The sequence below is a fragment of the Rhipicephalus sanguineus genome, chromosome 8 (assembly GCF_013339695.2).
Source record: "Rhipicephalus sanguineus isolate Rsan-2018 chromosome 8, BIME_Rsan_1.4, whole genome shotgun sequence".
Classification (NCBI taxonomy): Eukaryota; Metazoa; Arthropoda; class Arachnida; order Ixodida; family Ixodidae; genus Rhipicephalus; species Rhipicephalus sanguineus.
The window spans coordinates 12,745,473-12,882,614 of record NC_051183.1 but is presented as its reverse complement, the minus strand read 5'-3'; the positions used below and the strand labels follow the sequence as shown (position 1 = coordinate 12,882,614).

Below are 137,142 nucleotides of genomic sequence, written 5' to 3'. Positions count from 1 at the left end.
ATGCAAGACTTTCTTCACTGATGCAAATGTATGTGAAATGCATAAAAAGTTTATAAATCTAGCCCTTCTCCTTTTCCACCTATAAGGGTTTTACCTCCAACTCCTTGTCTCGTACACTTTGCTAGCAGACACCCAAGTGATAACAGCCACAACTAGGATTACTGCGGCAATACAACTGCTTATTACAACTTTGATTCTATGGCAAACGAAGAATAAAACGCAATAGTGAAAACGAGCAGATAATGAAGCCAAGAAGGTATAGCGGACGTTAAACGTAGTGTTTTAAGTGTATTGTAGTAATTGTGATATAGATGTAAAGTGGACGAAAAGACAACTTGCCGCCGGCTGGGACCAAACCTGCAACCTTCGGATTATGCCCCCGATGCTCTACCATTTGAGCTACGGCGGTCGTCATCCCCTCGTCCACTTTATGGGGTATTTATGTGCATTCAAACCTGGAAGTGTTAGTCAGCACCGCTCGTAGCCATGACGGCGATGACTAAAACCATGGTGACTAAATGATGAAGATAGCGATGCGGACAGCGCCGCCTCGATTCGGTTGTCAGCGATTGCCGTTTTCGCTCTGCGTCGCACATATGCGGCGCTTTGCGCTCGGGGCGCCCCGAGGATCGTCCGAATTAACCGGGCTGCGGCCAAATGTGACCGAATTAACGAGAGTTTGTTTACAGTAATCATCCCATATGCTGGCCGCGACCAGTGAACCCGTCCGGACTATCCAATTTTCCGAATCAACGAGGGATGCTTTAAGTGTAATACTATTCAAGTCAACGTGCTATTGCTAAACCTTCTAAGCAATTTAAGACAGAGGCATCTGTATATTGTGCTATTAAGTAAACTAAAGATATCTTGAAACTCAACAAAGATTCGAGAAGGAAACTCCATAATAATCTGAAACTGAATATAAATTTACCAAAAGACTAGACCTGTTACGTGGGTATTCTTTCAGCGTCTAGTGACATGATGGCCACTGTGCTTCTCAAGCTCTACTGAAATTGCAATAGGATATGGCAAATCCAATAGTTGTTAAGTCGTTGTATTACTTTCTCATCAGACAACAGTGGCTCTGCGAATGCCATTCCCCAGAGGTTATAAGTTTTCCCACAAACAGATACTAGACAGGAGTACAACTTCTAATGTATATGTTCAAGGGGTGTTTACGGGAGAACAAGTACAAAAACAATAGTCACGGCGCATAAATTTGTATAAACTATGTCCTTCTGGCTTAGATAAAGTTCAAACTGATCAAAATTTGCAAATTAGTCATTTCCCGAAAAAACATTCCGCTGTAAATGCAAGAATGTGTGACGACTATACACATATTGGCAGATACTAATTGCGTAGCTGCGTTTAGAAATGTATAAATCCTTCAAAAAAATAAACCATAACATCATAAAAATGTTTGAAGCCACAAGTATAAAGATTTAACAAATCTACCTACTAGCCATAAATCCTAGAGTGGCTGAGCTAACTGCTGCAGTCCTCTATAATGACTTTTGTGAAAGAAGGACAATCTATGCCAAAAGAAACAAGGAACGATAATGAACTTAAAGAGCTATAGAAAGCAAACCTGTTATACTCATTGATATGTTACCTTTAAACTTTTAGTCAATAAACCAGCAGCGATAAACCATTGCCACTTACTCACCGCATGTGTTGTCTCGCAATATCGCATCAAAGGGCTTGCCTATTCGCTGCAGCTGCAAACTCCGTTACGCTTCTTCCGCACCGCGGTGTAACTTCATCGTGCAACCTAGAGCAGACTTTAGTAGAGAAAGTCCGTTGTACTGCGTTTTTAGACGCCCTTGAAAAAAAAACGACACAGTGAGGCACGCACAAGCACGTCTAGAAATGCAGTATGTTATTCCAACTAGCCCAAGAAACAGCAGTCCAGAAGATCCATAATCCTGTGGGTTTTACGAAAGCCTCCTGATACTAGACTGAAAAGCCAGACACATCGAAGGGCAACTCCTGCATACAGCCGTGACCTCCGCGATCCGATAACGCGCCGCTGCTGCTCTTTGCCGGCGATAATCGCGGAAACCACGATACCAGCTCTCAAGAAACAACCGAACACATGCTGGCATTCAGTCCACGTTGTGACGTTGAGTAACTAACTTCTGGTTACTACGCTAAACCGACTACTGCGCTAAACTGACGAGTATATTTTCACCGATGCCTCTAAAAGCGTCACGAAATTAAAAAAGTGCACCGTTTTGATTTCTCACTCAAGGGACTCAATGATCGGTTGTAGACGCGATGGATAGCTCCTCATTGTCTAACCACAAGTGATACTCTTCTCGTTTTTTTTGTTTCTTTTGATTTTTAACATATCATCTCTGTGTCAAACAGCAGACTAAACGTGTGTCTTGATGACCTTCAAAGCCTTCGCTTCGCATTTTATTATAATTCTCCCAGTCTTTTCAGTCTTGAACTTGTCTTGTTCCTGGATAAGTAGTATTTGTTGTACGATCATCTTTACTTTGGACAAAACGTTTTCTTTTTCAACTGACATCAATCTATTTTCTAAGCCTATGCGTGCAATATTTCTCCCCTATGGTAACATTTGTCAGCTTTGACTTCAAATGATATGAATGGCAGTGACCGATCTCTGAAGATTGACGCAAGGTAGAATGACAGTTTGAAAACTTTGTTCTGAATAACACGCTCAGAAAAAAGGACTACAAGGTGACGTCGTTGGACAGAACGACTGGAAAGACAGAGATCAAAAGGCAGTGGTAAAAGGTGAAGCAAGCTGCAATGACGAAACAAAGGCAGCCAATTTCCACACATCGTGTGCATTGAGCTTCATGTTGCTTGTAAAAATCGTGCGTCATTCAAATACAGATAGAAGTATTATGATGTATTTTCTAGTGAACAATTGTAGACTGCTCTATAGTATAATTAAAGTGGAGCTAAACTCATTAATCATCACAAACGGACTACCTACGAGTGGGAATGGGAAGATATAATGGCCACATTTCACGAAATTACACTACACTATAGACTGCAGAGGCTTACATTCCCGCCACCTTATCCAAAGTTCAGCAAAAAACAGACTGTCAAATGGCGGCAGTTACTAACCCAATCGTGCCCGAGTCCAGCTCTCCTCCACATAATACACCCATATTTATACACGAAAGACAAGTGCAAACATTAGACTCTAGAGCCACCCAAGAGCACATCCTAGGGGAATAGATGGATGGATAGAAAAGCTTTATTACTGTCTCTCGGAACACGCTCTAGCATATTGCGGGCCGCTCCCAAATCGGAACAGAAAGACCAAGTCTCTCTGCTGAGGATGTCCAGGTATAATACACAATAGCAGTGATGCAATCTTAAACAGCGACAACCTTCGCAGGCGCTGGGAGTCTGCATTGCTCAGCTCGGACCTGGAGCACCAACTCTGGGCCGTCCATTGAGCCAAGCAAGCCACCAATGGCCAGAAACTTTTGGGCGAAGCCTAGGCGGGGTCCAGGCCCATCCCACAAATTCGCAGGGCACTTTTAATAAAGTTATTTTATCTGACCTGAAGCAGAATCGCGAGTTCAGCTAGTTGGTGGATGTTCATCGTAGAATAACTAACAGCGCAACAAGGTTAGAATACGGACCGAAAGAAGAAGACAGCGCTGTGTCCTTCCCTTCTTTCTGTCCGTATTCTAACCTTGTTGCGCTGCTCGTTATTCCACTATCATTATCCGATCTGATCGAAGTAGAGAGCTTATTTGGGTATGTAGATCTCCAAAGAAAACGAGAAACCGCGCGAACAACAGGACAAAGACGGACAGCGTCTTTGTCCTGTTTGTCCGTCTCTGTCCTTTTATCCTGTTGTCTAAGCGCATGGGCCTAAATCTAAGCACATAGGCCTCTAACACTTTGCCTCTATCGAAATGCGGCCACCGCTGCCGGAATTCGATCCCGCGATCATTGGGTCAGCAGTCGAGCGCCATAACCACTAGACCACCCGCGGCAGGTGGGAAATAGGAAATCACACAGGGAAGTGTAAGCAAAAGTGGATCATCGTGGATACCGCTATGAACGAAATAATACCGAGAGGAAACCGTCAGCTCTGTGAAAATGCACCAAACGTCTAAATGTACTGGCTTGCATGGAGGTCCGAAATTAAGGAAACAGTCAGCGTTTGAAGCAATCAAGAAACAAATACAAAGACACAATGAAATATAAATTACGTGAAACTTGCTTCAGTAAGCGAGCAGGAGTAACAGATAACGACTGCAATCTTGTCGCCTGCACGTAGCAGCTGTCTGCGTCACGATGACGTGTAGTTAGTTGTCCTAGGCTAAGCATCACGACGGCCAGGATAGCTGTAGTTAGTCTTCTTCATTACAGCTTAGTTGCCCTAAGTTGTCAGCGTCACGATAGCGCCGTTCTTTTAGAGGCGAAGCTCCTTAAGGCGGCACCCGTTCGTCCCTCGTAGTCGTAGTCGTAGTAGTGCGTAACCAGTCTTACGCATTGACCTCCAAGGTGGTGCCGGTGGGAGATTTTTCCTGTGCGTTGTTGAACAATAAAAAATTCGCAGCGTGCGCGTTAACTAAAAGCCGAATTCTTCTGTCTCTCATTCCCCATTAGCAGCCATTGGCATGTTCCAGTAGGAAACGTTAGTAGAAGTAGAAGTGTAAGTGTTAGCTAAAAGCCGACTTCTTCTGTCTCTCATTCCCATTAGCAGCCATTGTTTACCTCCAAGGTAGTGCCTGGTGAGATTTCTCTTGTGCGTGATTAAACAATAAAAATTTTGTTCAAAACGCCGTTGATTGATGAAATAAACCGAAAGACGCCAGATGTTTTGTAAAAGCAAAACGAAAGAACGCCAGATGTTTCTAAAGCAAAACGAAAAGACGCCAGCTGCTTAACGAAAGACGCCAGATGTTTTCTAAAGCAATCGTTTTCTAAACAATGAAAATTCACAGCGTACATGTAAAATTAAAGTGAGCTGCAAGTCGTCATAACTCATCAAACCTTTAGTATAAACGCGCCCGATCTCACGTCGGTGATGATGTACTGGGCAGAATTCACGGAAGTTTCACGGTTTACCGGTGAACCTCCGCAGCTTCGCCCACTAATCATAATTCACTCCGTGGATATGCTGTGATTTTTTTGGCTGAGTCCATCATGGCAACTACATTATCGTTAGTCTTCAGTTCACTACGTCAGGATGAAAGCGACATATGGCGCTTGTCGAGGGTAGTAGGTTTACGAGGTCTGAATATTATGCACAAATTGTGTGTGTGTGTGTGTGTGTGTGTGTGTGTGTGTGTGTGTGTGTGTGTGTGTGTGTGTGTGTGTGTGTGTGTGTGTGCGCGTGCGTGCGTGCGTGCGTGCGCGTGTGTGTGTGTGTGTGTGTGTGTGTGTGTGTGTGGTGTGTGTGTGTGTGTGTGTGTGTGTGTGTGTGTGTGTGTGTGTGTGTGTGTGTGTGTGTGTGTGTGTGTGTGTGTGTGTGTGTGTGTGTGTGCGCGCGCGCGCGTGTGTGTGCGAACGATGCATGTACGAAATGTGGTTGAATTGCGAAACGTTATTAGAGAGTTTGAGATTTGGGGCCCCAAGGAGCTTGGGGACCCAAGAAGCTTGCGAGCCGCCAGGGCGCATGCGCAGAACCCAAGCCACTCTTGGGCTCTTGCGCTCGCGTTGACCCAAGACGCAAAAATTGAAAGCTAGCGTCGGTTCCCAAGACGTCTTGGGTCACCAGCGAGAAGACAGACGCAGCGCGGGCCACGGCGCAGTATGGCCCGCGTCGCTCATGATTTTAATTTCGTCACGTGTGGCGCTCCGTACGCTTGAGCCAACGCGCAGCCTGCGTTGGCCCAATTCTTAAGCTCTGCTGATCATCCGAACGCAAGCGCAGGCTGCCCAACGCAGCTCGGGGACCCAGCGTCTTGGGTCCCCAATTTTTTTTTTATTGGCGCCAGTATGCCCTACGGCATAAGTTAAATAAAAGGAAAGAGTTCAGATTCGCTGATAAAGGCCAGGAGCGGTCGATGCAACGGCCCGTGCGTCCAGCGCGTTAAGTCGGGTGGTCGACCGGGGCGGTAGTCAAGGCCTCGTAGGTGGCGGGTGCGAGCCTTGTGAAGGCCCGGACAGGTCCCAAGTAGGTGATCGATCGTTGCCTCTGTGGCTGGAGCAACGCAGAAGGGGCATGTCGTTGGGGGAGGCTGTGCACCGGATGTCCATGCAGCCCGGATGGCAGGAGTCAACGCGGCGCCCACACGAATCCTCCTGAGCGCAACCTCCTCTCGGCGAGTTAAGCCGCCGGGAAGGTCCGATCCACGCGGAGGAATGAGTGCACGCGTGGAGCGCCGGAGGGTTTCTTTGTGCAGGAGCAAGCTGTCCTTTGGGGACAAACGAAGTAGAGGCAGCGGGTGTTGAACTTCCGCTGGATGGCAAGCGGCATCTGCGGCCATTTGAGCCAGTGTAGACCGACGGGTCCACAATACGCGGACAGGGCAGGCGCACGAGTAAATTAGTCGGTGCACATCGGAAGCTATATCGAGGGAGCTGCTCACTTTTCGCAACTCTCGAACTGCCTGCGTGGAGTCCGTATAGACGAGCAGCCTATTGAGTGACAAGCAATCCACCTTGGGTATCATGAGTGTTAAGCCGTCCCGTATAGCTGCGAGCTCCGCCAACACTGATGGAAATGGTGCCTCTGTAACATAGGAGCATGTATGTTGCGTTTCAGGTAACGTGGGGCATACGAGGCTGGTGTGCAAAACGCAGCTATCGATAGCTGCATCTACGTATACCGCTAGTGAGTCGTCGATGGTAGTGACGACGGCTTCCTGTTCCACTTGTCGGTTGGATTGTCGCAGGCGAGTCAGTGGTCGGTTGTCGCTGGCCTGTGCCTTGAGCCATGGTGGAATTTCTGGAAAGGGTGCAGCAGGCTGTGGCAGCGTTGAATTATAGTAGTGAGCTAGAGCCGCCGCCGCAGGAACAGCTTGACTTTTTAGGTGGCGAGCCATTCGACGCTGGTGTACGATTTCGTCGATGGTATTGAGCTGCGCTTCCGACTGGAGGGTCGCGATAGGTGTTATCCGAGGAAGGCATGTGATCGCCCTCATGGCATCTCGGTTGGCGGTTTCGAGCAAGTCCCAATCTCTCAATGTGAGGCGTTGAAACTGAGCTTGATAAACAAGCCGAGGTTGCAGGATCGACCGCACTAAAACACGGGCCATTCGAGAGCAAGCACCTCCGGTTTTTTGAGAAATACGTCGAATGAGATGGAGGGTATTAGCACTCTTTCGACGAGCAGAGCGAACCCATGCACTCGCGGAGCCAGATGCGTCCAGTTCGACTCCGAGCACACGGATAGTGGATACAGTGCTGAGGGCTTGGCCATTTAGGCTCAAACAAATAGGCGTCTGCAGAAGGCGACGGCGACCTCGTCTGTTGGTGATAGACATGAATGCCGTCTTCGTGGCCGATAGTGTGAGTCCTATGCGCGCACACCAGTCCGAGGCCTTGTCCAGAGCACTCTGGAGTGCATGCTGCTGGCGTTGCAGGTCTGGATGTAGTGTCCACACAGTCAAATCGTCCGCATACAGGAGGAAGAAGGCATCTGGAATGCTTGCTAGTTGCCACGCGAGGGGCAATAGGGCAATATTAAAGAGTATCGGAGCCAGCACCGAGCCCTGCGGCACACCCCTTTTCGTGACAAAGTGGCCGGTTCTTTCCTTGCCGACTCGGATGCAGAAGGTACGGTGTGCCAGAAAAGACACCACGAAGTCGCACACACGAGGCGGAAGTTGAAGCCATTGCATTACGCGAATGATGGCAGAGTGGCTGACGTTGTCGTAGGCCTTATGAACGTCCATTGCGAGAAGGGTTCGAATGCTGCTTGTTCTCCCTCCCACGAGCACCATTGACGTCATATGATCCAGGCCATCTTCCGTGCCCAAATGCGGTCGAAAACCAATCTGGGCCGGATGGTACCAGGCGTGCTTTTCCAGCCACCAGGAGATACGCGACGCCAACATGCGTTCAAGAAGCTTGCACAACGTACACGTAAGAGCGATCGGCCGAAGATTAGAGAGGTTGCCCGGGTGCTTTCCTGGCTTTGGTATCGGCACCACTTCGGCATGCTTCCATGATTCAGGCAGCTCTCCACTCGTCCAAATTACGTTAAGCGTGTCCAGCAGCCACTGTAGGGCAGCGCCATCGGTGTTTTTGAACACTTCATAAGAGATCCCATCTGGTCCAGGCGCCTTGCGTACTTTTGCTTGGTCAATTGCTGCCTGCAGCTCCGCCATCGTGTACGGCGCTTGCATGCCTTCGATGTCTGACTGGCTTGGAGTCACACCAACCTCCGGAGGCAGGTTATACGGACAGTCGAATCGTGGTGGGGCCTGGTCGTACGCTGGGAAGAAAGCCTTAGCTACTTCTGGAGCGAACTGTCTTGGCGTGCATCCAGAAGATAGACACGCACTGGCCGCTGGGTCCGGCATGCGAGCGCCTAATTCCATGCTCCGGAACGTTCGCCAGATCGATGCGGATGAAGACGATGGGCCGAGGGACGCACACCAGTCCATCCACCGTTCCCGGGAGAGTCGCTTTTCGCAGCGACGCGCTGCTGCGGTGAGTCTGTTGAGGTTATCACGAAGCTCAGCGGCGGCCGGATCTTGGTTTAAGGCTAGTTCTGCCCGACGGCGTGCTGCCCACAGACGCAACAGACGTAAATTCGGAGGTGTTCTGTTCTCCTCCACCCAGTTGGACTGCGTGGCGGCTTGTACAGCTCTGCTTAACACCTGCAACGGGTCAGACGATGGAGCTGCAATCAAGGCATCGAGTTCCTTGCGGAATAAGTCCCAGTCGGTTATGTAGCATCGGCGGCGGAGGCGGCGTTGGCTATTCGCTGCCAAACCAATTATCAGCGGGTGGTGATCACTCCCCCAACAGTCTGGTTCTCGGTCCCAGGAAACGGCACACATGCCCAACCACCACGAGAGATCGGGCGCATACGGTGGAGCACTGGAATGATCCCACCGACGTGTAGAAGTGGCCGGGGCATTCAAAAGGACAAAGTGCGCGTCTGTAAATGTGTCTAGCACGATGCTGCCTCTCGCACTGGAAGTAGGGTAGCCCCATGACTGATGAGGTGCATTGAAGTCTCCCCCGACTAGCACTGGGCACCCAGGATGAGTTCGACGCAGATGAGCGAGCCACCCGATACGCAACCGAGGAGCGCTGCCACTATACGGACGCACGTAAACTGAAACCACAATCACGTCAGTGCGCGGGAGTCTAACGAGCACTGCCACCACTTCTTGCCACTCGTTACACCACGACAGCAGGGGAACTTGCGTCTGAGGATATGAAGTCGCGACATACACTGCAGCCTTGCCTGGAGGTCCCAACGCATTGGTGCAGCGTCGATCAGGGATGGTTGGAGAAGCATACCCAGTGAATCCGGGAACGCGTGGAAGCGAGTTCGTTTCCTGTAGGAGCAGGCACCAAGCGGGGAGCTTCCCCAGTGCAAGGCGATGGCGAATCTCTCCCACTTTATTGGCAAGTCCTCGGCAGTTCCACTGCAGAACACAGTGGTGTCGCTTTCCTTTCGAAGGAGCAGTCATTGTAGCGGTGGGAGGTTGGCCAGCAACACATTTGACAGCTCTTGTAGTTGCCGGGCCACAAAGTGGAGGAGCTCCGCTGGGGTCAGCTTGGCTTGTGGTGACGCGCTTGTGCAGGGTGATTCAGGTACAGACGCAGCACACGGCGCGTCTTTATCACGTGTCGTACTTGGGCCAGCGGGTCGAGCGAGAATGGCGCGGCGTTGGGTGAGGCGCTTGACTTCCATTTGGAGCTGCGCTATCTGCTGGTCAAGCTTCACCAGATCGCCCGCCGTCGTATCAGTCAATTCCGGCGTGCTCGTAGCCTGCTGAGCACGTTTTTTGCCTCGCTTGAGGACAGTGCTATACGCGGGGCCGCCGAAGTAAGTATTGTCAGGTTGTTCCAATGCTAGTGTGTCTTCTTCGGAAGGGGACAACAGTTCAAACCGATTGTTCGTCGGAATGTCAGCATCCCTTTCTTCTTGTGTCTCTGAACGCTCGCGGCGCCTGCGTTGGCGGCGAGCTTTGATAGCCTTCTGTTTAACTGGACAGTCTTTGGACGTTATATCATGATCATCCGTTTGACAGAGCCCGCATTTGTGCGTGGGCGTCTCGGCTGACTCCATGGAGGCGTCTGTGGATTGTGGACAAGAAGCTCGCATGTGACCGGTACGAAAACACCGGTAGCAGTGTACCACACCGGGCTTGTACACATGAAACTTCAGGATGCATCCATAGTACGTAATGCGGCTCGGCGGCATCCGAGGACCTTGGAGAGTGACCAGGCACGTGCGTCCGCGGCCCATATAACGAGCTGTGACAACCTTGTGTGTGGAGCAGGTCAAAGCATCGACAAGGCTCTCCCGTGACTCTCCTGGGTCAACACCAGAGACCACATACCGACGCAAGTCGGAGCCGGAACTCAAGTACGCTTGCACTTGCACGGTAGAATCAGCTGTGGCTGGCAGAGTTCGCAATTCTGTGAGGCGGTCGACATCCGCTAGCGAACGCACCCATACAGATATGCTGTTGGTTGGATGGTGAATGGAGAAACCTTGAAACGCAGTGGTTTTTAGGCAGGCGTCGAAAGCTGACTGAAGGAGGCGATTTGATAATTTTGATACGTCGAAGCACTCACGTGGTTTTACCACGACCTTGTACTTGGACTCGGAGCCGGGCGATGCAGAAGCTGCCGGAGAGGGACATTCCCGCTTGCTGGCCGGCGTTTCCGAAGCAGACAAACCATCTGCATCCATTTGTGAGTCAGCCATGCGTTTCGCACTGCGCTCCGGAGCGGAGGCTGGTTGTGATGGCTGCATCATAGGCTCCGCTGCAGGCGTCGATACTGATTCACATGAAGAACGCGGGTGCGTTGCTGCCGCCCGATGCAACCGGCGAGACGCCGGGGCTGCCTTGGCGAGCGTCCCGCGCACAACGTTGAAGCGAACGGCGCCAAGGGTGGTTAGTCCAGGTCGTCGATGGTTTCCGGGAGAAGAGAGCCAGGGGGCGACCCCACGGCCTCGTCCAGGGCGTCCGGCAGGTCTGTCCTTAACCGGTGGGGCCAGGCAGCTAGTCGTTGCAACGTTGAGCCAGGGCGCAGACAATGCGGGAACGCCGGTGTGGCGGTGGTCGCGCGAGCCGGTGCGATTAGCCGATATCCACGGAGCTGTCGAAACGCGTCCGTTCTCGTCGGCAGCGCAGGTGCGTCTCGGTCCCCAATTCTCAAACTCTTTATTAAAACCCCATTTCGTACGTGCGTCATTCTCTTCAATCATCTATCGTACTGGACCCATCGATCTTTATACCCGAAATACTATATATATAAATATATCGTTTCGTTAGTACAGCAGTTTCCGGAAATATCTTTTTTTTCATTCGACAAGGAGCTCAGCGTAGTAACAACTTCTCGTTCAAGTGGCAAGCCCCAAGTTCAGTTTTTGTAGTCCTTTCAAAACTACCGTTAATGGCTCGTTCTTATCCCATAGAGGATGGAGTCAATGCAGTCAGGTTGTGAGAAACTTATTACAATAAATGGCAAACATCCCTGGCAACCATAAAAAACGGCCGCTACGCGAAGCTCTCTATGCCAAAGTGCTACAGGAAACGATGGTGCGTGATTGTACGTAATACTACGCAATAGTACGCAACATCACGCAATAAATAGTTCTCAGTCGTGGAGATTCGTATGCTATACGAGTACATGTGCCATGCACCAATATTGACCACGTCACCGACTAGCAAATGAGTCGAAATACCTTTGTTGCTGTAGTAGAGACAGGACAATATCTGTTAAGTGTACTTCGCCAATGATTTCCAGTCGTATGAGATTGCGCAAGTCGACACGAGGGAACACGTTGTCATTAAAGAACTATGTGCAGCATAACAGTATGTGTTTGTCCCCTACTCTGACAAACACAACCAATACAATAAAATTGGCTAATTGTAAGATCGTGTACTACGATTCAATCGAAGCATCGTTGCTAGGAAACCATCAAATTACTTAATGCTTAAATTATTAAAATTAATTACTGTTAAGGCAATAAGAGCTGGCCTTGAACCACTCTGACGTAGAAAAAGCCTGAAATGCATGAGTCTGGCCTCCTCCTCGTTCACGCTGTGAAGCGGGGGGTATCGGTCTTAACAATTCCTCACATCATTGAGGTCAAGACTATAGGAAAATTACAAATACCTAACTTACGAAAAAGTAGTTGCATTACCATAAGAAGTCATAAAGGGACACCAATATTTATTTATTTATTTATTTATTTATTTATTTATTTATTTATTTATTTATTTATTTATTTATTTATTTATTTATTTATTTGAAAAGTCCTTACAGGATTCGTAAGAGGCATTGGGTACGCGGAGCACCACAACAGCGAATGTCCATACATAAGAGATGCCCATTATCGTAAAGGACGAAATGGCATAAGACATACACATCACTTCATAAACACATTAGAAGGTTACATAACAATAATTGTAGAGGTAACGTGATTATTTGGGTAAGAACAAAAGAGGTAGTTCAATGTATTATACAAAAAATGCAATTAGAGAAAAAAATCAAAAGATATATTACTTACACGAGTAGGCAGTGCAAAGTAAAATACATTAGAATACAACAACGAGTAAAAAGAAATGTCTCCTTGGTTTACCATATAAACGACAATTCCCTTAATAGGCAAGTATAATATACGTTTATAATTACTAATAAGTACATTATGAAATCAGCCTTAGTTTTCATTCATTAAGGGCACAGGGTAAGCCCTATACATGCTTTTTTGACCATGTTTTAGGAACCGTTTTCTCAGTAACTAAAAAGGTATCTACACAATGCATAAATCATTTTCTTTTAAATTTTGCGCTATTTTAACTGTACCAGTTTCATTAAAATCTGACTAATGTTATAATTTTGGTGAATTTTTAGGAGCTGGCTCGTCAGGTTCTTAAGCTGGGGCAATGTCCCGCGTCGTAAGCGTAACCTTAGTATGATAGGCGACCGCTAGAGGCGCAGCTCGCGCGAAAGAGTAACGAAGAAGAACAATGTACATGCTGCGGAGGAACTAAGGAAACGATGGAACATGTACTGATTGAATGTGGCGATATTCACCCAGGTATACGTGTGGGCACGAGTCTACATGAAGCCTTGGGTTTTAGGGACAACAATGGAAAGCTGAACACGTCCGCGATAGAAATAAGTAAGAGACGGTTAGAGTATTGGTGGCAGAAAAGTAGAGATAAAGAAGAAAAATAAATAATGGGGGGAAAAATAGGGTCATTCTGCCTTAAGAGGCAGAGAGATAGACCGTGAATTTATTTTTTTTGGTATAATAACATAGATTTATCAATGTAAATAAGGTATTAGGCCAACATAAAACAAGGAAGCTTTTTTTTTTTCTTCGAGCCTGGTGGCAGACATGTCACCGCCCCGTTACAAAGGGGACGCTCATAGCATCCATCCAGAAGTCTTCTTCCTCTTCTTCGAGCGCCTTGATGATGATATTAACGCAGGCAAAACCACATATAGCATAGCCAACTGTAGCATGCGCACGCTCGCGCGAAAGAAAAGTCTTCTTCCTCTTGTTCTTCGAGCGCCTTGATGATGACAGTAACGCAGGCAAAACCACATTTCCTCGATTTCCTCGACCACACGTTCGGCCACAGCTGCAAGGTTTGCAACCGTTTGTGGTTCGACAACAACCTGACCACAATCGCTACTATAAAAACGTGTGACGTCTTTATATGACAGTAGAGGAATTGTACAGAGCATTCACGGTTTACCCGATTATCCTCGAGCCAGCTCCTCAATCATTCACTTGGTGGATATGGCGTGATTTTTTACCACTAGGACGTAAATTTTGAGTTCATTTGCATCTTTCGAAGTTCATAACACACAAACTGTCAAGCATAATTTCAATTCTGGTACAGTGGTTGTATGCACATATGCATAGTACAAGGGAAAATAATCAACTGGTTATCTTATAATACAGAGCATATATAATAAAAAACAGGGTTTTGAGATAATCGAGTTTAAAGTAAGAACACAGCTGAAAAGCTAACTTCTTTTGCCGCAAACATCGTTCAATTATTTTATTTAGTAGCTGCGAGCTTGGTAATCATTGCCAACGTGATTTGTTTTTCATTTTCGAGCCTGTCATTTTCTTTGCCTTGCTTCTTTTGTGAGCTGTCGTGTAGCTCTATTAGCAACCTATCGTCGATTGTGGCGAACTGCTTTAAGCAAATTGACTGTATTTGGCCAGGCTTCAATCCTAATTATTTCGGAATTTTGGCTCGTGCGGTACTGCCATTATTAAACGAAAGAATAGCATCCAGTGTTGTAATCCTTAAGACTCTGAAGCCTAAACAAATACAGCAAGGACTCTGCGACCCAATTCCGATTAGTTCGACACTTCCGTTGCCCAGTTTGCACGCGCCGTTCTGTTTATGCATCACAAATAATATTCGTCCATTAGAGCATACCCGTTGTCACCCTGCACGCGATGCGCCTCGAAGGACGCTGAAAAGGCTGAGAAGTTCAACGACGAAGAGCTTGCTGGTTCAGCGTTTGGCACCTCAGTACAACACCGGCATTTATTCGAATTTACAAAATAACTGCATTATTGCCACGAAATTTACACTTGCTGAAAAACTTTTTTACCCGCAGCATCTCAACTTAATTATCGACATGCACGACGTACACAAGGTGTTGTGAAGCTAGGAGATGAAAGTGTTTGAAGAGACGCGCTCCTACGAACAAGTGCGAACAAAAAGGCACACAGCGTCTTCGGACTGCCTTAGAAGTTACCCGACAATTTCTTATATAAAGCTGACTCCAGACAAGCATTTTGGCTTTCGTACAGGAAGTTTTTTTTTTTTTAGAAAAATGGACCGTAAGCACGGAGCGCATACGAGGGGCTTGTCCTGGGATGCGTGTTCACTCCCAACTTGATTTCGGAAAAACTGGTTTTCTGACACAAAAAAGAATTTTTAAGAAAGGCACGAATATGAAAACTATACAACAAGGGATACACTTCCTGAATTGCAAAGAAAAAATTGATTTTTTTTGTTTTGCTTTACTCTATGCCCTTAAGATGATTTTACATCGTGCGTTCGATTTCCAAGGTCATTAATAGCCCAAACTTCGAAAGAAATAGATGATTTACAATGACCGGAAATCTGAAGTGAACTTCAGTAACCTGAATGACGTAGGGAGGGGGGGGGACCTGGTTCGCAGTAAACTAAACTGCTTCTCATTCAAAAAAGAAAAGCCATGAGTGCGTCAGACGAGTTTGAGTGTCTCACACAAGGGTATCTTTCAACTCAGGAACGGACGTGTAAAAGAAGTTAGCGGGCGATTAAATGTCACTGAATTGCCACTTAATGGGCGTATAAAACGAAGCAGCTGACAACGAAGCCGTCAAGCCGTTCTTCACAATGCTTCGCATAATAGTTGTTTCAGTACTGGTCATTTCGTCTAGAGGTAAGCAGCACTGTTTTTTTCAATATATTTGGCACTTCTAACATTTCTTGTTATGCCTTTCTACTTCTCAGAACGGCATTTTTCGTGGTGCCCCACGTGAACATTACCGACGTGAGGTTACCGTGTATATTCAGCTATGACAAAAGAGTAGCAATTATAAAGTATTTTGTCTGTCGTGCTGGAATAGCTCAGAGTGGTGCGTGTGATCACCGGCTATGGGAACAGTCCCGAACCTAAGCAGTTACACTTGCGATACAGCGATGGCGTAGAGGTAGAGCATCAGCTTCGCATGCAAAAGGTCCGTGGTTCGAATTCCGGTGCCGTGCAATTCCCCGTAAATTTTTTTTTAAATGTTCGAGTTTTGATGGAATTGCATAAAGCGGCCCGGGGTGCGGCATCATATGGTGACCGGCAATGCACTCCCTCACCAGACAAGGATTGGTCGCCCTGGTGCAGTGCTTGGCCACTACCTCGCACATGAATACAGCCAGGGCTTAAAGTCTACCTTCACTGGAGGGGGGGGGGGGGGCTCAGAGGGCGGCGACCTATATACATACGTACACACATACATACATCCTCTCCTTAAGAACAACATTAGCGCTACATTAACCGCAGAATTAGCGCGGGATTAGAGCAGAATTAGCGATACATTAAGCGCTGGATTTTAGGGTTATATTTAAATTGTGCGCAATAGCTGTTACGGACACCGGCGGCGGACACCGCCTGTTATGATCTCATAATAGCTTTCGCTGTAAAAGTATGTGAACACCGTCTGTTCAATTTGTATTTGACAGGAATGCAGCAACCAAGGCTGGTTTACCCCCGCCTACTCGAGGAACGTTCAGAAGATGGAAGAATGGTGATGCATTTGCATGATAAACTGACGCTGAACCTGAGAAAGGCGTCGGTGGCGGCTCGCAACTTTCGCGTCCTGGAACATGAAGACGGACACGAAGTAACACATTTTGTAAGTGGCCTCCTCTGCACTCAGAAAACGTCACTATTAAAAATACTGGTCAAACACTGGCTATTTAAAACGCTATTTAAAACAAACACATATGCCCCATAGACATTTTTGTAGGCATATTCATATATGATCGTATTCCTGTACTTGATTATAGCATAGGAAATAGTATATAAAGGCAACCCGCCGCGATGCATGGTCTAGTGGTTACGGTGTTCGACTGCTGATGACTGCTCCTCGACTGCTGAGGTTGCTGGATCGAATTCAGGCCTCGTCGGACGCATTTCGATTGAGACGAAATGCTCGAGAAACATGTAACTAGATTTAGGTGACACGTTAAAGTACCCCCAGGTGGTCGAAATTTCCGGAGCCCTCCACTGCGGCGTCTCTCATAATCATTTCATGTTTTGGGAGGTAAAACCCCAGAAATTATTAATCATTTAGTAAACAGCGTAGTTATACGAGCAAAGAACTTGGAGGACGCTTGAGCTTCGGCTTCGCGAATACAACGTGATAGCGTAATCGGGCCTCATACGCATCGCCCTCTCGATTGCTAGCTTCGCTTCGGTTCTCGGTACATTTCTCAACCGTGCCGTAAGGAAACGAACGACTGTGCGCGTAACATTGGCCGTTTCGAAGTATTCTAGAATGCCTACGGCAAGCACAGTTGTTAAGTGCCCACTATGCCATAATTCTTCCTTTTGCGAACGAGCAAAGGGCCCACTACGCGTCCGTAAGGCAACACGCGAACCTACGCAGCTGCTCACTTTGTTGATGATTTTGCAGTTGATGGTGATCAAATATGTCTGAGCGCTTTGTAATGGGTGAGCCTTTAAAACAACCTCTCGTTGCGCACTTCACATGTTTTGACGCCTGGCGCGATTCTACGGTTCTGCCACGCAATATTACATGCGTTGAGGAGACTCCTTCCTCTACATGATAGAAATGTAGTGTTTTTTTTTTTTCGAAGCACTTTTAAGCAATAGCGTGGCTCTGTGGTAGAACACTTGCTTGCCACACAGACGGCCTAGGTTCGATGTCAGAACATTGGCTTGCCACGCAGGCGGCCTGGGTTCGACCGCAGTTTCTTATCATTTATTTTATTTGCATCTTTCTCGATTTTTCTGTCGCGGACAAGATGATTATCTTTCTCTCACAACCAACAACGCTGACACCGACGCCGACGCAGACACCGGAAGTTCTGCGAAGCGAGCTCTTTAACGCTATCGCGTTAAAAATGCAACGACACATCGGCTCAATATTTCAGCAGCAGAAAACCCCACCGTAAAAAAAAACACTTCTTACATAGCTGTTACTGTTATAAAAACTAGAATAGTTTCGTAAAATCTTTACATTCACTGTTTACGTTCAAGAAACCAAGTCCAAAGCCCTGACAAAACGTTTATAGCAGTGAGGTAATAACGACGTTCACATTCACGTTAAAGAAAATTAACTATAATCATTGCCCTAAACAAAATAACAAGATTGACTGACCTTTTCTCTGTCTAAGGTACAGTTTGGGCATCCCCGCTAAATGTCATTTGAATGTATCGTTTTTATATCAATAAATATTACTTAATAGAAAGTTCAGTGCTCTAAACTTACTGACATTTCATACCTTACCGCTTATTAAATATATATGAAACCAGGATCAAGCCTCAACAATCAAGCACATATCAAGTTTATCAAAAACAATTCATGATGTCTGACATTAAATAAATAACGCATTGTAGCGAAAAGCTACCCACACTAGCGGTGTCACACACGCTCAGTTACGAATTTTTCATCGCAACGTTCATCTGACAGATTATTGAGACAACCAATTCAGCAAGCTATCTCCTTAACTGGAACAAGTTGTTTTTACCAATATCACTTGTCCCTCCGCTTTTTTTTTTTTTTTGCTCGATTTGTTATTAGAGTTGGCCTAGCAATTTCTCTCCTGTTTTAAAATCACGATCAGAAGCTCAAACTTTTCTCAGAGCTATTTCTCGGTGCTTCGAACACGTAGGTTGGTTAATATTGATCATAGTACGTTGAACTTCGTAGTAAAGAATGTCCATTCCTCATCCATCACTACTTTCACAGTTCGATGGCAGAGACCTGGAACAAAATCTGCACGAAGATGAAAAACAGCTCGCCACAGTGCACGTCACAAGAAGAGACGGCGGAATCGAAGTTGTAAGTGTCAACATTTTCTCATGCAAAATATATGCTCATATAACTATTCATATGATTCTATTGCGCATCATCGTTTCGTCAGTGCTGAAATATAATGAGCTACATTCAAAACCCACGCCGGTCGTGTCCTACGCTTTCGCAGTTGTTTACGGTGTGCGTGCGAAACAAATAAAGAGAAACGCTGGTATATTATGCCAACATGGTCTCTGTCCTGTCTTCTGACGATAAGAAAAAGAAGTGGTGGGGAACTGATGAGAAAGAACTAGTGTTCTTTTAGAGCTAGCGAGACGTTTCATTTTAGCTGCTTATTTGTAAGGGCACAAGGCCGCCCACCCTGAACTATTAATTTAAAGATATCCCTTGACCAGTGTGTTACAATATCAACTACCAACTTCTCAGGCAAACACTCTCTTTCTTGGTAAAACAGTGGGTCACTAATTCTGTTAAACGGCTTGGTATGTGACTGAAATTTTTTGATACATGGCCAGGGGAAATAGGCCAACTGCAACAGAACTTTACAATGGGTAAAGTGGTCATAAATGAGTGATCTACCTGGTGTATGTTCTCTCATGTGAGCGGTTTCTTTTCAAAGAAGTTTTACAAATGGCTCTGTTATTTCTCCGGAGAAGCAGCAATCAGCAGCAAGATTAAATTACGACGATTTCAATAATTATCTAATATACGCTAATTAACCATTTAACCGTTCACTTTATGCGCACTTTCCCATGGGCAAATTACAATAGACTAACAGAGACGTCGTATTCATAAAGGCGAAATACAAAGACTGCCGCCGCTTTCAAAACATGCGGCCTTGTTATGTGCTGCAGACTGCATTGGCGCTTTATTTACGAATTTTCTCTAAAAGGGGGAAGGTAGGAAGGAAGGAGGGAAACAGAAAGGCAGAAGGCACGCAGGCTAACCAAGAAAACATCTGCTTGGCTATCCTACGCTGGGGTAATGAAAAAGAGGAACATAAAAATGAGAGAGACGCGAGAGAGGAAGGGGAATCTTAACACTACTGCACAATCCTAAATGAATGCCAAGGTCTTTTTGAGCCAATAATGGGGGCGGATATCTCCAAAGCAGCGTCTTTTCTCTTTTTTCAAGTTTTGCGCATCGACAAAGAAAGACGCCTAGAAAGCCCACCAACTTCTTAGTAAAATGGCGCACTATATATGATTTTATACATTACACTGTAGCGTCATCATCATCGCCCTTCGTCATCATCATCAGTTTTCAACCACCGCGCCGCGCCTCTCCCTCAGCTCATGCCTAGTGCTCGAGGCACGAGCCAGGGTAGCACGCGCTCACGTTCCTGGCAGTCTGACACCTGCAGCCGCCGCCGCTCCTCTTAGTCTCGTAATAAAGTGGCGAGACAACGGCACGGCCACGTCGGACGCCTTCACGTCGTCTCTCTCTCATCCCTTGCTACAACATCAATATATTAGCAACGCGTTTATTGGACTACCTGTTCCATGTAACGTAACGCAATCTTATATCTCACGAGTTGTGTTGCTTCTTCCAGGAAGGTGTGGTGGGACCACACCACAGAATCGAGCCAGTGCTCACGATGGAGAGATCAGAAGAGGGCCTCATTCCGCACGTGATACACGAAATTGAGAAGAAAGAAATGGTCGACATTGAGAGAGCAATACCTGAAAAAGGCAAGCAAGCTATTTAATTATCATGCGAAGGTGTTTTGTAAGTAAATATTCGCATGTCACAGTGCACAAGGTCGCCGTGCAAGGCGAAAAAGAAAAAAGAAAAAGTGCGGCGATCCATTGCTTTCAGTGGCATTTCCAGGCATGGAAGGCGGCACGGTAGGTCTCCTCCGGAATGTCCTTCAAAGCCTTCGTGCAAGCCTCTTTGACTTTGTCAGCTGTCTCGAAATAATGTCCTTTCTTGGGAGGTTTCAAGCGCGGAAACAAAAGGAAGCCTGGAGGAGCCATGTCAGGATTGTAGGGCAGCTGGGGAACACTTGGCACCTTTGACTTGACAAGGAAGCGGATCAAAACGAAGGCGGTGTGGTCTGGCGCGTTGCCATCGGTGATGGTCGTTGACGGCCGTCCAGCGCGCGCCTATCGATGACTTCTTTACGACTTTCTGAAAAGGGCTTATGCCGCCAGTACATTTGACGTTATGACTAACAATTGTCACCGAAGGTCTTTATCATAGAAAGTCTTTATCACCGAAGGTCTTTACCACTTAGGACTTGAGTTTCAGACAAAACTTGATGCCAATCATTTGTTCCAACGAGCGCTGCATTGTGGCTTGCACGGGAAATGTAAGCGAGTTTCACGGAAAAGACTTTCCTTATTCTCGAGATGGTAGCCTACGACAGTGCGACAGCACGTGAGTAAGCAATCCCCCCCCCGCCCCTTCTACGGTTCACATGGTTCATCAAGAGGTTCTAGCCTGTTGTGAGGTCCGGACGCTTTAAAATTTAAAGCCTATATATATATATATATATATATATATATATATATATATATATATATATATATATATATATATATATATATATATATATATATATGTGTGTGTGTGTGTGTGTGTGTGTGTGTGTGTGTGTGTGTGTGTGTGTGTGTGTGTGTGTGTGTGTGTGTGTGTGTGTGTGTGTGTGTGTGTGTGTGTGTGTGTGTGTGTGTGTGTGTGTGTGTGTGTGTGTAGATATATATAGGTGTTTACTATACCTGGAGCATTACGGTTGGTTGAGCAGCGACGACAGAATACCAGACCAAATTTACCACCAAATTCGAGTTTCCGACCTAAAACCAGCGACACAAACGTGCGTACATATGGGAAAGTCTACTATTTGAAACTCTCGAGAAGCGCTTGAATGGAGCATTTATGCAAATTCGCTGTGGGAGGGAGAGCGATCGCTGTGGGCGGAGCTAACATTTTTTCTTGGGTTGTATCCGACTACAGTAACTTAGGACGGCACAATGTTTTGAATAAGTTGGTGCAGAATAATCGTGTAGGAAATTAAGGCGCGCTTGTTTGAGCATCCGTGTTTGCACGCCCTGTTTTTTTCTCCGATGTACTACACTGATAAATCTTGAGCATCAAAATTTGTCTGCAGCTGAATAGTGCGCCGCTGTGCCACGCTCGCAATACCTGCGCTGTAGTGAAAGCAACTTGTTCTCTGTTGGAGAAGTAGAGCATGCTAATGCTAAAACTGTTTCCCCTCCCATCGGATTCAAATCAAACATCATTTCATCTGAGCAAGGAGAAAGGGGGTGGCGGGAAAAAGTTGCAATTCCTGCAGCTTGATAAGCCCGGTCCATTGTGTTACAGTGCGACAGTATGCAGCATTGACTATAGCTACATGACATGTTAACATAAGTCAAGGCACTTTGCAAAAGTATAAAAATGAAGAAAAGTGTGTAGTACAGTAACGTAGACGTACATGTAGGAAGTTGATTTTTTTAAGTGTAACACAAGGCAACTCAACGGTTCAAACACATATACACAAAATAAATTCAGAAATGAAATGTGACAATGCAAAAACGCAAGCCAAGAAAGAAAAAAAAATGCAATGACCACATCAAACTCTATGTAAATCAGTGATCTACTCATATGTGCATTTATATATACATGTAGGCATAATCATCCCTGAAAGAATCACACACATAGATTCTATACATCGGTTCGATAAAAACTTCTTGGCAAGCAGTGAGTCTCTTCTACGCTACAAATATACCTAGTAATTAGGTGTACATAAATCATTGCGTTTTGTTTTGTTACAACATTCTTTGGAATATTTTACATTGTCGTATCCGCACCTTATTCCGCAGATGCTTGGACCGTGAATGAGAGGAGCTCTGGCACTGGAAACGTTCCCGAAGAAGTTACAGTAGAGATTTTCATAGTCAGCGATGTATTACATTTCAGCCACTTTAAGAGTAATGTTGAATTAATAACTTACCTCTGCATACACGTCAACTCAGTGAGTACCACTTAGTCTTTTATTTTTCGTACTAGTAATGGCCGCCATCGGAACCTTTGGCATATGGTGAATTATTTCTTTATTGGTGTAATTATCTTTTTCGCTTATGAAGGACCCGACCAAAAGTTTCCGCGTCACAAAACGTTTTCTTCCAAAACGCGATGGAAGAGTTGATGTATGTTTCAAAAAGTTGACTTCTAAAGACAACGCGCGAAAAAGAATTTTGACTGTATTTTTATGGGGATATTGAACTGATCCCGATCACGAATTGAAAATCATGCCGGTAACCGAACTTTCGCAAGAACTGAACGCGGAGCCAAGCCAATGTTCTCGGAACATACGTGAACACAAACCGAACTTGAGTTGAAAAAAAAACTTACCCCAGTTCCACCCACAGTAAAATCTGCAGAAACAGCGGAGCTGCGGTTCTCCTGTGTAGCACTTGTGATTTTCTGTGACTTTCTGTGATGTTTTGTGATTTTGTGTGGGTGTCTGTGATTACGTTATTTGCAGAGTAGAGATGCACGGGTGTTGCAGCTCCTGTCACACCGGTCCCTGCTACGGTGACTTTAGGCCCTATTCACAGACGAGCCGCCCCTTCCCCGTTTCACTATGGGGCTACCGCTTCGTCCAAAGGATGGGTGGGACTTCGCGCTTTTGATCATGCGGTGGCTCACGCCACTTAGCCGTAACATGCAGTGAAGTACTAACTCTACGTAGTGAGAGACTAAACTTCACTTCTGCCTTGGTTTTAGCCATCAATCGGATAACCTCCTCTTGGTTATTTCTACCTGCTTAAAGTCTACTTAGCCTGGTCCGCGACCGAGGAAGTCACGCTATATATGGGCATATCTAGGAACCAGAGCGTGACATGCGACGCGGACTCATCTGTCGTCACGCCCAGCCCTAGAACAGCTTCCCTCTTAAAGCAATGCCATCAGTTACAAATTTGGCACAAAGCGGTTCAAAGCACAAATGGCTATACTCCCAATCTAAATAGAAGACCCATCGAAAATAAACTCGTCTAAGTGATTCTTGCGTACTGCTGGCGTTGCGCAAATGGCCGGGTTCCTGAAAAAAACGCACGAAAAAGTTACACATTCCGAATAGTTAGCCGCCCTTGAATTAGCATGACTCGCCATCATGCAGTCGATAAATTCGCTGTCTCGATATAGACAAAGAATCCTTTCACAAATGTCAACACGTTTCTATAATTCAGAATAGTGCACACTTTAACTCAACGAGCACAACATGACATACTAGATGCGCATGTGACGTACTGCTCTTCTTTCGCTTAATAATTTCAGAGTTAGCCTGCAACAAATGCAGTGTGAACACGTCACAGGTGGTATATCAAATTATGGAAAAAGCTTCGTTGTTGAATAGCTTCTACACAAATTTAAAGTTAACTTGTCTTCAATCGATATTTGACGACCATTTTTCTTTAACATTTCTATTAGACCAAGCCCAACGAAACTGCCGAACTTTGCGCAAGGCTTGAGACAAAGAAGCTGGACGTTTCTGAAGTCTAATCTGGTCGCTTCTAGGTCGTTGCTAGACTTCAGCTAGGTGATGCCAGGTTTGTTTCTAGGTTGCTTCTCAGTGCAGAGAGGTCCGAGTTAAACCACGGACAGTGGCAGACCCGACACGGATGTCCAAACTCCAGAGACAGAAACTCGCGCTGGAACCGAGCGTTCGCACCTCTCATAGATCTACGGGCACGTCGTCGTTCAATAGGTCTTCCATCGCTTCGAGGTCTCCTCGCAGCCGCCGTTGCCATTCCTGTTCCCCAGTATTCTCTCATCGTACGTACCGCTGAAGCACTCGGTACAAATGCTTCAGCGAAGCTTAAACGTGCGGCCACGGTGTTTATCATTGGGTTAAACCCGACTGGTTACGTCTGTCTAGAAACCTTAATTAGTGTTGCCCGTCTGTTGCCTTCTTCATTTTATTGGACCAGCGGTGAGTAGTGGGATTTGCCCAATTTCTGTGCCACATACCCCTTCACGGTGATGATATTCTTTCGTACACACCTTCTTGTAAACACCTAAGTTTTTACGGCTAGCTTAAACAGTTTCACTGTTAAAAAAGCGCTTCTAAGAGCATCCGTGTGTGTTACTACTGGTTTTCTCACTTTGAGCATGATTAGCAACAGAAAACTACGCGGGATGGACGCGTTGAAGCGTTGCACACGCTTACCATGCGGCGCAGTGCTTGTATAGTTGGCCATGTTTAGCCCATTTAAGTCGGTAGCACTGTGCAATGTGTCGTATGTTCACAAATTTCACTCACGTGATCTCATATGCAAATCATCACATTAAGGGGAACATAAACAGCGGTCCAGCAGTTCATCTCTTGAATGGACTTTGACATTCAAACGTGTCCATTTACCATTCTACAGGTTAACATGAGGTACGCGGACACAAAAGGCCCAAGGGTGAAATTTCTTCTAATCGGAGTCGAGAGAGACCAGGTAAATAGTGTTCTTCCTTGGATGTTTCCTAATGTGTTCCTTTCAACTCTTACCAATCGGTCGTATTCATCTTCTGTTCAGTTTAGCACTTACAGGAATGGTACCGGCAAATTGATCGAAAGCCAATCTTCTCTCGATAACTTTCGGCAGTACGCCGATATGAAAAGATACGAATACGGTTATCCCGATGTGACGTACCTGATGACTGGGTACGTCCGCCGTTTCATACTTACTTTCTCATTATTTTGTTTCTCGTCTTTATTTTCAAATCAAGCTTTGTTGCTAGGTAAACTAAGTTCAGCGTGATCCACCCTTCGCAGGTATGATGCATACTCCCTAAACGCCGATGGCACAAAGAACATGAATGTGTTAGGTAAGCCTATTATTCTGCTGTTATGTGAAATTGGTGACAGGCCAATCTGCTTGAAGCGACAAACTTAATGGAATTTACCTAATTTATCGAATATGTTTAATCCTTTGCATCCCACGGCCAATCTAGTCGCGCAGTAAATGTTTTTTGCGTATATGCAATTGCAATACATAAGAACGTGGGAATAAACCGAAAATCTGGAAAATTTAGCTTTATTTCTAGAAGAAAACTAGTGTCCACTTATGTGGACGCCGGGAACACCAGTTACACTGGGTCTGTCATCCTTGTTCATCGTACACGGCAACTTTGCTTGCCGACTGTTTCAGCGCATTAATCCTTATCAACATCACTACTTACCACAGTCAACGTCTTCATCATCAGTTCAACGCGTTCATAATTATTATTGTTACGAAGGTATGGATTTATTTACAGATGAGATGAAATGATTACAAGCAGAACGAGTGTAACTGCGGGTCAAGACCAGTCCGGTTCGCGCAACCACACAACCACACAGTCCAAGCACTGGCTCCATTACTCTTCCTCTTCTTCTGCGTTCCGCACACTCGCACCTTTTCCTTTCCCCGGGGCCAGACGAAGCTCGCCGAGCGAGCTAAAGATGCCTATGATGGTACTGCTTGAGGCGAGCCACATGAACAACTTGTGCAACGCCCGAGCGCCGATTACTTACCGTCACTTGGGCGCCAACGTAGGTTACGTCACTTAAACGAGAGACTATAACGAATGGGCCTGAATAGTTGGCTAGAAACTTCCGGTACAGTCCTTTTTTTCGAACAGGAGTCCACAGCCAAACGTAGTCACCAGGAGAAAAACTTACAGGAATATGTTTGGCATCGCAGCGACTCTTGCTTTGTTCTTGCGAGGACAACGTTCTAAGGCGCACAAGTCGACGTGCTTCTTCGGCACGACACAATGTCTGAGCGATGGAAAGATCTTCCTGATGCGAGAAGGGCAGTAGAGTGTCGAGAAAACTCTGAGGGTTGCGTGCATAAAGCAGGAAGAAAGGTGCATACCCAGTAACTTCATGCTTGGCTGTATTGTATGCGGAAGTTACGATAGGCAAGACGGCGTCCCAGTTCCTGTGGTCAGCATCAACAAACATCGATTGCATTTTCGTAAGAGTACGATTCGTCCTCTCGGTGACTTTGTTAGTTTGCGGATTGTAAGGAGTGGAGTGACGATAAGAACCACAAAGGCGCAAGAGTTCTTCAACAACGTCGGCAATAAATTGCCGTCCACGGTCACTGATGACTACCCGTGGAGCGCCGTGCCGCAATATGACCCGTTGTAGGAGAAAGGAAGAGACGGCGGCTGCTGAGGCAGATGTAAGTGCCTCTGTTTCCGTATATCGAGTTCAATAATCCACGTACACTACAGCATATCGGTGGCCGGATGAGGTCTTAGGAAGTGGTCCGAGCAAGTCGATGCCGACTTTTTCAAAAGGAGACGTCGGCGGCGAAATGGGCATGTAAATAACCTGACGGAGCAGTCGTGGTTTGCTTGTGGTGCTGACAAACAGCGCAGCTGGCGACGTACTGTTTCGTGGTCTTCCAGATTTTCGGCCAGTGAAGCCTCTCGCGAAGTCGGTGCAGCGTACGTGCGAAACTAAGATTACCGGAATTTATGTCATCGTGCATAGAACGGAGAGCGACTGGCCGCAAGCTCTCCGGCACCACTATAAGCAACGGAAGACCATCGGCTGAGTAGTTCCTCTTGTATAGCAAACCGTTAGAAATTGTAAAATGCTTTCCTGAGGAATCCTGCGCAGCTTCCAGTAAGGGTTTCAAGGCAGGGTAGAGTTGTTGCAAGTTCTTGAACCTGCTGAGATCGGGAAAGTCCGACGAGACAGACTAAATAGTCATCAAAGTCATTGCCGTCAGCATTGGTGCGCACTGAAGGAAGGCGGGACAGGCATTCGGCATCCGTACGACATCATCCGCTCTTGCATACAGGTCACAGAAAAGCTGTACTATTGGAGGCGAAACGCCCAACGAGCCAACCGGCCAGACAGGTCGCGGAGTCCAACAAGCCAGCATAGTGAGTGATGGTCAGTCACTATTGTGAACTCTCGGCCGTGCAGATACGGTCAGAACTTCTGAGTGGCGAAGACGACTGCTAAGCACTCGAGCTCGGTGACGGTGTAGTTCTGGTCAGTGCCCGACTGGCGCAGGCTACGACATGCTGTCGGCCGCTGCAGATCGGGACGAGGACAGCACCAACACCAAGTTCACTAGCATCAGTATGCAATTCTGTGAAACCTTCGGGATCAAAATACTTCAGGATAGGTCCTGAAGTCAGCAAAAGTTTCAGCTGTCGAAATGCAGCCTCACATTTATCATCCCACAAGTACGGCAGAAAGATGATTTTCAAGGGCTCGTTTTTCTTTGTAAGACACAATATTAATGAGAACTAACAGACAATAATGCCAAGGAAATTATTGTACATGTTATTTGTAATAATTGGGATATAAATGGGAAGAAAATAAAGTGCACGAAAAGATAACTTGCCGCCGGCAGGGACCGACGAACCTGCGACCTTCGAATAAAGTGTTCGATGCTCTACCACTGAGCTACGCCGGCGGTCATCCCCCGTCCACTTTATAGGGTATATATATATGTGCATTTAAACCTAGGAGTGTTAGTCAGCACCGATCGCAGCCATGGCGGCGAGTGTGGAACACTCTTTTAAAGACGATAGTCTTTCTTGGGATACTTAAACGTAGAAATTTTGGCCTGTCTTTCTGTTTGTCGGCACGTCACTCGATTCAGCCAATCGGCCAAAGTTGAACCACTTGCCCAAGGGCCAGCCATCTTGAACGGCTGACTAGGTTCATACTTGTGCACATTGTCGATCAAAAAGCAAACATTACGCATATCTGAGGCGCAACATCACTAGGCAAGTATTAGGTGGTGTGTTCCTTTAATAGAAAATGCATACATACGTAATTAAAAAGACCCTAGTTTCTTAAGCTGCACTGAAAATGCGACTGCGCTGAAGCTTGCCTTCCTCCGTGCCCTCTGCACGAGCTCATTGTTGTGTTTCGGTTTCGGTTCTGTATTGCACTGTACGAATGCCATGGGGCGCCGCTCTGGCATTCCTGTTTTACCCAGGCGACGTGTAATTAAAAGAGTGCGTGGAGAGTACTCGTTGAGCGCGGACGTTTCTTCTGCTTCAGCGCTTGGCGCCAAACCGCGTGTTCGGGCTGGCTGGCGTCCCCGCCGGTCGCGTTGGTCACCGCCGGTCTTCGCCTGCTGCTGCGCCGGGACTACCAGCCCGCAACACAGCACTCATGTTTCCCGACGTATTGCCAGATGGCGTCCATAGCTCACGCAGCGCCTCTTCTATCGTCTTTAGACGACATTTGCAGCGAAGCACTCAGATACGCGGCCAATTTTTTCTACCACCTTTTGGCGTCACGTAGCACGTGATGTTTACGAGCTGGCAGCTGACCAATAATCCCTCGTATACTACCTGACGGCATCAAGTCTGCCAGAACGAGACCCTTGCTATGAATGAAGGAAAGGAGATTGATTTTAAGGGCTCGTTTTTTTCTTTGTTAGACACAATATTGATGAGAACTAACAGACCATAACGCCAAGGAAAGTATAGGAGATGTTATTTGTAATAATTGGGATATAAATGTGAAGGCAGTAAAGTGGACGAAAAGATAACACTCCTACGTTTAAATGCACATAAGTAGACGGGGGATGACCGTCACCGTAGCTCAGTGGTAGAGCATCGGACGCGTTATTCGAAGGTCGCAGGTTCGGTCCCTGCCGGCGGGAAGTTATCTTTTCGTCCACTTTACTTTCTTCACATTTATATCCCAATGATTACAAATAACATCTCCTGTACTTTTCTTGGCATTACTGTCTCTTAGTTCTCACAAATACGGCACGTGTTTATGGAGAAGGTACGTGAGCGGAGCAGCGAATTGTGGAAAATTCTTAATAAATTGGCGGAAATATGAGCACAGACCCAGAAAACTTCGCATCATCATTACAAACATCCACGTGGCCACTTGCTAACGGCTTTCATTCAACACTTCGATCATCATCTTCCTTATCGCCATCATCAACGCTTAATAGTCATGTTCAACGTTTTCAACATCAACATCGTTATCACCCTTCAGGGCCCGTTTGCTTGCCCACAGCTACACTTCAACGTGTTTGTCATCATCTTTATCATCGTTGATCATCATTGCCAATGTATTCATGGTTACGTTCAAATTGAATGCTTTCATCATCAGCAGCAGCAGCATTGTTCAAGAGGCCTTTGCTTGTTGATGGCTCTGCTTCAACGCGCTAATCATCGGTGCTCTCCAAATAAGAACATTCACTTCCGCTAGTCAGCTCGAAAATTATGGCATACATGTCTTCATCACTTAATCCACGTCCCGAACAAAGCAAATAAATTCTAAACACAACTTCTAAAAGGCGTATTTAGCTATATAAACATATAATGTTTTGTGTAGAGCCGCATGGCAACGAAGCGGGTCTTACTACCATGCGACGTTCTACCAGCTTCTTGCACGAACTCGGTATGCCTGGTGTCCACAAACGTGGACGCCGCAGCGACAACTTAACTTAGATAACTTTGGTCGCTCACAGTGCAACAAAACTCACACAAAATCAGATAAACCCTTGCTTTTCTCGAATAAAGCCGAATAATGTAAAAACTCTTACGTATTTAGAGCGAACTTATCAAAAAAATGTAGGCATACACGTCTACGTACGACTTGAGAAGAACGTCATTGTTCTGAGCGCACTTACCGCTTTTGTTCACAGAAGTGGACGCATATAAATGTTTTTATGAAATGCTGAAGTAATTCCAACATTTCAAATCACTTTTCAAGGCAATGCGTTGGCTAGCCTGATCCCACTTCACTGATATGTTTTGTCCACATATGTTGACGCTGGGATACAAAGGGTTAAGAAAACCTGCCCATAAAACAGTTTTATAACGATGCCGCCATCAATCTAATCCGGCTTTAATTCTTATGCTTCTTTTAGCTCCGGCTTGAGGCAATGTTTCCCGCTAAGACGCCGTTTTGGAATGTACGCGCGAAAAGGGTCAATGTACGCGCAATTCCGCGCCAGTGGTGAAGCAGTTACGCCACTGAACCATTATACTTGAAAAAAAAAAAAGGCCACTGTAGTTCCAGTCTAACGAACGTCCAATCAGTAAACAAGTCGCTTCGCATTAAAAAGGCCGGTTTGCCTAATATAGTCGAGATCTATCTGCTCGGATTCATCGTGAAGTCCAAGAAGAGATGTACTTTGTACTAACTACGAAAATGGCTTAACGTATAAAATTGTAGTTCGTAACGGAGAGTTGCTAGCATCCTGCTGGCGACGACTTCCTCTTTGGTCACCACGCAAAGGCGTTGGTCCTGGGTTCCATCGCCATAGCAGGTGGAATCCATCTTCATTTGTAAAATTTTCCAAGAGACGCGCGTTAAATCTACCTTGAAGCTTAGTATTTTGGGTGGATGACGACTTTTCTTTCATAATGCTTCCTCTCCTTTGCGGATTCCCGCACACCTTTTACTGGTCGGTCGGTCGGTCGTTGGGTCGGTCGGTCGGTCGGTCGGTCGGTCGGTCGGTCGGTCGGTCGGTCGGTCGGTCGGTCGGTCGGTCGGTCGGTCGGTCGGTCGGTCGTTAGGCCGGTAGGTTCCACCGTTAGGTCGGTGGGTCGGTGGGTCGGTCGGTCCGCGGGGCTGGTGCCCATTTTTTCACCTTCACTGTTTCAAAGTTATCCCTAGCGCCAAATCACCCGTCTGTATCAGATTTATTCACAGAATGTCGCCGATTTTTACAGGGAAATACGTCCAATATAGCTGCACCAGTGTATCTTTCTTTCTTTATATTTTGACTCGTCATTGCTTGGCGTGCGAAATTCTTTTGCTGGCCTAGCATATCTGTTGTTAGGCTAGGCAAGGTAGAATATCCTCAACCATAGTAGTAATGGAAGTAGTATAGTAGTAGCAGTAATAGTAGTAGTCGAAGGATGAGGAGGAAGAGGATGAGGAGGGATGGAAGTATCTGCCTGTACTCTTAGCTGTGAATCAGCCAAACAATCAGTCACGATGCGCAGCTCTGAAATAAGTTACAAGTTGAATGAATTTTTTTCAAACCTACTTACTTTTCGCAGGACTCGGCTTCGTAGGTGGCTTGTGCACCAAGTTCTTCGTAGCCCTTGGTGAAGACGTCGCTGGTACCTACAGCGGAATGCATACTTTGACTCACGAGGGCGGTCACGTGTAAGTTTCAGCAAAAGGCACTTCAGAACTATTTATGCGCCGTAATTCATCTTTAATGATTAGTGCTATCACGGATTCCTGAATTACGTTTCTCTGATAATCGACGAATCCTCTAACCTTGGATTGAGCTGATTGGATAGCTGTGCGAATCTTTGTGTCTGTGAGTGTGTAAAAGTGTGTGTACGTCTGGGGGAGAAACAGAAGCCTTAAATATACCATTCATGCGGAATCAGCATTCAGTTTTAGTGCAAGCATTTGTTAAATATTTCTATGGATTCTTTTGTATCTCTTGTGAGTCCATTGACGAATATAACGAAATTTCCGTCATCTTTCTTCAAGGCTGGGCGCTTCTCACGATCAAAGTAGCCCAAAATCGTGGATTCCAGGAGACCCAGGATCATTGAGCTGTCCCTGGAGTGACGGTCACATCATGAGCTACGTCGACGGTGGAGTGAGACACCATCGTTTCTCACGGTGCAGTCTGGAGCAAATTCGAAACCTCGTAATGTGAGGCACTTTCGATATCCTTTTCTTATATACTGTATACTCGAGACTTTCCAGCCATGTATAAGGCAAAATCGTCGGAAAGTGGAGAGGGCGAAAGTGGGGGAGGGGAGGGGAGGGGGGAGGGGAGAGGGAGAAAGTGGGAGATGGGATGGCGAGAGGTGAAGGGGAGAGGGGAGATGGGAAGGGGAGAGGAGGTGTGTGGAGAGCTTTCGCGCATGTGCAGTAGGGGTGGTCACGCCGCACACCACCACCGGATTGAACTCCGCCATAAGATGCTTCGCATCTAAAATGATAGGAGTAACGTTAAGAGATCGGAGGACGGTATAATGGGTCAGGAGCCACACAGGTGTTACGGATGTTCTAGCTGACATCAGGCGAAAGAAACGAACCTGGGCTTTTGTAATGGGCTGTAATGAGTTGGAAGCTTTAAAGGACCCATTAGTTGTTAATTCGCATTGTGTGACGCCCGGTCGTTATTTCACTCTCCCACCACGCTTTATAGCATACGCTAACGTGAGAAAGAGATAGGGAGAGGGAATTAACTTTATTGAGACCCTGAGGCAATGGATCATGGGAGTCTTATGAGCTTCCTTGGCAACCAATAGAAGTGCACTTGCGAGGAACCCACTACGCTATAAATCATCATAATTTTTGTGAAGTAGGGAAGCAGCCACTGGGAAATTTTCCGTCATTCTGCGGAGAACCGTGGTACCTGCTAAACACCTGTAAGGCATTATGTGCACTATGTTGATGCTATGGCTGATGACGATGAAGAATCATGGCAGAGCCCTTTGTAATGGGTTGGAAGCATTCAACAACCCACTCGTTGCGCAATTCGCATTGTGTGACACCTGGTTACAGAATTCGCGTTGTGTGACGCTTGGTTGTTATTTTACTCTTCTACCACGCTACATTACATATGTTAATGTGGTTCCTTCTCGACATCAAGCCTGTATAGGACCTTTTTGCAAAGCAGTTTCAAGCACCGGCATGGCTCTGATGTAGAATACTGGGCTTCCACGCAGAGTGCCCAGGTTCGAACCTCGTTCCATCCTGGAAACTCTTTCTTCGTTTTCTTTTTTTCTTATTTCGAGCGATAGTGGTTACGGACACCGGCGGCGGCGGCGGCGGCGGACAACTACGGCGCCAAAAACGGCCCTTGTTGTGATCTCATAACAGCTTTCGCTGTAATAAGTTGACAAATGTGGATCGTTCATTTGTTATCTGGCGACGGAAATGCTTTTTTTTTCTTTTTCATCTGTAGGAGCTGCCGTTATCTACACCATGGGCGCTTCATAGTTTAGCGTGGCCGCAAAGCTTTAAGGCCAATGTGAATCGTGGCCATGCGCTTACTCTCACCCTGTTTGCAACTTTGCTCCGTCGTACGGCAATGACGCACGAAAAGGTCGGCGCTCGCGCACGATAGTTAAAGATTTGGGCGGCTGTACAAGCAGTTCAAGCTTTACCGTGACTGATAGCGGCGAGAGCAGCGTCGGACGTTGAGTGATCTGGTTATCGGTTGAACGCGTCGTCCTTTATACATCAGTCATAAAACCTTCGAGCGTTATCGTTGGTGCTCGGGTAAGCTCTCGAATAAACTTGACTATTCGTGTCCTGTGCGCAATCTTAACAGAATTATCTCGAACAATCGCGAAGATTCTCAAACAATGCAGTGAGGTCTGTGCCGAGCGTTGCTAACAGTCCTCGCGGGGGAAACCCGGTAACATCAGAATAAAATATGCGTGGCAATAAAATCAGCTCGCACAGGATATGTGGTGAACTGGAGATCACTGAGAGAGGCCATCATCCTGCGATGGGCCTAAATAGGCTGAAAATGATGATGAAGTACGAGGTGCGCGAGTGTATTATTGCTGCCAAAATACAATCTCCATCGTGTTTGTATTTGTACTTTACAGATTGCGAGGATATGTTTGTTGGAAAGTAGGCATAACCAATACTGGGTACACGGAACCGGGGAAGTATCCCGGCATGGCAGTAGCGCCCAATGAATTCTGCAAAAGCGTTTTTCCGAACGAACGAAACGTGACCGCCGACATGGTGAGTGAAGCTTTTGTCATTAGCTGAAAAATGGGGGCGCATAAACGTTGTGTTCAGCAACATGGCGGCTCTTTAGTTGCTGAGCTCACGAGATCACAACCGAATCCGATTCAAGAGGTGGTAATTTTTTTTTTCAGCTTCAATAGCAGGTATTTCTTTCCACCGCTTCGGAAGCCGTTTTTCTCAAAGTTTAATTGAACCTGATGGCCCAGCATTTCTCGACTAAGGCCATGCGCTTGAACCTAAAGAAAAAAAAATGTTACGTAGTTGCTGAAGAGACGTTTATTCCATATGAAATACTGCAAGCAAGTAAAAAAGTTAAAGGTGGAGAAATCGATCACTGGATAGGCATTCACTGAAGGCAGTATCATTGTCATAACGACAAACACCCAACATTCGCTAACATTGGCCATCGTTTAGCAAATTTTTAACCAACATTAGACAAATGTTAGCCAACCTTGTCATTGTTAAGGCTCTCTTATACTCCGACGTCCGACGCGAGCGCCCGCGAACACGTTGCGTTTCGTCACGCTGAGCCGGCGACGCTAAGCCAGGCGCAAATTGGTCTCCGCTACAGTCGAGCCGGCTCCAACGCGCTGGTGCAATCGCACCTCGAGGAGCGCATGCGCAGTAAAGCGAAGAACGCACTGCGACACCTGTCGGGAACCGACGAAACAGCCCGCAAAGCAGGTTCCTGTATGTGCGAGTCCGGCACGTCTGGCGCGAAATGCAGCAGGATCTATTCGGAGCCGAGCGACGCCCGAGCGCGCCAGCAGCCGTCGGCTGCGTCGGCGGTCAGCCGACGCCGGACTATAGAGGGCTATTTTTTGCTGACGTAACGTCGCCGTGACGCGCGCACGCGCGCGTCGACGTTACGCTGGAGTATATCAGAGCCTTTACAGTATTCGAGTAAGTAGGGCAGTTTATTTCAGCCAGAATAAAAATGATCGTGGACTTTATGCCCCGTTAGAGGCAGTGGGCGAAAAATGCCGAGAATGATATTGTTTGCAAACTCACGCGAACTGCCATTCGGTTTTGCCTTTTTTCATGGTGTATATCCCTTGTGTTTCCACCTTCCCTTCTTGACAATTCTTGTGCAAATCACCTTTAGCTTGTTTTTGGCAGAAAATACCGCGCAACGTCATACAGTCTCTTTTCTTTTGTCCCCATCCTAGCACGCTAAACATCTTTGGGGTTCATCCTCCCCAACCCACCCACCTCACCACACTTGGTACTCGAGTTCAAGACACAAACAGTCCTACTCACCTGATACTTTCCTACACCTTCCTGCAACGTACAATTTAGAATGCAAGATATTTTTCGTCTTCCTTTTCAGAAATCGGACCGCATGGCACAATGCATGATCAAGTGTCAATATCCAGTTGTTCGCCAGCACTGCTTCAGTTACGGTTATTGCACTACGTACACGTCGGTTAGATACACGCATGAACACGCGCTGGACTACATGCCCTGCACAGCGGACAAGGTAAGAAACTGAGCCCAAGAAGAGATAACATATATTTCAAAACTTTTTGTAAGCTTTCTGAGCCGTAAGATCGCCGCAGTCGACGTACGTATATCCAGAAGATGCAGTTCCACGTTTCAAGGAACCAGAATACTAACATATGCAAAAAAAAAAGATGTTGGTAACGTCGTACCTGGTCAACACAAAAACTCCACGCAGCGATTTGCATATACAACACGAAGATAGAAAAGAGATAGCACGTACAATGCTTGCTTCCTAACGTATCGACCGAGGCACGGCCAGGTAGCAATGTTTGTCTGGTCCTGCTTGTGACTATATATATATATATATATATATATATATATATATATATATATATATATATATATATATATATATATATATATATATATATACAGGGTGTGTTTTTTAGACAAGAATTTGGAGGACGCTTGAGCTTTGCTTTCAAGAGTCGATAGAGTAATCGGGCCCCGTGCGCATCGCCTTCAACCGTGCCGCAAGGAAAGGAACGTTTGTGCGCGTAACATTCGCTGTTTAAAAGTATCCTAGAATGCTTACTGCAAGTGCAGTTTCTAAGTGACCATTAGGCCATAATTCCTCCTATTGCAAAGTGGCGAAGTACCAACTACGCGTCCGCAAGGTGCCACGCGCACCTGCGCAGTTGCATACTTTGTGATAGGTGGGTAGCTTTAAACCACCCACTCGTTGCACAATTGACATGTTTTGACGTGTGGTGCAATCGTACGATTCTGCCACCCAATATTACATGCGTTAAAGGGCCTCTGAAACGGCTTCTGAAAATACAAAACACGAGCACGTTTGTCTCTCACGGCGTTTCTCGTCTTTTTGGCGCACTTTGTGACGCCAGAAGGGTGATTCACGTGACGTCATTAAGGTACAAACTCTGGACTGGTTCATAGAGGAGAAATATCACTTGTTAATTGTCTCCTATAGGACACAATTCACAACTGATATAGCATTTTCTGCGCCCCACTGCCGAAGTCAATTGATATAAGCCAGGGCGGTTAATCATGCTAACAGTCTGGCTGGCTACTCTACACTGGGTAGATAAGGGCACAAAAGAAGAAAAAAAAAAGGCAATATAATTTCTCCAATCGTTTCTGAATGATTTCTGTAACCTTCAAAAAACATAATAGTGCTTTCAGTACGATGGCTGGGATTTGATTGAAAAGATTATAGTTTTCTTAAGTGGACGGTTGTGGGTCCAGTCCAGTCGTGGCGGCAATGGCCGCAGGAAGCCGGGTGTCTAAGAATAATTATGTAGGCGAGTTGGTTAACGTTCATGGTAAAAATGAGCTGTGTCGAACCGAAAATAGAATACGGGTTCAGTTCGAGTTGTGCGTACTCGATTTCGATGCGGTGAAGTTCCGGTTCGAGAATAAAATTCGTTAACGGTTCGTTTACATTAGATTCATGAAACAGTTCAGTAACTGACTGCATGGGTACGTGGCATGAAACTTGGGCCTCGAATGTCGAAGTTCGTCATCACACGGAGCAGCGCAACACGACAGGGACCGAGAGAGAGAAGACACAAGCACAGCGCTAACTTTCAACGTCGTGTCTTCTCTCGCTCGGTCCTGTCGTGTTGCGCTGCTCCGTGTGATGAATCCTAACCAACTAGCCCGGCAACGTGTCCTTGCAAACTACGATTCCTCTCCTTCAGGTTTGTGTCCGAGGCGTGTGCGGAGGAAGCACGATCAACGTGCCGCAAAGGACGGTCACCACGAGCACGTCAACACGAAGGACAACGACCAGTGTTGCCGATACTAGTGAATGTAAATGCGACTGCAGCTCCACGACAACTGCTCCCGTTAGTACGTATCCGCCGCGGCGTTCGTATCCATGGTGGGCACGCAGGAATGGGATCAGACGTAGTCGGGGACAATAAATGTGCTTTTCGTTTAACAGTGTTGCAAGATAAATTTGTCTGAATGGTTCATTATCGAGAAAGGAACTCGAAAACTTCATGCCCAATATTACACACAAGTCACGACGTCGGGCGTCAAACAATAAGGATATAAATGAAACCTAGACCAGTTACTTGCATGCAAGGAATAACGTGGTGGTGAATGTTTCTATAGAGAAAGTAAATTTATTTCAATTTGCTAAGGGGATCAGGACATGGTCACCCAATAATATGCGGCTTTCAGCGAAAAATAAAAGTAAGGGTCTAATGTACCTATACATATGTGAAGATGGACTGCGAGAGAATATTTCAGTGTAGAATAAGTCCTAGAAATCATCGGCTATAAGCACCGCCCTCAATGGACCATAACACCGGCCCCCAGCCTGCTACCGCCGTATTGCCATGGCGTGTGTGACGTCATGTACGTGGAGCGTAGCCATCGTGTTCTATCAAAGTGTCAGCCATTACATTGGAACTGCCGAGCGCTAGCGCAATAGCGATCTCTTCCGCTTCTTCCTCAGTGATTCAAAAACTGCATTGCTAAATTATGCTAGGGGCAGAGTTCACCCTACCACATTCCACATGCTGACCCAGAACCGCCCTTCCTCCCGCAGCGCTGAGCTCATCTGGGTGCCCGCGCATTCGGGAAACCCTGGCAATGAGGCCGCCGATTCTTTAGCCCGAGGGTCGAGAAACCGGGCACAGGTGGATCTCATGGAGGGTTTCTCGAAGGAGCGTGCGTGTACCTTTGCTGAGCTCACTGCGAATGCTCGTGCTGAAAGGCAAATATACCCAACCCCCCACACTTCCCTTACTACCAGGGAACAGCACCTATGGCGCCGTCTGCAAACGCGGACTTTACCTACCCCCTCCCTCCTCTCCCACTACCGACCCACCCCATCTTCCTGCCCTCTGTCGAGCAACTCGCAATGCACCGAGGGCAAACCTAACCCACATTCTCCTGGCCTGTCCGTCTTCTCCTCCTCCTGGCGGGTCGGTGCCACTTAAAACCTGGGAGGACCGGGAGACCTCGCTACGCTCCACGGACCCGGCAAGGCAGAAGATCGCCGCCCGCCGGGCTGCCAGCGTCATGGACTTATTAGACATGAACGTTTGAGTGTGGTGGGGTCGCGCGGGGACCCAGGGGGCCTGGGAGGTCCTGAATTCCCTTGCAATAAAGTTTTTTCGACTCGACTCAGCCATTACAAATCGTACAGTTTCAGTGCCAAGCTAAACAAATCTGAAATAGCTCGACTGCACGCGCAGCTGAGCACGGCACAAAATCGTTCGCCGGAATGCAGACATTCGCACAGCAAGCAGCTTGTTACGTCACGGCTCGTGAGTGCGCCAGTGTTGCCCGACTGTCAGGCCACTCACGTGTTCATAAATATACTGAACTATAAATTAAGTGCTCGACCAAATGCGCTAAAATGTCGCCAACTTGCTTGTGAACGTCGACATCGTTGCCGTGGCTGGGAATCTATCCCGCACCTTCGGGTTTAACAGCACGACGCACTACATGCTATGCTACCACGGTGGTTTGATCAACGTCCGCGTGCGTATACATAACGCGGACTGCCAAAACCTCGGTGAACATTTCACGCAGCTTCCCCTGGTCTCCTTTTTTTTTTCCTTTTTTTTTTTTGTTTTGCTGCAGAAGTGGGCAGCGCGACATCGACGTAGCCCGGATTTATCAATGGAGGCTGGTTCGCCTGCACTACCTTGACACATATGCCATTACGATGCCAGAAAATGATGACGACGGAGTCGCCATCACGGCACAGCACCGTATCTTCGACGCCGTATGCATAGAAATGTAGTGCGTTTTCGAGTGCTTTCCCGTGAACGTAGAATTCAGGCAAAGATTTTTTTTTTTTTTTCAAAACAATATCGCAGCATGACAGGCGCCATGGCTGGGCGAGCGGCTTGGTTATGCCGCGCATCACCGCCACGCGCCCTTTTAAAGACGATAGTCTTTCTTGGGGAACCTACACGCAGAAATTTTGGTCTGTCTGTATGTCTGTTTGTGGATGGATGGATGGATGGATGCTATGAGCGTCCCCTTTATAACGGGGCGGTGACAAGTGTGCCACCAGGCTCGACAAAAAAAAATACCTTTACTCACCTTTTTCTTAGTGTTGGTCTAGTGTCTTTACTTCAATTAAAACTATCTTACTCCGAGAAAAAAAAACTTCAGTTTTCGGCTCCGTTCTCTGCCCTTTACGGTAGAATGTCCTTATTTTTTTCCAATACTTATTTTTGTCCTTTCTCTCTCATTTTCTGCCACCAATACTCTAACCATCTCTTACTTATTTCAATCGCGGGTGTGTTCAGCTTTCCATTGTCACTAAAACCCAAGGCGTCATGTAGGCTCGTGCCCAAACGTACACCTGGGTGGATGTCTCCACATTCAATCAAAACATGCTCCGCCGTTTCCTTATCTTCCCCGCAGCACGTGCATTGTACTTCTTCTTTACTGAATCTCGCTTTATAACTACCCGTTCTAAGGCAACCCGATCTCGCTTCAAACAGCAAAGCGCTTCCCCTTGAATTATCATACAATGCCTCCCTCCTTATTTCATTTTTGCCCTTTCGGTAGTTACTCAAAGCCGGTTTTTTCTCCATAGCTGCCGTCCAGTAAATCCTATCCGCCTCTCTGACTTTTCGCTTAACGCTCTTTGTTGACAATGTTGCTTACACTACCAGCCGTATATTTACTAGTGAGCCTCCTAGTTCTTTTTCTCCACTGTGTGTCCACGCTCTTCCTATACAAATAACGGAACACCTTCTCTGCCCATCTACTCTCCTTCATATTCCTTAGCCTTTCTTCGAACCTTATTTTGCTCTGAGCCTCCCTCGCCTCAAAACCTGCCCATTTGTCGTCTTCCCGTGAGCACCCAACGCGAGGCGTCCCACAGTCCTTTGATTTATATCCATTCCCGATTGCAACTCTGCCCTCATGCACACCACTGAGTTCCCAAAAGTAAGCCCAGGAACCACTATACCTTTCCACAGACCTCGAAGCACCTCGTACCTATTGTATCCCCACAACGCTCTGTGCTTCATTATTGCAGCATTCCTCTTTCCTTTTGCTGCTGAGGCTTTTTCCTGTACCTCTATGTACCTGTCACCCTCATTTATCCATACTCCGAGGTACTTGTATTCGCTCACCCTCGGTATTTCTTGGCCCTCTATTGACACCGCCTGATCACAAGGATCATTGAATACCATCAATCCACATTTTGTTACACTAAATCCTAGTCCTAGATCCTAGATTACACTAAATCCTAGTCCCTTCCCTTCCGCATATATCCGCCAGCTGCTGTATATCCTCTCGACTGTCAGCAAATAAGACAATATCGTCAGCATAAAATAATCCTGGAAGCTTCTGCTCAGTCATCACGCTGCCCTGTTTGTGTGACAGATTAAAACCAAAGTTGCTACCTTCTAGCGCTTTTCCATATTCACCATGTACAGCATGAATAACAGTGGGGACAAAGGGCATCCCTGTCTCAGCCCCTTGCTAATCTCAACGTTCTCTTTGCTACTCATTCCTTCCCATTCTATGCAAATTGTATTGCAAATCGAAAGCTGTATACAGTCGTCGCCCATGCCCATTCCTTTCAATATATCCCACAAAATTTCCTGATTAACGTTGTCGTACGCCCCCATTGATGTCTAGAAAAGCCATGTACAAGGGCCTATTTTCCATTTTAGATATTTCTATACACTGAGTGATAACAAACAGGTTATCGTCTAACCGCATGTCGACTCGAAATCCATTCTGGAGTTCTCCCAAAATATGGTTGTGTTCTGCCCACTTTTCTATTTTCATTTTTACTGCTTGTATCGCCAACGTGTATAGTACCGATGTAATCGTTAGTGGTCTATACGAGCGAATGTTATCCTTTTCTCCCTTGCCTTTATAGATTAAGTTCATTCTACTTTTTCACCAACTATCCGGTATTTGCCTGTCCTTTAAGCATTTCTCTACAGCTTTCAGCAGTGCTTCTTTAGTGCTATTTTCCAGTTCGTTAATGAGGCTAACGGGAATCCCATCTAAACCCGCGGCAGTGCGCTTTGGAATTTTTCCTTCAGCCTTTTTCCAGTTGAAATTCTCCAGTACTAGCTCTTCCTCGGTTGCTCTCTCCGCCACACATTTACTCACTGCGCAAGTCCCCTGGACGCTCTTTTTAAACGAATCGGCTGTTACCTTTCGGATGTAACCTAGCGCTTCGTACCCTTCCAATTGATTTCCTCCTTCATCTACAATATGTTGTTGCGTTGTGACAGACTTCCTACCTAGCGCCTTTATGTGGCTCCAAAATATCCTAGGTGTGGCCTCCTTTTTTTTCGTGAATCTCTGTCACCCAGCGTTCACTTTCACCTTTAATTTTTGCCTCGACCAATTTCTGTACAATGGATTTTTTCTCTAGATATATTTCCCATATTTCGTTGACTTCGTTCTGCGGTCGCTTGTCCTTTTTTGCCCTTCTATGATTCCGTGATGCTTCACGCCGCTTCTCGATCGCTTCCCGGATTTCCTTGTTCCACCAACTTTTTGGCTTCCTCTTTCCTTTCCAGCAAATAGTTTTCTCCTCTCTCCCTATCTCTTTCGTCATTAGATCTAACAGCTCACTGTACTCCCAGTCCTTGCCTGGTAATTTGCCTACTTCTTCCTCGACTATTGTGGCTATATTTATTATTTGTTTGTCATTTAAATACGAGGTGCCAGACTTTGAGTCTATGCTCTCACTTCCAGTTTTATATCCTATTTGTAATGTTATCCGTTTATGATCAAATCAAATCAAATCAAATTTATTGGTCTTGTGAAAAATATAGTACATTGCAGGTAAATATGCAGGAGGAGGTCCCAAGGTACCGCAGGCGGGACCTTGGAAAACTAAACTAAGAAAAGCGAAGAACTGCTTGTTATAAGTGTTACTAGTAAGAAGTACATTACTAAATAGTCAAACTACACACAAACCAACTTCACAAAATTAGATATGTACATCCATTATACACTGAATAAACACTTTTTCAATTTTCCTTTAAATACATGAATGTGCTACTCAAGCTTTTAATCCCTTCCTCGTCCATTCTCATTTCTCTCAGTTTGTGATAAATTCCTTCAGACATGAGACAATAATCAATACTTGACTGTTTGGTTCCGACTTCCCACGTGATCTGGCCGTCACATTTAGGCCCCGTGTTAACTATCTCCAGACTATGTTGCTCGCAGAAATCCAGTAATAACTTCCCATTGGTGTCTGAATATCCGTCAAGGTCGTGTATGTGGGCATTCATGTCCTCTAGAAGGATGATTTCGGCCCCATTACCAAATTCCTTAATATCCTCACTCATGCAATCCACTATCTCCTGATTCTTTTCTCTGCAGTTATTTCCCGTCCACAAGTAGGCAACCCCTAGCCACGTTTTGTCTGTCTGTCACCCGATTCACCCACCCGGCTAAAGTTGAACGGCTTGCTTACCGCCCACCCATCTTCAACTGGTACGGCTGTTTACACTTGTGAACGTTGTCGATCAAAAAATAAATATTACGCATATCTGAGGTGCAACGTCACTAGGTAAGTATTAGGTGGTGTGTTCCTTTAATAGAAAATACATAGATACGTAATTCTAAAGAACCTAGTTTCTTAAGCTGCGCTGAATATGCGACGCGCCGACGAAAGCCCTCTGCCACGGAGGAAGGAAAGAACTTTCCTTCTCCGTGCCCTCTGCACAAGCTCGTTTCCTGACGTATTGCCAGATGGCGCCCATATCTCACGCAGCGTAGAATTACTGCATATGCTACCTTCAGGTAGCAGAGTTTCGCATCTGTTTTCCAAACGCCGCTAGCAGCCATGCGTTGCGGAGAAGCTGACGCCGGGGCCAATTTTCGTATTTCTCGATGGCGCCGCTGCAGGGAACTGGATTGACAGTAGTGATTCACATTAAAGTAAATCACCAGTCTTCGACACGCCAAACATGTCGACCGGTGACCCGGTAGGCATGTCGCCTGCAAAAACGGAGTGAGTCTTCGCGATATAGCCATGGTTGCTAGCCAGACCTATGCGCAACTCTGCTATCCAAAGGTAGCACATACAGTAACTCTAACGCAGCGCTCCTCTATCGTCTTTCGACGACATTTGCAGCGAAGCACGCAGATACGCGGCCAATTTTTTCGGTGCGCCGCCTATCCAGCGCTGGTCTCCCGTAGGAACGCAGTCGTCGCGACCGCACAGGAATCGCGCCGCAATAAACCAGCAGCACTAAACCACAGCCACTGACTCACCGCACGTGTTCTCTGGCAGTATCGCATCAAATGCTTGTCTTTTCGTTGTAGCAGCAAACTCCATTACGCTTCTTGCGCGCCGCGGTGAAACTTCACCGTGCAACCTAAAGCAGAGTATAGTAGACAATATCCATGAACTTGTGGGCTTTACAGTCCGTGAACTATTCAGGAAAGCCAGGCACATCGAAGTGTCACTCGTTTATTCAGCTTTCAAGAAAAAACCTAATACATGCTGGACTTCAGTTCACGTAGTGACGTTAATTACCACATTCTGGCTACTGTGTTAAACAGGCTGATGTGCTAAACTGGCAAATATATTTCAAGCGATGCCTCTAACAGCGTTACGAAATCGAGAAATGCACCGTTTTGATTTCTAACTGAAGTGACTCAATGTAGACGTGACGGGCAGACCCTCATTGTCTAACTTCTAGTGATTCTCTTCTCGTCTATTATTTCTGTGCCCTTTTTTTAACATATCATCCCTGCTTCAAATAGCAAACTAAACTTGCGTCTTTATGACCTTCAAATCCTTTGCTTCTTATTATGTTGTAGTTCTCCCAGCCTTTTCAGTCCTGAACTTGTTTTGCTCCTGGACCTGTAATATTTGTTCGTCGTACGACAATCGCTACTTTGTACAATACGTTTTCTTTTTCAGTCGACATCACGCTAGTGTTCAGACATATGCGCCTATTGTTTCTCCCCTATAATTGAAGTTAACTTAAAGTTAACGCTCGTCAGCGTTAACTTTAAGTGGCTTGTGGGGGCCAGTGACTATCTCGGGAGCTCGGCACAAAGTAGAATAAAAGTCTGAAAACTCTGCTTTCAATGACACTTTCAGAAGAAAAGTATAAAAAGTGACATCTTTATGCAGCGTGGCTGAAAGGACAAAGCTCAAAGGGCAGTGGTCAAAGGCCAAGCAAGCCACAATGGCGAAACGATTCAGCCAATTTCCATGCATTGCGCTTCCTGTTACTCGTAAAATTTTGCATCATTCACGGATAGATAGGAGTATTACAATATCTTTTTGGGTAAGCGATTGTAGACTTCCGTATAGTATTACTTAAGCCGGATTAAACATCATATTCGAGTTATGTGCAACGGCCACGGATTCATCAGAAACAAAGAAGCATCCACATAATCTGAGAATTGGGAAACGTAACACGGAAATCAAAGTAAACGTGTGCTATCGTGAAGGCCGCTACTTGTTAGTAGGCAGTTTTAGAATAGGGTACGCAAAGATAACGTTCGTTGGGCAAGTAAGCCATTTTCGTCACTTAGCGTGGGCACCCAAGAGGATAGCGTATGACGCCTGCGCAGTGACGACAAACACTAACGCAAAGCTTTGTGCACCCTATCCTAAAACTACCTATGGTCGGTTACAACCTAAGAATAAGTACAAGCTCCGCCCCAGAACTGCAGCACGCCTGCCATTCATCTGTGCAAGAGAGTCGTGCTAGATGGTTTCCGATCTAACAGTAAGCACTTTTTCGTTGTTAATCTAAACACTACGCATACTAAAAATTAAAAGTTCTTTGTTCCTACCTCAAATATTACGTTTGGTTGACCAGTGGTGCCGGAATATTTTCTGAAATTTGGCAGGAAGTTCAGGTTTTGGACCGAAAGCCAGCGACGCCAACATGTGTCTGTATTGGAAAGTATACCCTACCTGAATAACGTGAAAAGTGCTTGACTTCATAGACATGAGCAAGTGCAATTGGACGGGGCGGTCGAGCTGGCAGGCTCTGTGTAGCGCTGTTTGTTCCTGCGTGTTGAAGGAGGCACCTCGCGATCTCATGCGGTAACCCGGCAGCCTTCCGCGACGGATCTTCGCCAGTTTCTCGCAGGCTTTCGGTGAGGTTTTCCCTCTTTTTTGACGCTCTTTTCTTTTTCAGGATAGGCTAGCTTTAACCTCAGTTTTTTTCTAGGGTAGGCTAGCCAGTCCTGTGCGCTGCCGCCTCGTGGTCTCTACCGCGATGGCGGCCCCTCAGCAGCTTCGGCCGCTGACGTTCTACGGTCGTGTTCCTAAGGGCACGACCAACGTTGACATCTGCAAGGAGCTCGTGAAGCGGTTCTCGCCAAACGAGCTCAAGTGTGTTCAAGACTTTGGAGCCGGCAGATTTGAAGTTGCCTTTGCGAACATGGCGGCAGTTGAGCGTTTCCTCGCCAAGTCTGTCGTCACGGTTCGTAATGTAGAAGTTAAGTTCGAGTACCGCGGTGTTCGGGTGAAGACCGTGCGCGTGTTGGGCTACCCAGCCGATGCCAGTGACTCCGCGCTCCTTAACGGGTTGGCGGCGTACGGCAAAGTGCTTGGTGTAGACTACGAGCACGTTCCGGATTTTAAGAGTGTCCTGACAGGCAACCGACGCCTACGTGTCGAGATGGCGCGACCTGTTCCCAACCTCCTTCCGGTGGGGAGCAGGATCGATCGTCCAGTGAGAGTACGACGGCGTCGTTCGCCTGTGTCGTAGGTGCTTTTTCCCGGGGCACCACGCAGCTGACTGCAAGGTCCCACAGTGCGAGCGTTGCGCTGAGTTCGGGCACGCCCGTTGCGAAGCAGTATGCAAACGCTGCGGTGAGGACCATGATGTCTGCCTGCAAGGTGCGCACGTATTCGTCCGTCGCTGCGCGTGCTCCTGCTCGTGTTTCTTCTACACAGGTGACGAGCGGTGCAGCTGAAAGCCAGGAGGCGCCTTCGAAGGGTCCCGAGGGCTCCCCCCTGCCAGAGAGGGAGCCAGTTGGTGCAGAGGCTCCCGGAGGGGGCGAGCAGGGTCGGAGGCCGGAGTTAGCTGAGGCTTCCGCCCCTTCCGCCGTCTTGCCGCCGCTGGTCGCTCCTACGGACGTGCCTGCGGCCCCTGCCGACGTGCCTGCAGTCCCTGCTGACGCGCCTGCAGCCGAGGAGGACCGGGAGCAGGCATTGGATGCGGAGGCGTGGAGGGTGGTTCGAGGAAAGAAGCGCCGGGCGCGGTCCAGGGACTCTTCACGCGAGCGGCCGGCGGCGGCTGCGCGCGGAGGACCCGGTGACTTGGAGGAGGGCCTGCCTGGCGTGAAGCGCACCGCAGCGACGGATTCGGACGCGGAGTCAACCCAGTCCACCGTCAAGGGCAGTACCGTGGGTGAGAAGAGCTTCTCTTCTTGCCCCTTCTGTAGTCTAGGCAGTTGTGGTGGTGATTGTTCACCCATGTCTGACCGAGTGTACTCGTCCACACACGAGGACTCCTCCTCTGACGAGGAGGGTTCTCATTAGCTTTCCACGGTAGCTTTCAGTGGGGCTAGTATTCTCAGGTACTAGCCTTCCCCATTTCTCCCCCCCTTTTTTTCTTGTTTTCTAGCTCTCCTAGCCCCTTCTTGTTCCTAGCCTTGTCCCCCCTTTTTCTTTCATCATGGCTACTCCTTCTTTAACTATAGCTACTTTCAATTGTCGTGGGATTTCTCGAGCAGCTAAACAGGCTGAGGTTATTCACTTAGCTCGGTCTCGAAAAATAGACATCCTCGTTTTACAGGAAACATTCGTGTCTAGACTTGGTCAGATTTACAACTTTGACAGACAGTTTGGCACCAAATCCTACTGGAGTTATGGCGCGGCGCATTGTCGGGGGGTCGCCATCATTTTGATGGCACGATTCACCGGCTCTGTGCTTCGTCACGCCAGGGATTCGGAGGGCCGCGTTCTGTCAGTGGATCTTGACTCTGGTATTCGGATTGTGAACATTTATGCTCCCACTCGAGGGAAGGAACAAAAGGATTTCTTTCCCTCGTTAGATCCATATTTGGTTGGCCCTTCTCGAATTATTTTAGTCGGCGATTTTAACTGTGTCCTCGAACAAGTGGATCGCGTTTCCCTTAAGGGAACTCCAAAGTATAGAGACAGGAAAGGCGACTTAGAGCTGCGGGAGCTTGTTGATGAGCTCGGACTGGTCGATGCCTGGCGCACCCTTCGCCCTGTACAGTCAGGAATGACCTGGACAGGGAGGGGCAGCCGATCAAGGATCGACCGTTTTTATGTCTCGCCATCGCTCGTTCTTAGCATGCATTCCTCTTGGTTGTGTTCTTCCGCTTTGAGTGACTATTGCCTCCTTGCTTTGAGATTCGCCGATTCCAACCTCGTAGCACAGGGCAAGAGACCGTGGCGTCTGAACCCACGGCTCTTAAAAGATAAGGAAGCCGCTAAAGATGTTGCTGGTATCAAATTTTTCGGATACGAATCGAATACGAATATCCACCTTCGAATATCGAATATCAAAGGAAAAATGCCTCCACAGTAACAACATTTTATTTAACATGTAGCTATTTGAAAAAAAAAAAAAACATTAGGAGCCTGACTGGCAACACAACATACACTGCTATCTCTAGAACACAATGTCCAGGCTAGCACAACGCACACCACAACACAAGCAAATATCACGGCACAATGAAAGTAATGACTACATGTTATCCTGAATAAATACGAGTTGCTCGACATGATCAGGCAGCAGGCGCTCCCTTGTAACAGATACAACCCCCCCCCCCCCCTGCCACTGAAAAGGCATGCTCCCTTGGAACAGAAGTGGCTGGTATAGGGAGTTACATGGGGCAAAGCTTTGCCAGACTGCGGTTTCTGAAGGTGCCCAGAGTCCGCCACCAGTCACGTGGGTCACTGTCTTTCTTCAGAAGTGGTCCCGCATAGTGAACGAGTGGTAGTGCGGCACGTTACGGCCGCATAATATTGAAAATGTACGGTTACATGATCGCCAACAGCGCTGCACTTTGGAGATGTACCAGCAATAAATCATACGTATTGGGGCGCTCGCCGCAGGCAGATATCGTGCCTCCGTGTTCTTACGATGTTTATCGCTCCTCTCGGCAACGTTTTTAGCGATACGAACGCAGCAGAAATGTGGAAGACGAGTTATTTTATGTATGATAATCAAATCGCATATTCGAATTTTTCGAATATTCGAAGTTATTGAATATTCGAAACTTTTCGAATACACGATTTTCAAATCGAATACGAATATTTCGAATTTAATATTCGACGAATATTCGAAACTTTCGAATATAATTCGCACACCCCTAGTTGCTGGACTTCTTTGCCGTTCGCTGCTAGATGGACAGGACTTAGGCGGCAGCGAATGGGATGCGGTGAAGGCCAGTGTCGCGGAGTGCTTTCGGGAGTGGGGCAAGCGGCGGGCACACGAGGAGCGTGCTGAGATCAAAATCTTCTCAGACGCTATCCTCCTGCACTCAAAGCCGCTGTCCGGTGGCCCCGGAGTAACCGCGGCCCTGACTTCGCTTCGCAAAGAACTTAGAGTCCTGCTTCAGCGACGCTGGGACCGCTTGCGAGCCACAGCGCGCGCTGAGCAGTGGGAAATGGAGGCATGGTGTAGCAGGAATGTTCTTCGTAGGCACCTAGCTCGAAAGAGAGCGGTTATGACCTCTGTCACAGATCCAAGTACTGGCAATCTTATCGAAACGCAGGACGGAGTATTGGAGCTGGCGCGGCAGTTCTACAAGAACCTATATGCCAAGCCACCTCCCTCCCCGTACTCGTTTCCTTTCGTTAAGTCCTATGAACAGGTCGATATCTGCGACTCCCCACTTGTTGAGGAGGAGCTCCTTGCAGCCCTGAAATCTATGAAGCGCAATCGCAGCCCAGGCTCGGATGGCTTGACCGTTGAATTTTACGTCAAGTTTTGGAAGGTTTTGGGGAAGCCTTTTACCACTCTTGTAAACAGGCTCCTCCGTGAGGGGATCCTGTCAGCAACTCAAAGGGAAGGGCTTATCACTCTCCTGTGCAAGGACGAGTCGAGACGCACTGACCTGAGAGCCTGGCGGCCCATCACCCTTCTGAACTGCGATTACAAGCTCGTAGCTAAGTGCCTGTCCGTAAGAGTCACTCCAGTGCTAAGCACGGTTTTGGGTCCGTACCAGGCATGTTGTGTTCCAGGGCGGTCCTGCCAGCTTCACGGCTTTGCTATCAGGGACCTGATGGAATGGGCGAATGCACGGAATCTCAGCGGCATTCTCTGCTCATTCGATCAAGAAAAGGCGTTTGATGTTATCAGTCACATGTACCTTTTCAAGGTTTTAAGAGAGGCCGGCTTCAGCGGCCAGTTTATCAGTATGGTTAGGGCTCTCTATTCTCGTCCCAGCTCGGCTGTTGTAATACAGGATCGCATCTCGGAGCCTTTCAGCGTGGGTCGTGGAGTTAGGCAGGGGGACCTAGAGTTACTGTATATGCTACCTTTAGGTAGCAGAGTTGCGCATCTGTCTTCCAACGCCGCTAGCAACCATGCATTGCGGAGAAGCTGCCGTTTGGGCCAATTTTTTTATTTCTCGACGCCGCCGCTGCAGCGAACTGAACTAACACGTCGCCATCGGCAGCCAATGTTTATCGCCGGTCTTCGACACGCCAGACAGGTTAATCGGCGTCACGGTAGGCATGTCGCCTGCAAAAACGAAGTGCGACTTCACCGCATAGCTGTGGTTGCTAGCCAGACCTATGCGCAACTCTGCTACCTAAAGGTAGCATATACAGTGACTCTAGGGGGACCCGCTCTCACCTGCCCTCTATGTGCACGCGTTTGAGCCGCTCCTGCAGAGGCTTTCCAGTGACAACAGCATAGGTAGGTTTCCCCTTCCACCAGGTTCCCCTCCTGTCGCACTGTTCGCTTACGCAGATGACATCTCCATTGTCGTCCCTGACGAGGCCACAGTTTGCACCGTCCTGGACGTCATGGAGGGGTACTGCTCGGCGAGCGGAGCCAGGATAAACAGGTTCAAGAGTGTAGTCATGTATTTGAACTCCGCTCCTTCCAGTCTGCGTCCTGTTCACGGCTTACCCGTGCAACAACGCCTACGTATTTTGTGTTTCCATTTCGAACCGGAACGCCTGACTACTGAAAACTAGAGGCTGGCTAAGCAAAAGCTGACCGACAGAATTCAGGAAATCAGTGCCTTGGGATGTCCATTGACGGCCAGGGTAACGATCATTCGATCGCTGCTCTTTTCTTTTCTGACCTATGTAGCTTCCGTTATGCCGGTTGCAACCCGAACTTGGAGGGGCTCCTCTTTCGTTTCCTATGGAGTGGCTCATCTATGTATGTGGCGCGTCCTGTGATCAAGTTGCCCAGGAATAAGGGAAGACTCGGAATTCCCGACCTGGGCATCGTGGCCACTGCGCTGCATCTCAGATGGACACGGGTAGCTCTCGAATCGGATATGCTCCTAACTCGAAGCTTTGCGTCGTTTTAGGGGCGAAGCTCCTTAAGGCGGCACCCGTTCGTCCCTCGTAGTCGTAGTCGTAGTGCGTAACCAGTCTTACTCTTTGACCTCCAAGGTGGTGCCGGTGGGAGATTTTTCCTGTGCGTTGTTGAACAATAAAAAATTCGCAGCGTTAGGTAAAAGCCGACTTCTTCTGTCTCTCATTCCCATTAGCAGCCATTCTTTACCTCCAAGGTAGTGCCTGGTGAGATTTCTCCTATGCGTGATTAAACAATAAAAATTTTGTTCAAAACGCCGTTGATTGATGAAATAAACCAACGAAAGAGGCCAGATGTTTTCTAAAGCAATGGTTTTCTAAACAATGAAAATTCACAGCGTACATGTAAAATTAAAGTGAGCTGCAAGTCGTCATAACTCATCGAACCTTTAGTAGAAACGCACCCGATCTCACGTCGGTGATGATGTACTGGGCAGAATTCACGGAAGATTCACGGTTTGCCGATGAACCTCCGCAGCTTCGCCCACTCATCATCATTCACTCCGTGGATATGCTGTGATTTTTTTTTCCTGAGCACACGACTGCGGATGTTCTCGCCGGAGGCATTCTCTAACTCAGTGCCTCGGGCGGGAACTCCTTCACCCTTCTATGCGGGGGCCGCCTCCACTCTGGCTCGTCTCCGTGAGGCCAACCCAGGAATAGAGCTAGATCCTCTCGAGCTCCATGATCTAGTCGACTTACTCACACCGGACCTCCCGGCCCACTGTGTGAGATATGACCTGTCCCGCCACAGTCCTAACTGGAAGCTCATCACTGCCAGTTTTCTGGATGCCAAGCGCTCTACATTCATGTACCGCCTGGCAAGAGGGTGCCTGCCCATAACATTCAGGCCCTTCACGAAAATCCCTACCAGAGGAATGTGTCCGTTTTGTGGCAGTACGGAGGACTTGGTTCACATCTTCTCTCAGTGTGCACTCCCAGCAGCCCTCCTTCAAAGGATAGCTAGCTTGTATGGCCACCCCGGAGTTCCATTCGAAACCGTTCGGTTTTTGCATCCCCTGCCTGCGCAGGCGGTTAACCAGTACGTGCTTCTTCTCGTCGAGTGCTCTTACCAAGTTTGGGTGGCACGGTGCGCTGCCGTTTTCGATGGGAGGCAGCCTGGTCTTCATGAAGTACTTGCAAAAGTGCGGAAGGAGATCTGGTTTGTTCTCCACCGGGAATGGCAGCGTCTGGGCGTTAAGAAGTTTCTCGAAACCTGGCACCGTCCAGCAGTCATCTTTAGTGAGTCAGGAGGGCAGATCACCATTAACTTTTAAAGATGGCTCTCTCTAAGGTACACCGATCTGGCCTAGCGTGCCAGTCACTTGTGTCTGCGGAACCAACAGCCCGAGCCGGTCTGGGTGCATGCGACTTCTGTTGCTACACCGCGGTGATGACGGTCGAGGTTTCCGCTGTTGCTTACCCGGGCTCTGCATGCGCCCGGGTAATCCAGTCGCCTTGTTGGGCTCCGCCCACGAGGTCCATGTCGGTCGTTTCCGTTCTGTGCTCGGCGACTCTGTTCGCTGCAACGAACGGCGGCCCCCTTGTCCGAGTAGGACACCGCTGGCTTTCGGCCACGCGGTACTCCCTGGGTACGTCTAGTCTGTGTGCGGCGACTAAGGTTGCCGCGCCAAACGGGAGCCCCTATGCGGTCGCAGTTCAGTGCGCGACGATTGGACTCGTCGAGCCGAACTGCGCCCCCCCCCCCCCCCGTCCGGGCAGGACCCCGCCGGCTTCCGGCCGTGCGGTATTTCGCCGGTACGTCTGTTTTGTGCACGGCGACTGAAGTTGCAGCACCAAACTGTAGCCCCATGGCCGAGTCTCTCTGGCGTGGGGCCGTGAGACTGGCTACGTCTGTTTGGCGCTTTGCGCCGAGCGGTAGCCCCCTTGTCCGGGCAGGGACCGTCTTTCCGAAACAAATCTTCCCCTCCTCAACCAGGGGGGGAGGCGGTACCGGGATAGACGTACGGATGATGATGGGTTGATGAGTGTCGTAGAACTCTGGGACAAAGCGCCTCCGGGTGCCTACGGGTGCCGCGTCTCTACAGTGTACTAGAATGGGGCAGTGGGCTCACTGCCGTATCCCTGCGCCGCGCCGCCATGGCCCTCTTCGCGTCGACAGCCTGGGCGCCCGCCAGGGGTGCTGCCGCCAGTTTCTCCTGAAAACTTCTCTTGCGGGGTGCGAAGCGCGTCCGGTCGGGGTTACGCTGGTTACGATGTAGTAGATGCAGTTCCGGGGGGATCAACAAACGCGGAGTTGAAGGCGGTAAGAGGGCCATCACAATGACACTTAAAAGAGACAAAAAAAAAATGGAGGGAGGAGGGGGTCGAGCATTTTATTCTTCTTTTAAGCTGATTCCCCTGCAGCGCATGTTCACGCCATTCATTCGTTTGAAGGACCTTTGTCGATCGGCACCACGCGTGCCGCTTTGCTGCACTTACGTATGCTTGTTTTTTGGAAGGATCGGCATTTGTGTCTGTCCGCAAACTGCAACTGTCTCAAAGACAGTCCGCCGCTGCATCTGGACGGGAGGGACGCGCTACAGCCTCCGGCGGTCGTGCACATAGGGCATGCAGCGTACGCGCAGAGAAATTGCTGGGGCAGCGTTTGACAACAAAAACAGCTGGACCCAATTGACGAAGCTAGGAGTGACCGCGTAGTCAAGTGCGGTAACAATAAAAGCAAAAAAAAAACAGGAGGGTGGTGACAGCAAAACCATACTCGTGTACAGAAAAAGGAGATGTAGAGGGGAGACTGAAGTAGCTGTCATTAGGAAGCGGAAGACCCGTGGGGATTGGGCTCCTTTTGGGATGCTCCAGTGCGTGTTAGATCAACGTCGTCGTCGGCTGTTTATTGGTCGTGACCATTTCTACATTGTTAATCATGGCAAGCATTTGCGCATAGGCCGGGGTTTGTGTAAATAAAATCAGTTCAGACGTCTATCAGGTCAGGAGGAGGAGCAAATCTGCCTGCTCATTGGCGGGTGTGCGGCTGTTCTCCTGATCTGAAAGGCACGCAAATTATTGGTAAGGGAACCACGCAATTAATACGAACGTGAAGTGATTGAAGCGCAAATCTGGAAACATATGGTTTGAACAAATGCATTACTGTATCTGTCACTATCAATGAAAAATATTGCTTATTTAAAAAATGTGGTTACTGATGTCATTCTCTCTTATTGTGAATCACACGTGTTTTATGTACGACGCATGCGCGCTTGGCTTATCAGGGAGTTAACATTATGTGGTTTCATTAAACCTGTTGCTAGTTCCAGCGAGTGTCTTCTCTTCTTGCGTAAGCGTCCGTAAGCTGGTTTTTTCGTTTCTTCAAGTATGTATACCAACAGGCCCAGCAACAGAATCTCCTATTACACAGACCAGCTCATATATGCGAATAAAAAAAAGAAAAAAAAAGTGAGGCATTGCTGTGGGGATCGAAAGGCGAGAGTGAAGTCGCTATGATCGTTACAGTGGCGGAAGGGCATTGAAAATTGTATCGATCAGCAGGACAAAAAAAAAACTTCAACCCCCCCAACTACACGCCCTATCTGTTACTGCAGCGGCTACGTGGAGGAGCATTCATCTATGCAATAGCCGCTTAAAGGGGCCCTGCAACACCTTTCTTAATTATATTGGAATAGTCTCATTATTGACGTATGACTCTTCACGAGTCATATGCCGCAAAAATTTTTCGAATCCGTCAAGTCTAAGTGGTGTTACCAAATTATAGAGATCACGTTCCGCAGCTTTCTCTCTCAACTCAACGCAGCGAGCGCGCGGAAAGCTGCGCGCGGCGTGAGGGGAGGGAGGGAGGGCGGAGGTGCGAGGAGGCGACGTCAGCGCCGGCGGCATTTTTTTCATTTTTTTCTCTCTGGCGTCTCGGCGCAACCACGTGGTCTGTGCCGCCACTTCCGGTCGGCTTGCGTCGTTCTCGTCGAGCGGAGTCGATCGCGCTGTGTATCGTGCGTGCTTGAAAACTGCGCGTCGGTTTGGTAATGTTGGGTGTGCACCTCGAACGCCGTAGTGTTTTCATCACTCTGCCAACCATGGAAGCAAACGTGCGCGCTCGTTTGGAACGAATGACAGTTGAGATCGGTTTCGGCCCATACTCCGATACACCGCTTCGTAAGACGGCACTGGCAGACGACCCCGAAGCGCCGCCATTACCGGACGCCAGCATTGTTATCGGAGACACGCTGCGCCCGTGCCTCGGTCGGTCGTGAGAACGTGCCGACGATGCAGTTCTCAGCTGACGAGGCAACACTCGAACGGCTGCCACTCTCAACGGCAACCGGCGATGGTCAAAAGCACAGAAATATTCACGTTTTCGGCACTGCGCATGGCGAAGAAAACGGAACCACGCAACTACGAGCAGACGAGCTGTCGGTGAGACCGGAAGTGCTAATATTAATGTTTGTTCGGTGTTTTTAACGCGATAACATAATATAAACGTACATATTATCTACTTATTGAACTCAAAATTAACAACGAAAGTAATAATGAGGGTGTTATCGTGATTATAACATCAGCCAATGGTGGAACTGCCGACAATCGCGTCATATTTTGCGACTAATACATCATTTGTCGAGAGAAGAGGGAGCGATTTTCAGCTGACTTTGAGAATTTATTGTAAATTCCAGGCCGTGCGCATCGCTATAATATTTGGCTCGCGTGTTCTCGAGAGCCTCGACTACCGATCGGCAGCGCTTTTTGAGCATGCTCGAAAAGTGTTGCAGGGCCCCTTTAAAACATCGCCCACCCTTCGTAAATCAGTCACAACGACAGAGTAATTTATTTCACAACTCACAGAAAAGTTGCATCAAAAGAAGCTCCGTGTTGCGCACCGTAACTTCGACTTTTCTTGCGCGCAAAACAGCAACGCGCGCTAGACGCGCCCAGCAATCCGCCGGAAAGTTTCAGGTGACGCTGGGAGCCGCATGAAGTGCGTCACGCTCCGCCACTCAGTGAGCGCACTACAAACTTCTAGAAGAACACTGTACGCGTCTCCCATCTGATAACGGTACCTGGGTGGGGCAGCGACGGCTGTGGGCGGAGCTTACGTTTATTCTTGGGCTGTAACCGACTGTAGTTTAAATAAGACTAGAGGATATTAGTTGTTGATGATGATTATTAAAGATGCTTTGCGCTTTGTAGCGGGCGAAGGGACGGAAAATCCGGTGTGTGCATGCATCCAAATGTCGCTTTGCCCGCAGTGGTAGCTCAGAGGTTAAGCTGTTTCGCTGTTAAGTCCTACGACGCGGGTGCGATTCCCGCGGCCACGGCGGCCGCATTTTGATGGGGGCGAAATGCAAGAACACCCGTGCACTTATCTTTAGGTGCACGTTAAAGAACTCCAGGTGGTCGAAATTAATGCGGTCCCCCTACGGCGTGCCTCGTGAGTCGTAATCATATCGTGGTTTCGGCACGTAATACCAAGGAATATAAACGAAATGTTGCCTATATGGCACATAGCAAGTCACTACAATAGTAGTATAGTGAAAATAATAAGGCATAGCAACAAAATTTATTTAAAAGAAGTGTACAAGTTACAACTAAAATGAAAAAGCGGACAGAAGCAAACCCGGGACATTTTCTTTAGTGCTGTTTTCTACGCTCGCGTTGGAAACACTATTTACACAATTAAAAGAGGCTCCTGATTAGTAAGATGTTGCAGCAAGATAAAAAACGTTAACGTTATATATGGTGAACAGCCACCAAAAAGCAGATGAAATATAAATCGTTCATATTCTTACATTGTCACGGAAACGCAATCGCCATGTACAATATATTTATATAATCAAGCTGCTACACACCATACTTGATGCTATTCCAGATAAAAGGTTTCACTCTTCTAAGCTCTACCAGCGCCTCCTCTATTTTTCAGTGCCTGGGCGAACGCTCTCCTCGGGCCGTCGAGCGCGCGCTCCGCGTCCGCTCGCCGCTGCCGCGTGGTGGCGCTGTGCAAGTAGACTACGAAAAGCTGGCGCTCGACGGCTGCGCGTATCACGAAGCTCACGAAATCGTGTATGCATCCGAGTTTAATTGCATTTGTGCTTCTTGCAGGCTTTCACAGGTACAGGGGGATGGAAAGAAACACGAACATAGCGGCGCGCTGTTTTCATCACGCTCTAACCGTGGTGGCAATAAAAAGATGCTAGATGGTCTTTTATTGTGTCATGGATGACGTCGTGTTATCATGAATCATCGAGGCTATAACCACTTGAAAATAGACGTGAAACAGCAAAGAACGCAGATGCCGCATGTTCGCGTGTCTTTCCATCCCCGCTGTAAGTATTCCGCAGGCAGACTGTCAGGCCGTGCTGCCAGTTCGATACTTGCACTCGAGTTTGATAGTATTCGCGTTTTATTTTCTATTTCAGTCTATTGGAACCGCCCCAATGCCTTAGTATGTCATACTGTTGTGTTCCACTCTGCAAATGGAACTGAAGGAAATCACGATTGTCTCTTTTTTATTTCCCTTTATTGATAAAGACAGAAAATCTCACAGGGTCCTTTATGCATTCATCTAAGACGACTGAAAGCAGAAAGCCATCTTCTTCTTTTTCTTCTAGTCAATGTATTGAACATTTCCTGCCTCCCTCCGAGATATTTCTGTGCCTAACGTGGTTTTCTTACAGCCTCAAGGATCGGAGGCAGTGCAAGCTTTCTGCACATCAGCGGATGCATGTACTGCCTCCGTGATCGGCCCATTTTGACCAAGCGAAGATGTAATATGACGACGTCACGTTATGTCACAAAATTTTTTGATCTGTAACGTCACGTAATTATTTTTTGCATCACTCGTGCTGACGCCGCCGACGGTCAATTTTCGCGTTTGATGAGGGATCTATAAGGCTTTCGCATTAATACACTGTTCGGCTGTCGTTCCATGAAATTCCAGCTGCCGCTGGTGTTCGGTAGAGGTGGCTTGCAGTAATTAGGCGGGATAATTGGTCTCTTAATACATCTTCAAACTACACTAGAATATGCAGCCGTCGTTTACGACGCGAAGATTTCATAGAATATAAGAAGCGGCGGCTTACGAAGGTTGCAGTAGCGTCACTCTTTGCAGACTACCCTTCACGTTTGCAGCCCAAGGTAACAACTGAATCAAGCATGGCAAGTATCCCTAAACGTGACCGTGTTGCGTCCGAACAGTCAACGAATGCATGTAGTACCAGTAGCAACGCTGCCTCGCGATCGCCGCCATGTGCATGCAGCGCTGACATTAAGTCCCGAAGCTGAAGAATCGGAGCCCATGGACACTACATGCGCTACCGGCGAAACAACCGACAATCATTATGCACATGCACATTGTCATTGGAAGCAGCTTAGTGACATTTCATGCTATTTAGCGCATGAACTCATGGCTTGCGTATAGTGGTGCTACACCTGTAGACGGTAGCATGCATGGGGGACTTAAAGCGCCCAAGCTTTCAGTATTAGCTCTTGGAAAATGCTGCTTTCGAAAATCGACTTTCAGACAGTCAATAACCGACTCTCAGTCAAGCGAACATAACGGTGACAAAAAAATTTTCTGCGCATCACTGGCATGCGCTCTCTGGAATCGGGCTAGCAGACGACGCGCGAGCGTCTCGATCAAATAGCCGCGAAAGACGCATGCCTTCGAAATGAGCTGATTGCCCAGAACGACAAGTGCTTCATGATTCCAGTTTACAAGTTTTCAATATACTATAAACAATGCGAATACAGCCGAAAACTGAACCATATAGCAGCTTCGAATGCAGCCACGGAATTCGTTTCCGCGAGCGACGACGCGCGGCTGGTCTACTACGGTGGCGGCGCCCGGCGGCTAAAAGCCGCACTAACGCCGACGGTCGGTTCCCATTGCGCTTCGCTCCTTCGCCCAGGCACAGAGAAATAGAGGAGGCGCTGGCTCTACTAAGAGCCAGCTCTTAGCACGTGTCACTTCAGCGTGGCACAGAATGCCTTAGACCATGCAATGCACAATAACGTTCGCGTGTGCTCGAAGGCCCGACTTAGGCCTTATGAGTGGGCCTGAGCCCAACCCGGCACGCAGCCTTAAGCCCGGGCCCGCACTTTCAAGCCCGAGCCCACCCCGAGCCCGCCGGAAAACGCTTCGGGCGGCCCGGCCCCGCCCGCGGCCGGGCTTTCGGGTCGGCCCGGGCCCGTGCAGTGCTCTAGTGTGATCGAACACGAGGTCCCGGCCACCATTCCCGATTTTGATAAAATTTACTATAGGCCTAGGCATTAGACCCAGAACAAAGGTTTCGAAGTTGGTTTTGTCAAAAAAAATTTGTTCGCCTGAAAAAGATACATAATTTTTGGCCGCAAAAAAACACTTTTCCGCCAATTTCGCTATTTCTGAATTTTGAGAGCACCTAGGGAAAAACAGTGCAGTTCTTGGTCACAATATGTATTTAAAGAAAAAGTGAAATACAATCTTATGTGCCTATTATTTTTCTTACCTGCCGAAGCACTTTAAAAAAAATCGCAAACATGGCAAATCACACAAAAACGCCTTATTTCAAGAATTTGTTGCTGCAAAGAAGTTAAAGTGAGAATAATAAAACTCGGTACATGTTAAATTTGATATTCGTGCTCTCTTTCAAAACAATTTTCGTGGTTTTATAGCGCTCCGTTTTACTTCAGAATTGGGCTGCAACGCCAGTGGTTTACCAAAAATGCCAAAGTTTGAAAATAGTTTTCTCAAAAAGGCCATTTTTAATTTTTTAAAATCCCCCTGGTTGAGGTCAAGGACGCCATCTACCATTCTGCGTAAAAAAAAAACGTTGCATTATTTTGGTTGCTAACAAATTACACTGTGTCACATGTGACCAAGTCAGTGTCGCGGCCGCGCGGTTTGTTATGTGCTGAAAATCGGATACAAGTTCAAATCGGATACAAAATCGGATACAAGTTGTACGTACGTGACATAATCTTTAAAGCATCAGATCTACAAAAACTGCGCAGCCAGGTGTCATGGTGCAGCAAGCTTTGTCTTGCGATCAGCCGCTTGACAAACCCACAGTAGCGGCCGCTCGATGCTGCGGGCGTTCACGTTACATGAGTACTAAAGTCCCTAGATTTTTCCCTCTTTGGGAGGAGAAAGGCCCGTCACGCTAGCATATTGTCCGCTGAAAGATGCGTGGCTAATGCACTTAGACGTACGTGGCTTTGTAAATCTTCCAAGTTAGGAAGAAAATGGCGCCAGACGCCGGCTACGTGTGAGAGAGGGCAGGGAAAGGAGGCAGTTGTCGGTAGTTAGGTAAAAGGAAAAAATCTAGGGACTTTAAAGAGTACCGCTTCGACTGCGGACAGCAGGCGCCGGAAGCTTCGAAGATAGTGAGCACAACGCTCTGTAGGAACAGAGGGCGCCTGAGAAAATGGGAACTTTGCGCTCCGTTCCCAAAATCTCTTCGGCGCGCACGACTGAAAGATTTGACCAAGGTATTCATAGCAGTCTCTTCTATATGCGCATGATGTGTTTTGTCAACAAGCCCGAAGGGTGGTTCATGACAGCTTTCGACGATATCATTTACTGAAAAATGGGGGCGCATAAATGTTGTGTTTGGTTACCTATGGTCGCTCTTTAATTACTGAGCTCACAGCGTTACAACCGAATCATATTCATTGACAAATTTTACCAGCCCCAACTGGCAGGTATTTCTTTCCAGTGCTTCAAAAGCTTTTTATCGAAATTTCATTCATCATAGCCAAACACAAAAAGCAAGAACGAAAGAAAAACAGGGCATGCAAACACCAAGCTTCGCTCGCCCACATTTTTCCGATAGGGGAAGGGCTAGCTCCTACATTTATTAATTGTAATTGAAATTTCACTGCTGTGTACACTTGAAAATAGACTTGTGTCAATAGCCACAGCTACTACTGTGGCAACCTACCTAAATTCAACAAGCAAATAGCCCCGTTCAACTTATAATTTCCTACAAGCCCTCTCCCCGCCCCCGTTTTTCTGCAAGGCACTATTAGGATTTCAAACATTTTTCCTTTCAGTACTCAGACCGTTTGGCAGAATGCATGGTCAAGTGTCAATATCCATAGTTCGTCAGTTCTGCTTCAGCTGTTACTGCAATACGTACAGGACGATTTGATACGTCTATACGAACACGCACTGGACTTTATGCACTGTGCAGCAAGGTAAGAAACTGGGACAGCCTAAGGTTTCATAGATCCTTCGAACGTTTTGTAAGCCTTCTGAATCGTAAGATCGCTGCAGTCGATGCATGTACACAGCCGTACTGTGTTACAGGGAACATTGGAGCGCGGCAGTCGCTCTGTGCCACCGCCGGCTGCAACGAGTTAAGCGCGCAGGCGCACCGTGCTCCAACGATCTTTTTTCCGAGGATTGAGCACCGTGCTCGACATCTTTCGTCTCGTCGTCGCGTGAACGGTTCGCTCCGCCATGACCGGAAGAGCGGCCACAGACGACGATAGAGCACCACTCACAGCGCGCACTGCGCCTGCGCGAAACCCGTTGCAGCCACCGGCCGGTTGTTACACAAAGCGGCCGCCACGCTCTCCGATGTTCCCTTAAAGGCCCCCTAAACTGCCCAGAGGTCGAAATTTAATTGTGGTATTGCATTTGCGCGATTCTACTCAGACTCACCAAAATATTACTCAGCCGGACTCATCATGAGACATTGCCCGATCTGAGTCTGAATGCGTCGACTCATGAGTGAGTTTGCTGACCTATGCTAGCAGCTCATGACCCCGCTGCGGGGAGGTAGCTAATTTAGAGCACATGCTTTGGCGATGCCCCTAGTTACTGGGCAACGATCAAGCCAACCAAGTCGAATCGTGCTGCTCTATCAGAAGAACCAACAACGGGGATTAGCTTTGGGCCATCGATAAGAGCCCACGATGCGGCGGTCTGGCTTAGCTTGCCCGTCCCAACGTGAAAGGAGCCCACTGCGCGCTTGTCGAGTCTTTCAGACTATTGTTTTTGAAGAAAAACTGCGCAAAAAAAAATAAATAAAAACGTAGACAAAAAGAGAAGACAAGCAGCACCTACAACTGACACTTTCAGTTGTCAGTGCAGCGCTGTGTGCCTTCCATCTTTTCTTTTTGTCTACGTTTCTTTGTGTGTTCTTCTTCAAAAATGAACAATTTAACTTGAAAAATGAAGTTAAATTAATTATATCTATATCGCAGATAAGCACGCTATGTACTGAGGTTTGGCTTTTTAAACTACGCTTTGGTAGTACTTTATTTTGGTTCATTCTGGTTGTGTTTACTCTCACAGCAGAGCTGTAAATGGAACACCTGCTTGCCTTATGGGGTCCGCCCACGAACAGAAAAAGAAACAAAAGAAAACGTGACCTCCTCCGAGGAAGCGATGACGTTATGTTATGACGTCATTGTAAGTCATTGCGACGTCACAGATCGCCAAAATCTGTGACGCCATGATGACGTCATCAATCGGCATCGTCGATCGGTCAAAGGAGGGCATATTCCCGAGACTGTACGACCGATGGGCCGATCTCGGAGGCTGTGCAGAAAACATTCAGAGGAGCGTTACGCTTTTCGTGCGTGTTTCGCCGCATCAGTCACGTTTAGGCGCTGCGTGGCGCGGTCTTGCGTGCCAGGTATGGGTCGACCACACATTGTGAGAACGTCCGAGGAGCAGCGCGCTTATGGAGAGCGCGCCGACGACAGCAGAGACGAGAATGCGCCCGTCAGCTCTACTAGACATCCACCTTCACATAGTGGAATGGGTTTAACTTTTTTACTTATGTATTAACTTTTTTCTTTGTTACTGCTGCACGGCTTGTATGCCTTCAACATACAACATAAAAGGAGGTCCTGGTACAGCCCACGTCAGCAAGACTTCCTTCTGCTTAGTACATTCATGAGAAATGCATAATAGGTTATATGTAGCCTTTTTCATGAGCAAACGACATCTTGAAGAGTAGATACCTCATACTGATAATGCTCATATGAAAGACGACTGACAGATAAAGAACCACAAATATGATTATTGCTAAATACATCTGTTTATTGTAGCTGCTTCAGAACTATACAATTATTACGAATGCTTTGGTTCCATAGTAAATAAGAATAGAAACGTAAAATTATTACATCGAAATTAAAATACGTACGCACACAAAGCTTTGTATGCTAGTCAAAATAGAACGAATAAAATAGAAATGCAAACAACTACACCTTAGGTGAACAGCAAATAAATACGAATTCATCTTAGCTACACTGAAATGGAACTGGCAATACAAAAATAAACGTGCCTGTCAACATGTGGCAGTAAAAAAAAAAAAGATGCGCTGAATGCTTGCTTGCAGTTCTTGCATAATAAGATTAGTGTAATGCAGCTGACAGCTTCCTGGTGACATGAAGCAAGCAATCAAATATATAGCTATAGGTTAAGTCAGAATGGCTCGTAAATGAACTTTTGGTTATTCAAGGGCCCATACGCCTTAGTTCCAAATGCAATATAATTTGAGGAGTGAAGTATCATCATGCACACCTGCATGATGATACCTGCACCACACAGAAAAATTAATTTAGAAGGAAACCACGCCCCATGCAGACTTAGGCACGGAAATACGGCGAATTCGCATCGAACCCTCGTGCTAGCTGTGCCCAGTTAAACTACAAAGAATGCATCCCATTCGCTGTTGTTTGACTTGAAGAACTTCCTTTTCTTAGCCGCGGGTGAAGCCAGGGATGACTTAGCGGACATTTGAGCCTGAGGTTTAAGTGAAGAGTCCTTCTTCTCATTCTTGCTGGTCCGCACTGATCCCCTCTGTGCACGGGCAGCAGTAGGTGCCTGCAACAAACGAAGCAAGTCTTGAAAGCATGCAGCCTCTTGAGATAACATGTGCAAGAAAGAAACGGTGCTTGTGCATGCTCCAATGGTTCACTGATCACATAATGAAGTTGAGTTGGTTAGATGGTTGGGTGAATACCATGGCACACCTGCGAATGTATGAATGTATGAACATTAAAATTTGCAAAAGTCTCGTGTACATAACCAAAGCAGAAAAGGGGAGGGAACAAACAGTATCATTTTAAAATGTTTGCTTCGAGCCCACACATTCATTCAGTGGATGTGACAACAAACTTTTTTTTAATGCTGTGCAAAGCAACAGCAAGAATGCACAGGTTGACAAGCAACATACTGATTTTTATATCAAAGTGAATTTTTCAATTTCCTTTCTGCTTAAGGAACATGGTGGCATAGCAGGAGGAAGAGAAAGACGGAAGGACAGCGTGGCATAAGTTTGATCTGTGGGGGTGCTATATCACCCCTGTAAAGGCGACTGCCGTAGCTTGGACGCGGCCGCTGTGTTTGGAACGCATGTGCTTGGCGTAAGTGGACACGTTTGTCCAAGGTCAGGGATGTGCTTTGCTGTAATCCGAGTTTAGCGCGGTGGCGCCGGCATCGCCGCCGCAAATTTAGGCCGGCACATAGAAACGGCAGTGAGTCTCTTTTGGGGTGTGGCAGCGCGCGCGGATGGGCGACGGCCGCACTGGGGTCCGTGGGAGACGGTACCGCGGCTCGCTTCCCTCGGGCCCTCGTGGTGAGTCGTGCATCTGCAGCGCCGCCTTCGCATTTGTATTCTATTATGTTGTCTTATTTTATGTCTTATGTATGTCTTAATTGTCTTATATTGTCGTGAGTGTGCGTGTTGTTTTCCAGTATTCATTGTTTAGCGTGTTACGTGTTACTAATTCGGCCGGCAAGCTCGCCACATATGTAAAGAAATGTTTAATAAACGTATACGTTTTGTTGCACGACCGCGTGAACTGTCTCCGTGTGTTCCGAGGGCGGCAGCGGTGTTATATCGCATCAGACCCCACAGATCAAAGCAAGTATACATCAAGCCTCCTTGCACAATCACAAGATCTTCAACGCTATGCTTCAAAATTCTGCACCAGAGACTGACAATTGCAACCTCTGCGCAAATAACACTTTACTTCTGCTAAAAGCTTGATACCGCACTATTAAAACTATAGAAGCAAGCCCAAAATCGTAACCATTTTGCACGACACATGTTCCAATTTCGCTTCGGAGTTTTAGCTGTTCCACTAGCTGTGACATTAGCTAATCAGTCAATGTAGTTTACTAAATTCAACAGCACACGGCACAACTGTCGTCAGATTCCACAGGTTCTTGGTACTGTTATAAGCCCCCTTAGGCATCATTAAAATTAGTAAAAAAAAATTTTTTTTTTTCATTTCAAGCAACCAGAACCTTATTAATAAATGACAACCCCTTTTCCAAACTATTTGATTCAAGGTAGTGTAGTACAAGACATGGTGCTCTGTCTCTGCAAGCGATCCAGTGAATCCCAGCATACTAATGAATCTCTGGCTGAGACTTTAAAGTCAGAATAAGGTTATTCTACATGACAAAACTCTGCTCCCAGCGTTTCCGCTGGCACAAGCTGTAAGCAGAGCGATACAAAAATCGCCCACCTTCCAAGGTAGCAGCACTTCACAGATGATTAGCTAACAGTATTAAACCTAGACAGTGACAGCATGAACACATCAATGCAGCCATGCATGCCCCAGTGGAAAATCAAGCATCAGCCGTTGCAAGAACAAGAAAATCAAGTACTAAACCATAAAAAACATAAAACACAGCCACATAGGACTGACAGTGAACTGATCAAGTAAACTTTCATTTCAGGCTTTTAGCACATAGTTATACACCATGCATGTTATGAAGAGCCTGTCAACTACAGCAAACTCCCATAGCAATTATAATATCTAGGGTATTACATGCCAAAACCAAGATATGATTATGGGGCATGCCATAGTGGGGGGAGTCAGAAAATTTTGACCATCTGCTGTTCTTTAACGTGCATTGAGATCACACAGTACATGGCTCCAATAGCAAGGTGTCACCAAAGAAAACTATGCAAAGGAATGGAAACAGCCAAGAAATTTCAGGAAGGCACTAGGAAATCCCATAACACAGAATGGTTGAACAGTGGTTACAGAACATAAAATATATGCAGTTAATATATAACTGCTGAACAATTCAACACATACTTCAACAGTGTATTTTCTGCTGCGACTGATGGCATTCCCACTGGCCTAGTTGTTGGTGCTGCCGTTACAAAGTTTTCAAATTCTATTAGTCATCCTGGAGTGCTCTCAATGCATAGGTCGGCAAAAAATGTGAAGCTCACTCAGACTCACTCATGAAATATATTTTGTCCTTCGGGCTCACTCGGACTCATACTCAACAAAATTTTCCTCAACCGGACTCACTCACTAAAATATTACTCACCTGGACTCACTCAGACTCACGGCTTGATCTGAGTCCGAGTGAGTCTGAGTGAGTTTGCCAACCTATATCTCAATGCTACGTAACCTGAAAACTAAAACTTCCTCTGGACCTGATAATATTCCAAATGTTTTTCTTCGCCGACATGCCGAACCTCTTGCAAAGTACCTCATCATTATATTTTATGCTTCCTTGTCGTGTTCGAGTTTGCCAAAAGACTGGAAGACAGCCCGAGCGGTACCCATTTTTAAAAATGTGATCGTCTCTTTTTAGAAAATTACTGTCTCATATCACTAACGTTATCTTGCTGTAAACTAATTGAACATATTATTGCAAAAGCCCTGAATGAGTTTCTTGAAGAGAAAAAAATTGTAACCAGCTCTCAACACAGTTTCCAGAAAGGGATATTCCACAGTTACAAAATTAGTCACTGCCATTCACACTTTTGCTTCTACTATTGATAATAATAACCAAATTGATTTAATTTTTCTAGATTTCAGTAAAGCTTTTGATAAGGTACCTCATTCCAAACTAATATTTAAGCTAAAGAACTATGGTATTCCTGAACTACTTGTTTCTTGGATCGCTGAATACCTAAACAATCGCGAGCAGTTCGCGGACATAGGTGGGCATCACTTGGCCTGTTTACCAGTCACTTCTGGGGTACTGCAGGGAAGTGCGTTGGGTCCTTTCTTGTTCCTCTTGTACATTAATGACATTGTTGATGTTGTTAAGCTGAATGTTCAAATAAGACTTATCGCAGACGATTGTGTGTTGTTTAAGGATATCACCCGTGCTAGTGACCAAGATGATCTGAATGATAGCCTCAGTCAAACTTTCCATTGGTGCAATCAATGGGAGATGACCTTGAATGTAGAAAAAAGTGTCTTTTTCCAATTTCCCCCCAAAAAAAACACCTCTTACATTACAGTTACAGTTAAATTACAGTTGTACGCTGGGCATCTCTGCACTTAAAGAAGTCACTAATTATAAATATTTAGGTGTCACTATTTGCAACAACCTGTCCTGGAACCTTCATGTGCAAAACATACCTTCCTTTGCCTTCTGAAAACTGTGTTTTCTTAAATAAAAACTTAAACATGTCCCAGCCTCTGTTAAACTTCTCGCTAATAACTACTTCATTCGACCGTAGCGCAAATACGCCTGCATTCCATGGGACCCCTACAAACAATGTAACAAAAGGCTCAAGTGAATTGAAAGACATGCTATCCAGTTTGTTCATAACAAGTTCTCAACATTCGACTCACCAACTGAACTAATGTAGTCTAATGATATTCCAACACTTTATTCACGTCAAAATAAATTACGGCTCAACTTTCTTGCACAGTTACTTACTAACAAACTCGCACTCTATCCTGCAGTCTATCTGAGTCTACTAATGACGAGGCCTACTCACCAACATCACCCAAATGCCCTAATCCCCTATTTTGCTCGAACAAATCTATTCAAATACATCTTCATCTTCAAAAGTGCACTTGGTGAACACAGACACAAATAAAAAGAATATACAGGACATAAGGTTGCCTTATGTCCTGCATTTCTTTTCATTTGTGTCTGTGTTCACCAAGTGCACTTTTGAAAATGTATCAACACCAATTAGCCCACCTTGTAGCTCTCCTCTGTTCAAACACTTTTTTTTCTGCGCACCATTACTACTTGGAACAACTTACCTCTATAAACTCTGTATTATTTTACTATTTCACTTTTTACACTTGCATTTGCATTGTTCAAAGTAGTCTCCTCAAAAATGTGTTTCCCTTGTGTGTGTGTGTGTGTGTGTGTGTGTGTGTGTGTGTGTGTGTGTGTGTGTGTGTGTGTGTGTGTGTGTGTGTGTGTGTGTGTGTGTGTGTGTGTGTGTGTGTGTGCACGTGTGCATGTGTGCACGTGTGCATGTGTGTGCTCAAAATTGTATGATTCAACTTACAACATTCTTTTACTTCTGTTGACCTAATGTGTTCTACCCACCCTGCATGGACTTCAGGTCCGCAGCATGTATTAATTAAAAATAAAAATTAAAAAAATACCAAAGCATGCACATGATGAAGCCAAATAATGCCATGGAAGCTCTCACAGTCACTCGTCGGCTTCTCACAGGCAACAAAAAGATGCATCAGCACTCACCACATTACAGACTTGCTTAACCAGGAATGCTTCCACGCAGACTAATGTGTGCAGCCTCCTTGTTTCTTTGGCTTTGCTCCACGTGAGAGTGGGACAAGCATGGAAGCCTACCTGCCCCACTCAAACTTTTCTTTGTTCATTCAACAGCCTTCAAAAAAGCGCATAATGCTATCTATTTCAACATGGTGTTGCTAAACTTTCTAAGCAATTTATTTTAGACAAAGGGTAGCTGTAAGTTGTACTATAAGGTAAGCTGAAAATTCGTGTTTTGAGGATACCTCGAGAAAGAAATACTATGACAATCTAAGATCGGATAAGAAAAATTAATCGAAAGGCTAGACCTGTGTCACAAGGGCACCCATTTAGTGGCTACTGACAGGATGACCACTCTGCTTTTTCAACACTATTCAAACTGCAATAGGACATGGAAAGTACAATATCTGATAAGGTGTTTTAACTTCACACCAAACACCAGTGACACTGCCATTGCTACAACCCAGAGGTGATGTGTATACTACAAAAGTTACTAAACAGTAGCATGTCTACTTTTGCATTTATAGAAGGAGTGAGCATGGCAGTACAGCAAGCATGGAAATTAATTAAACATAAATTTGCATAAACTATATCCTCCTGGCTTAGATGGAGCTTAGGTTTTTCAAATTAGCAGTTTTCAATTAATGCAACACTTTGCAATTATTACACATACGAGAACATACTGATTGCCTTACAGCATTTAGAAATCAATGAATGATTTGAGAAAGATAAAATACAATAAATAACACCACAATATCAAATATTTGAAGCTGTACGTATAAAGATGAGACAAATCCATTTACTAGGCAATAATTCCTGCGGTAGCTGAAAGGTATCAATGCCACAGATCCCTGTGTCGACATTTGTAAAACAAACAAACAAAAACTTATGTGCCATAATCAACAAGGCACAATAATGAACATAAAGAGCTATAGGCATAGTCCTTAATATGTTATAGTTATAATAATATGTTATATAATATGTTAATAGTTATAGTCCTTAATATGTTATCGTCATACCTTTACTTCATTTATCCAGTTTCATGAACTAAATCTGAACGTAATGCAGTGCCTTAGCACTGGTGAGGCTGCTGGCTACAGCATCTCTGTTGTGGCACAGGTGAAATGTATATTTATTGCACTATTTACAATGCACAGGGTAGCTATGCTCTAAATGATGTTACTCTCCTTAGAAATTTAGGTAGAGTTCATCTTCCTTCCAACATCTTCATTAAATCTAATAACGCTGTCCGAGTACCACAAAGCTCATGCATTGCTTTTGATTCAATAAGTGTCAATGTAAAGCACTTTAAAATGCCTGCATGAAACTGTAACAAGCTCTTATGGTGAAAAAACAACTATTGAGGCTAAGAACAGTTTATGAGCAAAGAAACCTTGCAACTTGCAAAACAGAAATACCTCAGCTACTTCTGCAAATAGCTCGATATTGTAGGGTGACGCCTCTGTGCTTGCCTTGCCGCACCTGGTCTTCTGTAACATTTAATTGTGAACACAGTGCAAATCATACTTCACAGCAGACAATAAACATAGGCACGATAATATGATTTCCGTGGCAAAAAATGCTAACAGATGGCAAACAATGAAAAAGAAAATTTGCTGTCAAAACAAAGCAATGCTTTAACGTACTAGTATTAAAATAACATTTTTTTTTATTACTAGGTCATAATTTTTGCATTAAATAAAGGTGTAGACACACCAAATTCTTGAAGTTTACTGGCAACTGTCACAGCACCCTAAATCTTTCACTAATATTACTTATCTCTACAAACCAGATTTGGTTTCGACAACCGGGAAATGGATGAGTTCTAATATGACGTCACAACACATGCAATAGTTCAGTGCAGTATTGCAACTGATACAGATGGTCCAAACGAGTGCAGCAACAACAAATGTGTGTGTGTCTGTGTGCGTGCACATTAAACTCGTTTTTCATTAGCAACACCACTGCACCCAACCACTTCACTACACGTCAGTAAATGTTGCCCAATGTCAACCTATTGCTACATAAAATCGAATGATGCCAGGTATGGTGATTTGAGACTAGTTGAAGAAAAATAGATGCTGACTACAAACATAAAAGTTATGTTAAACTCCCACACGGGAGCTGTATTCTTACGTTTGCGGTTGGTGCCAATTTTTCCTCGACTGCGATTAATCTCAACAAGGCAAGTTTTCACCAAATCCTTTACCTCAACTTGCAACTACTTTAGCATCTAATTGAAATATCTTTTAATAGCCTGTCCACCTTTGCACTGTCCATGTATGATTCTCTTGTATGTGACAAGTGCATGGAGCACATTATCTACAATTTCAGGGCTATGTTTCAGTGCACCTTTAAGTAACCTTCTGTGTCACACAAGAGCATCGATATGTAGGCATAGACGAACATTCGAGTATCTCGGAAATTCAGAGGAATATTACAGTATTCGAATTTGCTTTGAAACGAATTTTAAATTATTTGAAGGTTCGAAGTATTCACAATGAACCAACAGACATATCTGATTGCATGTAACCCCCCTGAATAGGTAGTTTCACAGGTGCACGGGCTGTTATGCAGTGAAACCACCTAGCCATATGAAATCTGCACTGCCGTGAAGAGATACTTTAAAATAAGATATACATACTACCTGCAAATAAAATAATGATTTTGAACGTGAAGCATTTCTTAGCAAACCAAAGGCACTTTGGCCCTTTCTCTTGACCTATCTATCTATCTATGCAGCCGCTTATGTTTGGGCACACTCATGGTCGCCTGCTTTAGTTGGTATATACCAAAATTCGCATAGGAAGGCATCAGTGTATGATGACCCTCACTGACAGGTCATGACATGAATAACATGACATGCCTGTCATGTACATCATAAAAGCCTTTCTCACAGCACGTGCAGCGCATACCTGCAAACCACGGCCCGTGGAATGCGGGAATGCGCCAGAGGTGATTGATTCACTGTTTATGTCAACTGAGGAATGGCGAGAATAGATATTGCAAATCATAACACGATAGCGTAAAGGAGCCCATGTCAAAGGAAATTTGGTACCAGCGTCGGTGGCATTGTTGGTGAGCTAAAAATTCCAATGAACGCAAATAATAAGAATCATCATTCCAGCCGAAATCGAACCCAGGATTTTTGTGTGACAGTCAAGTACTCTACTGCAGAGCTGCACAAGTGCTTGAAACCGCACATGGAAAAAGACCCTGTACAGGCGTGATGTCTCGGCAACGACAACTGTGGTTACAGTGTTGGCTATTAGCTTTCATCAAATGCAATAATGATACATTTGTACTCCTATGAATTAGCAAGCTATACACCAGAGCACGCCTGTCTCGCACCCAGGCTGCTGGCGAGACGAGCGGATACTCTCGCATCCAGATGCCGGGCTGACCGGGGCTGCACCAAGTAAACAGGGCAAGCTGCAGTTCTGAGGCTTTAAAGTGCGAAAAAGTACCCGTTCACGCCGCTTCAGCGTATAAGAGCTCGTCTGGGCACTACTGCGTCGTCTTTGGATGCCAAAACAAGCTGCGAAACAAGAGGATATTAGCGTTGTCTGCGACGATTACGACGCGCCACGGAAATAGTGCCGGTGCGGTGTTTTCAGCTTCACCGCGAGTGGATAACTGTGATTCAAGCAAAAAAACTAGGAGCCGAGTGAAAATGCACGAGTAAGTACACTAACAGCGTGTATTCTGCAGTGTGATGCCCACCTATTTCATTTTGCGAACCTAATTTGCGTGACACGCAGCTGGGTTGAAGGCAGGCGTGAGCTTTGTGTGGGGGTGCACGTCATACCTTTGAGCGTTTCCTTTGAAGAAAATCTAGTGCAAGGTAGTACTTTCAAGCACAAGCAATCAGCATGCTTTGCCACTTTCAACGTAGTATTAAGCTTTAGTGCTTTTGATGGCATCCACGCCTTCGAGAATTCGTCTTCAAAAGTTAATAAATGGCACGGTGCTCCTCAACAGCTGGCCAGAATTTCGTGCTTTCATTTCACTGTTTGATGTCCCCAAATTTATTTGGACACGAGGCATCCAGCTGCACATAATACATATATTGGCACGTAAGTAAACAGTACTCGCGCCAGTGTCCTTTACATCGCAGGCGTAGCTAACCTGCTTAACTAAGAGTAGCACAGTTTCGCTTCTAAAGCACCATCATTACAAGAATAAAATAGCGCAGGTAGCTTCCAAAAGGGATCGCTGAACAATACTTCAGGTTATACTCTCTGATAGCACGCTTTTGTGAGCAAGACGCATTATTGTAAGAGCGCCCTTGAAACAAAAATTACGTTCAGCGAAACTACCCGTAAAGCGTACTCTAATTATTACGCGATGCATGCTGAAATGATCAGCTTTCAGAAAACTTTGTGCACAACTTGTAATATGGGGCAACAAAACATCGTTTCACTCTTTCGCGAGCTGCACTGCAATTACGATTCACGCGTACTACAGCGAGAACGGTTTTTTTACAAATGTAACAGAGTACGTATCTGACGAGGTTGCTTCCGCAGCGCACTCAGCACGTACTGTATACATTGTGGACTTGCATGAGGAAGATGTTCTTGATGTTCCAATAAAATCAGCGAAAATGTCAAGGCTAGAAAAGATGCGAAACACGCTCTCCGACGGGCTGAGTTTCGGAAGTTTCACGTTTGCTCTGTGTAGCGTCTGCTGGCGTGGCAGCCCGCGCGTGTTGTTTCGTCGCGTGTGCGATAGATGGCGCGACGCGCGATGCAAATATGGCGATGCGCATGGAGTTCGCTGTGTTCTGGTCTATAGTCAAGCATCGCTCAACCCCAGAAGAATATGCTAATGATTGCTAGTTACAACATGAGCATCATCACAACATTGAAGGCAATTCGTTTCGACAAAGCTGATGTCTTTGCTGTAACATGAGTGGTGACGTTAAGCTACAATCTAGGTGCCAGGGTAGTCAACGTGCCAGTAAGCCCACAATCTGGGCACTCCTTATTTTACACTAAGACATTGATAAACTCGCAATGCTAGGCTCAAAGCATCAATAAACAAATAAATGAATGAATAAATAAATAAATAAATAAAATCAGCATAAGAAGCTACTCGCTGGCTGCTTCGCATTAAATCAATTCCCACAATGCATGAGATCTGCCGAATGTTTTTTTTTTTTAATGCTTAATAGTGTGTTATAGTGGCTTATATGTACGCGCTAGGTATAGTACATTTTAAAATGTAATGTATTTTACTGCTCAAACTTGCACCCTACTGCTATTTAAAGTTGCTTCCACTTTGCTTCAAACCAAGAAAGTGATATTTGCACAAGCCTTGATCTAATTCTTAAAAATATTGTCTAAATAATTTGGGTCACAACAAAATTGCTATATTTTTCTTGATAAGATGTGATATATACTATTCGAACAATCCTGTTCAAAATTACTCTACCAAATCACTTAGTTGCTTCGAATTCGCTTCAAACTTTCAATTTAACTATATTTGCCCACCCCTAAAGATATGGCTTGGGCAATCTTAACCACATGACACTAATGAATAACCAGCAGTGCCTAAAATGTCTAAGTAACATTTCAGTGGTCCTGACACTTTACGCTGCACACATTCAATCGGCGCGAATCCACAGCACACACCTCTGGCCCTTGCTGACGTGGAGTCACAGATGTGGAAGCTCTCTTGCTCCTCCTTGGTGGTGTTGTCAAGGGCTTCTGAAAGAAATGCCACATTTTTGCCTTTGCTGTAGAAATGCTACTGTGTTCAAGAATGCTATGCTTTCACAGCACATGTCACAGTTCAGCTAAGCATAAGCAAGTACACCCCGTATGTCCGTATCATACACCCCATCATTGAAGTACATAGCACAAATACCAAGGATGAACACAAATATGTGAACCTGTGCTTACATAAGAAAAGCGTTAAGCAATCGTACAGTACTCATGTAGTAAAACACATAATTTTACCAAGCATAACGACTGCTATGAGCACCTGCCTCATGAAAACCGTGTCACACTACTGCAAATCTGGCCACTAAAGGTGATGTTGGCTCTGATGTAAGTGTTAGAGTCAAAATGACACCAATATGACGTGAACTGACTAGACGACGGAAATGAAAGTAGGTGCCTTACTTAGCCCTAAATTTTCGCGCTTCAATCTGTGTGTACTGTAAACAGTGGCAAACAAATATTTTTATTTATTTCGTTACGTCAATGTTCATTAAGACATGAACAATCAGCATGTACCAACCAGCCCTGTTAAGTGCACTCCTGCAGTTCGATGTTCATTATACTGAGTTTCAACAATACACTTGCAAGTAGCTTCTCATGCCTCAATAAATACCTAGTGTAACACTAGGAGAAGGTGAATGACAGCACTCACTTCCACATTATAATATCTGGGGTTTAACGTCCCAAAACCACAAGATGATTATGAGAGACGCCGTAGTGGAGGGCTCTGGAAATTTCGACCACCTGGGGTTTTTTAATGTGCCCCTAAGTGTAAGTACGCGGGCCTCCATCGAAAATGCAGCCGTGGCGGCCGGGATTCGATCTTGCAACCTTTGGGTCAGCAGTCGAGCGCCATAACCACTAGACCACCGTAGCGGGGCACTCACTTCCACAGGCTGCTGCTTCGACGTCTTAGCTGTTCCGGGGTGCTTGCCCACGCTCTCTTCCTTGCTGACGCCAGCCTGTGCGTTTCTCTCCTTTGACTGTGCAGCTTTGGATGTTGTCATCTCAATTTTGTTCACCAATTCAGAGAGCTGCTGAAGGAAGTGAAAGTTAACAAGGGAATTCAGTCCTTCATATGATGAACACAAATATAGTACATCTGTTGAACAAAGCAAACCTAAAATTTTGGTTGGCCCCGCTTTATTTCAATGACCAATTCAGTGCTACAACCAAAGAGAAATCGCAAGAGCCGAGACAATAAAAGCCCCAGCAAAACAAACAATGATTCACTCAGCCTTAAAAGTATGAATGCGGTAAAAATGCCAAATACACGTAGCAAGAGCTTTAGAAACAGTGCATGCTAGATCCAGAATGTACTGTTCTGGATGTGCGTCTAGCCGCAACAGGTGCAAACTAAACAGTCAATGACCAATTTTACAGCGAAGCTGTTAAGGTTTCCGTTATGCCGTGTGGTACCACCAGAAAACTATCATCGTCATGATCGGAATCTACCTTCTAGCACGTTGCTCAGCACGCACACACTCTCTTCATCCTCCTTTTCATCAACTGCTCGCTCCCCAAACACGTGCGCCCGGCTGATTACCTAATTAGCTAGGCAGTAGACCTAGCTAATTAAGCCATAACATGCTAAGACCAAGCTAATTAAGCTAAGCATGCTAAATGCAAGCTAATTAAGCATTGTCCTAGACAGAACATGCTAATTAAGACAACACTAATTAAGCAGTCTTGCTCAAGCTAATTAAGACGACGCTAATGAGGAGCAAGTTAACACTAAGCTAAATAAGACCTCGCTGATGAAGACCTAGATAATTAGTAGCATACTAATTAAGATAACGCTAAGACTACGTTAATTAAGACCTCACTAATTCATATTGAGCTAATTAAGACCATGTTAAGATCATACTGGGTAAGACCAATTTATTTATTACCATGTGAATTGGGATCCTATTAATTAGACCAAGTTAATTCATACCCTCACAACTGAGACCAACTGACGCGGTCTTCACTCCGAAGCAGACTGAGCTGACGTTGAACCATGTAAAAAGCTGGAAGAAGCATAGGCGTGCGCAGGGTTCCCCATCCGGGGGGAGGGGGGGAGGCGAAGGTTCATAAGGTTCATAGCAGCGCCCCCCCCCCCACCCTACTAAGTCAATGTATCGGGTAGATTTTGCGCCTCCCCCCCCCCTTCTTAGGTGACTAGAAGGGTCAATGTACGGGGCAGATTTTGCACCCTCCCTCATAGGTGATTAGGGGGTGCGGCCACCCCCTCTGCCCCCCCCCCCTGTGCGCACTCCTATGGGAAGAAGCTAGGTGATCACAAGCTCTACTGATGGCTCCAGCCTTGCACCACTAGTGCAAGCTGACTACAGTTTTTTCAAAGTGTAGCATGGATACGGCGCAGACAGGAGCAGCAGCAAAAGACGACGACGGTTGTTGGCGCTCGCGCTTGCTCCACTTTGACCGCTGATCGCTTCACCTGTCACAGGCTCAACGCTAAACAGGTACCATCAAGTGGTGCAGGTGCTGGGTATCGATCTCTGAAGTTTTGAACACCCTCACAGCTCTGCCATGTACCTCTTATGAGTTGATGTTTTCAGGACAAGTGAAACCTCAGATGCTTAAGCCCTTCGGCATCTGATCTTTTTCAGACTTCCCACCATGACAGAAAGTCAGAAAGTGCCATCAACGAAGTCACCAGAAGTGCTATGTCGATTATCTCCCAGCATCGCACGAGTGTTCCAATGCTCCAATACACTCACACACTGCCAAAGTGGTTCTTGCAAGCTTCACTGCAATGCAACATTGTTACGCGGTAAAGCATACACAATGTATTGCAGTGAAAGTCACCAAGAATAAAAAGGAGTCACAGTGATAGGACAAAGCATTTATTATACATACCCACTCCTTTCTTCACCTGTCAGAGAAAATCACTACTTAATTATATAATTAAAGTGGTAAAGCTCCAGAGCTATTTTTGGATGTGGTCGTCACGATTTTAGCCTTCAGTAAAAAGTTACGTATGTATAGTCATTTCGCAGCAGAGCTATCTTAGTCTACCCTGCACTGTCGTTGTAGTAGTAGTAGTGGTAGTAGTAGTAGTAGTAGTAGTAGTAGTAGTAGTAGTAGTAGTAGTAGTAGTAGTAGTAGTAGTAGTAGTAGTAGTAGTAGTAGTAGTACAGTAAAAGCTCGTTCGGATTTCTAGGGACCGGAAAAAATGTCCGAATTAACCGAATGTCCGAATTATCGAATGGTCGAAATAAACACAATAAATGCAAGAGTTTTTTCAACATACCTTTACTTTTACAAAGTAATCGCGGATGCGTGTCTGTTTTCGAGCAGAAATTCGCGCAGACACAATTTTTCTGAGCCCTTCAAGGTGCTCAGCAGCTCGCATGCTGTCTGCAGTGCCAAAACAAGATTCTTCAAGGACGACGAGGGCCTCCGTGACTTCCTTCACAGTGCGAGGGGGCCCGTGTGGCTCATGGCGTGGCTGCTCCTCTTCAGGCTCTTCGTTCTCGGATTCGTTGCATGCATCACTTCCTTGACGATTTGCTCATCAGTCAGACAGCCGGCAGTGGCAACGCCATCACCAATGCCGATATAATCCTCTAATGTCACTGCATCAGGCATAACACTTCTGAAATCCAGCCCATCGTCGGCACCATCGTCCGGCGACACTTCGGCATCGCTGGAGTCTGGCACAACAAAGCCACTGTGCCTGAAACAGTTGGCAATGGCGTGCGCAGGCATGTTCTGCCACACATACGCAAGAATGCTAACTGCGCTCAGGAGACTCACGTCGTATTGTTTGCCGACGTCATGGCACAGGAGCAACTTCTTGTCGGCAGAGCCCATTTTACAGGGCACGCATAATTTCTACTTTGGTGGTGAAGTCCTTCGCCTCGTACTTGGGCCGCTTCGCCGGTGTTGCCATCGGCGGAGAGTGCGTTCACACGAAAAGTCAGCACAAAAGCACCAGCAACAATGAAGCTAAAGGAGCCGTACTGAATCTTTCCTCGATAAAACGATGTTCAACGATGCAGTACACCAACGGGAACAAAGCAATAAAATGGCACTGCCAACAACACACGCGAAGAAAAGGCGTTCAACCAGTCTCAAGTCAAGCCAAGCCGACAATTTATGTCCATAACGATGCTGCGTTTGAGCTTCACTTCTGTTCCGAATTGTTCTTTTTTCGTTTTCGAGCCTCGCCAGCGGCCTGAAAGTCGCCGAATTATCCGATTTGCGGTCAAATCTGTCCAAAATAACGAGCGCCCAGTCTCCTAGAGTGATGCGTATATTTACAGTGACCAGATGACGTGTCCGAATTAACCGATTTTCCGAATTAACGAGAGTCGAATTAACGAGCTTTTACTGTAGTAGTAGGCATCATGCAGGTCACGTAACCCGAGGGGGGAGTGAATAATGAAATAAATAAAATATGATGATGATGCTTAAAATCATGACGGCGATGAACATGATCTCGCTGGCCAATAACATACACTTAGGCTTACAGCTTCGCTGTTTAACGGTTTACATGACGTGCAACTGCTTGAATTTTTTCACACCACCTGATCTTTTTGGACAACTTTGACATCCTTTGGGAGTACAGGAGTTCTAAAAATAGAACTGTGACTGTATACTACCAATTACAGCTCACAAAGTTGAATGTGCCAGTGCAGAACTCACCGATTCACCACTGGACGAGCTCTCACCAGCTGCTCTTGTAACACGCAGCGGTGTAGCCGACGCTACTGTCTTTGCTGCGGTCCACGAAATACTAGACTTCGGTGGTGTTTCCGTAGGCTCTGGTGTAAACATCGTCTGATGTGTGACAGGACCAACTGCCGATATTGCAGCTGATGGTGTGGCTGGCTGCCGCACCATGGGTGTCGCAACCTGCAAGAAGCACCACTTTTAATTTTTTTTATTTTACCCTCAGGGCTTGCACATAACAAAGGGGAGGAGCATGTTATAGATCAAATATGAAAAAGGACACTTGACACAATATAAGCAGGGAAACTTCAACGATCTACAGATTTATACAAAAATGATGAACTATCAATATGTCAATAGCAAAGAACGTAATAATAACGACAGTAAATGTAACATTACAAATGCAGGTTAAAAAACGGAAAACAAAAAACAACAAATACAATACAATTCAAAAGCCACAGTCAAGCAATGTCGAACATGTTATTGAAAAAACTCTTAAAGCATGATAGATTCATGATAGCAGTAGCTGACTGTGGTAGTAGGTTTCATTCAGAGGTGGCTCTAGGTATAAATGCACGCAAGTAGGTTACAGTTCTGCAGCACAGGAACTTCTTGTGGGATAGATGATACGGAAGGAGGTGATTTAACAAACTGTTCACGAAAATTATTGTTGTGATAATAAATTTTATGGAAGAGAGTGAGCTGGGCTATTTTATGCCACACGGCAAGTTCTGCAAGGTCAAACAAGAACAATGACTCAAGCAAATGCCACTGTTAGTCCTTATCACTGGTGAAGTGTTGGATAGGATCTCCCGAGTGACATATACACATGAGTTTGCATTCACCAGTGATCGTGTTTGCCACTGTATTTAGATACATCCCTCAAATGTCTTATAAAAAGTTTAAGTAAATTAAAGGGACACTAAAGTGAAACAATGATTTAGTTTAGAATGATAAATTACACTATAAAAACTCCAGTGTGATTATTTCACCACCACAGACTTATTAATAGATGAAAAAATAAATGTGCAAAGTCCCACTTTTAAACTTCCCACCAAAATTTCCGGTATTGACGTCACAGTTTTCAAAGTGCTTTTTTTTGTATTTGGCCAAGCAGGCTCAGCTATATTTCCTGAAACTTGGTATGTAATGTCTTTGGCTCCCTCAGAAGACAATGTACTTTCTTTTTACTGATTAGGAATGACGTAGGCCCTAGGAGACGTTGCTAAAATTTACATCACAGCCATTGGTGCAGGAACTTCAAAGTGGCATCGCCACCTGCATTTTCTTTTTCCCCACTTCCTCTTACCAAGCATCTCCTCGCAGCAAGCGTGGTGTTCTTGGTATTGTGAGAGTAATTCACTCATAAAAGAAAGATCTTTCTCTCTTTAACGTCCCTTTAAAAAAACAATGACCCTGTTCAAGGCATATTTTGCTAGTCTTAAGTTTGAAGTTTAATTGACAATTTTGAAAATACATGACAAGTCATGAATTGTCATGGTTCCAGCACCACAGCTGTGTCTATGCACACATGATTAGGCTTCTGGTACCACGACTACAGCAGTACATAGTGAAACAGTATACCTGAATGGGCTGGATTCCGGGAGTTGCATCAGAGCTTGCTTTTTTCAGGAACAGGACCTCCTCTCTGGCCTGCTTGTAGAGCTGGTCAAGACGCTCCTGTTTCTTGGCTTCCGTCTCCTTGACAGTGTTCAGCTCACATGACAGGGCTAGAACCTTCTGCTTCAAGTTCGACAGTTCCGTCTTCAGGCGCTCATTCTAGAAGTGGACAGGAAGGGAGGGTAATTGCGCTCGTTCACCCATGGCCATTAAGCAAATACATACACTCTGAAATATTACCACAAATTTGACAAGGGGGGTGCACTGTTAAACATCCTTCTATATTCTTTAGGCATGGGCGAATATGCAATGTTTTGAATGTGAGAACTAATATTACAGTACAGCATAATAATATCTGGGGTTGAACGTCCCAAAACCACAATATGATTATGAGGGACGCCGTAGTGGAGGGCTCTGGAAATTTCGACCACCTGGGGTTCTTTAACGTGCACCTAAATCGAAGTACACGGGCCTCAAACATTTTTGCCTCCATCGAAAACGCAGCTGCTGCGGCAGGGAATTGATCCCACGACCTTCGGGTCAGCAGTTGAGCGCCATAACCACTAGACCACCGTGGCGGGGCAACATTACAGTACAGAAGACTCTCAGTAAATAGAAATCTCTCAATTGGAACTGCTATGTAAATGGAACAACTGCCTCTAATTGGTTTCTTTCTTGAATTTTGCACCCCTGCTTGTCTCTTAGTAAATAGAACTTTTGTTAAACGGAACATGCTTTCCTGGTCCCTTCAGGTTCTGTTTGACAAGAGTCTAGTGTACTCGAATTTGAAATGACACAAATTTAAATTATTCAGAATTTCGAATGGACGTATATTCGACAAGAGTAGCAGTTTGGACAAGTTGGTATACCATAATCGACCTCTTTTAACCCCTGAAAAGGTGGTTTCACTGCAGCGTGGGGCTGCTATGCTATGAAACCACCTATCCGGGAGGAATCCGTGCTGCCACAAAGCCACACTTCAATGTTAAATGTACATATTATCTGTGCCTCACTTACCTATATTTTAAAGTTTAAAAGTGTGTTACACGGTCTTATATACACTAAGTACAGCACATTTTAAAATGTTATGCATTTTAGCGCTTATAACTTCCACCCTAGAGCTCTTCAAATCGTTACAATTCGAAGTTGCTTCCACTTCATTTCGACCCCCCAAAAAAAACGTTCACACACACCTAGTTCTAGTTTTCTTAAATATTATGCAAGTTAGTTGGGTCATAACTAAAATTCTCATTTTTCTTATATTATGTGATATATACTATTCGAACTATTTCATTAGAAATTATTTGACCAAGTCACTATTTGCTTCAAATTCACTTCGAACCTCAAGATTTACTATTCGCCCATTTCTAATATTCTTTTAAGTGCATAGTCACAGTATGCCTAACTAGTCTAAAATATTGCCTCGTGTCATGCAGTCTACTCTCTTGGCAATATGCTAACTATGCCAGTGCTAACAAATTAAGCAGCTTTTTCATTTTGCAAGTTATCTTTGTGCCACAAGCCAGGCAAAATTTGTTTTGACAATTTCTCATCGCTTTAAGCCCTCATCCTAATCTGAGCTCATGCCTTGTTAGGGTTGGTTGACATATTTATTTATATATGCACACTGGCTATATAGTACCAACAACCCCACCCACATGCATAAGTGAAGAAGAAGAAAGCCAAACATTAAAGCTATGTGTATACAAGTGCACTGTTTGCTTCCAACAGCTTCAGAGTTTCAAAGTTGGATGCTTGTCTAACAATTTTTATCTTTTGTTGTCATTCCTTGTCTTACTGTATCACTTGAAAAAATTTGGATGAACCAACCAAATATTCGGTTCCGTTGACATATTCCTTGAAAAAAAATATATATATATATACTTTGACAACTTTGACAAAGTCTGGTCCACCAGACGAAACGTTAGTGGAAATATACAGTGCCGAACCAACGAAAGTCGTAGTTTCTTTCTTCATTCCTTTTATATATATATATATATATATATATATATATATATATATATATATATATATACACATATACATACTGTGTCCAAAGAGAATATGTGACTTAAGGTCAGACTCGCCTGATTCCGCAAGCGGAAGCACCACGGTAAAGCTGAAAAGATTCAAGACCTAAAGAGCACACCTGATTCGTCAGCTTCTCCGCCTTCGTTTCTAAGGCCAGGCGGGCATTCTGCTCCTTTGCTATCACACTTTCACGTGCCTGAGAAACATCAAACAACTGCATTAGCCACAGGTTGGTAAAGGCACAAATCAAACCTGCCACTAGACTCACTGCCACAAGACTCAAATCACAGGACACTTAGAACGACAGAAAGCTGAGCTAGTTGGTAAAGATTCATCACAGCAGAAGGTAAGGCTTGCAAACATGGACACAAGAGAACACCTCTTGTTCTATTATGTTGTGTGTGCATCTTACCTACTTGACTCACAGGCACAGTGTAAGATATATACTGTTTAGGTGTGGACACTTCTCGGCTTGCATGCAGAGCGCGTTCGACCAGATAAAGTAACAACGGCACGCGTCTGTTGGTCCGGTGACCGCAGCGGGTATCTAGCGGCAGGAAGACGCAACTTAATAAGAGAAAATGCTTTCTGCACCGTTGCTATAGCAACCGACGCAGTCGGCGGCAACGCCGGCGTCCGCTGCATGTCTTGTTTTTCGCTCGTGAAAAACGTGATATGCGTTTCTAACTTGAGTTGCTGGCGTGCCGTAGCCGCGTTCGCTGACTAGGAAATTCAGATTTCCCGCGAAGTGCCAGTTGCTAGGGGAACGCGTTTTTGTGTTGAAGTTGCATCATCCCGCCGGTAGGTATCCGCTACCGTCAGCGGTCCGACGGGCTCTCGGCGTTGTTACTTTATTTGGTCGATTGCATCTCGCGAGTGTCCGCACCTAAAGAGTATATATCTTACACCGTGCTCACAGGACACACCTGCTGTCCGTTCACGAACACATCACAGGTGAAATGGAAGTTACATTCTTTACAATGTGCCCAGCTGAATCGAATACTGAATACAGTGAATCTAATGAATCTTGACTCATTGAAAGCAGTGGTATTATCGTGATTATCTGAACTGCACCTAATGAAATATGCCTAAAGCTGAAAAACATTGATGTGTTAAACACTGCTTTGAGGTACAGAACTAATTTTTAAATACAAGTTTTGCAAAACCTTCTTGAACACTTTCACAATTTCACAAAGATTGCATGTTTGCATGTCATATCTCTCTCTCCACTGATGACAAAATCAAACACTAAAATGTTGACAAAATTTTTGAGAAGAGCATAGTATTGTATGGCAGAGTATGGTACGAATACAAGAAATACTCTGACTATAAGACTATCTTGTGCCAATTTGTGGGCCACATGGCTCTGACAGCATGGCGATAAACTTCTAGTTTCTTCTCGAAGGATCTCGGGGACAGAGGCTCCGGAAGTCTTTCGTGGGAGGGGGGGCTCGAGATACCCACTAATCCATGCGTTCCGGCTGGTCCCAGTATAACATTTGGAGTCACACTCTAATGTGTACATACACAAAGAAGTACACACTTGCACACAAGCACACACATGCACGCAACTTTCTGATCTGTTCGTACTTAGAGACTTTACAGAAAAGATTTGATAGATTGTAGGATGGGCATTTCAACCATGACAGTTTTTTCATTGTTTTCACTTCTTTTTACCCTACTAACTTTTTTTTCATTAAATTAGGAGTAAATGTCTCATTAGATTAGGAGCAATGTCTAGCCTGACCTGCACTCCTCCCACTTCCGGAGCGCTTGCTCGGGGACTTCCTAGGGTCAATATAGTTGATCACCTGCCGAACTTACTGATGGCTGCCACAACACTATTAATTTGCCAATGCTACCTGGTTTTTCATACTGACGATAGCATATCACCCTTTTTTCCAGCAGCTAACAAACAGAGTCTTCATGCAAAGTGCTTTAATTTAAGTGCATTCAAGGCAAAGATCACTTTCATTTCAGCCTTTCCATTTTTCCAGCCTGTTCATTGGGTTCCTTCGTGAATTAGGTTCCTTTGCACCCCGTTCCCCGCCTTCTCCTTCACAATGCTTGCTTTCATACATGCTTGGCATTTATGAAAAATATGTGCTTCTCTGCTGCATGCAATCGTTTAGCATTGCAGTCTTCCGTTGATTTACGCCATTTGTGATAATAAGAATGGTTTGTGGTGACCTGCATTCGTGTGATGCATACATAAGAATGTTCTTTCCGGAATAAAAATGTTCAGTTGCTAGTAAGCACTTCGTCCTGTGTTCTTTCCAAGTCTTCGTGCATATTGCACTTGTTTCATCATGAAGAAAAGCAAATCAAAACTGAGAAGTGAAGTCAAAGAAAAGCAACATGACTCACTGACCTTCTGGCTCTCCTCAAGAGCCTTTTTCTCAAAGCCAAGTCGGCGTATTGACAAGTTCAATCGTTTCACTTCCAGCTTCGCACCTGCAAGCTGGAAATTACAGCGCACACACTTAAATGAAGCAACACACGCAACAGTGCTATGCAACTGCAATGTTGAGCCAGATATAAGAGAGATAACATACACACTATCCCAGTTCTGTTAATTCTGTTTTCTTTTCTTTTTTTTTTTTTCAAACTTCATCCAACTTATCTGCGTCTAACTGCATTAATGTAACGAACAGTCAGTATTTACAATAAAGCCTCATTAACTCCAAGTCACTGGGACCGTGAAAAATCTTCTAATTAAGCGGAAGTAATCACTGGAAGTAATCAGAGGTGGTCGTTTGCTGTGCCTGCTAGTTTGCGGCTCCAAGAGTTATGGTTTCCAGCAAAACCAGATCCCAATTTTGCCACTAAACCGGGGAAACGGCGGGCCTCGCTGCTGCCAGTGCTAGAAAGAAAAAAAAGTAAGGGAAAAAAATGGTCTCGTGATCAACTGAAATGCGTGCCTGCGGAAAAGACATGCTTCACTGCAACACAGTGGTGACACGTGGGCAGCATGTCACCTGCTCCTTGCAGCGTCAGCGAGTCATGATGCGACCATTCGCCCATTCTTTTTGGTAAAATAAAAGAAAGAATTTAATAATGACCAGCGTGACGGAATTCGCGATGTGTTCTGAGTGGAAAAGATGATCATTTAAGTTTCCGAAGTTGGCGTTGCAGGCAAGAACTCAGGCAGCAGTGCAAGTGCACAAATAGCTGAAACCGCCGCCAATCGGAGGTACGCATACATAGCGAATTCTGTCAGACCGTCCTTTATTAATTTCTCTATTTTCCCAGAAAGAATGGGTAAATTATGACGCGCTGATGTTGCGAGAAGCATGCGTCATGCTGCCCGCGTGTCACCGCAGTGTTGCAGTGAAGCACGTCTTCTTTTCCGCAGGTGTACATTCCAGCTGACCACGAGACCGCTTTTTTTTTTCTTTTTTTTGCGCAGGCAGCAGCAAGGCTGGGATGCTTCACTTGTCACTCATTAGTATTGCTACACTGCATTGCCTTGTGGCTCCTAAGGGCCATCGTTTCTGCGGATTTGCGGCAAAATCGGGATCGGGAATTGGCACATGGCACCCAAAGTTTTCAAATGAACCGGGCTGGTACTGACCGCTGCTTCAAATTATCGACTCAAATTTACATTGCAAAATACGGGGCCGCAGAAATCTGTCGAAATATGCGGAATTTCAAAACAACTGAGTTTGAATAATGAGATCGTTTCACTGTAATTTAACGTAATAGAAATACTAAGTAAAAAAAAATGAGAGGCACTTGGAAGAAACATTGCAGACCATTTTTTATTACAGATAAAATGTTTCAGCTTTGCACCGTAATTCATACCTGTTATTGCAAATTCAATTGCCGGCCACAGTGGCAGCATTTCGATGGGGGAAAAATGAAATAGCTGCCATGTACCTAAATTTAGGCGCACATTAAAGAACCCCGGGTGTCCGAAATTAATTTAGAGTACCCCCACTACAGTATGCCCCATAATCATATTGTGGTTTTGTTAAGTAAAGCCACAATTATTATGTACTATAATTTCTTACCGCATCTATATACCATATATATCTGTGTGCATGTATGTGCGCGTGTGTATATATATATACCATACACATATGTAACTTATTTATATACCGCAACTAGAAAATGACCACACAGCTACTTATGTTTGACCTTGGCTAAACTTTAGACTTTTACATCTAAGCAGCTCTAAGAAAAATTTTATTCGAGAGATATGCAGCATAAACAGCAAGAAAGCTGTGCTAACTGGTAGAGCCAGGTTGTGTTGGCAGTGGCTTACCTTAGAGACAATTTCATTGTCACCTGTGTCATCAGTCTGGACTTCACAGTCAATCTACAAAGACAGAATTCCTGAACGTGAGGCACATACGCCCCTTCACAGGCCAAGCAGATAACGTAGACATAAGACATAAAACATGCAAATTGTAGTCCAGGTAGTATGCATACGTGAATATTTTGTCTGTGACACTAGCTTTGTGTTTCAGCTATCACTTTTACTGTTATAGCTTTGTGTGTTCAGCGAAACATGAAACAACTTTATGTTATGAAATTTTTCTCCCCACACTTTTTTTATTTGTATCAAACATAACACAGAGAGCTTCTAATACTAGCCATAACGCGAGCTATCACCCAAGACTTAAAACACACAACATGACAAAAAGATTTACACTAAAGATTCATCATAAATGTTTGTAAATCAATGCTGCAGAGACCACCAATAAATGCACCCTGCTTGGGAATAAATGGCATGCCTGCATAATTGACCTTGCAAACAAAAAAACAAAAAAGACTGAAAAAGCCATAAGGAGTGCCATAATCATCAGGCGGACGGCAATTACAGATCTAATAGCGAACTGCACAAAACATGGGAAATGTGAACGAAAAAAATTTACGTGTTACGCGCTATCTAACAGAGTAAAAATCACTTGATCTGGCTTCCTTGAATTTCAGTCCTTTGAATAGGTATTCAAGATATTGGTTACTTTATAGTGAAAATTTTAAATTGGAACATGCTTCCCAATGCAGTAGTAGCATCATCTCTCATGAGCAGACATTTAACATGGCTTGATTTAATGACGTATTCATTCCGATGGCAAACTGACCTCTGGAAAGAAGCCTAAGTCTGCTTTGGTAGAGTCATCAGTCTGCAGGTCACAGTCAACCTGTGAGAGATAAGAAAACATTAGAAAACATGTGAAAAGACAAAAAAAAACAAAGATTGGATTAGAGATCGAGGCATGCAAGTTTTAAGTTAATTCATGATGTATTTATTCAGTTTTCATTTTGCAATCATCCTGCAAACATAAAAGCCTTCATAGTGACATGTTCAAAAATATTCCAAGGAGGATATAATATAAAACCAGGCACAGAACAAACAAAGACCACCACCTTGACTGCATTTTCTGTCTGCATGACGGTGTCAACCTACAAAAAAGAAAGCTTCATTTAATATATTAGCCTTGAGTTTTGGATGTCTTCTAAGGAAAGCATCAAGTGAAAACCGAAGAAAAGCTTTGAAGTCAACAAAAACATCACCGTTTCGGCCTCCTCTGTTTGTGCATCACGATCAACCTGGAACAACGAAATTTAAGAAAACACGGTTTTTAAGGTCTTCGCTGAAAGAAAAATTTAATAATGCATTCATATTGTTTCAGTGAGTAATTTAGCTTAACAGCAGCAAGATAGTTTGTTCTTTGTGCAGGGTACTGAGCCTCACAACGAAGATAAAATATACCAAAAGTACACTGCGCAAAAGGCCATACTAATAGTTAAGCGCACGTCTTTTTCATAAAAAGCATGCAATGAATCGAGGACAATAACGGTTTCGAACTCAGTAGGGCTGTGAGAAAGAAAGAAGCACGATTATGCTTTTTTCGTTTAGCACTTAGTAAGATTTCTACAGCAGCTGGAAAAGAGAAGCACGGGAAAGACAACACGAAGAAAACAATTTCAATGGGTGTTCATGAGCACCCTGCAAAGCTTTCCACATACGTACAACTTATGTCTAAAAGAAATAGCTGTAATGCAGAGAAGGACAACCAAACAGAATAACGACACAGACATGCTTCTTGAGTGGCAATCGTTTTGACAGTTAAACATGTATTTCTATGGTACATTTAAAATAAACTACTTAGCTTAATGACAGCAAATCAATCAAGAGGACAAGCAATCTTAGACCAGTGGTCTTGTTCGTTTAACGCGTGCCATGGCACTGTATCTTTAAAGTTTGGCTAAAGTAGTTCCGTCAAGCACCCTGTATAAATGGATGCATAGCCCTCAACCTTTCTCAGACATCCCTACTTTCCGCCTCTCTCACAAGAGGTTACACAGACAGCACGAGCCATGAGAAAGGTCAGCTCACTCCTGTTTTCCTTCAGCTCTCGTTCACGGGTCAGCTCATTGGCAAGGCTGAGCATGGCATCCTTCAAACCTTGATTGGCTTCACTGAAATGAAGAAAATAGGAATCGACGAGGGTTCCCAGCTCGTTATGAAAGGGGAAATTGGAGCTAGTGTATCAATGTCAGCGGAAGCGCCAGCATAAAAGAGCAAATCAATTGCTGATATTGGAAACTTCCAACAATAATAGCCCCTGAAAATGAACCGGTCATTAAGCAACTATAGCAACACTGGTGGTTTTCTTGAAAAACAAAACAAAAAAGGACACAGATGAAGTTTCAGTGTACATCCTCAGATCTCGACAATGAACGTTTGTAAGAATACAGGGTTCCTTCTAAATAAGTACAGTCCAACACAGACATTCCATGTCTGATGAGATCACGAGATAGTTTGATATAATGGTAATAGACCTTTTTCAAGCAATTCCAGAGCGCCCCGCGGGCGCGCAGAGCAGTATGGGAAAAGTGTGTACGCCGAGCGAGTCGGCTCTTTGGTCACCTGCTGCCTATCGAAATAGCTCACTTTATGCCAGCGGACTCATGAGTCGACTCACTCAGGCTCCCTCAGGCTCAGGTCAAGCCACGAGTCTGAGTGAGTTGGGCTGAGCTTGAGTCCGAGTGAGTCGGGTTGAGGAAAACTTCGGTGAATCTGAGTCCAAGTGAGCTGTCACAGCAAAATATATTTCTTGAGTGAGTCTGAATGATCTCCACGCACAAAATGTGAGAGGATTAATGCAGTGCAGTGTAGGTATTACCGAGCAGATATGTATCAAGTGCAGCAGCTAAGCAGCACGTACATTATCACGTGCTGATACCGTGAAGATGCACTACAATGTGAGCTGGGACAGTGAATTCATGTTTATCTGACAATTACTTGTAATGTTCGTGATGACTGACGTATTGAATTGCCAGAGATAGCTTTCCGCTTGAGCATTTGTCATGAACACACTTGCGCTTGCCAACTGCGCTTAGCCACTATGGCCTTTAAAGGGTAATATCACGAGTACGAATATAAATATCTACAGCATCTACAGTGTGGTCACATGTGAGCCAACACGCGAAAACACAACCAGCGTTTGTAAAATGTAACATCTGCAGTTAGTGGCAACAAATGGTGATAAAAGCTTGTTTTTTGATACCCACGGTGCAAGCGACGCCCACGCTGTGTAATCAATCTTTCTTATTTTACTAAATCCCGACTGTACTTTCTCGTGTAATCTTTAAATCTCAGAGCCTCACCTTTTGCTTGTAACAGCGTCCATAGACGTAGATTCCACATGAATCCGAGAATTGCATTGACTGCTCGTGGAAATCGTCTTGATAACCGAGTTGTATCTTTTTATTTAATTTATGCCTTAGTGCATACTGGTGCCAAAAATGAAGAAACAAAACAAAAAACAATGACGCTTTAGAACCACTCAGCTGGTCCAACAGTCACACGTGAGAACACTATAGACAGATGGAAATCGTAGAGGCTGTCGTAGCTAAACACAGAAGTTCATCACTAAATAACGGAGTAACATAAAAGCGAGTGAATGCGAGCCAGTTGGTAAGAATCCATGGTTAAAAAACAGAGTAATTAAAAAAACGGAGTAATATGTTACACCTTGTCACGTTCACTTAATCTGAGAAGTGCTGGCAGGGCGCAGGCGAAAAGCCAACGCGTGAAGCCCACACGCTCGTCTCAGCGACTGCTGCGGCGTACACACTTTTTTTCATGAGTACCCCCGCGCCCGTTGTGTGCTTGAATAAGGTCTATTTGTTAGAAGACATCAAGGGCCGCAATCAGTACACTTCACTGCATGGCAGTCTTTCCAGCTCTTGGTACACTTCACCGCATTGCGCTGCTCCGATGCGGTGAAGCTTGCTAAAGGAAATTGTCCTGAGCACAGATGCAAAAATGAGACCCTTGCTGCACATGCGATCCATGTATTTACACATGCACCTTGACCGTTTTTCCTCCACAGCCTGTATCACCCCTGAGATCGAATTGTGCACTCAGCAACATCTGCTGAAACAGCACCATTCAATTTGTAGGCACGAATATTCTGCATGACAACAGAAGCAACTGCAGCACCATTAGGAGAGGCTCACTCACAAGGGCACAGTGTTTGGTATAGTAAATGTGGTGGCCAGCCTCACTTTGTATAACATTCCAGTTCACTGCTATTGCATTCGCCCTTGCGGGGAAAACCGTGACTTTTTTCTCAGCTACGGTAAAACAAGGGGCACGAGCTCACAGCGTGCCGAGACAGCACCTTCAATATACTGCAGTTGCATAAAGAGCGAAGTTACACTGTATGAATGAAGCATGAGCTAGTTGGAAATGTCTGCACAGTCCTTGAAGCAAGCAAGCGAATGAATGAGTGAATGAATGAATTCTACTAAAATGTGAAATATCATAGGATTAAACTCAAATTAAGCACATGAGAGAGCACGTGAAACACTGAAAGAACGGTAAGGCGACCCTTTGGGCATGCTGGTAAGGTACAATAGAAACTAAAAGCTAAAAGAAAACTAAAAGAAACATCTATCCACATCGTTTCTACTTATCTTGTTGCATGTGCCATCTTTGATCTCTCTGAATGAACAAACGAGAAGCAAAGAACACAATAAACAAATAATGTAGAGAGAAGGTGATTCGTAGCAAACCTGAGAACTTCTGCAGCATCGCACGCAGCTGTTTTCTCCGCGGTGAGCTTTTGCAGAGTGTCTTCCATCTCCTAGTGGTTTCCCACAAAAGTTGACATGGTTATTGTAGTAAGTGTTATCACGGATCCAGGTACGGCACAAAATAGGAATGCAAAATAAGAAAGTTCGACTAATTTTGGTAATGTAGCAAGAGTCTATGAGCGTTCAAGTTAATCAGCACGAAAGCTTGCTACAGCATGCAGAACAGCTCACAGCTCGCAAACCACTACAGCTGGTACACCAAGACATCAGTGGAGCCACAGAAAATGTGTTGCTATTGCCACTTTTAAGCAAAGCACTGCAGCTTAAACAGTCACACGTGCTCACATGCAAGCCATCAGCCAAAGCACAGTCAATGCATGAGGATAGAAAATTGTGTGTAGTGCCCAGCTTAGCTCAGCAGTTTTACTAAAGGAGCATAAACAGTGAAATGTGTATCAACATTGCATTTTATGGCTAGGCTTATATGTGTCCCGCAGCAGCTTGCCGCTTGTGAACATGCAAGAACAAAACTTGCATTTGTGATAAGAACTGGGTGAGGTGGTAAGCTTTCATTTTACGCAAAGTGCAGGCAGACAAATGTGCCAGATGACCTCGCAATGACGTCCGGTCTTCCTCTACTGTTTGTGTGCTTGCCCTTCACGTGAAATTCCCACACACACATACACACAAAAAAACGCATCAGATTCAGCAAACAATACTGGCTTTCCCTACAACTCGCTGATGTGCTCAGCTACTATATAAAACAGCATTTAGAGGGGTACCGACACAAAATTTCATGGCCGATATAGCCTGCGGGATCAATTCCCATGAACATGCGCATATCATCTGCAATATATCAACAGTGAATATAGCCTGGAAGGTATTTGAAATGAATTTTGAAGTTTGTGTGACCAATCGACACTCTCGCGCTATTTTCACCCTCAAAGGTGACCCTTGGTGACCCCCTACTTCCCTCATGTGACCACGCTGCAACAAATTATAATGACGTCATGGTCGCCATGTTTTTTTTTTTTTTTTTTTGCCGCGTTCACTCCAGCAGCCTACTTCTCGGCGGCTGCTCGCGAACCGTGCGAAGTGCATCACAGTTCTGTGTGCTGACGTGATCGAGCGCTGCACCCGCTAGGTGGTGATAGTTGGACTCTGAGGCTTGTCGTTCTTGAAACCGAAACTGACACTGGTCCGTAATGAGGGGCCTGTAATTAATTATCTGTTGCGCGCTGCAGCAAACGATGTGCCGTTATGACCAACAGGCCTCACGCAACACATTGCAGCAACAAAACACGAGGCCAAAATTTTTGTGTCAGTACCCCTTAATCAAAAACTAGGCTAAATGTAGGAAAAGCCAAAAGGGCACGAAATGAGCATCTTGTTCTGTTTAAGTGTGTTGAAACAAATTTTCCTTGCATACATCACGTTTCAACAGAAACACAGCCGAATACTGAGAAGCATAATTGTTGCTCTATCCTGGCTCATAAAACACGTATAGATTTGGAGGTTGAGAACAACAGCCTTCTCTTATAAAATGTTTTAGCGATGCAGGTGTCAACGAGAGGCCGATTAGACATACTGGAGTCAGCTGTGGTCACGTGAGCAGTGGCTCTATTCCTTTTCATGAAAGCTGTACAGTATATTGGCAGAGTACATTTACTGAAGCTTCATAGACTGTCTTATGCGACTATGACTGCTAACCAAATAGAGACGGTTGAGTTATACGAGGATTTTTCCTTTTCCTAACTGTAGCCACATATTAAGTGGGACAATTATAGCGCATAACATGGGACAATTGGCTGTGTGTCCTGTCTCAAATCTGGACACTCAACCCCTTCATAGCCATTCAATCGCAAGTTCTCCAAGCAAGCAAGTCAGCCTGTCAACATCTACCTTCAACTTCTCTTCCAAGTGGGAAGCCCGAGTCTCCTTCTCAAGCAGCAGCAGGGCAGCTTTTTCCCGTTCTTCTGCTGGAACAACTTCCATCTGGGCTGCAGCTAGGGCTTCCCTGGTGGCACGCATGCAGTTTAGCACACAGCAATGCCATTAGCATAAGTGTGGGTGCAAGCTCACCAGTACGAATATCCAAGCATACTATCATGCTTATTCATGCCTTTGTCACAGCTGCACCTTAGGCCATGCAAAATGCTGCGCATGCAAGCCAATTATATTTGATAAGCATCAGTACAGCTGCAGGTAGTAGAAGCTGTACCAAGTCAGACTTAAAGCGGCCGTGAACCACCCCTCGCACTTAGTAAAAAAAAAAAACATACAGCAGAAAGCAGGCGATGCTGTGAACAGCTCAGCAACTTTACAGTCGTGCACAGCAAGGAGAGTTCACAAGCGATGCGTGAAGTTGCCACTCTCTGAAGTGCCCTATCTTCATACAAAAGCCTACACTCGTGCTCTTCGGAGGGCCATCATACAGCAAATTTTACGTCACACAGAAGATTGCTGCTATTGGTCGATAGCTGGCATAAAGCAAGAGTGGCATTTGGATCAGATGCGCTTCTTGCCACAGGGTGCCGCCACAGGCCGGGTGATGCACTCTATATCTAGTGTGCTAAAATTGAATAGTAATGACACTTGCACACGCCAGAGAAAAGTGGGGAGAGAGTGACTGCGCTTCACGACGCACACTCGAGATGATGGCACGCCCATGACGCAGCTCCGTTCCCCCTTGTCGTCCCTGCCTGCTTAGCTTCCAGCGTGTTCGTCGGGACGATAGAAGAGAGAAAGCACTTACAGTGTGCGAGAAATCTCTGCAACTCCGCTTGTACTTGTCGCACTTTTAAAATTTTTGCGGTGACTGATTCATTTGGCAATAAACTCTGATACTGAGGTCAATCGATAATTACCAGAAAAATGGTTCAGGACCCTTTTAAAAGCGATAAGCAGTGAGATTGTGATGGCTCTAGTAAGCAAAACAAAACAGGGACAAGGCTTTGTTCTTTCTAGGGTGCATACAAATCGCAGCTGTCAAACATGCAAACAGATTTCAGTGAAAGGTATCGCGGTATCTGCAGGTCACAAGTCGGCATGAATCACATTTGTGGCTCTCAGAAACAAATGGACCCGGCAGACCACACGAGACAATATAGTCACACTGTGACGTCACACAAAGGAAAAACACTTACTTTAGTGATGCTATTTCACTCTGTGCTTGTTCCAGATCATCAGCACTGGTCAAAGCAAGCAGCTCGAAATTGGTGACACCTTCATAAAGGCGTTCATTCTCAGCCTGCAGGCAATTGAACTGCATTTTGACACAGACCAGGGATCCCAAATACAAGACAAGCACTGCATACCAATACTGCAGATTCAGCAAGAGTTCCAGTAAAGGCACAGTCCCTCCAAACTTGTCCAAGAAGGGGGTGGCAAGCCCCTCTCCCCAGACAAGTTTGAAGGAGATATTACTGAAACCTCTGCTAAACCACAACTTGAGATGTATTCATATTAAAGCAGGTGAAGCTCCCGGTAGTCTGCCTCACGGGAACCCCAATTTATGGACAGCATTAAGCAAACGGTTAATAAAGCTACAAAAACGCCACTTTTTTTATGCAAATGCCCCCCAACTGTACACCCAATCCACCAGTAAGCCTACCTTCAGGGCCCATATAGTGGAGGCACTGTTTGCACACTCTCCGTTCAACCGTTGCAGCTCCGTGTCCTTCTGAACACACTCATCATCAAGTTCAGCCACCCTGTTGCACAGATGCCTCCAGTGAAACTGTGCATCGCCTGTGTGGAGTACGTAAACATCAGAGGCACACGCAAGCGCATCACAACTTATGCTCGCCCTGCATCTGCTTATCCCTTTGCAACACGTCGCATTACAACCAACTTTCTATAAATGTGTGAAATTTACATAATTAGATGCCAAGGTTTGAAAAACCAAATCTAAAGCAAGTGGAAGTGTTAAAATAAATTATGGTGTATTTTACAGCAATTAATTGCAACTGCAGTGTAAAGAATTGTCTAATTACTGCACACTTAGTTATTATACATTTCTTTATAAACCGATTCAACAACCCACTCTAATTACATGTGATAGTCGGCTGCTGGAAGCAAGCACTCCTAAAAAGGTAAAAAAAAAATTTTGAAAGTCCTGCCGAAACACTCCGTGTACAAGGTTTCATTAAACGCGGTACAGTCTTCAATAAAGCGATCGCATAGAGCAAAGTACTTCAACCAGAAGCAATATAAGGGAACTTTAGGCAATAACCAGAAGTTATATAAAGGAATTTTAGGATAATTTACCATTATTTCAGTGTTTGTGGCCTATTCCTTGCCAACAGTGCACAGATATGGAAAAGTGAGTCATGACTCCAAATGAAGACGCCAGGTCGCGAAGGGTTTAAGTAATGAAAATGTCCATGCCATAGCTCATATAAGCCCATACGCCCAAAAAACTTAGTATTCACTTACACCACTTGGTTGTGTATACATAGACATGGTTATCACCAAACTAGCCAATTATTCTGTATAAAACAAATGAAAAACCTTGTTTCTTTTTCAACCTGACACAGCCTTTTCCGTTGCATAAAAGCATTTAATAATTTGATAAAAGGAACACATTTGTCACGCCATTATACAAAATATACTGATGAAATTCATTACAAAAACAAGAAAGACTTCAGCATCGGGAAATAAGGCCTAATAAAAGCAGTAGTAATACGTTCTGGCAGGCTAGTTGGTTCATAGCGATAAACTTTCTTAAACTGTGCGAGAAGACGAGGACACAAGTAAGAACAACATTCAGAAACACCACGAGCGCAGCCAACTGTTTATTTTCTGGTGTTTCTGAATGTTGTTCTTACTTGTGTCCTCGTCTTCTCGCGCAGTTTAAGAAAGTTTATCGTTTAAAAGCAGTAGATCAACGACTGGATTTATGATCACATCAAGATGAGAACAATGAGGTGTACCAAAAACGCTTTACAGCATGAACATTTTAATTTTGTTGATGGTCACGAGTTAGATGTAACATTCTGAAGTGTGTGCGGGATTCTTCAAACAAAGCACTCATGCTACTAAATGGTTTTTGCTCCTCAAACCTAAGGTATATCATGACACTGCCTGCCTAACAGCATTGCATACGAATATTTTTATGGAACAGAAAGAAGCAGCACTCACAAAGGTCTGATCGCAGGTCAAGTGAATCGGACACCAGACTGAAAGAGAAATGAACTTTGTAAGTCGACAAATTGATCAGCAATCTAAGCAGTGCAAGGTGTCGAACCATGGCAGGAAACGTGTGCCAAAAGGGGGAACACCAGAACAAGAACTCACTCGAGTGAACGCTTGTCTATAGCAGAAAAATACTCCGCATTTTCACGTTGCAGCTGTTCCAAGTAGTCCAACATTTTGCGCTGGGTGTCTTGGAAATCTCGTCTCATCTCTTCTCTGGTGTCTACCTGAACTTTCAGTTTGTCTTCCAACTGCTGCTTCATTTTCTGAAATAATGACAAATCATTTAATTGGATCAATTAATTACAAGTAAGTTCAGAGGGGGGGGAAAGAAAATGAAATTGTTCCAGATACCAGTCATAATCATAAGATACCAGTCATAATCATAAGAATATCTCCAAGTACTCTAAAAACTTTTGAGAACTCCAATAAGACGACAAATTGGGCGTGTTGGCATCAGTTCACACTTAAGTGTAACAATGCACCACAACAAAACAACCGGACTGAAAGGTGAAGAATAACACACACAACAAGTGCTTTTCACCTCTAAATCGGGTTGTTTTGTAGTGGTGAACTGTTACACTAAAGTTTGAGAACTCGTTCAGTAAAAAAAATCAATAAATTATATAAGCAGTATTTTATCAATAAGCAAAACCACAATTGTCTGCACATTCCTAGAGAGCTGCAATTTAACTGGATAAAAAGTTCATTCACAGAATCTTTGATGCACACCCATTAATGACAGCTGTTAAGTAATGGTTACACCTTGGGATAATAATTAAATAAAAGAGAGCAAAATTGTGCGCTCAAGAAAACAAAACAGTCCCACCTGAAGCTCATCAAAGTCTTTGACCTTGTCTTCCAAGGCCTGTTTATCAGCCATCAAAACAACTGGAAAAAAAAAGAAAAAAAAATTCAGCCAGTTCCACACTGTAAGCGGAGAGTGTATGTGATTGGCTAGCATCACCATAATCATCATTTTAAACATCATCGTCATGATCATTTAGTATCATCACAATTTCGTTTTATTCATTTCTTTATACACTCCCCCTCTGATCACATGACCTGTGTGACAACTATTACTACTACTACTACTACTACTACTACTACTACTACTACTACTACTACTACTACTACTACTACTACTACTACTACTACTACTACTACTACTACGACAGCACAGGGCAGACTGTGACAACTTCACTAAAAAAAACGACGGTGGTTGCTGAAGTATATACTAACTCCATGTGCCTTAGTTAACAAGAACTTGGACGTTTGCACGGTTAGAAACAATACACTTTCCTCCTCCCTACTAAGGGTGAGAGAGAGAGTGACTAGGCATAACCTAAAGACAATAAAATGTCCGGTTGGGCGAGTTGGTGACCTATCACAGACGACATTTCTTAGCGCAATTATGGTGTACTGGAATGGGGTAGTGTGCCGTCTGGCGCCGGAAACCTGGCTCTTTTTGCAATGACAGCCTGAGGTGCCAGAGCACACCGTACTCGCCACCCGACACCGCTCCCTGAAGTAATTTATGGTAAGCTGAGATACGAAGCCTCCAAGATCGGTAAGTGTAGTTCGCGCTGGTCGTGTGTGCACGTGGGAAACTTGTTGATAGTTCCCTTCTGTTTGTAATGACACGTTAGCGAATTCTTTCGTGTGCGTGGCAGACTCAGTTTTCAAGGAAGCCTGATGCATTCAAGTTTTTGCAGACTGATTGGAATTACGGACTTATTCACATAGAATAAATCCAACACCCCGAATACATCGCGGTGCATTTAGCTGCATTCCTACGCTTTGGCACCCCTTTGAGGAGTAAAATCTCTAAAGAAATGGAGCAGCATTCGTCATTGAGCATTGTATTTTTTCCATCGAAAACCTTGTGACTGCTCTTCTGGCTGATGCATGTGACGGGCGGTCGTGCAACTTACCTGATGCTGTTAATGTTAGCCTTCCGGACCTCCTCGTGTATTTCGACGCATAACTTCAAATTACTGTGATAGCTAGACAGGCGTACATATGCATGAAATGAACAGTGATGTGCTTTTTAATGCATTTTGCAATCAAAACAGTAATCATGCAGACAATCCGGGACGCTGCTCTGCGACAGGAATTGTGTAAGCTCGGACGACGCAGAAACATCTTTATTTATTGCAATAATGCAACCAAATGTGTTTAAAGTGTTTAAATCTTGCAAACATATTTAGTTTCAATCGTGTTACGTGACCATTTGACTCAAGAACGGCAGAAATTTTCGCAATTCTGATTTAAATTTCGCGCGCTGGGCACACCGTTCGATCGTGGTGCCCTGCTGGTGGCGTGATCGCAAAAGCGACCACCGTTCTCCCATTGGTTTGCTGCGAAGACGGCACACTACCCCATTCTAGTACAGTAATCCCTCGTTATAACGAAATAGCTTTACTCAAAATATCGCTTTATTCGAAGTTTCTTCCGGTCCCGACCCAAACGCATGCATATTGAGGCGCGTTACTCGAAGCGCGCGAAGCGCTTGACCCGCTTAGAACGAAGTGGCGAGTGGAGGTGTCCCTGAGCGGCGGTGACCCTTTTGCGCATGCAGTGTCAAATTAATGCCGCCAACGTCTCATGCAAGCCCGAAACAGTCCACAAAGTACCAAACCCACAGCCAATTACCGCCTAGTAACGGGTACCAAGCGAATGCCCAGTGCTCGCTGTTATTTACAGTTGCCTACGGATATTTCGGATAGCAAAGATACGGACTTCGTGGATGTTTCAGACTTCATAAATGCACCGTCAAGGTTCCCACAACACTAACACATTTTCGCGACCGATTTTTTCGGACGACTTTATGCTCTAAAGTTTGATTTTTCGGACTGAATTTTGAGCCACACCGCTTGGTTTTGAAAGCCACCATGTTGAATTTTCCGCCGGCTAAGTGAAGTTTGGTTTGGCTTACAGTGCATAATCGTGTATCCTCCAAGATTGGCAGTGCGCACAATTTTGCAGTTTCGGAGGCCATGCCCGCTCTTCCTTGGCTGGCAAAACGCTCAAGGGGACGCAACTTTTCTTTTTCAGTCAGCCTTATCGTCATCATAAATACGCCGGTTGGGGTTCTTTTGTGCGTTTGTTTCATTTGTTTTTCCAGCTGTCATTCCACACGTGGTCGTCCTTGTGGTGTGTCATGTGTGTGTCTGGGATGTTGTGCGCGTCAGATTTTTCTCTGCCGTCGCGATGGTTACGGCGTTTGGCTACTGACCTGAAACAGCTGGGTTCGATCGCAGCTGCGTTTCGATGGAGGCAAAATGCTGGAGGCTCGCGTACTGTGCGATGTCAGTGCAGGCTTAAGAACCCCGCACAGCATCATTGAATCCCATCAACCAGACGAGGCGTGACGTGCATCTTTTTGTGACCAGCGTCAAATTTTGCATGCTTGGTGCCATGGAGCCACCAACTGTGCCGTTTGCATCGCTGACGACGTTACTTTAGCCCGAATACAACCAAATCTGCTCGTTCCCAAGCATAGCATGAAGAAGAGCACGACTGGAGGTTTTCTGGCTGCTCTAATTCAGGTAGACTTCATTTTAATGTATTAACAACATTTTAGTACTATTTTGCCGTCCCCGCCAGGTCTCCAAAATCAGTCAGCGACTGTACTGCGGAGCAAACGGTAGCTGTCAAATTCCACAGTGCAGCGCGCCAGAACTATTACAGTAGACTCTCATTAAACGGAACCTGAAGGGACCAGGAAAATGTGTTCCATTTAACAGGAGTTCTGTTTACTGAGAGATGAACAGGGGTGCAGAATTCATGTGCGAAACCAATCATATCAGATTCAGTTGTTCCATTTAAGCAGCAGTTCCGTTTAACAGATTTCCGTTTACTGAGAGTCTACTGTAATTTCCGTCGTAATCGCATTGCTGGAGTCCCCCAAGATTGAATCTACACGAAAATAAAGTTTTCCTGGTGCTTTGCGACGACAGAAAACGACGGTCTCTTGGATGCCGAAAAGTGGCCAAAAGATCACGGGCTGCCTTGAGCCATAGCGTTCCATGGTGTGCACTGTGTGATTGGCAATGTGATTGCATTATTCAGAGTATTTTTCTTCCCCTGAATAAAGTTTTGCTTCACTGAATACATTGTGTTCTGACTTCATCGCAGTGGTAGGGCCATTAATGCTCGACTGCCTTAGCTATTTTCGAGTGGTCACTTATATCGAAATACCGCTTATAACGAATCTTTTTGCCATCCCGCTGACTTCGTTATAACGAGGGATTACTGTACACCATAGCGCAATAGTGGAAAGGAAAGGAATGAAGAAGAGAAGAAAAGAACACAGTGCACAGGGCGAGCGCTAAACATCAACTGACTTTATTTCGGAAAAACATTACCACGGCAAGTAGACCCCCCGTGCATGCACGCCACCGCTACGTCCCTAATCAAGCATCGTATCGAACAATTTCAACTCTCTATTGAACAAACATATCGATGTGTCACTAATCCATTCCTTGCCTTTGCTAATGACATGATAGGCTTCCAGTAACTCTCTCCCCAAGGTATCAGCGCCTCTACCCAGGATCTTAATCTCGTGTAGCCGTGGTGCACACGCGCAGGCTGCACAATGCACCGGCCAATGCGCATTACTTTCATTTTTCAAGGACAACTCATGCTCCCGCACACGGTCGTGAACACATCTCCCCGTTAGACCTATGTAGGTCTTTCCACATGACAGTGGTATGGCATACACATTGTCGACTGCGCACTTAACGTAAGGCGTAGCATATTTCTTCTAGAAAAAGAAAAGCATGGATGCCAGAAGGAACCATGCCACGCCTTACATTAAAGAGACACTAAAGGCAAATATTAAGTCGACGTTGATTGTTGAAATAACGGTCCAGAAACCTCGTAGTGCTACTTTTGTGCCAAGGAGGTGCTTATTTTTAAATAAAATCACGTTTTACTGGTCCGCATCGTGTTAGCGCACTTCAAATAACCCGCCTGAAAGCAGTGTTTCTCACATCACTGCTGCCATGCCCAACGTTGCCTGCCTTTACTGCACAGCGGTGTGCACTGGCGGCATGCGCCATTCAGGCATCCAACATTACATGCATGCAGCATTTTGTCGAACTTTCTGTCAGAGCGACTTTCACGAGCACGCAAAACACACGCGGTAGTACGCGATACCGAAACTACCACTGAGACGCGACTGCGTGAGCGAAGCAGGGCGCCGGGCGAAGCGCAGTTCGATGAAAACGGAACTTTTGAACCACGCGCGTCGTTCCCCGTGGCAACGCCAAAGAGGTTTTTCTTTTTCATGAATAAAACTGAAACGAACAAGCAGCATTTTATTACGACTCTTGATACACAGAAGGTTCTTTTTTTATTGCAGCTAGTTTGATGATGAGTGATTAATTATTGTCGTACTCTCCTCATCGGGACCATTTCCAAAATGCCCCGCTCGTGGTGCTCATCGTGTGATACATTTAGCTTAATTTCTCGGTAAGTAGGGCACTGCTGTTGATAATGTTGCTGTTTTAGACGTTGTCATACATTGCGCTTTCACTCTGACATAAATTGTTATTTGCCTTTAGTGTCCCTTTAAGTGCGCAGTTGGCGTTGTGTATGCCATACCACTATCGTGTGGGAAGACCTACATAGGTCAAACGGGGAGATGTGTTAACGACCGTGCGCGGGAGCATGAGTCCTTGAAGTCAGCTTGAAAAATAAAAGTAATGCGCATTGGCCGGTGCATTGTGCAGCCTGCACGTGTGCACCGCGGCTACACGAGATTAAGATCCTGGGTAGAAGCGCTGATACCTTGGGGAGAGAGTTATTGGAAGCCTATATCATATCAAGAGCAAAGGCAAGGAATGTATTAGCGACACATCGATATGTTTGTTCAACAGAGAGTTGAAATAGTTCGGTACGATGCTTGATTAGGGACGTAGCGGCGGCCACGCATACGCAGGGGGTCTACTTGCCGTCGTAATGTTTTTCCGAAATAAAGTCAGTTCATGTTTAGCGCTCACCCTGTGCACTGTGTTCCTTTCTTCTTTTCTTAATTCCTTTCCTTTCCCCTATTGCGCTAAGAAATTTCGTCTATGATAACCTAAAGACATTGCTAAGGAAGGCGGTTTACTGCCCTCACATATATGATGCCCTTCTTGAAGCTCCAGCAACAATCTTTGTTACTCATCACTTCACAGCTCCATCATCCCCTGAACTTGCGTCTTCTTCGGAAGCGCATGATGGTTTTTTCTAGGGGTGAGCGAATATTCGAAATTTTGAATATTTTTCTAATAGTGTTTGCTATTCGACTCGATTCGCACTGAAATTTTACTATTCGAACTATTCGAACTTCCCAAAAACAAATACAGTCACCGTTTGATTGAAAGTGACCCCTTCAGATTTTCAATATGCTTCACCTCATTACAATCTCGTATTGCAGCAAAGCTGCCTTGCAAGTTCTGCTACAGTCGAACTTTGCCAAGACACAGTCAACGTCTAATTGGAAGTGGTCCCTATAGTTTCAATATGCTTCACCTCATTACACCCCGGTACTGTGGCAAAGCTGCCTTTCAAGCTCCGTTACGGTCGAACTTTGCCAAGACACAGTCAACGTCCGATTGAAGGTGGTCCCTAGATTTTTCAATATGCTTCACCTCATCACACCCCGGTATTGCGGCAAAGCTGCCTTTTCAGCTCTGCTATGGTCGCAAATGTATTAACTCAACAAAACGTTGGTTCCAACATGTAGATGAAAGATGTGGCAGAGGTGGGGGCTCAATGCTGCTTTGGACCTGAAATTTGGGCAGGAAGTCCAAAAAATCGGAAGCCGAAGCTTTTTAGCATCCAAATTTTGAGATGTTCTTATATATTGACGTCTATGAGGCGGATTTGGAACTCCGGACTTGAAGGGAACACACCCTTGTCCGCCACATCAGTTGGGCTTCCACAGAAGCTGAAAGAGGAGGAGAGGCTGAGGAAATGGCATCTTTGCCTATCACGGGTAAAGTGTTGTCGGCAACACTTTGGTTGCACCAAATCATGTACATAAATACAATTCGGCCTCTACATTCCCTCATTCTTGATAAGACAACTATGAAACACCACCCCGACAATGCTTCATCAACATAGCGAAAAGAAACACTTTCATGTTGCTATCTCATAACAATATGCTTAGGTATCCTCTCTAACATTTTTTTCTGCAATTTTGCTTCGAAGTATTCGAAAAATATTCTAGAAATATTCGAAAAATATTCGATTCAATTCGCACTCACACTTCAATATTCGAATTTGCTTCGCACCCAAAATTTTGCTATTCGCACCAGCTCTAGTTTTTTCAGAAATCGCACTCAAATATTAGTGCTGTAGTTGAGATCAGTGTATACGATTTCCTTCCACTTTAGATACACCGTTGAATGCAGTTTGAAGGACTGTGGTCCCATTCTTCATTGTCAATTTCCTGACTTGCAGACTTCACAGTTTCCTTGTTCGAAATTTTACAACACTCAGGCCCTTTTGTTGAAACACTGACCACTTAAATTTAAAGATGTGCTCCCTACAGTGATTACATTATAACTTTTTCACTTAAATGAAACAAACTTCCAACATTTTTAATTCAGTGGTTCTTGAGTAAACAGTTCATACATTCTTGTGCATTTAGATGGAGACCTCCAAGCTAAAGATCACTTTTCAGCCTATGGCACCAAAAACAGTGAAGGCATCTCAAAAGCGCCGTCGAGATGCCACGTATATTTTGATGTGAAAGCGTTGAGACGGAAATTTAAAGCAAATACAGGAATGAACAACTATGTTGAACAGTGCAGAAGTTTAGAAAGAAATGAAAAAATGAAAGAGCAGAAGCTTGAAGAAAAAAAATTTTTGAACACAGGGTGTCGCTGGAGCCAACGTTTCAAGCGGATTTGTCTTCATGCCTAGTTTTCTTACAAAGCAAGGCTCCAATTATGCGCATAAACACTGAATGCAAGACCTCAAAGATAGCATACGCATAGAACACAAAAGCAGACATTTATTTTTCTCTATTATAAGACATATCATTACTCACAGCAAAATAAAAAAGATACACTCAGTACATATCTTTTTTTTTTGTTTTGAGTCATACTAAACCTTTAAGTTTTCAAGTACATTATTATTCCCAGTGTAGAAGTGACGAGTTTACACACACCTACTGTTAATTACAACCTATTAAGAAACAAAAAACTACAATAGAAGGAGAAAAAATAAGTTTGGACAATACCTTTCTCAGCAGTCAATGATTTGATGGTGCTGTCATTAACTGCTGCCCTGCGCAAGAAAGATGGTACATGAGGCTTTTGTTAAAATGAAAAATCCTGACAGCGCATGTCCCATCTTCTTCTCGTCCTTTGTATTCGTTCTAGTGCTGCTGCCTTTTACATCATTATGAACCCAAACCAACTTGCCCACCTATCTCTTATTCTGCAATCCTGGCAGCCATGTCAAAGTGTGCTCGTAGTTCTAGTATGACACATTTAATAATGGCAAATACTTGCTGCTTTTGTAAACAGTTCACCCTTGTACAGGGTCGACCACATCTAAGCTGAACACCTCATTAGTATTCAAGACCTCATTGAAGCTGTTGTTTAATACATAATTCGGAAAATCATTACTGTGTTTGTCGACACCATGATTAGACGTTCTATAACGGGCATTGCACCTGTGAAGTATAAGAAATGTTCTAGTTTTACCGGCTTGAATACTAATGAGGTGTTCAGCTTAGATGTGGTCGACCCTGTACATGTGTGTGTTACGTGTTAAGGCTTTTAAAAATAAGCAAAAAGAGAAAAGCCCTCTGCAAAATGCATGACGGTTTGGTATGGTAAAATATAAGATTGTCATACGAACACAGGTTACTAATTTCCAGAGGAAGAACACTAAATTCATGACTTTAATGTCAGGAATGGTTATCTTAGATGCACAGGTAATTCGAGATCTCTCATTTCATAAATTTTGGCAATGTGGCACCAAATATATATGGCATTTCAGCCATCCTTCAAAAGGCAAAGCCAAGATAAACTTGTTACATGGTCAATCAGTGACCTCAAGAAAACTAAATCCTCAAGGGGAAGCAAACATGGGATCAAATGCAACCTGGAAAGATGTTATCAGAAGTAATTCAAAGCCCAAGATGCTAGGCAACCTTATGGAGAAATGACAAAGCAAAGTATGCAAATTGTGTTCACTAACGTTAAACTATGTCGTCACCTTTTTAGAAATCATTTTTATATTTTGATCCTAAGTAGACTGCTTTGTGCCTGCCTTCAGAAGAACTGTTTTAAAACACTCTTCAAATGCATTATGTAGAAAAAAACATGGCTGATCCCTCTGTCATAGGAATCGGTATAACACGAAAGTGACACGTGTCTTCACAGAAGTACTGCTCATTGTGTAGTGTGTAGTGTATGTAATTTCCGGAGCCCTCCACTACGGCGTCTCTCATAATCATATCGTGGTTTTGGGACATTAAACCCCAGATATTATTATTATTATTATTGTGTAGTGATATATGAGAGCTTGTACAATGTCTATTCGTGTTTGGCAGCTATAGCACCGTTTGACGTGGATGCACCCATGTTGACAACATGTCTATATCGCGACGACTAACGCCCATGATCATGATTAAACCGTTGCGCACGGTAGCTGAAGGTGTGAACATATATTTGGACACAGCGAATCGTGAATCCCGCGTAAGGATGATATCGACAAGCTCCTAATCAACATTGGTACCCAGTATGCACTTCTTCAAAGCGTCGTCAATTAAGAAGAGAAGCGGCACGGTGTGCGCTTTCTAGTAAAGGGTAGCCGACTCCTGTGCTCATGCATACAAAACACACACTGCGCTTCAGCAACACGGGAGGTAGAGGTTCGTAGCCTGAGCCGCAAACGCGAGCGTCCCGCTGGCCTCTGTCTCGCAGGCGCTGCTCTCGCTCCACCAAGGCACGACATTCGCCCGTCGAACTCGCGTCCTTTCTGCAACGCATATTGCAGCAGTTTTGTTAATTCGGTGCTCTCCCAATTGAAGCAGTCGGCGGCGGAGAAATCCCGTTGGTGCACGTGGGAGCTGCGCTACTCCGATGAGCCGACGCACGCAAACACGAAGCCAAAGGCAAAGAACGTAACTGCGTCAAGGGTGCCTTGGCGACGCCAGCACGCCCAGTCTACCGCTCTGGTATCGAGACGCTTTAACCATGACCTCCGATATCGCCTGCACTCTCGGAGTAAGCGCTAGTAAGTGTCGAGCGTGAAGCATTACTTCTTTTCACATCTCACAGACGGCGCCACCGCCCCGCTCCGCCCGCCGCGAAAGAGAATGTGTGAAAGATATAAGGCGCGTTCGCGCCGTGTCTAGCATCTCCCGAGTTAGCTTAGTCGGTAGTGCGCCGGGCGCTTGCCGTCGCGGCCGCGACGTCGTGGGTTCGATTCCCAGCGTGGTATCTCTTTCTTGGTTTTTTTCTTTCTCACCCCGTTGGCGTCCATTTTATCAACGTCATATCCGTGACGGATGTACTTGGTGAACTCCGGCATAAAACACTTTCGTGTTAAAAAATTGAAACTAATTTAATTACAAATTTTTCCCAAAATGTGCCCATGACAACAGACGTCATCACTGATCCTAGCGCACAAAAAGGAAGTGGCTTGGCAGCACTGCAGGTGAATAATAGGCTATGCAATGCACTAGGATCATTGCGCTGCCATTAAGTACAGTAGAACCCCGCTGTTACGTTCCTCACTGCTGCGTTTTCCCGGCTGTTACGTCGTTTTCCGCCGGTCCCGGCATAGCTCCCATAGGATACAATGTATTGGGAACCCCGCTGTTACGTCCTAACTGTCGGACCGTTCCCGTATGATACGTCGCGAAGTGCGCCCGGAGCCGACCGAGTGACTACCAAAGAGAGCGGCCATGGTGCATTTTCACGCAGCTTGGCCTCGTTTGACCGTAATATTAGCCGCATGAGAGGCGCAAGCAACAGAATCTTTCAATTGATGCAAACAAAAGCATGGCCTTCGAGATTCAAATTGCAAAGATGGCGTCTATGACGTAACTGCTCGCGAAAGCAAGGCCTTCGAGATTGGCATTTACTATTGACAAAAGCATAGCCTCTGAGATTTGCATTGCACAAACATGGCGTGTATGACGTAATTGCTTGCGAAAGCAAGGCCTTCGAGATTGGCATTCACTTCTGCCATCGCGTTGGCGTAGACTCATCATCATCGTTATTTGTCGGAGAACGGGAGGAGTTCGAGCTGGTTGGAGCTCGCATGGTCGTGCGTGCGGTTCGCGGTCGGACTCGCCGCGCCGGTCGTGATTGCGTGTGCTTAGTTTTTTCATGCCTACAGCTGTTGGTGTTAAAAAAATCACATACGTTGATTACATTTCTGTGGATAAGGCCGTCCTAAGCTCCGCGTTTCTATCCATCGACTAGATCGCGGCTGAGCGCGCCAATTTTCGTGCTGCTCGTAAGAATTGAAATAAAATTCTGTACCACTAAATATTTTGCCGTTTTTCCTGTTTTTCGGCTCTTACGTTTCCCGTCTCTTTTCCTACGGTCCCTTCAAAAACGTATCAGCGGGGTTCTACTGTATCTTGCAGCCCAAAAACCAAAATTGTGTTTTTTGAGGTGGCCACATTCAATTGAAATTCCATAACATCAAAACTTAATCATTATTTTCAGTTATCCTAATTCATTACAAAGCGTGATGTGTTCATGGGAAGTTGCATTAACTCTTTGCGGTCAGTTGTAGGCCCCTGCCTCACAACGCAACGTGGCCGCACCAGCCCGTGGTCGGGCATTGCTGGACAAATTCTTTTGCACTTGATTCACACGTGCGTTTTCTCACCACATTATGCGCCATCTGTAAGAGAGTAAGCAAACTACCTTTTCTTGAGCTTTGAGTACTTTACTTTTAGACCAGAAAGGACGAGAGGTGGGAAAGGGCTTCGGATCGCAAAGGGTTAGAAAATATCCATTTATTCAAAAGTTAAGAGCTTTCGCGCAATGAAAAATGCCTGAAAATTAGGTTCTTAGAAAAAATGAATTAAAGGGGCACTGACACAAAAATTTTGGCCTCGCATTTTTTTGCTGCAATCTGTTGCTGGGGGCCTGTTATTCATAACAGGGCACATCGTTTGCTGCAGCATGTGACAGATAATTAATTATAGGCTCATCCTCACCGACCAGTGTCAGTTTCGGTTTCAAAAAAAGGCAAGCCTCCGGGTGCAACTATCACCACCTAGCGGGTGCAGTGCTTGATCACGTCAGCGCACAGAACTGTGACGCACTTCCGCGCGGTTCATGAGCAGCCGCCGTGAAGTAGGCAGCTGGAGCGAACCAAGAGTGAATGCGGCAAAAAAACATGGCAGCTATGACGTCATCATAACTTGTTGCACAGTGGTCACGTGAGGGAAGTAGGGGGGTCACCGAGGGTCACCTTTGAGGGTGTTGTTGCGACCGGGTATTTGGATCAAACCCACCGCTGACACCAGTTGTTGCGTCGGTGTGTTTGGATCCGTCCCTTCTCGACAACCATGCTGTTGCTACGAGAGGGCAGCGTCGTACCCGGACTCCGTTTGGTAGCGTAGTCGAGTCTCCGGGTTGAGGAACTGATGCTAGCAAGTTGGGAAAACAATAACAAGTTTACTGACACTTTTCGTACACTCAATTACATAGTTACAAGGAAAGAGTTCAGCGACGAGCGCATTGGATGAGCCTGTTACCGAGGGCTCAGAGCCCCATTTCTCACTCAGCATCGTCGTTTTAACCCCTCAGTTTGGCTCCTCCCTCTTGATGACCACCAATCACACACATGACACCTCCCACCATGGCACAGTCCATTTCACTGTCGCGGAGGGGTCACGGCACACTTGAAGCGGCAAGAGTCCTGCGGTTGTCGACACGCAGGTGGGGGAGAAGCAGAACAGGTTCCTCGTGCCTGCCCATGCAGATCTTTTCCCGACGCAGCGAAAGGGTTGCGGAGACTCCCGTCCAAACATACCCGTCAGGTGGCTTCGGCAGCGTACCAAGCCAAGCCCAGGTGGTCCATTGTCTCTGGCATCGCCGTCCCAGACTTTGAGGCCGAGATTCTTCCCATTGTTGGTCACTCGCCGTCCCAGGAATTTCGTTTCCAGGAAGGATACAGGTGTTCTAGCAGCGGGAGAACACCTCGTCCGCCGATTCTCTTGGTCAGTGCTTCGCCACCGACAGCCGGTCATAACAGCCTCCTCCCTCGCCAGTGGAGAAACGGAGGGCAGCAGCCAACGCTGCTGCTCGAAGGGTCGACGAAATTCGCCACCGTTGAAAGCCCAAAGCTCGACTTCGCTTGAAGCATTGTCTGGTCAGTTGCAACCCAACTTCTGCGGCCTCTCTGAAACTCAACCACATGCAGAGCAAGCACTCGGCCGCCTCCGAGCAAACCAGGCCAAAAGAGGGTTGGTAAACAAATTTTCATTATTAGCTTTATACGAAAAGCTGACACTCAAAACTCTCAGGACTCACTTATGCTGAGAAGCCAAACGTGCTACATTACTCAATCAAACAAATAGTTGCACGAAAAAAAAAAACCTCAAATATCAATTTCGAGACATTGGGAAGAGCACCCCAGACTCGCTTAGAAAGAGCGGCTAAGCGCGTCAGCGTTTCCACTCAAATTTTGCCCTTCTTATCCTTAATGTCGAAAAGATATTACCTAAAATTCAAGCTCCTCCTCAGAAGGTGACTGTTCTTAGATGTCGCGGTTTGCAGCCAGGCAAGGGGATAACGATCGGTATCTACGCTGAATTTGACGCCTCCGAGATTACACTGCAACTAATGAATGGCCTACACAATGTAAGCGCACTCCCTTTCTGAAGCGCAGTACGCCATCTCTCGAGAACTCAATTTTCGGCTCTAGTAGAGCACGGAATGTTCATTACCTTCGTCATCCCTCTAAGACTGAATGGCACCTAGGCCTCTATCGCTCACATAACTCTGGACCGTGAATTCTCGGTCGAAATCCTGAGCTCGCAAAACCGGACGGTTAATCACTACCGCCTTCACGCTTAAGAAGGCAGCCTCCTTCTTTTCATCTTAGACTACTTTCGCCTGTTCTCCGCGAACAACATCGGTCAAGGGGTGGCCAACGATGAATAAACTCCCGATGCAAAGACTGCATTCCAGCGAGCCCCAAAACGCCCCTTCGTCCTTCTTTGTTTTGGGCCGTGGATAGTCTGCTACTCCTGAGCTCTTAAGCTCATTAGGTTTCTTAAAACCTAGGCCTACGCCGTGACCTAAATAGTCTACGATTGCTCTTTAAAACCGACCTTCTCATCCTTTACAGTCAGAACCCCAACGAAAGGTTCGACCGCGTCTCATTCCCCTGAACGATCGCTAACATCTCAACGTCAGGAAAAGCTTAATGATCCGCTCCAGTGATCACCTGATAACTTATTCCTTCACAAGAAAAAGAACAAAACATAACGGGATAAACACTGTCTTCTAACAGGTTCATTCTGTTAAAGCTACTTGCCCATGCCAACGCCTCTGATAAAAACCACTGTGCTCTCCTGAGCGCCTCAATTACTCTCAATCCTATAGCGTTGCAAAAGACAAAGTACAACTAACCCTTCACCTAATCCCTCTAAGTTCTTCTAAAACCTGATCCTTACGTTACGTTACAACGCACATTGTACAACAACAACAACAAAAAAATAACCCCAGGTGCAATACACTTCAAAAGCACCTCAAACATTTGCATTGGTTTTATGCTAAAACCTTGCACCAAATGCCTGTCAATTCCAATAGCGCGTAACGAAAACTGCACCGCTCAGTGCCAAACTCATTTCGGAAACTGATGCAGATATCTCTCCTCAAATGCTTATTCACCCCAAATCGACATGGAAATGAACGCATACGATATCGCACTAAACTTTTCAAAACTAGAAAAAATACAGTTTTCGCGCTAAAAACACCTTCATCCTAATGATTAAAAGAAAACTTCGATGCTCTCTTCAGCCCTTTACCACTGCGCGGTTTTTCTTCTTAAACCTTTACACCGCATCTCATAACACACAAAAATAAACTGGCTGAATTCTACATTCCTAACAAAACAATAAGTAACCCTAGTTTGCACGCACCTGCAAAATTACTCGAACTGACCGTTCCCCTTTTCTCAATTAGATTCGCTTGAATCGTACCCGATGGGGCCGCGGTCCAGCCGGCTTTCTAGCTCGCCAGAGGCTACAACATGCACGAGCTATCAGCGGTATTCTACAGTCACGCTTCATTCGGCACTTCGGCCGGCTCCCTTCAGGAAGGCGAATGGAATGCCAGAAACGGGGGGGAAACCCTGTCCATTCTCCCTTTGTGCTCGCCTTCGCGCGGCGGTGCTTTGTTACCCGCCGTACACTGGTCTTTCGACTTTGACGACTTGGACCCAGGTGCTCTCCCGAAGCTGTCAATCCCAACCTCGCCTTCCGTCGTGGGAGGGCACCTTGCCCTCTCCCTCTGCGCCTCTCGCGCAGCTTGCGGATGAATGAATGCCTTAATTTACGTTTCCGCAAACCGTCCGTTGGCCTACGCTTGCGTCTTTCTCGCGCCGGGGTGGGACCTTTCTTAACCTTACGCTGAGCCGAATGCCTCCGCCGCTTTCTTTTTCTACGATGTCGGCGAACATCCTTTCTCTCGATGTCTCGATCATCGCTTCGGGTCGCGACATGCGGAGTGGTGCAGCTCGTTGGTGCTTGTACTACACCTTCTTTCTCGCTTACACCTCTCGAATTCTCCGCCACGTCGGACTGTCGGGCCACATTATCTGCGTCAGCGCTGATAAAATCTAACTCTGAGCCCTCACCGACGGTATCTCCGAACCCTTTAAGCGTCGCGTCCTTGCTATTGTCAGCCACTACGCTAACAGTGTTTAAGTTTGACAATTCCGAAACGTCCTTTCGAGGCACGAGCAAGGTTTCCAGCTTCTCCTTGAGCCCATCAGGGCGGCTGGCATAAACCTCGTCCACGCCAGGAACGTCTTTCGGAATTGTCCCTAACTCTAGATCGGCCAAGGCCTCATTCTCAACCTGCTCTGCTTTCATGCTCTCATGAAACGGCGGGCCTTTCTCTGGCGCGATCTCGCCAACGGCGACCTGTCGCTCGTTCTCAGGAGCAGGATCAGTTAGCATACCATTCTTGCTCGCCTCTCTCCTGTTTGAAATTCCGAATCTCCGGAATAAAGATGCCTTTATTACATCGTAGTTGTCCGCGTCCTTCTCACTGAGTCGCGCCACAACCTCAAGTGCCTCACTGGGCAGAACTGACAATAACCCCTGAGACCAAGTGTCTCGTTCAAAAGACAGTTCCTCACACATTTGTTCAAATTCTGCAAGATATAGGCCGATATCCCCTGATACCACATATGGCTGCATATACCTTGACATCTTGAACTCTGCCTTCTTGTTGAGAAGAGGTACCACTCGCTGGGGACAACTGCCCGACCTCTTACTCAACTCCAGGAGTTCTACCTCGACTTCCAGTTTGCGGAGCTCAATCTCTTGCTTACGCCACCTTTCCTTTCTTTCACGCTCACGCCTCTTTTCTTCCCTTTCGAATTCCGCGTGGCGTTCCTCTCTTTCACGCTCACGCCTCTTTTCTTCCCTTTCGAGTTCTGCGCGGCGTTCCTCTCTTTCTCGCTGTCTGAGCTGCTCTTCCTTTTTTTGTTTGATGCCCTCCCATTCTTCACAGAGCTCCTCATCATCGGCCCCCAAATCAATAATTGCCTGTATGATTAGGGATTTTCGTGCCAAACCCTTTGTATTTATCCCCAATTCCTTACACAACAGCAACAAGTCCGACTCCTGCAGTTTCTGCAAATCCATGATCGTCCTGAGTGCCCGCTACTTCCAAAATAACTATCCGAGAGTACGTAACCTTGAGTCTCACGGCAAAGTTATCTACCAGATCTAAAACCCTCGTTTAGAACCTGGTCCACATCAAAGGAAAAGCCAAGCACTCACCCACACGTGATCGATGTCTCGAGACAGCTGCATTCCCTTAGGCCGACTGTTGTTGTCGCTTGTAGCTTCAGATCCCACCGCTGCCACCAGTTGTTGCGACCGGGTATTTGGATCAAACCCACCGCTGACACCAGTTGTTGCGTCGGTGTGTTTGGATCCGTCCCTTCTCGACAACCATGCTGTTGCTACGAGAGGGCAGCGTCGTACCCGGACTCCGTTTGGTAGCGTAGTCGAGTCTCCGGGTTGAGGAACTGATGCTTGCAAGTTGGGAAAACAATAACAAGTTTACTGACACTTTTCGTACACTCAATTACATAGTTACAAGGAAAGAGTTCAGCGACGAGCGCATTGGATGAGCCTGTTACCGAGGGCTCAGAGCCCCATTTCTCACTCAGCATCGTCGTTTTAACCCCTCAGTTTGGCTCCTCCCTCTTGATGACCACCAATCACACACATGACACCTCCCACCATGGCACAGTCCATTTCACTGTCGCGGAGGGGTCACGGCACACTTGAAGCGGCAAGAGTCCTGCGGTTGTCGACACGCAGGTGGGGGAGAAGCAGAACAGGTTCCTCGTGCCTGCCCATGCAGATCTTTTCCCGACGCAGCGAAAGGGTTGCGGAGACTCCCGTCCAAACATACCCGTCAGGTGGCTTCGGCAGCGTACCAAGCCAAGCCCAGGTGGTCCATTGTCTCTGGCATCGCCGTCCCAGACTTTGAGGCCGAGATTCTTCCCATTGTTGGTCACTCGCCGTCCCAGGAATTTCGTTTCCAGGAAGGATACAGGTGTTCTAGCAGCGGGAGAACACCTCGTCCGCCGATTCTCTTGGTCAGTGCTTCGCCACCGACAGCCGGTCATAACAGTGTCAGTAGTGCAAGGGTGTCGATCGTTCACGCAAACTTCAAAATTCATATAAAACACCTTCCAAGCTGCATTCGCTGTTGATATTTTGCAGATGATATACGCATGTTCACAAGAATCGATCCCCCAGGCTATCTCCGCCACGAAATTTTGTGTCAGTACCCCATTAAGTTTTACGGACCTGTCATTTTCAGTGTGGGGGCAGTTATATAAAAAAGACCATAACTTTTGAACGAAACCAGGTAGAAACTCAATTTTTTGTGCAACGCAATTCTGCACACCTCCAGATTCTTAAAATATTAAAAATTCAAATTCACAACTTTTAAAGAAAGCGTCCCTTTAAAAAGTGGTGACATACCTTACAGTTAGTGAGCTCATGCATGAGATACACTTAGATTAGGAAGAAAAAGAAGCGCACTTACTCGTCGCGAAGAGTGTTGAGTTCAAGCAGCAGTTGGCGTAGCGCATTGCCCAAGGCTTCGATGATCTCCAGTGTTGATGTGTTTTCCAAGTCCAGCTGGGTGCAGATGCCTCCAGCCAGCTTTCTCAGGCAATCTTCTAGCAAGGCTTTTTCTTCCTGGAAAGGAGCATGGTAGAGCAACATTCAAAGGGGCATCCACAGGCTTGCGCAAGTATGACTTCTTTGGTTCAAAGCAAAGTCAAAGCAAACAGTAATTAGTATAGAATGATTCCCAGATGGAAAAAATGTCCTTTTACAGCTGCATGGAAAGATTTCCAGTTCAACAACTCGGCTATATAATAACATAATTCAGCTCGAAGTCAATGAATATCAAAGCCTGAATATGGCCGAATTCCAGCTGGGAACTGAAAAAATTTCATTTTGATATTCATTCACTTTGCGCTGATGATTATCGAACCACAAGTCTTTCCAACTCGAAAGACTTCCAGTGCGATAATCCAGCTGCATATGGCACTTTTTCGATTAAGTTTTGAAGTGGATTCGAACAGCAGCAGGGTGCCAGTTAAAAGCAGCAAGATCTGATACATATTAAGATTTGCAATACTGAGCCCATATAAGCTCGCATAACCTGCTCTTGAACTTAAAAAAAAGAAAAGAAATTTCAAACAGAAAAAAAGATGCATCCCAGTAAAGTTAGGTGAGAAGAAACAAGTTCACCCCCGGGGGTATACAGTATAGACCATAGAGTTTCCTACAATACTTCCTAGAGGGAACTCTGGCGCTAGTGTCTATGGGAGCTGCAACGCATGACGCTTCAGCCAGCATGGGAATGATGGGTAGTACACAAATTTGTCTAAACTTTGTTCTTTCGGCTCCGTTTGGCTCCGCGTCGGCTGCATCCGCTTTGTTGCAAAACAAAGTTCAGCAAAAGTCAGCAGTTTCACTTCACCACTTTAACTTCTTTAGGCTCACCAAATCAAACCTGGTCACGAAGTTCACAACGGTCTATTCTTTTATCCAAAACAAACGCCAAAACACAGCAATAAACAAAGCCACAAGTACGTTTGAAGCCGCAAGCACGAAGACTAGGCAAATTTGTGTACTACCCATCATTCCCATGGTAGCTGAACGATCACAGCACCAGAGTCCCCTCTAGTTAATTTTAGGAAACTCTATGGTATAGACCGCTTATAACGTAAGTCGCCGGAGTCGCGAATATCTGCACTATAAGCGGTACCGCACTATAACCAAAACAACCTTCTTCAAAGTCTGCACTTTCGCAAAACGTGTTGAGCATGTAGCCTCGCGTGTCCGATAATCGACATATGCGATTTGGGGCGCTTAAAACCACTTAAATCTCCAAATGTTCAAAAATTAACCGCCAAAAACCCGCATTGCCAACGAAATGAACACGAGGGGAAAAAGCAAACAAAACAAAGTGCCATAACGGAAATTCGCCGACTACGTTTCAGGCCACCTCGAGGTATGCGCATTACACAGAAACCATGTCGAATCGCAACCGAAATTTCACGTGCTGAGCGGTACCGATCGTTCGATTTCACGGGCGCGCACGCGATGTCCAAGACATTGCAATCGAATCCAGAACCACCATTCGAGAGTTGCATGTGCCAACCATGCCCTCGTTTTCATTAACGATATGATGCTCTTCCCTTCAAGTGCAGCTATCGCAAAAAGTTTCGTTGATTCCGCACCAAACCGCAACTTTTATCGCCCGCGACCGCTACCGAAAAGCAACCAACGCTGATTAGGCCTAGCGTGCGGTTCAGCATGTTGTCGTGGGAAGTTTCTCCAAGACAACATGAAGATCGGACGTCGAAAACATTGCACTCAAGCACTAACCCAAGAACAGCGCGCATGATACGAAGTTTGTGCGGTTTATGTTCGCGGCTGGGAGATCAACGGCGACAAAAGCCCGCCAAGCTTGTTTAAGTCCGCGCACTGGCAAAAAAGGCGAAAGCTCGCGTCATGAAGCCGCAAAACATTTCAATTAGCGGAAGAGGTAGCAAACGCGATATCTGTAGCAAGTGTGATAACGACGACGCTTTTCCCGACAGGAAACTTACTTTAAAGCGCACTTGATGAGGACGCGATCGGCAAGGCTCCGCGGCCGGCAAGCGGCTGCGGAGCCTTGCCGCCGCCGGTGCAAGGGCTACTCCGTCACCTAGGCAACCACCATCCTTCCCCACTCGGCGAGCCCGCACAACGCTGCCGCGGTCTTTTTCCTCCCTCCGCCCCTCGTTCGTTCACTGTGCGTGCCCTCGCCCTTCGTAACGACCTCGTCGCTCCCTCCCCAGCAGCGCACCTCCTTTGAGAACCGCACTCGCTACCGCGTTTGTCAGACATATTTTCTCGCAACCGCATTATAAACGGTATTTCACCTTGGGGGACTGCACAATAAGCGGTATGCGTATACATGCGGTTCTATGGGAGGGTAAACGGGAGTCGAAAAAGACCGCATTATAACCGGTCCTGCACTATATGCGGTTACGTTATAAGTGGTCTGCACTGTACATGAGAGCTTACACAGTGCATCAGGCTACATGTCACTCAGGATGCCATGCCATACAGGCTATACAGTGGTTGTTCGCACCCTCTGAAGAGTTCTGGGCATGCAAAGAATATGCTTCAATTGCTCCTGATGCTACACTTGTGCTCTTAATGCTAAAGTTAAAAATACAAGAATGCAAACATCATTTTACATTAATTGTAATCCAGTGATGCTACCGAGGACTTCTGATTTGGAGCAATTTTTGGAGCAGCAAAATTTCCGTTTTGGAGCACTTTGGAGCAGCAAAATTTTCATCTTGGAGCACTTTGGAGCAGATAATTTTGCATCTGGGAGCACTCGGGAGCAGCGAATTTTACATCCTGGAGTGCAATACAGAAGCATATTGCATTAACATTCAAGCACCTGAGTATTATTATGGGGCTCTTATGAAGGCTAGAAATATTTCGATTCATTGCAAATCTCATGGAAAAAATCATCTCAGGAGAATAGGCGTGCGCAAAGAAGGGGGGGGGGGCGGCCGCCCCCCCCCCTAATCACCTAAGAGGGGGGGGGGCGCAAAATCTGCCCCGTACATTGACCCTTGCGATAGCAATTATATGGACACTCTCGGTGGATTTTTGCCGTCGCCGTTGCCGTAATTTTCCGTATAAAGTACAAATTAATAACAACACCACGCTTATTCTAGCCGCGGGTAAAAGCTCGCGAGCGCTGGCGACGAACGCGGCTGAAGCGGAGATTAAACTAGCCGGCCGTCTGTCTCCGCCACACGGACAGCGCATGAGATAACATCTTCCCGCGTGCGGGCCTGCCGTCGATTGCTCATCAGACAGAGAGGAAACGCCCCGCCCGTCTTTCGTAAGGAGCATGAAGGGACGCCAGGGGAGCGGAAGGGGGGGGGGGACCGCATCGTTCGAAGGGCGCACTCGCTTGCACGCGTGCTATCTCGAGGCATCAGGAGACGGCTCGTAAACTTGCTGTGCTCTCAACGCTTACTTCTCGTTTAGAGAACTCAGAGCAAGAAAACGCTTCGTTTCCTGGAGGGGCCAGCGTTTTGTTGAGTTACGCGAGATCGGATCCAAAAGAGTTAGCTGCTAGTCTTACTTCGTTTCACAATACAATTTTTTGGTATCGCATTCATTGCTTCGCTCTTAAGCGAAACTGAGTTTTTTTAACTGTTAGCTATTGACCCCTCCAGCCACCATACCCCCGAAAGCGAGGGGCGGACGTGTAACATGGCGTCAGCGACAGGCCCGCTACTGACTGCTGCGCATTTGCGGCTGCTCCGACCAGGAGATATGATTTTACTAATGAGATGACATTTTTAAAAAAGCAAGCAAAAAATTCGAATTAAAACCCTAGCACGTGAGCTCGAAAGGGCAGGGCCTTTTAGGGGGTATTTACCGCGGAGTGATTACAAACTCGGACGTGCAGGCGGAAGGAATTACGAAATAGCTGTTCTGGATGAAGATCAATGGATAAAGTATATCTGAGGAAAAGTGTCAACACGTTTCCACCGTTCGCGTGCTCTTCCATAAACGCGAAGCAAGGAAAATTCGATATTGTCCCATATATCTACTGCGAGCGATCACAGATTTCATTCCGCGATGTCCGGAAACAGAAGTGACAGACATTTTAGCGGCACTCATGTAGTTATTACTGAACATTGCTTTCCTTACGTGCCGTGCGACGCTTGAAACGAGCTATCAGCAGCGTTTCTGGAATAGACGACGTCCGCCGATGAATCGCCGTCGCACTTTCTCGCTACCGATAGGCCTAGACGTCACGAGCCTCTGCGGAGAGCGCGTTTTGCTGTCGAGCCGACTTGCAGAACAGAAGCTGCGTCGGCACCGTGCATGGCATCGTGGCTTACTTGGAACGCACGCGCTAGCGCTATTTATTCAGCGGAATAATTCTTGGTCCATGATTGCGACTTTATTGGCAGCCCCAAGATCGAGCTGCACATGTTCTGACGCGCCGGCGGTGCGATTGCCGGTGATAGATGCCCCCAAACCCGAGACTTTGGCACAGTTTGGCGCCAATTTCGTCGATATTATCAGGATCGTGCAGTAAATACAATTTGGCGCACTTTGGCGCAGTTGGCGCAGGAGTGGAATCACTGGTAATCTCAAAAATATTCTCCATTTGATTTGATTCGGTTCACTTCTCGCACCCCTGCACTCTTATTTGGTTAAGTTTCAAAAATCCCAATTTGCAGTCCCGCCTATGTAATTAGTCCTTGATACAGGGAACCAATGCCTTTATAGGTTGGTCGCTTTGTTGTATAGGTTAATCAGGTCTAGCAGGTTGCGCAGGAAGGTTGTATGAAAAAAAAACGCAGGCAAAGGCACACCGAATATGAAAACAAACTATATAGAAGCCTTCCAGGTAGCTGAACGTGCAAGGGAAAGAAAAAGTCATCCACCTAAGCCCAGTGCAAGGTTACAAAGACACCAGCTCACTTGGCACATGATGAGACAGACATACCTTTTCTACCTTGAGTTGCTCCTCCAGGCTGTCTCTCTGTGTGACAACAGCACTATGCTCTTGGGCCAAAAAGTGCATCTTGTCTTGGCACTTGGCTGCATTGCACAACATATACAAAGGGTTCAAAGCTTGCATTAATGGTTTGCAACAATACATGTCAATGTGATATGCATAACTATATGATCCCTTAAAGAATAGTCACCAACACAGCTCACGTAATATCCCTGGAGACCCACCAGCACACTTACTATGTACCTCGACAACTGCACTGCATATATTCTACCTCGACGTAAACCTTCATTAGCCTGTCACCACCTGAGCTTGCCTTCTTTTTATGATGATTAGTGGGGTTTTGTGGCGCAAGGGCCATGGGTGGCCAAAAGGCGCCATGTCTTTTATGTGGTGTTGGCGATGGCCAATGATTACGATGACAGGGTGTATTGTGGCTGTATAGAGGCCTAAAATCACGCACTATATAGAAGCATAATAGGTGTGTATAGAGTATAAAATTATGGCAGTGATACGTGATGTGATCTATGGGTGCGGAATACATTACAAGTGAGCATGATATCTACAAGTCAGAGATGGGAAAATAGCACGGATGCCTCCTCGGGGCCTTTGAGGCCAAAGGCAGGAAGGGAGGCGCTTTTTGTAATGTAGCCACCGCAGCAACCACCTCTTTTCAGAGGCCGTGCAACAGATTGCCTGGGTATACGACGTGAAAGCTATGAACTTCTTCCAAAAACGCGAATAGCGACTGATGTTTAACAACCACTTTCCTACCAATGAACAGTGATGGGTGAAATGGCATTCGTTGTCGGTAGGGTAATAGGAAGTGTTGTTTTATAAGCGTGTATAATTCTTTACATTAGATAAAAAGCATCCGGGGCGCCAGGCCTGCGCGGAAAGCGCAGCACAGTCACAGCGAAAGCTGGAAGAGTGGCATTTCTAGAGCCCGTTATAAACTCTCCTGTGGCTACTAATACAGGTACATCAGCAACGTACCCACTACGCAACAAAGCGTAATTTTTGGGAAGTTGGGAAGCACCCAGCACGACATTATTCGTTGTTCTGCGGAGAAGCGAGGTACCATATGTAAGCGATTATGTGCAGTTTGTTGATGCGGTGGTTGACGACGATGAATAATTATGGTTGCGCCCTTTGTAATGGGTTGGAAGCTTTAAACGACCCACTAGTTACGTAATGCATATTGTGTGACGCCCGGTCGTTATTTAACTGTCCCACCACGCTTTATAACACACTTTAACCGGAGAAACGTAGAGCAAGAGAGAGAGAAAGAATTGACTTTATTGAGACCCTGAGGAAATGGATCATGGGAGCCTTATGGGCTTCCTTGGCAACCAACAGAAGTGCACTTGCGAGGAACCCACTACGCTATAAATCATTGTAACTTTTGAGAAGTAGGGCAGTAGGCACTGTGCCATTTTTCGTCATTCTACAGACAACCGTGGTACCTGCTAAACGCATGTAAGGCATTATGCGCACTTTGTTGATGCTGTGCGTGATGACGATGAAGAATTATGGCAGAGCTCTTTGTAATGGGTTGGAAGCATTCAACAAGCTACTCGTTGCGCAATTCGCATTGTGTGACGCCTGGTTACAGAATTCGCGTTGTGCGACCTTATTCTACTCTTTTACCACGCTATATTGCATATGCTAATGTGGTTCCTTCCCGACATGAAGCCTGTATAGGACCTTTTTGCAAAGCAGTTTCAAGCACCGGCATGGCTCAGAGGTTGAATACTGGGCTCCCACGCAGAGGGCCCAGGTTCGAACCTCGTTCCATCCTGGAATTTTTTCTTATTTTAATTTTTTTTCTTATTTCGAGCGATACTGGTTACGGACACCTGCGGCGGCGGCGGACAACTACGGCACCAAAAACGGCCGGTGAAATGATCTCATAACAGCTTTCGCTGTAAAAATGTTGAGCATGGTGAGTGGTTCACCATATTTCTCACACATGGGTGGATCACCACTAGACAGAAGGTATGAGTTCTTGTTTTTCTGTGTGTGTGTGTCCTGTTCTTAGCCTTGTAAGTGTTACTTCTGTGCAACGTGACTTTGATACTGGCGGCGAATTACCAAGATGCGGCTTGATAACGGGCAGTTTATTTTGTGTGAGCCTATCCCATGTGCTCTGCCAAAAGGCCCTGAGCTTTCTTTTGAGGAACGGTTCTAGGTCTAGTGGAGGGACAGCTATGGATGTATTGGGACTATTTTCGTGGGCAGATGCTGCTAGCTGGTCCGCCAACACACCTTGGATCTCGCTATGCCCTGGCACCCAGCACACTAAGACACGCTGCTTGAGCGCATAAACCGTGCATAGGAGTGAGTAGAGGGAGACAAGGACAGGGTTTTCTGTGAGCTTGCCTTCTTTTGAACACCTGTTCCAAAGTCCTTGAAAATCAATAGCCTTGCCATGCTACTATGTGCCAATGTTACTATGTCAAATGAAGCCTTTGAGCTGTTACTTCCTTGTGCTTTCTACAAAAAGTATAGTTTCCATAGGGACAGCTGAGACCTTCAGCTCGAAGCTAACAGCTCAAAGACTGCCTCCTTGCATCATCCTTTGACTTTAAAATAAAGTGATATGGTTTAACTGAAGTAAATTTCACCATTGTCCGCTGTAAGACGTTCAACATCCTCCTGCAGCTCTCTGAGCTGTTCTTCCAGAGCCATCTTGGAGTCAACTGTGTCCTGGTACAGCTGAGACTGCAACAGTTTGAATGCCCAAGTTTGCAGACAGTCTTACTGCTTTACATTCTATAGCATATGCATATATAAAGCATACAATTTAAAGTTTTGCACATACATTTCACATCACACAGGATGCAATCAGCTTGTTCACTGGTGGTAACATAGCTCCTTTATGACTCAAGCAAAATTTGTCACAAGTAATGCGCAGATTTATTCAACAAGTGAGCCTTAGTATCCTAATTAGTACCTAGAGATTCGCATAGGTGTGTCTTTAAATGCATAAGTATGTAGAATATATATGCATCATGATTTAAACACAGCAGTGTACCCCACACCACACGCCCTAAAGTAATTTTCCTTAATGATCAAGAATTTCAAACAGTGAAACAGCCTCACCCATTTAAAACCAGCAATACGCTGCTACATGTCACGCAAATTATATTTGTCAAAGTGTGGCTCCTCATTTCAAATTGGCAGAGGCCTCTTCAGAACAAAAAGAACAAGCTCAATTATAAAATACCTTTGCATCCAACTCCTTTTTGCAGTCTTCAAGTTCTGCAGTACGTTCCCGCAGTCTATTTTTGAGTGCTGCCACTACAGGTATGAGAAAAAATAAACCACAAATAAGCTTTACTGTAAAGACATCCAGAGTCAAGTTAACACAGGGGTCTAAGATCTAACAAACAGTGGTTATAGCAGCACACAGCATACCACATTCAAATTCTCCAACAGAAAGTGCCACCAGCTCTTGTTTTTTCTCTCTCATACAACCAAGAATTGTCTTTCATAACCTTTATTACGCCAACGCAAACTTTTCCTCTTCCAGCCTGTGCTTCTGCAGAACGTGTAAATTGCATAATGCTGTGCTCAGGGGCACAACAGCCGAAATATGATTTGGGGCAATTTTTGGAGCAGGAAAATCCTAATTTGTAGCAGGTGATGGGGAAATACCTCCATTCTTAAGGCACCAAATCCCAAATTTGGAGCAGTATAACGAAAAGATGCGCAAAGCATTCAACATTAGCTAACTCGTGCACAGTTCACATGAGCTCCGCTACTTCAACAAAAGCAGTGTGTTGAACCACCCCACAGTGCAAGCAATGACAAAGTCCGCCTCACCGTTTGCAGCACCTGTCAAATCATATGACAGGCGCTGAAAATGCTAATGTGAACCTGCCTAAAAACGTACTGGGGTACGTTCATATTTCTTGCTTCTAAGGGCCGCAGAAACTTCACAGACAGCTCTGAATGACTGCCAGTAATTTATTTTGTGTCAGCGGTCATACTAGTACTTGTAATTATATGGGGCGTGTGTAATTAAGGAACAACATGTGCTGTGTCCCGTGACAGCCTGCACTAGTAGCCCCTTCCCAATCTTAGCACTCTTTTCTGCACGACACCTGTGCGCTGCGGCGAAAGTGTCTTAAAAAGCGTTCTGCATGCAAGAGAACAAAGCCAGGATATTTTAGAATCACTGTTCCTCGCTCTTTCTTTTGGCGGTGAGGTTAGGCCTGTTTACAGAGAAATTTATGGCCATGCCTGTATAATCGGGAGGACTGCTGAAAATTCGGGGGTATCCCAGGAAAATTCGGAGAGTTTGATGGCACGCAAATGGCCAGTGCTTTCACTGAATACATTGGCGGCACGTTGTCAACATTTTCTACGCGGAGCTTCCGCTCTAACTTGCAGACGTCCATGTAGAGAAGCATTGCAACCAGCAGAAAAAACGTTTTCGGGGCTCCCAACATAAAGCCCGCCTATGGCTTCGCTGCGTGTCTAGATTAGATCGGACGATGACGTCCAAACTGCAGGTGACCAACTTGGCCCCTATTCCTTGCTAAAATTAGCACAACTGAGAATTTTCAAGTTGGTCGGGCATTCTGGCACAGCCTGGCACTATTTCAACAAATTTCACGGTTTTGGCACGGCTGGGCGCAGAAGTAAGGAACTGTATCAAATTGGCGCAAATGGCGCAGCTGTTGCACCCCTGTGCGCTAATATCCGACACACTTTTTTTCACCACAAACAAGCAAGTGGAACCATCTTTCCAGCTCTGCTGCTACCCTTCATGATTTTGCTTTTTTCAAGACAACACTTGCGCGATTAACCCCAGATCTGTGGAAAACCCTCAGGCCTTGATACGTAAATAAATAAAAAATAGAAATAAAAAAATGCAAGAACTAGCTTAACTGGCAAACAATTAACTGCTTCGCACACTCCATAACCTATAATCTGTTTACATCGACGGCACTGCAGCTCTGTGGCACACCCAGTATGTACAGTTAGAACGTCTTCAACAAAGTTCCTCAAACACAAAGATAGTTTTATTAAATCCAAAAATTAATTATAAACTTCTATATGTAACACTGTTTTAATGAAGACTTAATTTATTTCATTATATCTGTATCTTTTACACTGAGGTTTGACTGTATATATCAGCAAGTGCACATTTCAGTAGGCTATCACTGAATTTGCAAGGATAAGCTTTATGTAAACAACATACAAAGAAGTCATTAAAAGAGCCGGAAGAGGCTAAAGCAAGAGGACTGGGCTAGTTAGAGTACCAGAGAGCTGAGCTAGTTGGTATAGGTATTCATGTTTAAAAGACAGGGCGTGCAAACATGGGCCCAGGAGAGAAGAGAACACAAATGCCGACTGACAACTGCCTTATGTTGTCTTGACTTCTCTCGTGTCCGTTTTTGCATCACCAGCCTTGTAACATGCAGCTAGTTAGCCCGCCTTACCTCTCACGCTTTTTTTTTATCGCGACAGTGAACAAAGTACATATCAAGAGCAACACAGCGTACAAGGATAAGTGAAATGCAAGTGACACGAGCTATAATGTGGTTGTTGCTTTTTGGTTCCCTCATGTTTTGCTCAAGATTTCACATAGTCTTTATTCATCACTTTTTTTTTGTGCACACACGTGCCTTCCTACGTGAAAATGGGATGTGAATTCCCAGCTGGAAATCGGGTTTCCAGCCTGGTTTTGAGCTGGAAATGGCTTTTCGGGCTGGAAATTTTCCATTCCCAGCTGGAAATTGTATTTCCAACTGGGAATGAAACCCATTCCAGGCTGGAAATGGTATTTCCAGCATGGATATGGAAATAATTCCCGACTGGAAAGCCATTTCCAGCTTGACGTTTCCAGTTCCAGTTGGGAAGTTATATTTCCAGCTGGAAATTTTTCCAGCTTCAGTTCGGAAATAATTTGCTCAGCATGAAATTTTCCTGTTCGAGCGATGAAGTGGTTTTGTTGACAAAAGGAATTCCAGCTGCCCAAATATTGATCTGCATACAAGTGATAGCAGATTAAGTGTATAATGCAGAGCGTGCATTTAGACATGACTTAGAACAGTGGTTCTCGAATGGGGGTCCGCGAAGTCATTCTTCGGGGTCTGCAAAACTCAATTAAGCTTGCAAAAAAAGAGTTTTTTGAAGGCCCACTATATGTCCGCAGTGGCCCCTTCTGGTTTTTTGGTATGCTTCACTGCATTACATTTGTGCAGTGCGACGGAGCTGACTTATGTTTCTTCTTTATGAGGTGGCTGTAAAGTTTCTATTGCAGTTTTCTACGACATATGCGAGCATGCTTTTTCCAGGCTTGCATATTTGAAAAACAAACATCGCGATAAAGAGGTTGAATGTAGCTGCAGACGAGAGAACTTATTGACAAGTTGTTCAGATCGAATTGACGTGGCACTTTTGCCTGACCATTCTTTGCCACGTAAAAATAAAAGGCACCTATTTCACACGCTGCATATTTCGTATAACCCACCCACCCCCTCTTCTTCTGACTGCAAGGGGTCCCCCTGAAACATCCATGTATGAGAACCACATTGAATATTCATCACATGGCACATAGGAATAGGATACATTTTACAACCCTGATCTTCCGCACCCCGTACTTCTGGGTTGCAAAAAAAATTGAAAAATATGTATGGCTGGGGTAACACGCACTTTTATTTGACCTTTTCAGAGGTCGTGCACCCGGTCGACACGGCATTACAAATGTTACAACTGTATACGTCCAACCAGGTGCTTGCTCAGTTCCTCATTGAGCCGTTGCGCCAATAGCTAGTGTTTAAACAATAGTAGTTACTTCCTTGTGAAAAGGGGCATTATTTTCAGCATTCGCCATTGACTGCCACGACCGAATAGCAGTGAACTTTGCCAACTTGCTCCCTCCGACGCCGCGGCTACACTGTACCGCGGCCATGAAAAATGCCGCACTGCCGCGATGTTTGTCACAGTAGCTCTATTCTCGTATCATTTCTCGGTGACTTATGACGTTAATGCTAAATAATAACCTACTCTGTAATATAAATACAGCATACAAAAGTTATATTTCTTTTTTTAAGGTTAACACCATTAAAGACAGCGGTCCGATAGACCGCATAAATTATTATGTCACCGCAGTCAGCCAGTTTCGTACAGCACATGGCAGGCAGCTAGTCGTGGTGATATTGGTGATATCTGTGCGTGTGTGTGCTCGGCGTTCGCTACTCTAGGGAGTTTCCTTGATGAATATCTGTGTGACAGTTACATGGAATAGTTCTTTGTGGTCAGGTTTATCTCTGGAAAGTGTTACGAGTGATGACCAGCATGTTCGAGCGGTTTTTATTGCTGTACTGCGTGCGATGTCTTGGATACACCAGCGCCGATCAAGGGACAGCGATTTTCTCAGCTCTAATTGTTCCATTTGGAGGCAAGTTGCACTTATATATTTCAAGTATAAGTGAACGTTTGTCCCGAATGTTTGTGGGCTTCGTTATCACGGTGTCATGTTACCTGGTAATGTTTATATATGCGCGAAGTACACTACAGGCCAGTTTCTGTAAGCATCCTTTGTCTCCAATAGCCCTGTGCCGTGCAATGCTTGTGTCTCCTGGTGCGCATGCGTCTATGCAACAAACGCGAGTAATTACATATGTTCGAGTGAACTCATTGGATGCCTATTCGGAGTAGTTTAAGGTCGATATAAATAATCGTTACATAGCACCTACAGTATGAACCGCAGTGCTCATCAGATCTTGCTCACCTTTGCTTTGCACTGCATTGACTTTGTATTGTGGTACTGCTTTTGAAAGCTGTATTGATGCTGTTCATGTGATTTGGTAAAACTATACTTTTGCTAGAATTGCGTTTTATGGGTCATTGTGGTTTTGATGTTTGCTCACTATGTATATTTTTTTTCAGGTGGTGTACGAGGATATGAGCAAACTCATTCTACATCTCGAGATATGTTCCAACACTTGCTACAAGCGTTCAAATAAATGCTGTTAAATTTCACCACCATGTTCTTTGACTGTGTGCAGTTCACTGGACGAACAGGTCCTGTAGGAACCATGCTAAGACGCATGCGATAGCCGCGAGGTCAAATCTGGAAACTCTTCCATTTCCAGCTGGGAATGAAGGATTCCAACTAGAAATTTTGCCATTTCCTGCTGGAAATATTTGCTGGAAATATTTCCATTCCCAGCTGGGTTATGGAACCAGGAAATTTTTCCAGGCTGGAAATTTTCCCATCTCCAGCTGGAAATTTTCCAGCCTGGAAAGATTTCCAGGTTTCATAACCCAGCTGGGAATGGGAATCATTTTCACCTGGGTTGGTATGAAAGACAGTGCATTTATCCTTGTCTGGTTTAAGCCAAGGATAAACGTGGCTTAAATCCTCCAAGATAAACAACGGCTGTCCACGGCAAAAAAGTGGCCACCAATTCCCACTTGCTCAACATATCCTTGCTCAAATTCCCAATGCTCAACATATCCTTGCCAACCTCCCGAGCTTCCCACTCATTCCTTAGCTAGACCACGTTGAATGAACCACAGAAAGGTTTACGTGAATAACAACTCACTCTTTTCCGAAGCCTTCATCAAGTTCTTCTTGGCATCGGCCAGGAGATTCGGGAACTGCTGCAATGAAGCAGTGCCGACAAATCCACGGCAACTTATTGCCACTCTATTCATCTCGGTGCGTGCACAGAGAATAAACATAAGCTCTAACTTCGCATAGTGTGAAAGCGACTGCAGAATACTAATGCGAAAGTAATTCCAAACCTGTCTTAACATGTTGAATTACAAACTGCATGAATCAAAGCATTCTGTAAAAATGATCTTAGCCAAATAGCATTACAACAATGGGTCCCTTAACTACCTGCTTCACTAGTTAAAAAGAAGTGAAGTTGGTATACGTACAACGCTGCACTCTCCCAATGCCCTCATCTCTTCTATCAGCTGGTCCTTCATATGATGGCCTTGCCGCAATTGAAAAAAAAAGTGAAGAAGGAATCATTACTTCTCGTAATAATCAGTTTAAACAACTTTACCGCGTCGCACAAAGACCTGAAGTTACCATTCTTATATCGGCCAGCTCGCAGTACACCAGTGAGAAAGAAACCAGTTCACTTCTCATACTCACATGTGGCCAGTCTCTGCTGCAAACGTTGCATACCGATGTAGCCATCTTTTAAAGAAAGCTCCACTTCTGCAGTCCTGTGACCAAGAGATGGTGAGTGAGTTCATTCAAGTGGAAAGGTTTGAGGATACAGTCAGCCCAGTGTAGTCAGAGATCCCAAAATTTTTGTTTTGATTCATTGAAAGGTTGAATAGGCAAAAGTTGAGGAGACGTGGCTACAAAGGGAAGTGTGGCTCACTGTACGTATTCAATGTGCACACATATGACCCATGCTCAAACACTTCCATTACAACCAGAACAACTTTCAAAAAACATTTGGATTATGACTTCTGCAGTTACTGTTAAAGAACCTGTTGTTGTGAGTTGGTGAATCTTTCATTCATTCACTCATCTTCGTTTATTTTCATTTGTCAAAGGGACGAGACTAAGCCGCACCAGCAGCTTGAAAAACATCTTTGCAAACATTTTTGAACTGTGCGATGTGCTTATATACTGGCTGTGTGAAATAAAAGTTAGCTGCAAGTTTGCACCAATCCTTGTCATACGTTCTATTTGTGGTCATTTGCTCACGCTATTAACAAATTTGTGTCCGTGGGAAAAGTAGCACTTTTTGAGTGATGCAGTAAATATTTGGTAAAAATTGATAGATTTAATTAATTGCTGGGGTTTTATGCGCCAAAACCACAGTATGATTATGAGGGACGCTGTAGTGGAGGGGTCTGGAAATTTTGACCACCTGGTCCATCGGAAACAATGACACCGTGCCGCTTCACGGTTCATACTATTAGGCCAGGGCCCCCACTGCCAGAACCAGACTTGACAGCAACACGCTGCCTTCTATCAAAGACGTCGTACGTCACTTCTCTGCTCAGGTCACGTGATCCCAGGCAGTTGAGGTGCAAATAGACTCTCCAGAGGGTAACTATCATAGGGAAGTTCACGAGGATGGCTTGGTGGGCTAATTGGTATAGCACTTGGAAATGTTACAGAGCACACGGATGGGGACAAAGGAAGACACCACAAGACGCAGCACTGATTGAAAGAGGCCAATGATGTGGAAATGAAGTTCACGAGGATGGCTTGGTGGGCGAATTGGTATTGAATCTTGAAAACATGTTTTCTTCCTTCATCCACGTCTGCATGCGGTGTAACGTTTCGAAGATAACCATCACTGCTATGTAGCTCCACAGTGGATGCCGTGTAACATTTAACCATTTCTCCTGGGGACAACATCTCACCAACACCTGCACCTGGATTGTTAGGCTACCCAGCAACTCTACCAATAATGAACAGTGGCCCACTTTGTCAACATTTCAACAAGATAGCGAACTGAGTCAACTAGCTTCAATGCATAAATGTAAGCTGCACAAAATACACGGGCAATGCAAAAGGACAGGAGGCACAAATGCACCCTCTCAGCCGCAGCTTTCATAAAAACTCTACTCGTTCGGCTTCAGAAGAGCCTATTGGGCAGAGTGCGATGGTGCGTTCTCTTGGCCTCATAATTGTCAAGAGTCAAATGCATTGCGTGTCTCTGGAAACATTCTAAACCTTGCACCGACACCACACGACGGTGTTGGTGTCAGAAGCACTCACTCTAAAACCAAAAAGGAGTATTTGGGGCATCTTTCTACCACACGCACCAATAATCATCATCTGCATTGCATGCATTCCTTGCATTATTTCCGTGCGTCCAGTAATTCCCGGTCATGCACGGCTTGTCAGTAACGGCATGACATAGCACTCTTGATAAGAAAATAGCAAGCGCAAAGTTTTCGAGGAAGGTAACGAAAGCAAGGATTGTTGTGTGAAGGACACCCCAAATACTCCCATTTTGCCTTAGAGTGCATACAAGCACAATCTCAATGAAAGATGAGATGTGGTGTTGGTGTCAGCAGTGTGAACGTGCGTGAAGCATTTGTAGTGTCAGCAGTGTCAACGTGCCGGAAGCATTCGTACACTCCAAGACAAAAAAGGCGTATTCGAGGCATCTTTCTGCCACACACACCAATAATCATCATCTGTATTGCATGCTTTCCTCACACACATACGGTAATTTCCCATCACGCAACAGCTCATGGCTATTGGCATAACATAGCACTTTAGATAAGAAAGTAGCAAAGAGCACAGTTTCTGAGGAAGAAAAGGCAAGCAAGGATTGTTGTTGCGTGAAAGAAAAACAACCCAAATACTGCCATTTTCCTTACACTTTAAGAAAAAATTCAAGTATTCGGGGAGTATTTCTGCCATGGAATACTAATCAACTGGCTTGCTTGTGTATCTTTTCTTGAAGGCTCGGCTCTCGCTACTTTCCTACTGAGAATGCCAAGTCATGGTGATAGCACGCATGCCGTTCATGACTCTGAAGTGCCAGGACTGCGGTGATAATGCAAGGAAAGCACGTGAGGTAGGTAACTATAGTTGTGTGACAGAAATACATCCCAAATGCACAATTTTTCTTAGAGTGTAGAGTGCATACAAGTGTGATTTCAATAAAAGATGAAAGCTGCGCATGCTACGCAGAATACCTCATCTCTGCTGCCTTGCAACGTTCTTCCTTCTCTTCCAAGCTGCTCTTGACTTCAAGGAGCTCAAGAGTGAGACTGTTCGCATGATCATATTTCTCCTGCAGCTCAGCCTTGCAGCGAGTCAACTCTGTTTCCTGAAGGCACCAAAAAGCGAGAAATAAAAATATTGGTGCCAGCAAACTGCAGGTATGCCACACTGACGAAAACTTGTTTCCGAATGCATTGTACCTGCAGAACATTTGTACTTCTTTGCGTTGTAGTCAATTGTAACCAATTCAGTTAAAAAAAATTGACCCCTGCCACAACACCTGAAAGGGTTCTGGTGTGCCACCTGTATAAGCATAACCTGTCATCATATATATCATAAACAATAAAAACTGGTTGATTGATCAAGTGATTGATTGATTGATTGATTGATTGATTGATTGATTGATTGATTGATTGATTGATTGATTGATTGATTGATTGATTGATTGATTGACGAATTATAATTTAGATAGTTCCTGGAGTCCACATAAACAGTCTTAAAATGTGGGACCAAAACAATACCAGACAAACGAAATAAATATAGTGAGTCAAGCCAGGCCTCTTACTTTCTGGATCAGTTATGTTAGTTATGTAAGCTAGCCACGTCTATGCCACTTACAAAAAAGGTCGCTATCAAATTCACAGACACCCTTTTCACACTGGATATATGTTTACCGGGTATCTCGGATATCATCATACACAATGTTTTGTATGTCTCTGAATTCAACACGGACTGCAATGTTTTCCAAAGTAAAATGCAAGCACACAGGTGAAGCTTCCACATGCGATGTGTATTTTTATGACAGCACCAGCGGCAAGAGATAAACCTCCAATTTGCATATATTCACATTTATAGCAGCTCCGATACACAGATCAGGGGTGGAAGCAGGGCTGAGCTTTTTGCAGCAGGAATAATGCTGTTTACAGCAGCTCCCAGTGGCTTAAAGAAAGGCTCTTGTGACCAGTCGCACTGTTGGCATCAGGCCAAGGGCCTAACACCACTTCATCAGTAAATGATCTATTATTTAATTGTTCAATCGAGGATATCAGTTTCTGTAGTTCACGTGCGCATGCTGGGCAGGTACAAAATACATGATCAAGTCTTTCTGGTAGTACTTGACAGTGATCAAATGTGGGATCAATGTCATTGCAGCCGATGATATGAAAGGGGAGTTTTGGAGCAGTGCAGGTCTGTTTTGGAACAAGTTTCTGAGAAAGGGTCGGACATAGCTGTTAAATACAATTTTTTATTCCTGGTAAACACAAAAAACAAAAGTTCAAATGGCTTGATATAAAATACTGAACCGACCGCACTGTCAACAAATTAAAGACACACACACATACATATATATGTGTTTGTGTGCTTGTGTATGTGTGGTCCCATCATTAAAATAGTATCACAGCTGACAGGTTAATAACTAAGACAAAACTATACATAAGCAATGACTTGAATTTCTGAACCTGACTAGACTTCAGACAAATTAAAAATGACTGTTCGTGTTGTTATACAACACTACTGCTGACATAAGCCGAAAAACAAGCAAAATATACACTTTTACATAACAATGTTGCCTCACATTTGCACAGGAAAAGCGGATCAGCGTGGTGCAACTGGCGTAACATTTTTACTAGGGGTGTACGAATAGTGAATTTTAGAACCGAATCGAATAAGAATCGAACGACATCGAATCGAATACTTTTCAAAAGAGTTTTCAAATAGTAAGGCAACCATTTTCAAAGCAGCCCTATAATGGTAGTGTAACCATTTTCAAGGCAGCCCCAGAATCGTAAGACATTTTATTTGAAACAAATATTAACAAACTTTATCAAAGGAACATTGCGATTACAGTTAATCAATAGAAAATACCACAATTACGTAAACTGACGCATGCTCGTATATAGTGGCAACCAGAGCCTCAGAAATATTTTGTAACTGCAGGTTGAAATACAGAAGTGACTACAGTATTCAACACGGCACTTTGTGAACAGATTTTAAATAAAACCAATTTTTAAATATTGATATTCATGAATCAACAACATCATTAATGTCATGATGAAGATAGTGGATTGATTACTCTGACGCTGGAGTTTTAAAGAACGCCTTCATCCTGTAATCAATCCAGCGTGGATTGTCCCGTAAAACCTTGGGCTGCATGCATCTTGGTAATTCTACGACTAAAACAAGAAACGTTACTCCTCTCTGTTCCAACGTTTCGCTAGTTTGAAGTTTTTTTTTTTTATCGGTACTTATTATTCGAAAAATATTCGAAAAGTATTTGGCTTTTATAACATGCACTATTCAATTCCAGTCCCGAATCGAATAGAACGCTATTCAATTCGTTATTCGATATTCGCACACCCCTAATTTTTACCCCTAAGAGACTGGGCAATTCGGCAACGCAACCATGACTGACGTTCTGCCACGAATGTCATGCGAGAAAGTAAATCGGGAAACAAGCAGGGTGTCTACCAATTCAATTTTTCCGAATTTCCTGACTTTTTCAGGTTTTTCCATGGGGATTTTAAGCGTATTCCATGAATGGTAAACCTGCTTTAAAAACCGTCTGTCGGTGTACCGAAAACAAACCCTCAAGCGGTAAGAAGGGCAGAACCCTTGCATAAACTGAGTGCAGAACTAAGGAACTCAGCCGGCGAGCCTCTGGCTCACAGTGCTTCCAGCAAAACCAGAATGCCTTCAAGCCGAGACGAGGTCATGGCCAAGGCAAACCAGCACGAAATTATCGGCGTGAGTAATGCCTTGGAAATTGAGATGTGCCGTGTTATCTATAGAAGGAACAGTTATGCACTGTCCCTTTTTTTATGCTTAGCTGTTCACTGCAAAATGAGTTCTGCGGAATCCCACAAGGTGGCAGAAGGGTTATGAAAGGGATAATTGACAATCACCTGTTTGCAGCACAAGGCCACAAGGAAATCCCTACGTATTTTCTCGGGAAGGAAAGTTTATAGATGAAGAAATATTCGTCCTGGTTCGGGGATCGAACCCAGGACTAACGCCTTTACGGGGCAGTTGCTCTACCAACTGAGCTAACCAGGATGCTAACGACTGGCAGGGCTAGGGCGAATTAGTCAAAAACTCGAAGCATATGGATACACAATATTGCAAAAGAGTTCTGTGGAACCGTACAAGGTGGCAGAAGGGTTACAAAAGGGATAATTGGCAATTCATCACGTGTTTACTGTAGTTGGTGAAGAAGGAACGACTTTGTAAGCTTGGAACAAAGGCAAAAATTCCATGACGATTCCCTGACTTTGCCAGGCATGTCCAAATTCCCCGTCAATTCCAGTTTTTTTAAGCTTGGGAGACAACCCGACAAGTTCACTGAGCAGAGCGTCTACACAAAGCTGTAAAGCTCAATCCTTACCTTTGATTGTATGTCCATCTCCATGGCAACAAGCTCATCATGAGCAGCTTGAAGTAGACTGACTGAAGTCCTTGGAGGCATGGGCAAACATAGTTTTCTGGGCACCCCACCAGTGCTGCACCTGGCTGCAACAAACAGACACGCAAGTTAAACCAACGAATATTAGGTGTTGCTTTTGAAATGACACGAATCAGCCAACTATGGCCCAGCACAGCATGCTTAGAATAACAACATCATCACTGCACTGCTGGAAAAATACTTTGCGTGATCTCAACAAATACATTTCTTCTCGATTAGTTCTCAATAAACAGGCAAGTATTGCATCCAAACATGGCATCGGTAAAATGCGAACCCGGCACAAAATTGGGTCGCAGCCGAGCCAGTAGTGCAGTTGCACGAGCCACTCAAACAACCTTTAGGTGAGCATCCGTTATCAAAATTCCATGCTCAAACAAGTCTGTTCACAGGACAATATATATTAAATTTTCTATATTTTTCTTTAAGTCCTCACTCTGGGACCATACATTAATTTCATAGCAAAATGAAAACCAAAGGTAAACGTTAGGCAGAAATCTACCTGGTTGAGGACACCGCATTTAAAGAGAACGAAAGTTTCAATCAAATTTTCGATACCCGATTCTTCGAAGTCTGACCAGCTCCTTCACTGGGTATGAGAAAGCCTGAAGTAAGTAGTGCTTACACAAACCTATATCAACCGTTCTACAAGAACGCTGTGCAGCCATTTATAATCAAGGCCTGCTACAAGCTAGTGTCTGTGCACCTTGCAACACACACGTCAAAGCACCAAAAGCGTATATAAGGGCTGCTCACCTCAGGTCTACTAACAACTGAAGACGAAGCTGGTCAGGGTCCGAAATGTCGAGAATTTAAAAGTAGGTTCAGTGGCAGTTTTCATTCACTTTATACTAAAAATGAAAACGTAACAAAACTGCTTATTACCCTTGAAGCGATCTTTGTCACCCAGCTCGCCTTCATCACTCTGCTCCCGCCGCTTTTCTGCTGTCAGGTAGGGCCCCGAGATCGCCGTTGCCCTTGGCGGCAGGCGCTGGCCAGGCCTCAGGCTCATGTTCACGGTCGTTGCTGATAAAATGCAAGGTCCTCTTGACAATGCCTGAGGAAAACAAAAATTGGACATAACGAAACATTCAGCAAGATGTCAAGTAGTCTTAGACCACTGAGAACATTGCACTGTGGCAAATGCGAAATGCCAGCCAAAAAAGGAACGTATTAACAGTGAAAGCGTTCCTGCTGTAATTGTAAAAATGAAAAGGGACACAACTTACTGTAGTAATATACATGCTGCAATAAATATGCACTAGCCACGGGTATTGCTGTGAGTTCTCTTAATGTCATAGCCCTGTCTCCACTTATAATGCAATCAAGGCATCAGCTTTGAGACTACAAGTGCGTAGTAGCGAAGATGGAACACCATCCGCGATGATAGAAAATTAATGTCCCAAAGCGCTGGCGCAGCCAGCGGAGGCGGCCGGGGTTTGGTGGGTATCGAAGGGGGTTGAACACTCCCCCCCCCCCCCCCACACACACAATCCCCCGCGAATTTTTTCAATTTTGCATGTGTATTTCTTTCCAAAATTTTTTTTTTTTTTTCTGGCAACCGAGAGATGCCGTAGTGAAGGTAGGTGATAACCAAGTTAACTATATGGTGCGTTGCGGTTCTTCTACGTGCGGAATAGGCAGTTTTAGAATAGGCTAGCCAAAGCTTTTCGCACGTA

General features: G+C 45.4%; 2 protein-coding genes across 3 annotated transcripts; one reads left to right on the top strand and one right to left on the bottom strand.

Moving 5' to 3' along the window:
* The first annotated feature begins 15,493 nt into the window (after positions 1-15,493).
* On the top strand, positions 15,494-61,338 carry LOC119401398 (zinc metalloproteinase-disintegrin-like atrase-A). 2 transcript variants are annotated; one of them, XM_037668176.1, is made up of 13 exons: positions 15,494-15,555; positions 16,350-16,522; positions 18,605-18,697; positions 20,223-20,361; positions 22,495-22,646; positions 25,048-25,119; positions 25,201-25,328; positions 25,440-25,492; positions 31,661-31,769; positions 32,109-32,276; positions 34,193-34,334; positions 35,671-35,820; positions 37,505-37,746. In XM_037668176.1, the coding sequence occupies exons 1-13, from the start codon at positions 15,510-15,512 to the stop codon at positions 37,727-37,729; spliced, it is 1,650 nt and encodes a 549-aa protein (XP_037524104.1). In that variant the 5' UTR covers positions 15,494-15,509; the 3' UTR covers positions 37,730-37,746. The 2 variants fall into 2 exon arrangements, with proteins under 2 accessions (XP_037524104.1, XP_049274718.1); XM_049418761.1 differs by lacking the exons at positions 35,671-35,820; positions 37,505-37,746 and adding an exon at positions 61,276-61,338.
* A 2,542-nt stretch (positions 61,339-63,880) lies between these two features.
* Positions 63,881-136,514, bottom strand: LOC119401396 (myosin-9-like). The gene is made up of 31 exons (XM_049418702.1): positions 136,349-136,514; positions 135,389-135,513; positions 131,979-132,112; positions 129,454-129,527; positions 129,231-129,289; positions 128,891-128,948; positions 123,553-123,626; positions 122,951-123,047; positions 120,315-120,409; positions 115,302-115,456; positions 105,254-105,300; positions 97,844-97,905; positions 97,117-97,280; positions 96,961-96,998; positions 95,432-95,568; positions 94,965-95,068; positions 93,721-93,835; positions 91,798-91,868; positions 89,076-89,193; positions 88,285-88,320; positions 88,138-88,173; positions 87,852-87,911; positions 87,029-87,082; positions 85,133-85,222; positions 82,880-82,957; positions 80,695-80,889; positions 79,084-79,293; positions 75,318-75,467; positions 74,341-74,415; positions 70,126-70,197; positions 63,881-64,063 (listed from the first exon to the last, which is right to left on the bottom strand). The coding sequence occupies exons 1-31, from the start codon at positions 136,473-136,475 to the stop codon at positions 63,881-63,883; spliced, it is 3,093 nt and encodes a 1,030-aa protein (XP_049274659.1). The 5' UTR covers positions 136,476-136,514.
* Positions 136,515-137,142: the final 628 nt, after the last annotated feature.

Bases quoted from the DNA above. Each gene is read 5' to 3' on its own strand.
- LOC119401398 (XM_037668176.1), top strand. From the start codon at position 15,510: ATGCTTCGCATAATAGTTGTTTCAGTACTGGTCATTTCGTCTAGAG. The intron at 25,329-25,439 runs GTACGTCCGCCG...CACCCTTCGCAG, and splicing joins GTGACGTACCTGATGACTGG to GTATGATGCATACTCCCTAA. The intron at 25,493-31,660 runs GTAAGCCTATTA...TACTTTTCGCAG, and splicing joins AAAGAACATGAATGTGTTAG to GACTCGGCTTCGTAGGTGGC.
- LOC119401396 (XM_049418702.1), bottom strand. From the start codon at position 136,475: ATGAGCCTGAGGCCTGGCCAGCGCCTGCCGCCAAGGGCAACGGCGATC. The intron at 89,194-91,797 runs GTTTGCTACGAA...TCTTCATTTCAG, and splicing joins GATGCTGCAGAAGTTCTCAG to TGAAGCCAATCAAGGTTTGA. The intron at 75,468-79,083 runs GTGAGTTCTGCA...CACTTCCTTCAG, and splicing joins GCTCGTCCAGTGGTGAATCG to CAGCTCTCTGAATTGGTGAA.